At 34.6% G+C, this 144179-nt stretch overlaps 1 long non-coding RNA gene and 1 pseudogene across 1 annotated transcript; both read right to left on the bottom strand.

Annotated features, from left to right (window-relative positions):
* Positions 1-49854: 49854 nt before the first annotated feature.
* LOC131273265 (uncharacterized) lies at positions 49855-139928 on the bottom strand. Its single transcript, XR_009180425.1, has 4 exons — positions 139741-139928; positions 104570-104725; positions 55051-55139; positions 49855-53612 (listed from the first exon to the last, which is right to left on the bottom strand). It is a non-coding gene; the product is annotated as an uncharacterized lncRNA (long non-coding RNA).
* On the bottom strand, positions 119129-120303 carry LOC101420821 (NEDD8-conjugating enzyme UBE2F-like; annotated as a pseudogene).
* Positions 139929-144179: the final 4251 nt, after the last annotated feature.

Genomic DNA, 144179 nt, shown 5'->3' with positions numbered 1-144179 from the left:
AATATTTGTGGTCACTCAAATGTTAAAAATTAAATTTAAAGATGCTGTTAGGCATGATGGTATCTTAAGGGATATACATGCCTTAGAATGGAGCCAGACACAGGAGAACACATAGAATAGATAAAGTATAGGTAAGACCTAATGACTTGATATAAGAACCCCTCTATACAGCCATGTCCATTGACATTCCAGAAAAGCTCTAGGGTTTCTGTCATTTGCAACCACAAAAGTTCCCAAATTATTATTAACTATATTTAGCAGTTCCTGAGGATCTGTAGATAGAGGGGCAAATACCATAATAGAAACACAGAAACACAGTAGAAAACTATTCCAGGTAAATATTTTCATATTTATTGTTCTCATTTTATATCCTTGTTTGTTTTATCCAAATCTTAATTGTTCTAATGAGAACATAAAATTAATTAAATTGAATCACAATCAATGTAATTTTTTTTTTGTCTTCAACTGATGTGCCTCAATTTGAAACAAAAGGTGACACAACCATCTCTTATGTCACTAAACACATATGGAAGTAGAAATGAACAGGAATAACTTCTAATCCATAAAGTTTTCTTCATCTCTTGGGAAAATATGTTATTTAAAACATACTTCTCTATAGCATGGAGTCACTCCTGGAAAAAGCTGGAAGTATAATCACTTAAATAAATAATAATAAATACTACTGAAAATAAATTAATATTTAGTATAGAAGTGGATGTTTTGTTCCAGTGACTTGGGAAGAAAAACTACAATTATGGAGCTTTCAAGGATGAAAGCATAATTATGCAATTCTTTATCTGATTTACAGAGAACTGCTATTTGAAACAAAGGAAAAAGAGTAACTAGAGCAGAACAAGTTCAAATTAAATGACCACGATACTCAGATTTTTTTCTCTACTAGATAAGAAGATATCATTTGACTGTAAGAATAAAGGAAAAAAATAGGTGGGCTCTAGGGATTAGGTGACTGCAAATGAAATACCTTTCACCTCTGATTGACTGACTGAAATGGAGGCAGTCTCCATAGATACGGGAATTCCTCCATGATACCTGGCAGTTCAGCAGAGAGGCAGCAGATGGAGGGTTTTGTCTCCATTCTTAAGAGAGAAGGGCCATGACCTTAGAACTCAAGTCACTGGTTTCCAAAGCCTATCTTAGCTATTGCCAATATTCCATATTTTAAAATATAGTGCTTTTCAAAAGCACCCAATGCAAAGAATTAAAAAACTTGTTTATCATAATATATTTGAGTCATGGGAAATTTTGAAACCAATCTAATTCTTATACAGCACAAACTGTTAAGTTTCTTATCATATTCACCAATATGTACCAAGTATGATTACGCCCTGAAATTCTATAATTACATTGTAACAAATAAATGCTATGATTTAAGGATTCACTCATTCAGTCTCTCAGATATGGGTTAAATTTTAATAAAAAAATAAAACATTTTAATAAAATAAAATAGAAAAGGAGGCCTTCAGTTAACCACTCTCTTCCTACATCTTCCTTCTCTTTCTAGTGTCCTCTACCACCTTATGGTCTTATGATTTTTTTACCTACCTCACTAACTACTTCTCAGCTTTTAACGTTGTGTTTCCTGCCTTCTCCTATTCTATACAGCCTCTAATCACTGCGGCACCTCAGAGCTAAATCCAGGCCATTATCCTGTCTCCTACGAAAGGTCTTTTAAGCTGCCCCACCCTCCCCTTTCCCTCAGCCTCCAGTTCATGGACTCTTCACTGCACTCTTCCAGCCAGAGAGTGGAATCTTTCTTTTAAACACAAATGGGATCGTGTTACTTCTCTGCTTAAATCCCTTGCATGGTTTTCTGTTTCACAAGGAATAAAATTCAAAACTCTTTGCAAGGCTCTGCGTGGACGCAGTTACTACAATGGTGCATCATGGGAACACAGGTTCAGTGCACAAGAGAAACTTTCAGCAAATGATACCTGTATTGCCCAGACAAAGGAGTCCTGAAAGGGCAAATCTCCTTGTCACTTTCCCAGCACAAAGTGTTCAAAAGAGCAGGGGAAGAAGTCCCATCGTGGCTGGTCTCCCAAAGTGGCTGAAAACTGCTCCGGGTCTAGGGTCTGCGGATGGCAGCTCTGAGGCCTCACTTCAGGCCAAAATGAGAAACCAGTCCATTCTGTTTGAGTGTATTTTTTATACCTCTTGTAGGGAGGGGCACTGCCACTGAGAATTCCCGTTCAGATAAACACCTGGGTTTGCTGCTTTCCTGTTGCTGGGGTTTTTAGGTCTGAGGTTTGGGCAGGCCTTTTCATTAGACTTAACATCTCCCCCAAGTCATGGGACTGCACACATTAGAAGAGGAGGTGGGGATAGCAGAAAGCCTGAGCATGGCCTGAGGATGGCTATATATTAATGACTGCCTGTCTCTCTTCCCCTCATTCAGTATACTCAAACCATTTTTATTTCCTTCTCCATTCCTCAAAAATGCTAAAGCTGTTTCCTCTGTTTAGAGCAGTCTTCCCACAACTCTTCAAATGGCTAGCTCTCTCTTTCCCTTTGGTCTCATTTAAGTGGAATTGCTTCCAAGAAGTTTTTCCTGATAATCCATTTAAAATAAGTCACCAAATATTATTCTCAATATTATACTCCTTCAAAAATTTACTAAAACCAATACTTATTTTCTTGACGGGCCTAATTGCTAGTCTTTTCTATTTCTTCTCCACTAGATATAAACTCTATTAAATCCAGGGCTTTCTGCATGCCCCACATGAAGTCTCCACTGCTAACATAGTGCTGGACATATATTTGCTAATTGGATTAATAAATTAACACATCGATATATTTTTAAAAATTGTTTCCTAAATTGTGTTCCTAGAAAAAAGCATTGAAAATCCCTAGCTTGGTTCCTTTTTATTTTTCTTCAAATCATTTACAGCATTCTAATGTAGAATACCCTTAAATGCATTTAAATCAGTAATTTGTTTATCGTCTGTCTTCTCTGTAAACTCCATAAGCATGTTTGTTTTTGTTTTTGTTTTTCCTCTGAGATAACCTCAGTGCTCAAAAACTTTTGGTTGAGTATTTGAATGACGTGCCAGGTTGAGTGAGAGAAAATTTTCTTGATCAAATGAGTTTGGGAACCAAGGCCTTATATAGTATGGTCTAGAACATTCACAATGTACCAGAGAATATTAAAATTTCTGAGAAATGCTACAGTTATAAAGTATGCTGACTTTTGTTTAATCCAGTGGTTCCTCAATGTATTTAGCCATAGTTTTTACTGACATCTAGCAGAATTAGTGTCTTGCAGATGACATTTTTTTGTGTGTGTGAAAGAAAAAAACAAACAAGCCTTTAAAACATAGACTCTTAATGCTGGATTTAGCTTTAGGAGCCATCTGAGCCAACACTCCCCCTTTATAATTGAGGAAACTGAAGGTAAGAATCCATTAATATGACTTGTCCAATGATACAGAATCATCAATGATGCAGCTAAGATTAGAGCTCAGTTCTTGGAGAAACCAGGCAGATGCTCCTTAAACTGAGAAACCACTAAAGTCCTAAACTGACAAATACTCAGCAAACATGATTCACAGTTAAAAACACGTATATACTGAACCAAAGAATTTCCATCTTGTATATAGCTCATGGACTAGACGATAATAGATATTCATAAATATTTGTAGTATTATCAAATGCCCAAATACCCTACTTTATATATGACAAAAAATATTTAAATCAAAAAGCTGTGTTCTGTGAGGCCAGGAAAAGTAGTATGAAACAGGAGAGTTTGGAATAGATGGTGCTTTGATGAGTTAATTAAAATGCAAACACTTCCAGAAAGTGTGCCTCCAATGATTTTGTTGTTGTCAGATTACCTTGCGAGGAGCTCCTTCGCTGCACTTCATGTGATCTACCCCATGATAACAATTACCTTGGAGAAAACTCTTTCGACTAATTTAGGAATTTTGTTGAAGAACACCTAATCTCTGTGTTTTAAATGAAAAAGAAGATAAAAGTATACTTTAAGATGCATTTTGGTTTGCTCTTAAATTTGCAGTTCAGTTTGTATTAAGATATTAAGATGAATTTTAAAATAAGATTAACTCCTTCTGTTCGGTGTAAAAGAACTGACATCACCAGAGAATTCCGGCACATGTTGGTGGGCATTCTGTTCCAAAATCTGCCTCGGCACATTTTAAAATCTCAACAATATTTTCTTGTTTTTCTATTTGCTTAAGAATGATGAAATGTACTGATGATTATTAATAAAGAACCATAAGTTTAGATGCCGTTGGGAAAATGGAAAAGAAAAACACCTAGTTATTTCCATAAATGTTAGCATTTGTTTAAATTCATGAAAAAAAAAAAAAACCAAATGGGTTAGAGGGTCTATCAATATAGAAAAGTGTTCATACACCTTGCATTATACTGAAAGGAGTCAAGCACAATTAAAGCAACTTTTCTATTCACTTAGAAAGTTCTTCAAAATCATTCCTTCAACAAAGAAATGCCAAGCCCCTTTTATATAAAAATGTACTGTGTTCAGTAGAGGCTCACTGAAGTGCATAGGCTATTTACCCAAATAGGCAAATGCCTTCCATATGTGGAATATTTTCTATATCAGAAAGACAGTCCAGGTTTCAAATATAGTTAACTTTGTCCAATGAGAGTATAACACTTAATATTATGCCCCAGACCTGGTCAAATGCTGCAATCCATGTCCCCAAGAAGAGAATCCAAATCTAGAATCTAAAAGATGTGCATCTGCTCCCACCATGTGATGATCCACATGGTCTTGGTGTCACTTCACATTTACTTCTTGTCCTCTCTTTCAAAGCTGACTCCATATTCCTTTCCATCTTCTGTTTGTTTTTTTAAGAGAACTGCTCAAGGAACCACAGTTGCCTATTTCTCCATTTATAGGAATTGGGACAATTTCCAGCTTCCTGCTTGTCTTCTTTCTGCCTCCTAAACAACCTCATTAATTTCCTGGCATTTTTCCTCCCCATATAGTCCCCTCATTCTTTCTTAAGAACTACGATTCCTCAACAGCTTCAGTGGAGCTAGTTTTGTATCTCCTGATAACATTTTTCCCCCAATACATGGCAGCAAACAGCCTTCTGTTATTCAGACCTACTTACTCTATCACTGTTATATAAAATGGATAACTTGTAAAAATTTAGCAAAGTCAAGTTTTTCAATGCCATTATGCTGAGGAGAGCAAGTCCTTGATTAACTTTGGAATACAGAGGTAGTTCCTGCTTATCTTCAGTGTACTTGTGGTCCAACCTGAATTTAAACTAAGAATAATCTGTATCACAGTTGTTTGGGTATTGGTAATAGCCTTCTATCAATTCAATGACTCCATTCTGATCCAATCAAACCACTATTCACTCTTCAGTCAGTGACCTTCCTAATAAACGACAAAAATTATAACAATACTCAACTTAACACTCTTCAAAGGAACTCGCCTCTTTCTTCCAAAGTCTTTCATCATTGCTCTTGGGGTGCATTTTAAATTTGCCTAATGATGTACAAATCCCATGGTTTTTTACAGTTCACCCTCACAAACTCTTCCATATGCCTAAACAAAGGATACTCTTAAATCCTAGAACTTTGTGTTCTTTCCACCTGGAATATCTCTTTCTGTCACACCTACTACCCATCACCAACACACATGCACTGGACACCCCAGTCCTCTCTGACTGGCTGACATCTACTCATAATTCAGGTTACAAATCAGCCAGCCCTGAAAAAGCTCTGTTGAGTTTCCTTATGCATACCACAAGTATGATTTGCTTCCCTTTACTATAAACTATCTATCTTTCCTAGCAATAATAAGCCTTTGGATGTTTATGAAAACAATGCCTTTTTCCATTATCATATCTCCAGTGTCTGTTCTAGCACATAATAGGTACTCAAAAATTCATGGAGGAATAATGATAGATGGACTATCTATTTACGACTGGCTCTAGGAAAGTTTGTTTAGGTGCATATTCAAGCTTAGCAGTATTTTTCTTGAGAACTTTAAGTATATTTTTAACCTTCATATAAGCTTATATAAAGATTTTATCTAGATGAAATAATATTAGCACTCCCTTTTATATTTGCCATTTCTCAATGATATATTGAGCAATTTGTTGGCAATACATTATATCTGAAACAGTATGAACAGGTTAGAAAGCACTATTGTCTAGAGGGGAGACATTTTTCCTTCCTGTCTTTACACATTGCTTACTGGCAGAAGCTGCTTCTAGAAAGAACCACAGAATACCTCACAGCGACAAGTTCGCAGCATCAACTATAAAAAATCATTTACAACAATAATAAATATTTATATTGCTTTTCAAATTATACAAACTTGTTTTACATATTTTCTCAAAGTTTAGTGAATAGTTATCAGTGTTAAATTATATCAACTGATTTTTTACAACTCTATGAGATAACCACTAAGATCATCACCATTTTATATTTTGAGATGATGGCAATAGATGCTTATTCATCATGCAACTATTAAGTGAGTTCTCCTTGAATTTGTGGTCTCTATTTGTTCTAGTAATATCAAGACCTTCAGCACATAGAAAATTGTCTCATTGTCAGTGTTCAATAATATTTGGTACATAAATGAATTAATGAATGTGTAAGAGACACTTTTAGAATCTGCAGAGCCATCTCAAATTTCTAAACAGAATTTAGGTGCTAGTTTCCATCCCCCTAACAATGATTTTTTTAGGTATGAAGTGGCTGGATTCATGTACCTAAATATCTTTTATTCTATTGACACAATGACTACGAAGAGATATCTGTTTAATGTGGACATTATTCACTAGATGTTTATCCTTTTATTTCTATGACATGTTGTGACTCACCTTCCCTACATAAAGTAATGAAAATGTCAAATGTAGTTCAAACAAAGGTCATTCTCTGAGTATTCTATGCAGTACATGCATAAGGAAAATTTACAACATAATATTTTAAATGGGATGCTAAGAAAAATACTGCATATCTGTTACATGAGAAGGCTTTCTTTTTCTGAACTGCTAATTTCCTTATGCAATCATAAGGACATTCTTAACGATAGAAAATCTGTTGAATTTTTTGCTTTTAAAACCTTATAAACCTTAACAAACTGCAGGTTCAAGGTAAAACACGTTGGTAAGATTCCTTAATAGTAGAGCCTAATTTCATTCAAGTCTCCCCATTTATTTGCTTCAAGATAAAATAAAAGTGATTCAGTATATGAATAACTGAAAGCAAGTATATTTCGAGCAACTGTCTATATGCAATGTCTGCTAAGATTCTAAGGTAGAGGCAGCAGTTTACTTTTTACTACTGATAGAAGAAATTGGAGTTCAGCTGAAATCCATGCTCTGTCATTTCCAACAGGCTATTTTTCATTGCCAAGAAAGAAGAGTTTTTAGACGTCGATGAAATTAGAAACAAAGAACAAGGCAAACAAAACTTTTCTTTTCTTTCACTGAACTACTCTTGTTATTCAAGGTAAACGCTATTGGGATCTAATTCTATCACAATTATTAGAACTGGATCTTACACAAAGCATCAAGTTGGGAAAGAAACCTTATTTTTATTTCATGTCTATGTATATAGAGAGCAATTAGATAGATATTGATGGATAGATAGATAAGAGAGTGAGGTGTGTGTGTGTGTGTATACGTTTGCTTAAGTTGTACCATTTGTAAGAATGCATGAGACTTCTTGTGCAATGTTATATGAAAATGAGTCTAATCTACTAGAACCTACCATTTTTAAAGCCCCCGATGTACTATGGAAAAACGTTAAGAACTCTCATTTAATTCCTTTCAAAAAGCTGCCCCAGTCTACATTTCCTATACTTTTAGCTTTATCTCCAATTATCATGCATTATGTTTTGTCATTGTTAGAATCAGGCTTTCTTCTTGTCATTTGAACTAGTACAAAGTAAGGTAGAATCATGCTGCATAGCCATCCCTGTGTTCTTCTATATTAATCTTGTCAAAAGCCTGAAAGATCCCCAATGAATGAATCAAAACTATAAAATTCCGAATACCCACCCCATCCCCCCCAATTTTCCAAGACACCAGATTTCTATTTTCACCAGTTCTTCTCTCCAAGGCTTCTCTCTCATTTTCATTCTCTATCCATGTTTAGTGATGTCTGAAACTAATTCTCTCTCTCAACTCTCCAACAGATATAATCTCACCAACTATCTAAAGACCCACCTTGAATTTCAACCTCTATGGTTTTCTAGATTAAGCCAAATGGAACAGATTTTGTAGGTCAAAAGCAGTTGCATTTTAGCAAGCACATATGTTCCAAGCTTGCAGATGAGAATGCTGAGACCTAAAGAGTTTAAGTTACTTGTCTAAAGGTCACATATTGGGGTATTCTGGGCATCAACACCAGAATCCAGATTTTCCATACACTGTGCTACTTGCCTTACTCCCAAAGAGACTGAGTTGGGGACTCCAGGGAGGCAGCTACCTATTCTACCTGCTCAAAATATTTAAGATGCTCTAAGCTGTAAAGATGCAAATCAGATATTTTAAGGATATTAGTACTACAGAAAGTTATAGTAAAAGTAGCTATATGGTCTTCAATTCCAGTGGGCAATGTAGTGATGAGCTATTACTTCCCAATATCTCTCCCTTCAAATATCATCCTCAAGACATAAATTTCAAAAAATGGTAACTCTGGCAGTCACCTTTGTATCTCCCACAGTATAGTATTTCACAAAGGTTTGTTGAATGGAATATAATGGAATTGAGTGAAATGCGAAACCCCAGTTCTTATGGATTTTTGTCAAACACATGCTGCCTAGTTGTATTTCTCTGTTCTCAAGGTCTCAAATTTCCATCCTCACTATTCTTGCATGTTATTTCACTGCTGCTGCAAGTTTAGTGCTAAAACTCTTTCTGGTTCATAAGGTCACGGTTTAAAATTAAAATTTAAAATGACTATTGGAAGTGGCCTATATTGCAAGGGTTCTTTCTTTCTAGAATAAAAAGCAATCATTAAAAGAAAAATGCACGTTAGAGAAATTGATTTTATCCCTAAGTAGACATTTGGAAATCTTATTCTCTGATTATGAGAAGGGCCATTAAATATCTGTTAGCTTGCCTCATTAAAATCAATTGTTTCCACTGAATTCAAATAAAGAAAGTCTGTGTAATAAACCATCAACTTGAATATGCAAGACTAAACTGCTATCCTCAGTTAATAACATGATTCCCCCAATCAATTTTTGTATATGTTAAGAAGTAACCATTTTAGTAAATTAATTAATATTGAATAATTTTAAATGGTTCACTGAAAAATTCAGTGTTAGGCAACTTCCCCCTTTATGTCTAAGTTTTAAGTGTTTCTTTTAATAGGTTTGTTTTGTACTTAAAAAAAGCTCCTATGTCAAATTATAAAATATTTTCATCCAATCTTTCAAAATCCTAAAAATAACGTCCCCCGAAAGTTCAATATATTTAGGGACAGATTTAACTTTTTAATTTCAATTGAAAAGGGCTTTATACATACCAGTTCCTATTATAGCTATCTACCTGAAATGTTAACCTACCCAAAATGTTCTATGTACTAGATAATTAGGACATTTCCTCTAAAGCAATGATATTAACTAAGGTTGACAGTGAGGAACTAATGAGATAGGAGAAATGAAAATGTAGATAAAATTGTAAAAGAAAATATTTTGACATCAAGATCACCAGTGGAAATATAGAGCCTAACCACTGATCCAACACAAAGTAGGTCATAGGAAAAACATTACAAATCTCTCTCTAATTATATGCAATACTGATTGAAAGCACATATGAAAATAACTGTCAACTAAAATCATGAATGTGTTAAATAACCGGTTGCAAGTATTCACAACTGCAAACACCTGTGGTTCTCCAGAGTTTTCTTTCCTTCAACACTTTCAGAAAATGTAATGACACAAGTGAAACCCTGTGGCAGTCACAAGACTACATAGCTTAAAAATGAACTTTGGGTATTTTATGTCCCTTTCAGGACGTGCCAAATATTTCACACACACAAGTAACAAATACTTGCTTAACACATCTGCCAATAAATACCAGTTTGTAGTTTGGTGATAGTGTTTTTATTTATTCAGCTTTCCTCTATCTTTCCTTCCCTCTTTTTTTTTTCTCAAACAGGGTCAAATGCTGCCTTTCTGATCTGCTACAATCAGGTGTTCTCTTCAGCGCTCTCCTTTTGTACTTCAGGAGGGGATGCGTTCACTACACTGACGAATGGCTTTTGATGATCTAAAAAATGTGGGTGTTCCTCAAATGCTACTGATCTAGATGCTTTCATTCCTAGAAATAGATCAAGGGAGGCTTTCTCCAAAAATCTAGACATGTATTACAAAGAAAACCAAGATTAAAAGTTTTACTACTAAAGAATACCCTCACTACTAAGCAAAATCTGTACCTGCTTCAACTTTTGATAGAATTACCAGAGCAGTAACGATAAGCATGCTATATTCAATAAGTTGTTCTTCTAAAAAATAGAAAAATGATCACTGTACTTTAAATTAAATAATGAAGCTTACATTGACCAGAACTACCAATGCATTTGAAGATTAACCTATCTGTTTTTCTAGAAGTTACAGAGATATTTGTGTATTGTAAGGCATCAGGATTTTAGAAAATGAAGTAAAATACTTACCTGTTAAGATTTCAATTGTGTCAAGTTAAAAAGGAATGAAGAGTTAAATTGACAAGTAAATGAGGGAATTGTGCAAATACACATCGTAAGGCTAAATCCTGAACATTTATTAAAATAGAGTTTAGTCAAGATTTTGGACTATACAGTTTGAAGAAAACAGTTTGGATGCATGTAAACATTTAACACATTTATTTATTGTGATAAATATGATATTAACAGAACACGAAATAATCAAATGCACTAATAAGTTAATGCCACTTTCAAAACAGGGAGATGGAAAGTTAACTACAGTAACTTAACTTTTACTGTCCTCACCAACAGTCTAGCCTGAAGAATGCATTCTACCAGAAAACATAAGCCGAATGTCTTTGATTCTTACAGTTCGTTCTCATATTCTCTGATATTCAGTTACTCATTTTTGCCATATGCACAGCCCAGATAAAATTACTTGACATTCTACCTACAGGACAAAAGTCAACCCTCCTTATTTTTCTGAGCACTGGGACTGACATTCAACTCATATCGACATTCCATTATCTGTAATATAGAGAACCAAATTTATACAATATCAAAAAAATGTAGGGAATTCTGAAAGTGGATAATATTCTTTAAAATGCTTGGTGATATTTTGAAAAGAGACCAAAAGTAAATACAAATGATGATTATGAAAGACAGAAAAAGAATTGTATAGAGTTTGAAGAATTGGGAATTACTGGTGGATCATGGATCAAGTCACCCGCCAGATGTAAAAGCTGTTGCAAATTAGCTAAGGGGGAGCCAGGAGTTGAAGAGGAGACAGGAACATCACAAAGAGCTTTTAGTCACAGCTTAATATTTATAGTTTTTTTAGGCAGGGTGAGATTAGTCAACCTTGTCTAAATTGGATTCAAAGTGATACCATGTGGACTGGATTCTGGATTGATGAAGTCTTAACACTGTTATACTGAAATAATTGTCCTTAAAGTAAGCAACATATTGCTTTTTTATGTGCTGATGAAATTTATACAACCTGAAGGTACTCTTTGAAAGCGTAAGGCTAATGGTGAAATTAAAGATCTTAAAAATCAATTAACTGATCAAATTGCATATCATTTTTTATGTTTCTTACTGATATTTATCTGACAGAGAAATCCAAGAAAGTAATGATTTTGAATTTAAAATTTCATAAACTTAAGTGTAGGGTCTTTGACTTTTTATCTTATCCTCTGCAATTAACTGTGCTGTAAATTCAGACTCTTTTCATAGTTTAGAACACAAATTAAGACCACATTCTTGTGTAACTCTAACAATAGACATAAAAATAGTGAAATTAATTTTTTCTTAAAGAATATGCTATTTAATTAAAAGGTACTTTTAAAATTTATCCCATTATATATGATATATAATATATTAGGACCACCTGTAATCACCAAATTTAAGTGAGCATAATTTGAACAGTGTCCAAATATTGCTTTCTCTCATATAGTATCAATTTATAGTTCTTTTAAAGTTTTGGTTGGGTTGTGTCAATTTAACCAAATTTCTTATCAAATAGTAACCACAGTAGTGAATGAAATAACTTTTGACTAATAGAAGCAAAGTGAAAACATGTACATGATATAAAAAATTAAAAGTTCTTGAGCAAATGAGTGCACACAGATTGATTTCAATCTGAAGTATTTTGAAATCCCTGAAATTAGGTTAACTTCATGGATACCTGTTAGAACCCATTTGGATGTATGTTTCACATACTTGGGTTTAGTATCAGAACTGGACATTATGTATTATTATTGAATATTTTGCACTCATAAAAGGAAAGAAAACTATTCTGTAAGAAGCTAGCTATATGAAAACTAATCACTAAATGACTTTTGATCAGAATGAAGCATCACTAAGAAGCTATCAGAAGGGAGAGATCATCCCCTCACTCTCTCTAAGACTATCCAGTTACATAAGTATTTTACAGTCTTTATGGTAAAGGAGAACCCTAAAGAAAACCAGGTTATGAATTCAGTAAATGCCCAATTCACCTGATTAGGTCATTCAAGTGTTAAAATATACAACTTTAAAATCCAGGTAAGGCACTTCTAAGGTATGTATACCTTATGAAAGAATGAATTTTCATTAAGAATATTAGCCTTTTAGTTATAGAATATTGTATGAATGAGTCACTGTCAGTTATAGGATGGGATGCTATGGAGACACCATAAGATTATTGACATCACGGTAGCTAAAATGTAAAAGGCTGGTTCAATTACAGCATTTCACAGGACAATATAAAAAATATAAAACTTCTACAAAAATATTACACATGATATGATATATGCTTAATTTTTACTTTATCTTTCTCCTACTTCTTTTTTCCTTCCCCTTGTTATTTGCAAAACTTCCCTTAAAATGTGTACTCTTTTGAGTAAGTTTATTTTAGCCCCCTATCTCCAGCCTCAAAATTAATCTGACTGCTTTTTCTTGGAAAGTTTGGGTCCTTCACTGAGTATTTCCTGTTAAAGTATGCTTCATTCATTTTTCTCTTTTCTTTGCAAACATTATTTCTTCTTTTTGGGTTGTGTTCCCTTTCTATGTTTATCATGGTGCTTCTCAATGGACTGAGAACCACTGACTGTGTATTAGATTTAACCACAGAACCAGTGAACTATGTATTAGATTTAACTGAGGACCTTAAACATCACCTCTTCCCATACCCTAGGCTTTATTGAGTCACTTTGAGATGGGTCTCAGGGAAATTTAAAAAAAAATTTTTTTAATTTATTTCTCTCCCCTTCCCCCTCCACTTGTCTGCTCTCTCTGTTCATTCACTGTGTGTTCTTCTATGTCTGCTTGTATTCTTGTCAGTGGCACTGGGAATCTGTATCTCTTTTTGTTGCGTCAACTTGCTGCGTCAGCTCTCCATGTGTGCGGCACCCTTCCTGGGCAGGAAGGACTTTCTTTCATGCAGGGCAGTTCTCCTTACAAGGTGCACTCCTTGCGCATGGGGCTCCCCTCCACGGGGGACACCCATGTGTGGCACGGCACTCCTTGCATGCATCAGCACTGTGCGTGGGCCAGCTCACCACATGCATTGGGAGGCCCTGGGTTTGAACCCTGGACCTCCCATGTGGTAGGTGGACATTCTATCCATTGAGCCAAGTCTGCTTCCCAGGGAAACTTTCGTAAGCTCCCAGTTGATTTTAATATTCAACCAGTTATGAACTACTGAAAAATCAAATCCTATACCCAGGTCAAATGAGACTTCCATGTTGCTTTCCATTATCACAGTCTACCTTTTCCTTCCCACCAATAGCTTTATGCCCCATCCTACTCCTGTAGTTCTCAATATACATTATTTTAGGTATTAGTTCCGTGAGGGCAAAATTCTTGTGGCCAGAGATTATGTTTTAGACATCTTCGGTTTGCGCTGTTCCTTGTATAATTTAGATGTTAATTAAAGTTTTGTTATGTGAATGTAAATTAATGAATGCATTACTCACAACTTAATGTTTTCTAGGCACATAAAAGTAAATATAATTCTTCTACAGTCTCCAAACGTGATTCATCATAAATTGCTAATCAAATAATAGTACATTCTTATATGCACATGCAAGAATGGTTAAAATGTGTGAGTAATAGGAAATAGGATTAAAATATGAAAAAAGTAAGAAAACAATAGAAGAAACATCTCCAAGGTGATCTATCTTTTTCTCTAAAAAAATAATGAAAGGAACACAGTAAATCTTATCTCTATTAAGTATGCTTAATAAAAATTAATCATACATTAAGATAACATTACAGTCATCATTGATATTCATATATTTTAAATGTCTGTTTTAAGGGTATGCACTGGTTTTGTTCTCTGATTTCCCATGATTTGAATAGTGGTACTAAAATACACATTTAATAATATTTTATGTACTGAAAAAATTAAATAAGGAATGTACTTTTATATTGCTTAGAAATCAAGTATATTCAAGATAATACAGGATCATGGATATGTACTTGAACCAAATTGGATCTTCCAGTGTGAGAATTGGGGAATGGTAACATAAAGCATATGTATAAAGGTTGTAACAACTATTTCCCTGAGTAACATTCCCAACAATCTGGAAATTATTTGTCTAGAATTAATTAAAGGTAGTGCTGGTAGGTGGAGTACTTGACCACTAGACTATCATTTCTTCTCTAAATAAAACGAACAGATTAGCTATGATTTATAGAACAGAATTTTCAGAAAAATAAGAGAAAAACTCTGCTCAACCTGTAATGTGTGCTACATACTTTGTTAAGGTGGCTTTCTTTCCTGGAGTAGAATAATTTACATACCCAGTGCTGATGCTGAGTTATTCCTAGGGTAAATATGTATGTCCTGTAAAACTGTAAACAATTGTGCAAAATGGTAAGGTAGAACATGTGTTTATAGCTATATTAGGTCAGTTCAAGCAAAAATGAAATGCACATTTCATTTTTAATGTCTTTACAAGGGAATACTTATTTACTTCAGGTAAATGCTCAAAACTTTCTTCCAAAAGATTACAGCTCTTTGAGTGTGGGTACATGGTAGATAATTGGGGGCAAAGTGATGTTTCTTTCCATTTTCCAAAACACAAAATGAGGTGATTATAATACAGACAACTAGAATCTGTGATGCATCCATATAATTATTATGAGTAGTTTATGAAAGCAGGCCAAAAGCTTTTCTAAGAATTAGGCCTTCAGGTATAAAGATTAGCATGGTTAAATTGACTGCTAGCGATTCGAACACCTTAAAAGGCTCTGCATAAAATCCATCAACAATGAAAATTTTCATTATAAAAATGTGCTGCCATGAGCAACCCATGCTAACCAATTTATGGTCTCTATTTATAGGAGGTTTGGAAGAAAATGCTTTTAAATCACCCAAACATAGCTCTCTGAATTTGTTATAGATTAATACATGATGACTTTGCCACTGTTAAAAGACAGAAATTATAAGGAGTCCGAGGGGATGCAGGTACTAGTCCCTCTTACGGATTTGAATTGATGAATAATGTTTTTGTGATGTCTTACATGCCAAATTGCTGAATAAGGCAGTGGAATATAGGGCTAAGGTTCTGATTGTCTAGCAACTATTATTCCCAAGGAAAATTTAACCTAAGAAAGCACTTGCAACATTGCAGTCATCATTGATATTCATATATTTTAAATGTCATGCAATAAGAGTACAGGTATATAGCTTCATTCACTCATCCAATAAATATTTTTTTCTAATCGACAATACATAACCATTGCCATATTATGCATCTTGAAAAGCACTGTTCACCAAGGAATGTACCGAATCTGGTGATACAAAAAATAAATTTAATAAAAACAATGTACCTTTTTTTAAATAATTTTTACAGTTTTTTCCCTTACATTTCCTGGGCACGTATTCCATTTATCCATTTTGACAGATTTCATATCAGCAAGTCAAGAGTAATGGAAAAAGTAAAAAAAAAAAAAAAGGGCAAAAAATCAAAAGTCTAGACAATAGATTGTTCTAACTAGTATGAAAAATATAACAAATGGAAGAATTTGTATTGTGATCGTTCTTTAAGAAACAGTATAATCTGACTGTGATGATATGTGTTAATTATCCAGGATATTTACTCATTACTGTCATCTGAAAGAGGAAATTTTATTACTCTCAGAAAATGATTACTTTGTTTCAGCTATCTTTCAAATCCCACCACAGAACAAAAATTACTGAAACAACTAAACAAATTTAAGAGAAAATTGCTTTGTTACGACTGTATCGCCTAAATTGCTTAAAAACTCAAAAGACAATCTTCAGAACTTTTCCAAGTCAGACACTGAGGGTTTGCAATTACCTTAAGCAATGTGATAAAGTAACAAATATAAAGAGGAAATATCTGTAAACATTTCAGGCTAATGGAATCATAAACGATATATAACAGGTTCAGATAAAGATTCCTTCATATCAGGAAAAGTCGATTGTGTTTTAATAGATCTAAACAGAGATTTGAAGAAAAAATGAAATGCATTAAACATAATATATCTTGATTTTAATAAAACACAATACAATATTTCACAAAATTTTTGTCTAAGAAATTAATTCAAAAGGAGGGCAGCACTATGAATGTTTTCATATGAATGAAACCTATCTAAAGTGTTGCAAAAAAGTGCATACAGACAATAACTCTCCTTCCTATAGGAAGTTAGTTAACTGTAGTAAAAAATTTTTTAAAAGATAAATTAAAATTTGACTTCTGGTATATAATTTCATGTAAGTTGGTCAAGAAATGGTGTAATCTGAAAGAAACTAGTAGAGAATAAAAGCAATGGAGAAATACAACACCGAATGTGACTAGATAACAGCTGTGGTTCCCCTTGTTATCCCATGAACTTACTTTCCTAAAAGATTAGTGCATCCTCTGGGTACTAGAGAAAAAGGCAACGTAAATTTGGCTTATTAAAAAGAAATTTGTAACACAAGGGTTATCAGTACTCCTCAGTTCTATTATTTTAATGGCCTTTGTACATCTAACAAATATATCATTAAGCAAAAACCAGGTTCCAGGTCTATTTCTAGACACTGGGGATGAAGCAATATATGACACATATGATTCCTACTACTTGTAGAGCTTACTGTCTAAAAAAACAAAAAACAGAAAAACAAAACTGCACTGAAACTACTAAAGCTATGGGCTAATTGAACAGAAGTTGGATGGATATTGTGAAATGGCATTTCAAGAGTAGACTACAAGCTATTCAGGCAATAGTATTCATAATAATACTGCATGTTAACTACATCATTAATTCATTCACCATTGATGCAATTCAAGGAAATCTGGCATGAACAAAAAATTAAACACAGATGAAGTACATGAGACTTTGAAAATAACAATACATGCTAATTTATTAAGTTTGGGTTCAACCAGTGTGTGTGGTATGTGTGTGTATATGTGTGAGAGTCTGTGTGCGTCTGTGTGTGTGTGTTTGCATACAGACTGTGGAATAAGAACTAGATACAAAAGTAATGATTAACACATAGTTTCTGCTCTCAAGGACCTCAAGTCTACTTTAAGGGCAAACTGATAATTTAAAATAATGTAATAGGTTATAGAAAGAGAAAGGAACTATAGGGGAAATAGGCCCAATATAGAGTCAGAGGAAGATTTTCTGGAGGCTAAAATACCTTTTAATAAGCAGAAAACTAAGCAAAAGATTTAGGAATAGGAATTCTATGTAAAGGGGTGACATGTAAATGAAAGCAGAGATAAGAAACATAATAGTATGTGTAGGAGAAATCAAAGAGCTCTGTGTTACTAATATAGTGCAGAGAAATAGGGAAGTAGATTTAAATTGGAGGTAAATCATGGATTATTCCATTCTACGGGATTAGGTCTTATTCTAAAATTTATGGGGAAGTTTGAAAAGAAGGAGCTAGTAGCAGTGAACTGAAGACCAAGTAGTTCAGCCAAAGCAAGGTGAAGAGTTGTCATGGGAGAATGTCACTGGGGTAGAGAAGAGGAATGCACTGAATAAGCACTTAGAAAGAAAAATCATGATAAATATTTTTGTAACAGAAGAAAAATCAATAGGAATTAGTAATGGATTATATCTGGGTCTGGAAACAAGAAACAGCTCAGGAACTTCTTAAGAGTCTGCCTTGTGTTACCTGTAAAGGTATTGACCTAGGAATAGCATGTTTGGAGAGTTCAAGATAATGAGTTAAAATTTAAATGTTGTACATTTGTGAAACCTGTAGGATATTCAGAAGAATATGGTCACCTGCCTGGCAAGGTTTTACTCATTTATTTCCTACCTCATCATCACTTCATTTCATTAAGACAATTTGTCACAAATAATATTTATCAGCATTTGGTTTGATCCTGTTTTGTTTTTAGTCCTTTCTTTATGTTTTGTCTTCCATCAGAATGGAGTGCAATAATTCTGATTGTCTTATTTCCAGCCACAAACCTCTTCCTTTTTCAAGAGCAATTTTAAGGAAAGAATAGGAATGGAATCCAATTTTTAGGAGAGTGAAGAGTAAAAGGAAAGGGAGAATTATTAACTTTTGTTTAGAACATGAAAAAATTGAGCACAAGAATAATTTTATATATTAAGAAAAGATAAGGACTATTTGATGAACCAGGATCCTAGAACTGACAGGCAGGCTTTAAACAGACAAAGGCCTAACTCCTCCTCTGAACTCGCATAAAAGAAAGGAAGCATGGACAAGCACATACTGATGTGGAATAATAAAAAGGTAATAATCTCAAGTTTCTCAATGGCATTGGAGTAAAGAACATCCATTGAGATGGAAGGGCTAAAATCTTATTGGACTGAGAAAAGTGGTGAAGGATTAGTATCATTATTGTGTAGAATCATAGAAGTTGACCAAGGATTTAGACAGGCACATGAAGAGCAGAAAAAGAATTCCTAAGTAGTGATACAGTCCAGCCAAAGAAGAATTCAGTGAATCTCTACTGGCACCTTTCTATGAGGTTATTAGACTTCTGCCGCCAACACATACAGGCTCTAACATGTAGAAAGAAAAGGGGAAAAAGGCAGCCCTTAAGGCTGATCTAGATATTTGGTGAAGGACACTCTGGAGAGTGTCCTCTGAGTATTGATGGGTCAACCATGCAATCTCAGTTGGGCAAGCAGGGAAATGAGATCAGGACCACCAAAAAGGGCTATAGCAGATAGTACCTAGATTTTCATAATTTTGTTCTTAATTATACTTCCACTAAGATATTTTAGAATCCTTATTATTTATGGATAAGTGAACCTAGAATCATCATTTTTGAGACACCCTATTGTATCTGCCCTTACTAAAGGAATAATTGTTTATCAGCCTGGTTGGGTACAGATATAAAAATATAAATTATATATAAGATTAAAATTTTGAAGATTATCTCCCTTAAAAGTGATTCTTCATATTAAATTTTAAAATGTATGTAGTTTCCTGAACGTTATAGAAAGATGAATATTTGAAAAAATTAACTGAACTGGGTGTGTCTGCCTCTTCATAATTAAAATGTATTTATTTGAAAGAAGTATGTTTGACTTGTCAGGAGATCCTTAGTCATTGTTATTATATAAAGCACAGAATATGGTGGTATTTATTCTATTAATCAGTCGATTACTTGCATAAATTCCCTGATGATAAATTCCATGAAAAAATGTTCCTAGTTTAAGGAAGAAATATAAACTAAAATGATATACCATGAATTGGTGAATAAAGTGATCCAAGAAAATTAACATGATAAATATTTTTGTAACAGAAGAAAACTTGGGTCAAGGGTGAAAATCAAATATTAGGAGCCAGAAACCATATTTTCATAAAATTGTAAACCCAAACTCAGATTCATTACACAATACAACCAATAGACAGTAATGCTTTGTAAAAGTAGGAAATGACCTAAAAGTGGCTGCTCTGAAAAGTCTCAAGTAGAAGAAATGACCTAATGCTGATTATTGTCATTGCTCTGCCTCTGGTTGAATGAGCTCTCATTTGACCCTCAAGTGACAATTTCACCAAACAACAATGAGGAATGTATAGAAAAAAACATTTCAGTACAATGGTTTCAGAGATGGATTGACCTAATATCACTGTCAAGTGGGAAGATATTCAATGCATTTACCAAAGGATGAAAATCTGGAAATATTTAGCATCGAGATTATCAGCAGCCAGCTAAGAATTCTTCAATAGGGAAAGAAAATGTGAACTAAATGGACTGTCATACAATAATTCAGTACATTTGAAGACGGACACATAGATTTACATTAGTTAATAAATTTTATATTAGTGTACCATATGCAGAGCGCTGCATGCTTTTAAGTGCTATTATTACGTGGGTCCCATAATTATAGTTACACAGTCCTTAAACCTAGGTTGCTTATAGAACGATGGATTTTTTTTGCCCAACCTCCTCCTTCTCCACATTTGCAATTCCCAACTGAGCTACACCCTCCTTTCTCTCCAATTATTTCAAAATGCCATATTCTTCATTAATAGCACATATCTAACTTCCTTGGTGATTTTTTTTCTTTTTCTGAATTCCTATTTCATTGATTTCTATGGCAGTTCATACCTTATTTCTCCATGTGTATTTTACATGCTGCTAGGAGTTGGAAAAATGTTTGGGGGATCCCAAAGGCTCTATAATTTGTTATTGTGATTCCATTTAGCAATAGTTTAAAATCAATATAAATGTATTTTGGACCATGATCATTTTATAACTATCACCAATCAATTTCAGCCAATTATTTATATGGAGACCTAATTTTAACTTTGTACTTATTGAAGAGTATTATAATAAAAATAATTGCGTCAATAGGGAAATATAGGAATAGAACATGACTCAGAACTTACAGAATTTCCATCAAATACTAATTTAACACTCGGTTATTTACAATATTAGAAACTTTTAAAAAATTCTCCTTTCCTTATGCCTGGACTATTAAGTACTTAAAGAAAAGACCCTTTGTGTTCCTTAAAATATCCAGTATTCCATCTGCATATGAAAGAGTCTCCATAAATATTTATTGAATGATTGATTACCTGCTCCCCAAAATAAAGTGTTCTTACCTTGGAACCCTTACTATGCTAAAGTTGGTATTTGTAGATAACTTGAATGAAATGACATGACTGAAAATGTTGCCTATGACCCTTTCCCCAGCACTTCCAAAAATGAAAAGAGAGCACATAATCATTGTAGGGGTGGCTGTGAGTGCCCCATCATTTACCTGTGGGGCACCTATCCCTAAACTGCCGCAAGGGTAAGCTAATACAACTCAAGGCTTCTTCTTTTGGTGCAAATTGCCCTCAGCCAGCTGGGAGCCACCTGCCTCCAAGACTTTATCAGGATACAAAAAGCTTGCTCAGTTCCTGCAAGGCACAAATAAACTCTGTAATGTGGTTGTGTCCCAGAAAATCTGTGGTCGAGACTGAAGTTAGCCTCTAGCAGAGATGATGTCCTTGTTCAATTCATTCCCTGCCTTATCTTGTTTTCCTCACTCTCCTTTTGCTCAAAGTACTACCTCAGTAAATCACTTGAACAAAAATCTCAGTTTCAAGCTCTGCTTCTAGGGAACCTGACCTTGTAAAATCACTGAAAAACATATTCACTGGATTTCAGAGGGAATATAAAATAGATGTTATTAACAAATATGCTTCTAAGTGAATTTTAAGAGTACTTTAAAAAATCAAGTATGTTAGTTTTTCTTAATAGATAAAATGAAGTCATAAATGTTTCATTGTTTAAAGGTAACTAATATTTTAAAAACTGGGCCTTCTCATTAAAACACAATTACTCAACTTCAAGGTCTAAGTGTTTCATACCTGTTGGATTTGTAAATCTCACATTATAAAAACGTTATAGTTCTGTTCAGAGATAAAAGAACAGTCCATCATTGTTATCTCAAGAGCATTTATGCATAATAAATTACCCTAAAATTTAGCGACACAAAACAAACATTATCTTTCAGATTCTGGGAGCCTGACTTAGTTGAGTCTTCCGCTTTAGGTAATCACAAGACCACCTTCAAGGTGTCCGGCAGCACTGGGGTCTCATCTGAAGACCCAGTTGGTAAAGGATCTACATCCAAGCTCAGCGATTGTTTGTAGGCTCCACCTCCTTGTGGATTGTTGTACTAGCTCCCCAGGGGCCACTGGCCGAGGGTCACCCTCAATTCCTCGCCACTTTGGTCTCTCTGACATGGTAGTTTGATTCACCAAAGCGTTTAAACCAAAACAATATTAGAGAAAGTCGCCTAACAATAAGGAGGTCACAATCTTCCGCAATCTATTTAAGGTAGTGATATTCCATCAACTTTGCCATGTTCCGTTGGTCACTAGGTACGGTCCACACTTGAGGAGAGGGCATTACACAAGGGCATGAATACCAGGAGGTGAGGCTCATTCAGGGCCATCTTAAAAGTCTGCCTGCAAAAATAGGAGAAGTATTTTGCTTTTTTCTAGTAGCTGGTTCTCTAGTAAATAATGATTTTTCATATTTCCAGGGAGACATATTCACTAAAGTAATGAAAGTAAAATAACACTTAGCCACACACTTGTAACAAAGGTCTCCCCAAAGAGTTGGATGCTTGGGGTTGATATATATATAGTATTTATATATATATATATATATATATATATATAGTATTAGCCAAAGGGGTGCTGATACAATGCACCAGAAATGTGTTGGCTTTTATGAAAGCATATATTTGTGGTATAAGCTTATAGTTACCAGCCCATAAAGCATAAGTTACTTCCCTCACCAAAGTCTGTTGCTTCATGTTGGAGCAAGATGGCTGCCAACTTTCAGCCTTCCTCTTCCTCTTAAGGCTCCATGGTCCCAACTTCTCGAATATCAGCTGTAGGCTGGGATAAGTCTCCTCTCTCTCCAGGGGCTCATTTCTCTCCTGACTCAACTGCTCAGGGCTCTGGTCTCTGCAACTGCAAACTATCAGGCAAATGATTCATCTTTTTTCCCAGGGCTTCTGCGGTGTCTAAGGAGCCATCTCCATTCTTCTCTGTTCTGCTGTGTGTTTACTTCTCAGGGCTCCAGCTCAAAACTTCAACTAACTCCTATGCCTTGTCATTTTCTCTGTGATTCCCAGCACACCAAGGGATGGAGGACTCAACATCCTACTGATGTGGCCCAATCAAAACCTTAATCATTATTTAATCAAGTAAAAGTGAAACCTCTGAATCCAATACAATCTAATATGCCCAAACCAGTTCACAAACATAATCCAATATCTATTTTTGGAACTCATAAACAATATCAAACTACTCCATATATATATATGTATAAAATACACTAACATGGTTTTTTAAAAAGCTGAAAGAAGTTAAACAAATGGCTAAATGCTTATTTTCTATTTAGACAATATTTAGTATATTAATAGAGTTGGATATTGAGGCAAACAGGAAGAATTAAGCCAGAATAATTTCTTTTTTAAAAACTTGGACCAAAATGTGTCAGTTGGCTTCCTTAACACTTCAGTAACATCTCACAGCCCTAAGAATTAAATTTATCTCCCTGATCTGAGTGATATGGCTTCTGCCTGCCTCTAGCTTCATTTTCTGACCTTTCCCCACTGCCAGTTCACGGGAGCCAGCTTTGTTGACTGCTCCTATCCAATGGTAGGAACCTTGTCTTTCTTGATAACTTAAAATTGCAGCAATATAGGAAATGCCTGGTCTATGGTAATCACTCAAGAACTGTAATTTGCTTTTATTAAGAAGAATGAATTAATTATTTAACAGGTCAGAACTAAAGTGGTTTCTTTAAACAGTGAATTCTGCTTAATTTTGAACTATGGCATGTCTTCTCTCTTCTGGCTCTCTTAAATCTATAATGAAAATATGTCCCAGTTTGCCCCCAGAAGAGTCCCAGTTTATACCTGAATCCTTTAGTAGTTATTCATAGTTGCCCGCTTTATTCTCAAAAGTGTCCTGGTGTGAATGATAAATGATATGACCATTCTATTTATATCTCCTGAAAACCCTTTCTCTCTCAATCCTTTATGGGGTTTTTTTTTTCTTTGCAAGTGTTGTTACCCTCTTTAGAAGAGTATAATTTTACCACTTATGAAGTGTGAGACCTTGGTAAGTGTTTTAAACCTCTCTCAGTTTCCATTTACTATCTTCAAAGGGGGTCATTAATACTTACATTCTTGGGCTGTCATGATTCGCAAATTAGACAATGCACATACAGAATCTGATATTAGGTGCTTAAATGATTGTTCCCTTCCCCTGAGAGCACCTGGTGAGTCAAGCTATCATTAGTTTAGTAATTACACCCAGACTGGCTTAGATCTATATTTCCCCTTCTGTTTCATTATGATATGTAACATATCTAAATGAAGCCTGGGAAAGAGAGCTAGTGCATAGGCATATACTTTCCAAAATTTTGTTCTCTTCCTACCAGTTATCCACATTTATAAGCAAGCCTTAAAATGTACATAAATAGTACTTTTGAGATATAATGAAATACATTAAAATTAAAATATATTAAAGCTGTATATTTATATTAGGAGTAAATTATTTTCTTTTGATATACATTTCCAACCTACATTATCAATACAGATACAAATTTTAAAAGAACAACTTTACTTTTAATTACTTTAGATGGATATTTCTTTTTACTTGAGGAAAAAAATAAATTATTTATACCAATTTTATCTGAAATTTATACCAGCTTTATCTGAAGCTGTTAATTTTGTTACCAGTAAGTAATATTTTGGGTATATATGTTTAAAAATATTAATACTAAGAATGATTATTTTCCAAAACACTTCAGTCATCAAAGCAAAGAACACCCTGCGAAGTTATGACAAAGAACATAGAAAACCAAATAAGCTTTCCAACCACATATTCAAGAGTTGTGTTAAGAAGCTAGAGCATTTTCACTTAAAGCCCAACTACCCAAATTGAAAAAAAAGATATTTTTGTTTGCAGTCACTGAATCCAATTTCTTTGATACTGCCTCTTCCAAAAACTGACAAGCATAAATAGAAACACTTCAACTCTCCATATATTCCAAATGAGAGTACAACTTATACCTAAAAGAGTATTCCTACACTATTTCATAACTGGTGCCTTGGATTCTGCCATCCTAAGGGCTTATTGGTTAACATTTGTTAAAAATATCAAGTGGAGGAAAAAAACTGGTGGGCCGGAATGGAGGGTTTTAGGTGTCCTTGCAAGCTACAATTAACCAGTCTTGTCTTTGCTCTGAGAGGAAATGGTCACAGTAATGGTAAATGAGGAACTCTCAGACCATGGTGAGTGATAGAGAAGACGATCAACTTGCATCTATTAGAAGCCTTAAACATCTGGAATTGTTCAATTCAGTTCACATTGACAATAAAATAGAAAAGCTGGTGGATGGTAATTTAGTAGCCTCCCACTTCATCTTCAACTTTATATTTTTGCAACCCATTAGATATGTGTTTTTATTTTTGAATGCTAAATGCTGTTCATTATATAAATGAAATGAGCCACTTGGTGACTATGGAGGCATTGTTTCTACAACCTGCCAAAAATTAGCTGAAAAACTGCCATGAGTGATGATGGGGAACTAAGTCCTTGCATATGCTGAAAAAATACAAAATAAATTCCATGTGTATTGCATGTCCTTTAATTCACAGCTGGTTAAGCTATTAAAAGTACTGTCTTTTTTTTCCAATTTGCTTCACACTGAATGGAATCTATGAGTCTTTTTGTAAAATTAACAACCATTCCCCTCTATTATTCTAATTCTGATTATCTTGTTCTAATTTCCAAGACCACAATATCATCTCTTTTCCCTTCTATTTTACAACACTTTCTTCTCTATTTGTTATTAAATCAAACATATGATGGGTTAGGAAAGGGGGGAATGGTGAAGATAATGGATTTGACAATTTATCAGCAGCTTTGATAAAGAATTGGGTGATACAGGAGTTTGAGAGATAGATAGGTAATGGATGGATGGATAGATTAGATTAGATGGAAGGAGAGATAGGTGGGTAGGTAGTAGATAGACAGATAGACAGACAGATAGATAGATAGAAGATAGAGAGGGAGTTTTTACACACAGACAAGCACATTAATCCTGTTTATATACGTGAATACTGTCAATCCATCTTGCTTTGTGCAGGGACCGTTCCTTCTTTCCTGGTTCCTTCTCTCATATATTAGTTTAATAATTGAATGTTCACTGCCCCTTTTCCATTTGAACCAGTTGTTGATTTAGTTGCTGGTCTCTTCCTGACTTTCCTCAATGTAAAGTTGTTACTTCTTATCCAATACTAAATTCTACCCATTTCACTAATGATTTTCTTAGAAATCAAGGGTTCAAGTCCAGGCTTCTCATTTAATGGCTGTGTACCTCAGATAAGGTCTATTTATCTTCTCTGAGCAAATGATGACAGAATCATACTCTGTAAACAATGTGAATTATAATTAAACTTGATAGAATTTTTAAAGGCCAAGACCAAAAACATCCTGTTATAATTCAGCTTATTGTAGTCAATTCAATGAGCCATTCCCACACACATAACAGTCAGGCAAAGAGTGAAATAGTCATTTAATTTGGTTTGGTTTCCTTTGTTGGTCAAACATAAGTTTTCACAAGTATTAAAAAGTGGGGATAAATTAATCCAGTATGCTTCAATGACAATGAACTTCCAGTGATCATTTTTCTGCCTATTAGAAAATGTCTTAAAGCAGTCATATTCAGAATCACAGTTTGTTTCAAACCTTAGGATTATAGTAAAATGCAATTGTATTTTTTGAAATTAGAAGTTGTAATCAGAGCAAAACTTGAATATAGTGTATATAAGTTTATAATAATGTATCCATAAATTAAAACTTATTTTTATATAGAATTATTATGGATATATAAATAATACAAGTGAATTAATGTAAGTACTCATTCATTTACTCAAGTGCTATGCTTTAAAAAGTGTTTTCCTAAAAAGATAAACTTAACTGGATCATAAAGTATTCAGTTTGTATCCTGGATATAAAGACCCTAAAATTGAACATACTACAAAAGGACTCTAAAAATAAAACAAAGGGGAATTAACTCTGATCTTAATTTAATTTGATAACAAACTGAGGTTTAGAATATTATCCATAAAAGAATGGAAATAAGTAGGAATTAGGAAAAAAGTAGGGAAATGGACAACCTTAGTATTTTGACACCCGATATATTTGAATATTTTTTCAGTTATATTGAAAATAACAGGGATTTAAACATGGTTTTTATATTTAAAAAAATTTCAATCACCAATAGTAATGTTTGTAATTCCTCCCCATAGGTAATGTAAAGTTTCTTGAAAGGTACAGAAATAATCTTCCAACGGTTTTTAATCATTACAAAAGTTATAAGATGCTGCTAATTTTTCTGAACATTTTCCTAAGATTACCTTTTTCAAGATAAGTTCACGAATATTGCTATTAATAAAATAAAGAATTTGAAACATTTCAAAGCTGTGTACTTTCCCTAGTTTTAGGAAAAGCAGAAGAATTTTATTATGCTAACTATTTTATCTAGTAAACAGGAAAAATAGAAAGACTAAATAGAAACTAATAAGTTATTGTGTACAAATTAATTTAGAAATGTGCTCTTCAATAAAGGGGAGCTCTCTTTTGTAGAAGCCTGATGGCAGCGAGGGCAAATATTTATGTCAAATGGTTACTTGTAGGCAAACTTGAGTGAATTAGCTACCATTGTTTCTCTTTAATTGTTTTTCATTATTACATATTAATTTTCATGTCACAATAAAATTAAGATTCCTTGAGACAGGTGGCATAATCTTTTGTTTAAAGCTAATAAGCCAAAAGTTATGTATGGCATCAGGAAAATTTTGATAAGTGCTTCTATGAAATGATCTGGTCTAAACTATTCTTGATTATCAGTTTTCTCCATTACAAGAATGTCAAAAAGGTCTGTAACTTATTTAAATACTGCTAAGTTATATTTGTCTTAATGGATCCAGAACCTCCCCAAAGGATATTCACAGAATCCACTTTGATTCCAATTATGCTTGTCAGGATAGTAGCAAGGGTTCAGAATGACATCGTCTCTGAGGTTTTGTGATCCAGCTGGCCAATTGCCTAATATGGGCTGGTGGAATTCTGGTGTAACTGAATGAAGACACAAATAGATCCATTTAAGAAGTGCATATTGTTTTGTTTAAAATGTTACAAAAGTTGTCTCTATGCAAGAAGTCAGCCAAAGAAAAAATTAAAGAGACACATGAAACAAAAATTGAATCTAGAGAATTTTCCTGTGTGTTTAAACGATATACCAAGTCAGAATTTTGTCTCCTTATTTAAAAAAATGAATTACATTTATATAAGGCTTAAAAAAATGGATGAGCATCAATTTGAGTCTCAGGTTCATGCTGCTGGAATGAAGAAGATGCTACCGTGGAACAATTCCAAAATTCAGAGAGAAGTGTGCATGAAATAGGGTTGTATCTTGAAAGTTTATGTGGGTGTTCCACTTGGTTCAATTTAAACTAAAACATTCTCATTGGACATAATTTCCATCCAGAATTGTTGTGGTCTACAGTGTAGTTAATTTTATCCCAATATATGTGTGGTTTCAATAAATGTTCTCCCTAAAATGCCCCAGAATAAATATGGGAAGACTAGAAATAGGCATGGTTTTTGGCTGATAAACAATACAATTCAATTTAACATTTGGTCATTGAAAACTCTAGAAATACTGATAGAAAATCATGATAAATCCTAAAGTAACTTAGGGGGAAAAATCAGAAAAATAACAATGTGTTTTCTTGATTGCATTAATAGTATTATTTAGTTATCAATTGGTGTGTACTAAGAAGCACCATGTTTCATGTTATCAACCCATTAAAAGTCCTTGGTCAATGATTTATCATCAGGAAGACATAGACAAGGAAAAATGGGCTCCTCAAATAGATTGATGTAACTATTCATTTATTCAACATAGTAAAATCTCCCAAGGTGCTATACGATGAAAAACAAATTCTAGGAAAAGGACTCGGTCAAATAATAGCTTCAATTTATTGAATGCTTATTTTGGCATTTTGCTAAGAATAGTATCATTTACTATTCCAACCATTCTATAAAAAAATACTATACTTTCTATTGTATTGGTAGAGAAACTGAGGTTTAGAGAGTTTGACTAGATTTTCTAAATAGTTGCAATGCTGCAGAACCAACATTCAAATCAAGAATCTGATGATGCCAAACCATATGGCCCATTCATTGAAATTCTGCTGAAGAATGAACCTCTATGTGAGGAGTACATATATTCAATTAGGTCCAAGTTAAACATGAAAGGCAATGTGGTATACCATAGTGGAGTATCAGTCAGGGGTGGTGAGAGACTACACAGGGTTAATCTTAATGGTTAAGGGATTCAGAGTGACAAAAGGATTGTACAAATTATAAATCAGAGAGAGTTTAGTAAATTGCCTTTCCCAGCTTCTCTAAATTTCCGCTTTCTTACATTTAAAAAGTCAATATTCATGACAACAAAAGAAATCTTTCTTTTTCAGCCTACACACAGGAGGAAAGACAGTAGAAATGAATTTCCCAGTCCCTTCGAAATTGTTTGAAGATTTCTAAGAACAGAAAAACAGGATTAAACGTCCAATTCAAAACACCAACATTTGGCCAAAAATTAAATTACATGTATAAGCAAAAATATTATAATATATTGAAATAATGTTATCTGTTCCCATAGTCAGCTATTTGAATATGAATTAATACTAGATACTTAAATCCTAACTACTTATTATTTTTAGTTAGGATAGCTCTATTAAGTATTGCATCATTAGTCAATTGAGTTTCTTTTTTAAAGGGTCTCAAAACCAAATAAGTAAAAGTAAACAATTTTCTAATATATATTTTTAATTCTATATTTTCTAAACATGAAATCATTAATGCATATAAATTATATTTTTATAAATTCATTGTGAAATATGATACATCATGAACTAAATTTTGGCTGTAATGGAAAGCAAATGATCTGGTAAATCTTAATTTTTATTCTTTGAAATATGTTTTGTTTTTATTAAAAAAGAACTGGAGAGAATCTTAAATTTCATATAATCCAATGTTTTCTCATGTCAGTTGAGAAGTAGGAAAGCAAAGCAGCAACATGGCTTCCCCAAGGTCACAAAACAGAGTAAAGATTAAAATTCAAAAGTGCATTGTGGGATAGTTTATAAAAATGGCCATAAGTTCTTCCCTTATCATCAAGAGGTGGAGTCTATTTTGCCATCATTTTTACCATTTTTAGTCTTATGACTTGTTTGGTTCAATGCTGTGTTAGCAAATATAATGCAAACAGATGCTTGAAAATTGTTCTTGCATTGGGACCTGCTCTCTTGCTACTCTTGGAACTCTAAGAAACCCGCAGGATGATAAGTGACACATGTCCCAGCTGTTCTCATCACCTTGGCCAACAGCCCTATTAAACACCTCACATATGAATGAATGCATCCTATGCCATCTAGCTACCTCGTGATCTTCCATTTATTTCCAAATGATTGCACACATGAGTCAAGTTAGTATCAATCAAGTCAACCTTGAAAATAACAATACCCAACAGAATTGTGAGTTAAACAAATGCTTTGATGTTCAAAGCCACTATGTCTCGGAGTTATTTGTTACAAAGCAAAAACTAACTGATACATTTCCTGATTCAGTATTAAATAGCTAAAGTTCTCACAAAGCACCTTTTCAGAATATCTCAAAATAGCAGATTTAAATATTCATTGTGTGGATAAAATCATAGACCAATGAGGATCTCCTACTTAAATTTTTTTTGTCTACTCTAAATCTTTTGTAAGTTTTCTCGTATAGCATTGCTAAAGAAACTTAATTCTCACAAAAACGTGATGAGGTTATTCTTATAACAAATATATATGTTATAAGAAGGGAAGAAACTGTAATAATAAAATGATCTAAGAAAGTAACTTGAAAATGTGGAATGAGGTGGGTATGATTTCACCTAATAGAAGAGAAAAAGTAATAGTGATGATTAAACAAAAAGAATTGAGTCAACAGTAACAAAAATCAAAATTCAGACAGAATCCAGAGATTCTTAAATTGTTGGAAAGTGAAATTTTTATTAGTCTTGAACGTTTTGGAAGAAAAAACAAAAAAACAAAAAACCCAGCACCAATTAGCCTAATTAACTCTAACTTGGATGAACATTTAAACTATCTTCAGGCCTTTGACATTTTATTTTAAAAAGTATAAATCCATTGTGGTAAAGCAGTCACAACCAAATAAATTAACTGAATGCATAAAATATGTCTAAAATGGACATAGATAGAAAATATATAGTACTGATTTCAGATATATGAGGCAGACTAATTCCAAGGGAGTTTAATTGTGAGCACTTCTTTTAAGAGTTGGAGTTTAGCTGCCTTGGAATGCTAGGATAGTTTGGCTAAATGGTAGCTAACTGTTCATAGTGTTCAGATTCTTAGAGACAGGCATAATTGAAAACTCTACATTTGCAACTTTGGGAATTAAGAATGATGAAAGTAGTATTAAGGCAGAATTTTTTTAGTAAGGCATATTTAAAATTTCAATCTTAAAATTTAAGTAACATTGGAGCCAACATCATAACTAATGTTGGAGGATAATTATAGGTATAGTTCTTCGTTACACTAAATGCCATAATATACCACAGTGAGAAAATTGTAGTTTTCCATGTACTTTGTAAACAAGCATGACAGATTTCACAACCAGTACAGAAATCTTAAATCTTTAAAGTTATAGGGTAAAGGATATCATTGCTTCTAGTACAGGCAAGGCTGATACCCCCCAAAATGAACATTTACCAAGCTCTTTGAAACAAAGAAGGTGAAAAAGTTTAAAACTTCCAAAGTGCTATGTAAGTGAAGATAATTTGGAAGGAATATGAGAGAGGTGGAGTGTAAGAGTCGTAGGTGGAGGAGAAGAAAATTTTGGGAGAGGTGACTTCTGGAGTATCTTCTGTGACTGTGGACACACCAGTTAATTGTATTAAGGCCCCTACAATTCTTAATGAACAAATTGTAAATGCTTAAAAGGTTATATATATTCCATTTGAAACTTGATCATTTTGACTTGATTAGCACCATGAATTTTTCTCTGTTTGGTTTTGCACACAAAAGCATTAGGTTATCTGTTCCAGGAAAGTTTTAGGGAAATACTATTTTCATTCTTGATCTGTTCAAATTGTCAAAACATAGATTCTCTGACTTTCACCAATTTCTTTTTCCTCATGTTAGAACATTCCTTGCCATTCACCATGAAATATTTTTTAATAACCAGCTTTTCAACTATTTAAACCATAGAAAGAATGTTTTATGGATGAGGAAATTAGTTCCATTTTCAACACTAGAATCACAGCATGTTTTTAAGACTTTCTTAGTCTTTAGCACAGCTTTGTGTATATGGGATGATACGTGACGAAAACAAAATATTGAAAACCATGTAGCACTGAACCCTGAAAGAATGGCCAGGCATATCAGAATTAAGATAAAATTGTTTGCTTTGTCTTATTTGTCTTGACATCTGGCACCCTAAAGTATATTACTGTTCTTTGTGATACTTAGAAGTGGGATAAGCCAACCAATGTGATAACTCTAATTCAGTTGTATACCTGAAGTTTCTTTTATTTAACATAGTTTCCAATGGTATTGGAAATGGGTACAAGTGCGTGTATGTGTGTGTGTTAAAATTATATGTAATGCATTTATATGCTGAGTTTGGCTTTGAGAGAGGCCACATTTGAGCAACAAGGAGGCTCTCTGGAGGTAGTGCTTAGGTACCCTATAACACTATGCTAAGTTTCAATTTCAAAAGTAAAGTTTCATAAGTACAGTCATCACAACCAAGGGCCTGTCAATGGTCCATCCACCTTCAGTATTTACTGCACCTATATTCAGGGGATTCTTGCAGTCCCATTAGAAAATGTCTCAGAGCTCTCCAGGATGGGAATTTGATATTTTTTTGGTTATTGTGTGAATCTTTACCCACTGTGGCAATGCCCCATGAAGACTTGAACACATTCATATGCCTTATAGATATGCCCCAGGTGAACCTCCTCCCATGTAGTCCCCCTCGCTGACCCCCCACACCAGTGATCCTCCCCTGCCGCAGCTGTAACCCTTCTATGATCCAAAACATCTTCAAAATTGAAGCCAACAAAATAACCAAGTTCCATTAATAGGAAAATGATATAATAATGTTGGTTTTAAAAATAACAAATAAAATATGAAAAAAAATTTTAAAGTTTAAAATAATATAAAAATAAAAAATATAAAATGAAAAAAAAATTTAGCATTATGTCTTTCATCACTGTAAGATCTGTTGTCTTGTATGTACAGTGACATTTGCTTCCATTTATTCACCCAATGTCTTATTTTTTCATTTTGTCTTCAAAGAAGCTTTAGGTTATAGAAAAGTCATGTATAGAATATAAGTGGTTCTCATATACCCAAACCCCTATCTCTTTTCCCCTTTCCCCTATTAAGAACATTTTACATGTAGATGGTACAGTTGTTACAACTGATGTACAAATATTGAAATATTGCTGCTAACCATGGTCAGTGATTTACATTGTTACTTACATTTTGGACTATACACTTTTATAGATTTTGATGAAGTTTCACTTGGTCTGTATTCATCTTTGCAAGATCATGTAGGACAATTCAATTGCCCCAAAATGTCCCATGTTCCATCTATTCTATTCCTCTCTCCGTCTCCCCTCAGGACCCATGATAACCACCAAGGTTAACTCACTGAAGTACCAGATCATAGTTACTTGCAATACCATTGATGACTTAACATACTGGCCTGTCCTCCCTTATTAGGCAATGGCTATGCTCTCAAGAGACTCCTGACCATCTATCTGAGATCACAGCAGGTCTCCCGAGGATGGAAGTCCAACACCTCCCTGCTTATTATGTGAGTCTCCATCCCCTGATACAACACACTGTGACAAGATGAAACTACACACTCATAAGAAGCCTGCCCCAGGTATGACCTGTCCTGCATGCCCCCTTCATCCAACACCTTAGACCAGTAACCCTCTCCTGCAATATTTGCAAAAAGAACATTCCCAACATTGTAGTTTCAACCCCATACCTGCAAATCCCCAGAGTTCACCTGCTCCTTCCCCCAACCCTCGTCCCAGTTCCATGGACAGTCTAACAACATGGGACAAGACTCCTGGTGGTGAGCCTCCCTGGCACTGAGGGATTACTACCAAGAACCAACCAGCAATGCAACTGGAAAAAGATCTTGACCAAAGGAGGAAAGGGTAAAGACAAATGAGTTAATATGGCTATGAGACTTCAAAGTAAGCCGAGAGGTTGTTTCAGAGGTTACACTTATGCCTGTCTCAGCAGAAACTCATTGACTGCCAAAGTAAATATTACCTCAAATAGTGGGACTCCTGAGGGCTCTGGGGACATCCAGGCAGTATAGGCAGGGCAGACAGCTAAGGAGTTTGGCATCTTGCCAGTGGGCTCTACTTTGGAATTTACACTCCCCAGTGTGATAGAGTTAAACTCAGTTCTGATTTCCCTAGGCGTAGCTCTGCTGCCCCTCTTTGTGAACCTATAGTTAGTACTAGAGTTGATAGTTGTATATCTAAGAGTCTTAAATCTTTGGGATGTCCATGTGCCAGTTGAGCCCTGAATCTCTACAAACTTGCCAAACCTATGCTCCAGTTCATTGGACTCACACAGGACAACTAACAAAGAGATGATGACTGACAATGACCATCTCAAGGGAAAAAGAGAGTCTGCAACTGCAAGAAAGAAAGTCTCATCCATCTTCCCCATGGGCTCTAAGCCCTCTTTCAATAGAGGTGGAGTGGGCATCACCATCACAGAATTCTCAGGTTTGGGGAATGGATGATGGACTAGAGTAGACTTACATTTGTTCTACAGTAGACTTGTGATCTTAGCAAAGGTAGAGTTTCTATCATGGATGTGGAGGCAGTGGCCAGTGGAGGTTCTAAGGGGAGGGAGAGGGAAAAATAGGTGTAATCTGGGGGCATTTTCAGAACTTTGGAATTATCCTGAATGACATTACAATGACAGATACAAGCCAATGTATTTCTTGTAATAACTTGCAAAAATGTGCAGAAGAGAGTGTAAACTATGATGTAAACTATAACCATCACTTAGTGGCAATGTTCCAAGATGTGTTCATCAATTGTGTTAAATGTACCACACTAACGCACGATGTTGTTGATGTGGGAAAATGTGGGAGGACTAGGAAGCAGGGCATATGGAGATCCCCCTAAATTTTTTGTCTAACAGTTATGTAATTTAAGTTTCTTTTATAAAATAAAAATTAAAAAGTATATTTAAAAATTTATGTTTTATTTTAAGCAATATTTAAGTCTTTCTGTTCACTTGAAATCTGTTCATTCTTTAAGTTAGAAAGTTTTTAAAAAAATAAAAAGAGAGAGAAAGGTTGGAGGAGGAGGAAAACAAAAGATAGAGATGGGGATACGAAAGAAGGAGAGAAGGGAAGGAAAGGAGGATGGAGGGATGGAGGGAAGGAAAGAGAAAGAGAGACAGACTTCAGATTTTCAGAGTTATAGACAACAAGAAGTATGGGGTAAGGTGAGAAGTATGTTATGAATGCTTTAATTGTTTTGGTCCCAAGAAAATGAAATCAGATTTTCTAAAAGAGCCCAATTTGACTCACTTTTGTGCTTTGATCCACTGATTAACATTTGCATCACAAACTCACTGTCCTGATGGAGGCAACTGCGGATTCGTGCTGCTTCCAGAGCCTGGTGCAAAGTTTCCAGCTGTGGATGCAGACAGATCAAAGCCTAAGATAGACTCTGTACAACACAGTCTATCTGGAATACTAATAATAGCCTGTACTACTTGTAAAGAATCAAGTCATTTTTCTCCAATCCTTCAAATAATCAGAGTTTCCTTGTACATGCTATTAATTGATTCAATATGCAGAAGGAATGTCTGAACTTTTCCCACGCCTTAAACTTACTCATTTTTTAATAATATACATTAGTCTACCTCCAGAGGTTGTTTTAATTCAAATCAGGTTTTTTGGTCCATAAAAATGGAACGGGTACAACTATGTTTAGCTTTATATGATATGTATTTTCTTATTTTTCATAATTGTGTGTATATGTGTCTGCTTACCCTGTTACATTTCAATGCTACTTAACTTGCTTAGCAGTAGAATTTTATTATCCATTTTGATAAACATTGAAATTCTCACCATGGATTCTCTAAAAAGATTGCTCAACTATGTTAGACCCTTCTTAAGATTTTGAACCCTGTAGGTCAGAGTCCTGACTAATGACTGACAATGGCTTTCAGACTGTCTACTATGAAAGACTGAGGTATATTGCTTTTAGGGTTTATTTTATGTGTGATAATATGTGGTTTTTAAAAATTTCTTCCTTTTATTTAATTTTTATTTTCCCCTTTGCATGTTTATATGTTTTTCCTCTTTTCAGTAAATTCTGGATATTTTCAGCTAAAAACTATTTCTTTTAGGATTAGGCTTGTAGAATATGGGAAGATGTACCCACAGTTGTAGTGCATTCCTAATATCTTCAGTAGGTGAAAATCTCAACAGAGTCAACTTTTCTAATTCCTAGTAAAATAAGAATTTATTAAACACTTAAAATTTGCAAAAGCTGTCTGATTTGAGGGTGAGGGGGCATGGAATTAAATAATTGTGTGTGTGTCTGTGTGTGTGTATATGTTTGCATATACCCAGGGTAGCCAGAGTAGAGTAGTAGCCTTAAACTTTTTGTGTGTCAGTGAGTGAAGGGGAGGCGCTTGCTTTGAGTGGTATGAACTACAGAGATTTACAGGGCTAGTGAATTTATATGCCATGAAAAATGCAGTAGGGCAATCTCATTTTGTCATCAAAAAGTCTTTGACTCTTTCTACAACAAACCTCATTTCTAGATTTAAGACTATTAGATGTCTGAAAAAGTTTTAAGTCCTGAGTGCCCTTTATTTATTTGGCATTTTGTATGGGGCACCCGTGTGCATTTTTCTTCTGTTTTTCAATTGAACAATGAGTATTATAGGAAAAAAGATGCACTTGGATTTACTCAAAGTTCTTCCCTAAAATAATGCTGATTTGGTGGAAACATTTCAAATCAAAATGCAGTTCTCCTATGATTCTTTAATTTAAGGTCATGGAATCTGAATTATTTTCTTTCATTTTATCACTGTTTCTAAGTGGATGCATTGCAAATTTTTGCTTCTATTATTCATTGGCCAGAAGGACAATAGGGAGCCACCTTTCATGTTTCTCTGTTGGGCATCACAAGAACTACTGGAGAGGAGCAAATTTCAATGTTTCTCACTTCTTGGCTAGGGTGTGGGCGAGGAAGCCATACATTCTGCATACTGAAGCATGATCTTAGCTCAGTGAAGCATAGAGAGAAAGGATTTGTAAATTGCATTGTTTTCTCTAACCATGCCAATTTTATAAAAGATAAATTTTCTAAAAGGTTAATCTAGTACAATTTTACTAGATAACAATCTGGACTATTAAGGCAGCTGACACAAAAGGTTAAATAATCTTTTATTGTTTAATTTAAGAGGAATAAAAAATGTATGATTGTTCCAAAGCTGGCTGTATTAGAAATATATGAGATAATATTAATATGGCTTTTGTATTATCTTCCATCTGAAGATCTTTAAGAACAATACACATATTTATACTCTTTAAATAGTGCTGCAGATTTTAAAACCACTACTTCTTTTTATGATGAATCCCATTTTATTAGAGTTGAAAACATCCTCCACCAAAAACTAGCATGCTTTCTGATCATAATTCAAAACATGACACCATTAATATTTTAAAAGTTGGTAATATAATAAATCCCTTAATATAATGTACAAAAGTCCCTTTAGTATTTTTATGACTAATACATAATGGAAGAGACAATGTATATCTAATTAAAATCAATTCAAAATTAATATTCTAATACTCTTCTGAGACTCATCTGTTATGTATGTTAATATTATATACTAGATTATAAAATAGGACAGAGACTATTTTCATTTTGGAAAAATCCTTGAAAACTTGTTCAATATTAAATCAGACAGATTTTTTTCTTAGTTGGTTTCATAATGATGTAAAAAATTACTTAAAGGCCCTTGAAGTTTTCAGGGAATAAATAGTCTAATGAAAGCAGAAAGCATAAGTCAAACTTATGCACAAAATGTCATCTTCTATAACCAGATGTTGTCAATAAAAGTAGGAAATTTAAAATTACCATACTCTAAGTTATATAAGTAGAAAAGTTAGCAAACACGTAAAGTTGTAGGCTTTTTGAAAATTTGCACTCCATATCTTTACTGTTTAAATTCTGAAGTAATTATCTCTTATGATATATTTAAAATAAAGATGATAGAACATGAGATGGTTGATAGTGGAGTTAGAGCTGAAGGTATTTAAAGAACTGTAATACTGTAGAAAGTCCTATTTATTGGGTATTTAACATGTGTCTGTCATAGTTCTAAGTGTTTTTCATGAATTAACCCTTTAATTCCCACCACAACCTAAGAGACAGGCCCTAATTTTATTCCCACATTACATCTAAAGGAAAATCACACAGCTTGTCAATATCAGAGGTTGCATTCTTTCAAATACAGGCAGTCTGTATCCTGAGTCTGTGCTCTTGACCACTGCACTACAAAGAACAAGATTCATGGAGTCACTGTCAGTCTATAAGGAGATTCTGAGACTATCTTATTCCTGTAGGAGCCAGCAGTTTTTGTCCATACCTCGATATATTTGGAAGACCAACTCATCAAATTTTCACATGGCATGACTAACCTGATACAATAAAAAATGTTCTTAGTTTGAACATTTGGACAGAAGTTAACAAAATTAATTATAATAGACACACCTGTAAAAATCTAACTGTAAAAGAATATTGGATTCCCTTTTATAATTTAATTTGACCGTAGTCACCAAACCTTTAACATATTCTTGGGCTTTGTCTCATGGATCTTAAGAGAAATAATCCTAAAGGACAAGAAAAGTGATAGGCAAACATTTTACTCACAAAAGCAACATTTCCTTTTAAATCCTACTAAATTGGTAATTATGCGCCTGTAATTGTGTTGATATTCTTCAAGGATTACCACCTAAAAAGTATGTTAAAGCCAAAGTACTTTGCTTTCCCTACTGATTTTGATTGTGTTTATCAGAAATCTTAAGCCTTTCTACTCTTTATCAGGAATTTACATAAAAGTTTTCCAACAGTGAACCCCAGAGCCAAGCCAGGTTCTTTCCTCTCAGGTCATGAAAAAGAGTGTTTTGGTTAGTCATGCCTTTCTTTCATTCTCTTAGTGCTCAGTACCTACCCTACATTATTAATTCTTATTTTAATTATTCACTCCTACAGGTCAACTTTCTCCGCCTAATAAGTCCTTCTGGGAAAAAGATAACTTTTATTTACTGTGGTATACTCAAACTAAGTATATATGAGGCATCCAATAAATACAAAATGAATGTATGTATGTACGGATGGAGAGATGGATGGATGAACGGATGAAAGTAGGGAAGAACCCATCAGTATCTGTAAAGGAGGTGAATTTCTTTTTACCTTCTGTTCAGCTGTATATGAGCATGGAAGTAGTTCTTTCATTTAAGTTTCTTTCACTTGAGAATAGTAAGAATAAGATAGAAGGTAATCATTTAAAAAAAAGGAAAATGCCTTTTGAAATTATTTCTAAGAAGCAAAACTGGTGATTTCAGAATAGTTTTTGAAAACTGAAAAAATATCCTGAAGGTACAAAAGCTAATGGAAGCTGTAGGCAAATAATTTAGCTGATGGGAGAACCCAAGTATTAAGAACAATATCAAATAATAATAACAGTACATAATAACAGCCAATGGAATTAGATGAGTTGGCTAGAAAAGGTAGAATCAAACTATTTAAATGTCTTTTTACTTGAACCAAGCAATTGATACTAGATGGAGAAGAGAATGAAATTAAGTAGGTTCTTTAGGGTGATGGTTCTTGGTAGGGCTTAATTTCGCCTCTCTATGCCCAAAAGAGACACTGGCAATATCTTGAAAAATTTTCATTGTCACAACTTTGGGCAGTTACTCTTGACATCCAGTGGGTAGGGCCAGGATGGCACTAAATATCCTACAATGCACGGGACAGTCCTCTGCAACAAAGAATTATCCGGTTCAGAAATGTCAATGGTGCTAAAGCTGGGAAATCCTAATTCAGTATGTAGAAATCAATTACTTGTTAAAGACTTCTATCTAAATATTCTTTAAGTACACAATTTAGATGCTGAGTTCCCAAATAACAGTTTCATACATTTATGTTTGTGACTATTCAAAAGTAATAACTAAGTGTCCTAAGTAAAATTTTGCAAAAACTATCCACTCCAAACATTATGCCTAAAACTCTAGTTTCTATCAAAATAAAAGGTCATCTTGGAAATTTGATTGAAAAGATCTAATGTATGCCAAAATTCAATTCACTTACATTTTGAGAGAAAAACGATGTATTATAATAAACCAATGGTGGTTGTTTCCCTTACAAATTTTGTTTACATTTTATATTAATTGTATAGGATTGGCTAAATGGATGCAAATATTTAAAATGTTGTAACAAATGTAACTAAGATTCCTTTCTAATTCTTTTAAAAGGTACCTGTGTTAATTTTCTGTTGTGTCTGTAACACCACAAACATCATAGAAGAAAACACAAATATATTATCTCATGGTTTCTTTGGGTCAGACATCCAAGCGGGCACCATTGGATCTTCTGCTTAGGATCTCACAAAGCAGAAATCCAGGTATCCACAGTACTGTGTTCCTTACCAGAGGTTCCGTGGAAGAATCCACTTCCAAACCTTTTCAAATTTTTGGTGAATTCCATTCCTTGCAGTTGTTGGACTGATGTCCCTGTTCCTTTGCTGGCTGCAGCAGGACTAGCCTGTGCTCCTGGACGCTGCCTGCCTTCTTAATCATGCTTCCATGTGGTCACCTCCAGCTGTGTGGGTGGAGTCTTTCTCATGCTTTGAATCTCTGACTTCCCCTTCTGTCACATCTCCGGTGACTCCAACTAATGAAACTTTTCTACTCTTAAGAGCTCATGTGATTAGATTGTATTTACCTAGATAATGCAGAATAGTCTCCCTATTTTATGAGTTGTAACTTAAATTACATCTGCCAAGTCCCTTTTACTATGTAAAGTAGCGTATTCACAAGTTTCAGGGACAAGGTCAGTCGTAGGCATTTGGTGGAGTGGGGAGGAGAGTGGGGGGACATTCTATCTGGCACAATGACAATTTATTATTTTTAAAATTGTTTTGGAAATCAAAACAAAAGTTTTGATAACTCTTGACTATTCATACCAAGGTGTTTCACTCACCATTGAAAGAAGATTTTAATGTTTTCAATATGGAAATGTCATTTTGGGGGATATCTTATCAGAAAATTGACTGAGGTGATAGCACAATGCTGTGATAAAAATGAGAGTCATCGAATGTACACTTTGAACGATTGTACAAAGCATGGGACTGGGTAACAAGGCAATCCAGTGGTGGAAGACGGACTGGTTAACAGGACAAATATAAGAATGTTCTTTCATGAATTAAAAAATATATAGTACTAATACAGAGTGTTAATTGGTTGGATTGGGGGAAAATACACCAAATGTAAGATAGGGACTACAGTTAGTAGTAATATTTTGATGATGTTCTTTCATAGTTTGTAACAAATGTTTCAACATTTGTTGAAATGCAAGTTGGTGGTGGGGAGTATGAGAACCCTCTACAATGATATGCATATTTGTTTTGTAAGTTCACAACTTTTGCTACATACTTATTGTTTATGTATGTTCATGTATGAACAATATACTTCAAGAAAATTTTATTTAAAAAAAGTAATAGTCCTGACACAGAATAAACTCATCCAGATGCAATATATGATTATTTTACCAAACTACTCCCCACCCCAAACAATTCATTGCCATCCAGGACACCAAATTAGTGCTCCAATACATGGTATGGATTCTATCTGTAAAAGACCTAAGTGAGGAATTCTCTTTTCAATGCAAGAGGAACTGTTGAGTCCAGAGTTAAGGGTAAGTTCTAAAATAATGCAGGTAAACTAAGGTGAAACTATCAGGAAGAAAGTAAGCAAGATAAACCAGGGAAAGAGCTGCGTGACAAGAAGGTTCAGTCTGGATATATGACCACATATTTGGTGCTAATTCGATAAGATGTAAAAACAAGGAAATGAGCTCAAAATTGGAGTTGTTGAATTCTACATGTTTGCTAATTAAATTTTCTTGAAATTTTCATTTGTCAGTTATGTTTTTTTAAAAATTAAGCAACAGGGAAGTGGCTGTGGCACAATGTCTACCACATAGGCTCCTGTCTACCACATAGGAAGGAAGCCCTGGGTTGGCATCCTGGGGCCTCCTTGTGAAGGCAGGCTTGCCGGAATGCTGCGGAGAGACACTGACCCTCAAGCGCAGGCGGTGGCGGTGGGGGTGTGTGGGAGGGTGCGTTTAGTCAGCCAGGTGATGCAACAAAAAAGGGAGATAAGCAAAAAGGCAGAATGCGGAGCGAATGGACACAGAGCAGACAGCAAGCAAAAAGCTGCCGGGGGAGGGGGAGGGATAAAAAAACTTAAACAACAATGAGAATTTTTAAAATGTAACTCTTGTGATAAATAATGAATAAAATAACAAGTGTCTTATTGGAGCTTTAAGATTAACTTTTAGAATAACTTCACTGAAAATCCATGATGTTTTCTCTTTAACGCTTAAGTAGAACAACAAAGCTAACTTAGCAATTGCCGTAGAAATATGTTTTAAAATGCATACATATTTACATTTATTCTACAACCCCACATATATTGGGGAAGAGGGAAAGTTACCAGCTCCAACCTCCTGAAACCACTCAACACTATTCTAAACATTTCCTACAGCTTGTCAGGTTTTCTTAGCTCTGTTTGGTCTGATTGATAGGCATTTCAAACAAAGGCATGGGATATGGCAGTTGACAACTATAACTCATAGATTATTCACTGCAATAAAACAGCCTGTGCTGCTGAGATTCTAATGAAATTAGGAATAAAGTATGCTATCAGTGTTATTTAATAAGCAAAATTTGGAGGACAACTGTATTTCCAGGATACACAACTTCTGGAGCACAAGATAAAGCCATAGGCTCTAGGAGGTTTCTGTATAAAGTCCAACTATGAGGGTGTAGGGTGGTGATGTACTGAAGATGGATGAAAAGCAGGGAGGTGGGGGGGGGGGGCTCTGTTTCAAACTAGTGATATTCTTTCTCATAATCATATTTGGCTTTGAATTTCTATTATTGACTATCGTCCTGGGTGTCAATGTATTGGAAGAAATCATTATATATGTGACAACTTTTGGAGGGACTACTCTGTTAGGAACTAAAAAAGCACAAAGGGACTGGTTTAGGAGTTTAGTAAAAAAAGTTATGCATCTCTCTGGTCAGCATGCCTTCATACTTTAAATTCTGAATTCCAATATTTGTAGGTTTTCTCCATTTTATTTTTCTCATGTTTAAGATAAAGGGTTCAACATGCTGTAGAAACCTTGGTGAAATTGCTATGCAAATTCACCATTTTGAAATGCAACATGGGAACACACAAAATATATATCCCTCCAAATTGTAAAGGTAAGAAATATAAAAATTCTTTATTACACACTATCTGAAATGGTGAGAATCTGAAAAGAAGTTGTCAGCTAAGGGAGGATAAGTATGCATATTTGGCAAACAGTTCATTGGGATGTTCTGTAGTCATTGAAATGATAGTTATGGACTCTGGGCTGAAGAAAACACAGACTATACCAATGAAGGAAAAAACCCATGTTGACTTTTATTAAAATCACAGAAAAGAATACATTCAGATATTCCACACCAATTGGAGGGAAGTATGCAAACTGAAAATATTTGTAAGGACAAGAAGAGGTGATTTTTTTTTTAAGAAAAATTTCTTTCATGGGATTTAACATTGTTTTTACAATTTTAAATATGATGAGGTATAAAATGAAATGGCTAAATCAGCAAGTTTCAGTTTTAAAATACAGTGATTGACCTGTTTGCATATCCTCAGTTCAATATGATGAGCAAAGGGGGAGGGGGGGCTAATTAGACCAAATAATTAGACAATGTGGCCACTGTCTACTTTCTGTCTCACTGCTCCATCCTCAGCAGTGTTGGATTTGGGCCAAACTCTCTGTGGTAGCAGCAGCTCCAGCTTCTCCACGTACTTGTGTTCCAGTGCTATAGTTAGAATGGGAAGTCTTGGTGCATTTCATCATTTCCATTAGGTCATCCGTCCTTTTCTGCAGCATTACTGTCATGCTGTCTTCCTGGAGCTGGGGGTGAGGGCTAGGACATCAGCTTTACCTAAAACGGACAAGCTGAGAGTGGGAGAAGAGTAGATCACCCAAAGCAAAACCATAGATTTTTTTTACCATAAGAAGACAGTGTGAAGGTAACGAAAACCATATCCACAACACCTGCTGCCTCAGAGAAGCTAGCACAAAGTAAAGACTCAATAAAGATGCATGGCATGAATGAATCCAACAGTAGCTCAGGGAAAAGTGTGTACGTAAAGTGCCTTTGAAGGCGGCGGACTTGCCCAGTGGTTAGGGCGTCCCTCTACCACGTGGGAGTTCTGCGGTTCAAACCCCAGGCCTCCTTGACCCGTGTGGAGCTGGCCCATGTGCAGTGCTGATGCGTGCAAGGAGTGCCCTGCCACGCAGGGGTGCCACGCAGGAGCCCCACATGCAAGGAGTGCGCCCCCTAAGGAGAGAGCTGCCCAGCGCGAAAGAAAGTGCAGCCTGCCCAGGAATGGCGCTGCACGCACGGAGAGATGATGCAGCAAGATGATGCAACAAAAAGAAACACAGATTCCTGTGCTGCTGATAATAACAGAAGCGGACAAAAAGGATGCAGCAAATGGGCACAGAGAACAGACAACTGGGGTGGGAGGGGGGGAGGGGGGAGGGGAGAGAAATAAATAATCTTTAAACAATAAAATAAAATAAAATACCTTTGAAAGCTGATACTCTTAATAATATGAAGTTGAAGATATAAATAAAGGTGCAATGACAATTATCAAAGCAAGATTAAAAATAAATCAAAATAACTTGGAAATGATTTTCATATATCAAAGGGATAAAATATTATTCTTTTAGGTGTAGAAGGGAGTAAATTAATATCTGCCTTCCAAGCACACTTTATGTATAGAATTAAAATATGATAGCTTTCTAAAGAGTAATTAGGCAATATGTAAAAAAGAGGCAGAAAACTTTTGGTATAGAAATCCCACTTTGGTTAAATGCCCCAAGAAAATAATTCCAAATGTAAAAATAATCAGTTTTTGCAAAGAAAAGTAATAAAAGCAATAAGAAAGAAAAAGGAATTCAGGATTCATATGTCAGAAATTATAAAAATGGTATTCTGCCTTGAAAGTAAAAAATACATAAAGTAGTAAAAATAGTTACGTAAAATACAAATAAAATAAAATGTACAATTTAATTACAATTTCACAAGAATTCTGCTTGAAATTATTAAAATCAAAAGATGGTTTAGACAGTGCTAAATGGTTGATGGTTTATGGTAAAAGTAGTCTTTTTATGTATTTCTTTTTTATTTTTATTAATATTTTATGGTAATGCTATGAAATGCATATGATAATGTATATGATATAAAATATAGTTTAAAGTGGTGGGATGCCTCCAACAAGTTTCTTTGCCCCTTCTTTTCTTTTCAGTTTGGGGAGACTTTACAGATGTGGCATTCTTCCCTGGAACCCTGGATAGTAATACCAGTCTGAATCTCACTAATATTCGATCATCTCTAAGAACTACATCCGCTTCTTGTCTTTTTACTTTCAGTTGGAAGTTTCTTTGCTTCTGTGCCTGATCAAATACAGTGAATGGAAATAGAAATGGTTTCAAGTTAAAAATTAAGCTTTGTTTTATTCCCTGTCATATTCCAGGTTTGCTCAATGCAACCAGCACCACTTTTCCCAGTCACAAGCGGAAAGGATTATTTTTAATTATTTTAAGAATTTCTTCATATTTTTCCATACATTTCAATTTTTCTGAAATTCAGACAACCGTAAAAGCAGCAGACTTCACCTTCTGTGTGGTCATGAGGAACAGAGAGAGCACTGTTTTAGATAATCTGAAAACCTAATGCAAACTAAAACAGAAAACTTTTCCTGGATTCAGTCTTCTAAGAGTTAATATGGTGTTAGCCAAGCACACTCACCCGAGGGTCATCTTCTCGTTTCACTTTTGGCAGTCCATAGAGAATGCAAAGGAGTGTAAAAGGGCAGTAAGGCAAGCAGGTGAAAGAGAGAAAGCTAATCACATCTCCAATAATCAGTTCCTAATGACCCAGAAATAGCTGTACTTTCACCTTGTTGTAATCAAACACATTTGAAGATACAAATTCAAAGAAATCTTGTTTTTTTATGCTATCTTTTGACTTACTGAGTTTCTTTTATGTGCCTGGGACAATGTAAACATTGAAATTAAAGAAGTGCACATGGGAAGATCTTTGTTTCTCATCTATCTTTATAATTGCTTTACAAATCATAATACAACCAAAAGTAATTATAATTTAATTGAATTATATCCAGCTGATATTGCATTTCACAGTTCCATCTTCCTTAGTGCCTAAAAACTATTTGGTTACAATGAATTAAAAGCAGCATAGTTCTATTGGACTTTGGGTAGATGCAGGTATGTCTATGGCTTCCTCATACACTTGAAGAGTAATGAAATTGTGTTATTATTTTTATTATTTTATTTTTTTATTTTTAAAGAAGCTTTAGATTACATAAATGTTACATAAAAAATATAGGGGATTCCCATATACCCCCTCCCCCTCCCACACTTTCTCACATTAATGTATTTCATTAGTGTGGTACATTTGTTACAATTGATGAACACATATTGAAGTATTGCTACTAACCATGGACTATAGTTTACATTATAGTTTATGGTTTGTCCCACACAATTTTATAGGTTTTGACAAAATGTATATATTTCTTAAAGTTTGAAAAACACATCCTGAAATGTAAAACTGAATGTTAGAGTTTTCTCTAAAATTTTAATACAGGGAAAACCTTTATACCAGAAACCATTGCATCTTTAATAATACCCTTGTTGAAAAACTGTACATGATTTTATTACAGCTATTAATTAATGACAAAAGAAAAGGTAAAAACAAAGTAAAATTATATTATATGATACACTATTAAAGCTGGAGAACCCTGAAGAACCAAAGATAAAATTTACTCTACTTAAGAGTACTCAGTAAGATAAGAGAAATGGGGTAGGGAAACAAAATACAATGCAAATGGTAACAAATGAACCTAACTCTGTAACCAATGGACAACATAACCACACCAATAAAGGTGAGGAGTAAGGAGAAAACCTAACTTTGAAAGCAGCATATTGACTAGATAGTACAAGTATAAAGAAAAAAAAATCTGTGCACATTGTACTCTAATTAGTAAATTTGTATTTATAGGAATGCAGGTAAAAATTCAGAATCTACTTTACATATATGCTAGGATTAATTAACATGTAAATATATTGTGGATAATTACTGTCACATTTCTTAATGTCAGACAATGCATTACAAATAGCAAAAAAGAGAAGCTTAAATTAACACCATGGTATATGATTGGAATAGGAAGTAGTCTGAGATCATGGATTTTAATATTTATACAGATATATAGGGGTTTGCATATGGGTGGTTTAGAATAAATCCTTATTTCCTAGCCCTTTCCTCTAAGAGAAGCCTCTGGAAGCAATGATACTCCTGCAGTGATGAGCATACACAGAACTCAGATCTTGACTTCTAAATACAATTTCCCAGTAAAAGGATGTAGGCCCCTTTTGAGAAACTGTTGATTCCAGAGTTAAGGTAGGGAAATACACTAATGAACCTGGTAAAAGGTTTTGTTCCCAAAAGTATGGAAGTACTAAAAAATGAAGGGAGTATGTTGAAAGAATATAGAAGCCAATATGAAAGATTCCCAATAGTCAAGTCTGGGACAATTTGAGCAGCAAAATAAATAATGATGGTAATGGATTATATCCTACAGACTAAAATAAATATCTCCACCTGTAGCCTAATTGAATAAATGGGTGAAAGGGTCAGCTCTTCTTCACAGTGGAATTCCAGTTAATGAATATAGTAGCAAAGACGAGTGAAAAAAACGTGTGGGGCATTCTTGCAAAGTGTAAGCTTAAAATTATTTCCAAAAAAAAGTTTAAGAATATATATCAGAAAAAGGAGAAATACTTATGATAAGGCTACCATTTTGCATTATAAGATTTTAGCTATCAAAAAAAGAAAGCTTTCTAGAAAAAAATACGTGAAATATATGATTATATTTATTTTGGTGGCATGATAGGAAAAGCAATAGATAAACCTTCATTATGGCCCAGCCTCCATTCAACTGATTGCAAGGCAATTATCTAAGTGAAACAAAGGGTAACATGCTTATAAATAAGAATCATTATTTTCACTGTTCTAAATTCCATAGACTCTCTAATTCTAGAAAATGAGTTGCTATGATAAGTAATACTGCTATTACAGATCCCTGTGGAATCTAGTAATCACAATTAATTTATATTTGAAATATTAATACAATATTTCAGAAAAGTCATTTTGAAAATATTGGATGTAGACCCAAATAGTTTTAATAATAATTTTATAGAGTCTATTTATATACCCCACTGAAATAAAAATTATAATTAGAGACTTTAATTTGTGTGACTTGCTTTTTTCAGACCAGTAGAAAATGAAAAAAGAAACTTTTTATGGGGTATAAACATTTTTCTTTTAAAACTGGATATACGTTTCTGGACTTAAAGTATTTATTTGGATATTAATTCCATAATCATGACCGGTTCAATATTTCAGTAAATCTAAATTTAAAAATAAGATATATTTATATTTAGATTTGTATTGCATTAATTATGTGTATTAATATGTATATACTCCCACATCTTCCTTCGATCAGCATACTATACTAGCATTATGGTTAATTAATCCGAATCTCTAAAGAGATAATCTAGGTTATGCATATATACTCTATTTTTAAATTGATGGCATGAATGGGATTGACAAATCTTTTTTTATTTTAAATGTGTGTTTCATTGAAGAAAAATATTCAGAACCTACCACTTTCAACATGTATGACTATCAGAAGCATTTATTAATTAGTTGTATTTATTAATTCATATTATATAGTATAAGGATACTAATTATTTATATTTGATAGAAAGGATTTTATGAAATAGAAAAGTATATCACAAACTTAACAATATTTCTTACATGTGCTAGGTAAGGTATAGAGAAGCACTAATTAAACTGCTAGAGAATTGAGTGGGATATGAAATATTTGCTTTAAAAATATTGTTTATTGCAGTTTGGGGCTACATGCATAGCTGCTAACTTTGTTTTTATACTTTCTGACTTTAAAATTTTGAAGTATTTTGAGATATCCTTTAAGGCTGCCAGAAAAATAAAACCAATCCTTATTTAAAATGTTACTTCTGTAAATATATTTTAGGTTTTTACTCCCCATCCATTAAATAGAAGAAGAGGTTATCTGCAAGATTATATACACACAAAGGTCGAAGGAAGTTTCTTAGTGAAACTAAGAAGACATTTTATTTAACTGGATTTTTAATATCAATAGAAAACAAGCCTATAATCAAACAAAAAGCAGTGAAAAGGAATGTCAGGGTACATCATCAAATGCCAACTTATTAAAATGAAGGCGTCCAAGAAAAGCAACAACAACCATGCTAAGTTAAAAACACCACATCAAGAGTAGGTAAAAAGCAAATGGGTTGCAATAGTTAACTTTAGTAGGTAAAATACATCGCACGTCTAATGCCCAGAAGAAAGGATTTTGCAACTTCTTTAGTTGATAATATAACTTTTATGACACCATGATACCCACTTGTACTGAGTCCAGATATATAAAATTCTTAAAGCTATCAATCAAATTTAAAAGTCTGGCCAAAAATCCCACAGGTTTGACGGTAAATTTCCCCACATTTGTCAAACCCGCTTATATTGAATTTCTGCTTACATCAACCTATTAGTTTCACAAGCTATGAGGTTTTTTTATGTAGCTTTTTACCACTTCCTGGTGCCACAGAAAGGAGGCAGAACAACAAAGGAGCAGATATGGCCAATGTGCTTTCCTACACATATTGAATTACTTTTGTTTCTCTAAATTTCTGCCTGATCTCTGGAAATTAGACATATCATAAGCTTGTTTCACTTTCATTAGGGTTAGGGCAAAGTTGAGTGAAATTGTGATGATACTAAACTTGATGAAATACGTAGCAGTTTATATCTGTCAAACCCTAATTTTGAAGATAGTTATGTTTTTAAAAAAGTCTTGCAATGTTTCAGGATATTTTCCTTTCCTGGATAAAGATACAATGAATGAATTTGCTTTCTTTTCAGATTGCAAAATGTGTTTTTTTTAAATATACAGGACACACATTGCTGTGTCTTAGGTAAAAGACAGGATCTTATAAAAATGTGGACATTGATATCACAATAATCTTTCTGTTGAACACTTCTAAAGTAGGCACACTTAGAATTACTTTTACTTCACTGAAAGAAGAAAAGCTTTTGCTGTTGCTGTATTTTGTCCCATTGAAAGATAAACTTTTGAAAAAGATTTCAAAACTAATACTGTGTAGCTTCCATGCCCAGACAGGATCTTTATAATTGGACTAAATGTTTTGATATCTTTTCTTTGATTTGCTTAAAAAGTGGCTTCGGTGCTGATTACCTGCTAAAAGGGAGATTTGTTAATGGGTTAGGGAAATAAAAATTCCAGAAATACTCTATAATAATCAAATTAGTAATTATAAAATTAATGTTTCCACTGAATATAGTTCAGTATTAATCCATTAGAGAGACAGAAGTCTCTGTAGGTCACAGACCAACTCCCTAAAACTGAATTGAGACTTCTGAAAGAGGGCCAGTTAAAAAAAGAAAAGCATACAAGGGTATCTATATATCATTGTGAATAAAGAAACTGAAAACTCAGAACTTCATAATTTAATCTTGCCTCTATCTCTTTGGCAAAAGTCTTAATCTTTAGGTATATCTAAGTTACTTACTTTTCAACTGCTTAAGGGGGATGAAAACTATCATCTAATTACACTTAAAAATAGTAAGATAATGAATATAAAGGATTTAGGATTCTGCTTGGAAAATAGCAATCAATCGATAAATGTTTGCTACTAGGGAATAATATATAGAGATGTACAATACATATTTACATATGTTTATACATTATGTATTCTATTGCATTGGTTCCTCATCTGAGTTTTTATTACTTATATGATTGTCATCCAGATTTGTGAAATTTGTGAAGAGAAACAAATCCGATCATTATGAAAAAAAATTTACTAACAACTTTTATAGGACTGATCATTCAAAAGTTCCTCTCTGTTTAAAAGTACTTACTCCATGAATCATAATTAAGTTTATGTTTACTAGACAGTGTCGCCAGAAACGTTTGAGAATTCACCACAAATATAGTATATATAGCAGTTGTAAACCTTGAAGAAGTGGTTGAATTTCTTGCCATTGATGAAAATGATGTTGGGAAAAAATTCAAAATATAGATGAAATTATTCACAAATGAAAATCTGGATTAATTATATTGATTAACATATAAGGAGAAAACTGGAACAAGGTCAATGGCGTAATAGGTAGCTATCGAAGGATCAACAGAGATACTTGAGGAAATTAATAAAGCTTTCTAATATTTTTAAAATGGCATTATTTATGGTCATGCTCAAATAAAAAAATAACATAAAAGATGTTGTAGAGCACTGTAGCAGTTTCATATTATTGATGAATTCCAAAAAGAAATATTGGATTATTTTTGTAAACTAATCTTTTCCTCCGGGCATATTAGATTATATTGGATTCAGAGGTTTGCTTGATTAAGTAGCCATGTAAACCTCTTGTGCCAGTAGGGCGTTGAATCCCCACCCACCAAAGGGGGGTAAAAGGCATGGCAAAAGCCAGATAAAAGGCATGGCAAAGGACAGAGTTGTGGACTTTCAATATTGGAGTTTTGCTGTTGGAATTTGATGCTGAAGTTTAAAACTGGTGCCCCAGGGAGCAGGACAGAGCCTTTCATATGAGTCTACAGCTGAACTTGTGGAGAGAGGCAAAGCCTAGAGAGCCTCATAGTTTAAGGCTGACCTTGTGGAGGAAACAGAGGAGCTGAGCCCAGAGGAACCCATGAAGCCTGAACCCTCACAGACGTCAGCAGTCATCTTGCTCCAACATGTGAAAATAGACTTTGGTGAGGGAAGTAATTTGTGCTTTATGGCCTGGTATCTGTAAGCTCCTACTCCAAATAAATACCCTTTATAAAAACCAACCAATTTCTGGTATTTTTCATCAGCACACCTTTGGCTGACTAATACAAGCATCTATCACACTATTTACTTGGGAAAAATAAGTCTCTCCCTATAACAATATTTTATTCATTCTCTTCTAAAACTCAGCACTTAAACCTTCAATTTTATTAAACACAGGTTAAATAAACTTATTTTCACTATAATGGCTTTATATTTTCTGATAAGTTCCCAATCAAAACTTTTTCCATTATTTACTAGGAAACCATTGGTACACATAGAATGGGTTTTTTAATTTTCTGGTAAAATTATCCTCCTGTAGTAAAGCCCTTCAGAAAACTTGAACTCAACTTAGAAAGTTAAACAATAATTTGACAAAACTCTTGAATGGATAAATATGACAACCCTTGGCATTCATTGTTGAAATGACTGCTTCTATGTTCATTAATTCATAATCATAAACAAACATTTATAAAATACTAATTGATGTCTATAATGGACCAAAGTGTAGAATGGGGAAAAATAAGAATAAATGAATAATGATGCTACATCTGTGGTGTTTATGACCTATAAGAGAGACTGACATAAATTATATTTTGATTCATTCAGAAATAATGCACAAATTGCCACTTAAGCAGAGAAGAGCATAGCTCTTCCTGATCAAAGAAACAGTGTTCTCTTACATAATTCAAAGAGTCAACCCCCCTATGGTTAGCTCCATACCCAGTTTATCCCATTCATTTATTTATGCAACAAAGTAATTATTCATCTAAAAAACAATTTGGTCATCCATCTTTGATGTAAGGTATTGAAGATAGATGTTGCCTCACAAGGATGAGACACACATGCCAATATATTACACTATACCATGAGAAATTTAAAGGTCCTAGCCAACTAAGCAAATTTGCCTGGGGTTGCAGAAAGAAGACATCATAGAGGAGGTGACATTTGGAGACTCTCTGAAAGGCCAAGTATGTTCCATCCAGTAGGTAAATGTCGAGAGAAGATGAAGAAAGTCTCCTGGTCAGGTGGGGAGAAAATGTACAACAAAAAAGAGTGTGAAAGATCAAGTGTTTAAAAAAAGTTTTATCATACAAAATGACATGATTTTGAAGAGTTATCTAGGCAAAATTTATACCTTCCAAATTCTTGACCAAGTTATATGCTTAAGTTAAAGAAGGTACAAATTAAATATAAACACAATGCCCATTTTAACCTGGCATATAAATTTAAAATATAGTAGAAAATAGATGGCATTGATTTTTTTCATTGTGCAATTGAGGTGTAGCTGTCAAAATGTATGCTAATATTATGTGTTCAGCCCTATAATTATTTTTTACTTACATAGACACCCATGCAAACACCACCCAGGTCAAGTACACACATTTTCAGAACAACTATTCTTTATGTCCCTCTGTCAGTCTGTACCCACCTACGTAATATAACCTTTATTTTGATTTCTGCTATCATAAATTTGTTTGGCTGTTTATGAAATTCATTTCTATAGAATCACACAGTATGAATTATTTTGTATCTGGCTACTGTCAATCAAAATTGTATTTGGAGATTTATCCTTGTTATTGCCTGTATCATTTGCTTTTGCCATTGTTGTGTTACATTCCAATGTATGGGTATATCACATTTTATCCTGTCCCACGTTGTTGAATATTTAAGTTGTTTCTAATTTAAGGCTATTATGAATAAACCTGCTGTGAATACCTTGACAGTAGCTATCAGCATACATTAGGCTGGGAATATACCCAAGAATGAAACAGCTCAGTCATATTTAGCTTGAGTAGATACTAGAAGTCATTATTTTTAAATTCAAATTTTCTTTTAAATTTTGGCACTGTAGACTATTTACCAAAAACCAAGATAAAATAAATGAAGAAACACCTGCAAGATTGTTGATGAGCTAAGGCAGGTTTTCTTATTGCCAGGCATTTTGTTTTTAATCTATGGAAATTCCCTTGACTCCAAAAATTAATGCCATGGGTATTAATCCATAGACACAAATTGATGAAAAATTCCTCTAAATAGTTTCAAAGAATAATTAAAATTTAGTGACTTTTTTACTAAGTCTTCAAATTTCTTTTGTATCAATTAGTAAATTAGAGTTTACTCAGATCTATGCATCTTTGAACAACCCCTATTTCTTATTATAAGAAACTTTATTTGGAGGCAAGTGATTATATGCATCGCTCTATGAATGTATAAGCATCATTTCATTTTCTATAAAATAACATCAGGGAGAGTAATTTTTTCCAATTTCATACTAATTTAGAAGAAAATACCTTTCTAAAAGTAAAAAAATGGTGAGCTAAAATAAATGCGCTTTTATATACAGTGGATAAAATTTATTTCATCTAAATCCTCATAATACTCAGTAACATAGATATTATTATCTCTAATTTTACGGATGTGAGGTCTGGGGCCCAAACTGGTCAAGTGGACTAACCTTAGGCCAAAATTCCAGGAATCTTTTCATCATATCTCAGTTTTCACTCAAATACATGTTTGCATATTAATTCCTTTATTCACCATCACCTTCATATGCAAGCAGAAAATATGTGTTAGTTACTTGTACCAAAGACTGTTCTAGATTATGAAGATACAGGATTGAGTGACATAGACATGGCCTCTGCCCTCATGGAGCTTACACAGTAGTGGGGAGCTACATAATCTTTGAGAGCCAAAAAGCCATTCAGTAAACCTTCAGGTGCAGGTATCTTACATTATTTTCTTTTAATTTAACTTAAGTTATATTATGATCCCTAAAGTACTAGTGGGAACACTTTCTATGAGGATTTGTCCAAGTTTTGGAGCAATGTCAGTGCCCTGCCCACACATGGCAGTGTTGGTAATAATAGAGGGAGGGTCTGCATCATGTATATATGTCTGTCATTGGCTGAAAAGTCCTCAATAGTTTCATCTTCCAGCTCTGTTCTTTGTGTTTCTTCTTTTCTCAGTTCTTACCCTAAGGCCTTTTCAGGAACAACAGCCCTCTGAGGAACATCTATGCTGCTTTTAGGTTTAGGAAACTTATACTGTTGCTGCAGCATTCTAGGGCTGCAAGGAGATCTGAAGTTGTTGCAGGGCCCGATGCCTAGAAACACCATTAAGACTTTCCTTTTTTCTGATCCCACAAAATGCCGGAGGAGGCATGCTTTAGGATTTGGCCACTTTTGTAAGTTTATCTAGAGACCTAGCATAAAGTTATTGAACTTCTAAATTTCCCAAGGTCTTAAATTCCTTGAAGATTTTTACTCTTCCTACTGCCTGCTTTCCCTACCCACCATCACCTTGGGGTCCTAAAGAGTCTGGGTTCTCTTATAGTCTCTCTGAGTCTTCCTTTCCCTTCCCCCTGTTTAGAAAAACTTTATAATGTCATGGGGTAAAGTGAATCGAACTCATTATATGCTTTGTATGTGAAACAATATAGTAAAATACCTCTCCACAATAAAGCTGATCACAAGTATTCAAGAAATATGTATATGTATTTCAGAACAGACCTGAGCTGGGTGGGAGGCTTGAGTAAATGTCCAGGAAGACTCAGAGAAATTAAGTTTAGGATGTGGATCTAAAGGGTAATTAGTAATTAACTGGGTTAAAAAGTCCTATGTATATATGATTCTTCTAAACTAGGGAGGAGGTTGTTGACTTTGAGGAACTGAGTTTGGCTCATGGGGCTTGAGGGTACCCAGGAGGCTTCAGTCTCTAGACTGGCCATGTGCCAACTGGACCCTGAGCCTCCGCAGAGTTGCAGCTCTTACTCTCCTGTTTGTTGGACTTGCACAGGTTGGCTAAGAGGGAGGTGAAGGTGGTCAATCACCACACCTGGGAACCGAAAGTGCCTACAACTCCAAGCAGGAGAATCGCATCCATCAACCATGTGGGATCTAAGCTCCCTCTCAATATAGAGGTGGAGTGGACATCATCAACCCAGAGTCTACAGGATGGAGGACTAAAATATAGATTAGAGTGAATGTGCTGGTATTCTACTATAGAACTATTGTGACTAGTAATGGAAGAAACTATAGCATTGATCTGGAGAAAATGGCCACAGTAGTTGCAGAGGGCAGGGAGAGGGAAGAAGAGATGTGATGTGGGGGAATTTTTGGGACTTGGAGTTGTCCTAAATTATATTACAGGAACAGATGCTGGACATTATATATCCTGCCATAACCCACTGAATGTATTGGGAGAAAGAGTAAACTACAATGTAAACTATAATGCATGCAGTTCAGCAGTGCTCCGAAATGTATTCACCAAATGCAATGAATGTGCCACAATAATGAAAGAGGTTGTTGATGTGGGAGGAGCGCGTGTGTGGGTGGGGGTATGTGGGAACCTCTTATATTTTTTAATGTAACATTTTTTGTGATCTATGTATCTTTAAAAAAAGACATTTAATTTTTAAAAAGTGGGAAATATAGTTAGCGGTGAGCACATTGAGTAAGACAGGGGTCATTTATGCAGAACTTATAACTGACATGTTAAGGATGCTTTGCTCTTTGCTATAAAAATGATCAAACATTTTTAAGCATTTTAATTGGTGAAGCAGCCTGATCAGATATGATTTTCTGAATGATCATTAAATGAGAAGAATAAATTGATGGGAGTTCATAATGGATACTGAGAATCCAGAGTCCATTTAGAAAATTATTTCCTTTCCAGAAACAACAAAAACAATGATAATTATGCTGTTGTAGATGAAATTTGTGTACTTACAACGTGCCAAACATGAAGGAAGTATCTGTATGCATTATACCATTGCCCCAGATGAGGACAATGAAAATGTGACCAAATAATTCAAATCCAGGGAATTTGGTGCCAGAGCTCAAATGCTTAGCATATGCACTCTCTTTTTAACTATCTTGTTAAATAATTGCAATAAAATATCTTCACTGTTTCGAACTCTTGTAATCAATAGCAGGCATTTGTAAGACAGCTATGAGGAATTAAATAATGGCTAGAAAATGTAATTTTACTTCATATAAATATTAAAATATCCATAATGCAAATCCAATTAAACAGTGGAAAATTAACTTGCAACTTTCAGAAATTTTTGTCAATGTGATAAATTGAATTATGTACCCCAATTTAGAAATGTTCTTATTCTTTTTAAAATCAATTTTATTGATACATATTAATAAAACATAAATCCATCCAAAGTGTACAATCAATGGCATTCTGTATAATCACATCATTATGCATTTCTCACTCCACTTTTAGAGCATTTTCATTATTCCAGTGATAACAACAACAATAATAATAATAAACAAAAACAACCAAATAAACAAACAAAAATTATCATCTCTCAATGTCTCTATATTTCCCTTGAAGATGCACAGCTGCTATTCTGTTTCCTTCTCTCTAGTATGTTTGTATTTATATTTTGTTAAAACATTGATATGCAATATCACCCATATTTGCATTTTTCATAAGGTTTCACTATGTTATACAGTTCCATGTTACATTTTTAAACTTTCCTTCTAGTAATACAAATGTCCTTAAGATTTCCCTTTCAACCACTGTCATTCCCATATGATAGCTCTGCCAGTGACAAACAGCATGATATGCTTTCACCCTTTCCATTCATTTCCAAAGACTTACAACCTTTTAATAAATTCTGCACGGATTAAGCATCGGCATTCTATTCTCTACCCTCGTTCTATTTTCTGGTGATCTATATTCTAATTATTAATTCACTGATTACTTAATACTTTCAGTTCATAACAGCACAATCCTTTTGTGTCTGGCTTGCTTTGCTCAACAAAGTGTCTCCCAGGTTCATCCAATAAGCATATGAAGCATGTAGTCATATGCTTCATTACTTCATTTCTTCTTATCCCTGCATAATGTTCCATCAGGTCACAATCTGTTTATCCATTCATCTTTTGAACACCTGGGTTGTCTCCACCTTTTGGCTATCATCAATTATGCCACTATGAACATTGGTGTGCAGATGTCTATGCATGCCACTGCTCTCAGTTACCTGGTATATATCTAGCAATGGTATTGCCATGTGGCAAGTCTATATTCAATTTCCTTAGGAACTGCCAAATGGTCCTCCACAGTGGCTGTACCATTCTACATTTCTACCAACAGTGAATAAGTGTTCGTATCTCTCCACATCCTCTCCGATAATTGTTTACAATTTTCTGACTTTTTAACAATGGCCAGTCTAATAGGTATGAAATGATATCTCATTGTATTTTTTATTTGCTTTTCCATAATCACTATGATTATGATGTTGAACATTTTTTCATGTGTTTCTTCACCATTTGTATTGCTTCTTTGGACAGTTGTCTTTTCAAGTCTTTTGCCCATTGTTTAATCAGAGTTTGTCTCTTTATTGTTGAGTTATATATCATGGATATTAAACCCTTATTAGATATGTGATTGCCAAATATTTTCTCCCATTGATTGGCTGCCTTTTCACCCTTTTAACAATGTCCTTTGAGGTGCAAAAGTGTTGAATTTTGAGGCAGTTCCACTTATCTATTTTTCCTTTTGTTGCTCATGCTTTGAGTATAAGATTTAAGAAACTACGGCCTACCACAATCCTTTATGTCCTTGGTTAAGTTTATTCCTAAATATTTAGTTGTTTTCATCACTATTTTAAAAGGAATTTTTAAAAATTTTCTCCTTGGATGGCATATCAGTAGTGTATAGAAACACTATTGATTTTTATGTATTAACCTTGTATCCTGCCACTTTGCTGAACTCATCTATTAATTCTAGTAGCTATGTTGTGGATTTTTTAGGATTTTCTAGATAAAAGATTATATCATTAGCAAATAGTGAGTTTTACTTCCTCCTTTCCTATTTGAGTGACCTTTATTTTTTTATCTAGCCTAATTGCTCTAGGTAGAACTTCCAACACAATATTGAATAATGGTGATGACAGTGGCATCCTTGTCTTGTTCTTGATCTCAGCAGGAAAGTTTTCTGTCTTTCACCATTGAAACCATTAAGTACAATGTTAGCTGCAGGTTTTTCTTATACATACTTTACCATCCTGAGAAAGCATCCTTCTATTCTTATTTTTTTTTAATTTTATTTTATTTACTTTGTAATAATATTACATTAAAAATATATATATATGAGGTCCCATTGAACCCTACCTCCCCCACCCCACCTCTCCCCCCCCTCAGCAACACTCCCTCCCATCATCATGACACAGCCATTGCATTTGGCAAGTATATCTCTGGGCACCCCCGCACCCCATGGTCAACGGTTCACACCATGGCCCACACTCTCCCCCATTCCATCCAGTGGGCCCTGTGAGGATTTACAATGTCCGGTGATTGCCCCTGAAGCACCATCCAGGGCAGCTCCATGTCCCAAAGACGCCTCCACCTCTCATCTCTTCCTGCCTTTCCCCATACCCATCAGCCATCATGTCCACTTTTCTCAATCCAATGCCACCTTTTCTATGTGGACATTGGATTGGTTGTGTCCATTGCACCTCTATGTCAAGAGGAGGCTCAGATTCCACCTGGATGCTGGATGCAATCCTCCCACTTTCAGTTGTAATCACTCCAGGCTCCATGGTGTGGTGGTTGTCCTTCTTCAACTCCATCTTAGCTGAGTGTGGTGAGCTCAATAAGTCAGATTGTAGGTGCTGGAGTCTGTTGAGGCTCAGGACCTGGCTATCACATTGTCAGTCCAGAGATTCAAATCCCCTAAATATGTCTTAAACCCCAACACTAACTGCACCTCCAGCACATTAGCATGAAAGTCTTATGAAGAGAGATCCCATCTGAGTCCAGATTCGTCACACATAAACACCAGTTCCAAAGAGGGGCCATCTGACCTGGTAGTTAACCCCATCGGCCATGACCATAACTCCCATGGGTCTCTTTAGCCCTCGAAGGAACCGTCTATTCTTATTTTTACAGCGTTTTTTTTTCATTAAGAAAGGGTGCTGTATCTTGTCAAATGTCTTTTCTGTATCAATCAAGAATATCATGTGATTTTTCTTTTTCAATTTATCAGTGTACTTTATTAGGTTAATAGATTTTCACCCTTGCATCCTGGGATAAAATCCACTTTATCATCATGTATAGTCTTTTGGATTTGGTTTGCAAGTATTTTTTGAGGATTTTTGCATCTATAGTCATTAGAGATATTGGTTTGTAATTTTCTTTTTTTGTGGTGTCTCTATCTGGTTTTGGTGTTAGGGTAATGTTGACATCATAATATGAGTTTGGCAGCTTTTCTCCTGTTTGATTCTTTGAAAGACCTTGGGCAAGATTGGTATTATATCGTCTTTGAATGATTGGTAGAAATCACCTGTGAAGCCATCTGGTTCTGGGACTTTCATCTTTGGAAGGTTTTTGACGACTATTTCAATCTCTTCACTTGTGAGTGGTTTGTTGCCACCTTCTATTTCTTCTAGCGTCAGTGTAGGTGCTTTGTGTGTTTCTAGGAATTTGTCCATTTTCTCTACGTTGTCTAGTTTTTTGGCACACAATTGTTCATAGTATTCTCTTATGATTTCTCTTATTTCTACAAGGTCTGTAGTAATGTCCTCTCTCTCATTTATGATTTTATTTGCATCTTCTCTCATGTTTTCCTTTGTCAGTCTACCTGAGGGTTTGTTGATTTCTTTGATCTCAAAGAACGAACTTTTGGTTTCATTGATTCTCTCTATTATTCTTTTGTTCACAGTTTCATTTATTTCAGCTCTCATCTTTATTATTTCTTTCCTTTTGCTTGATTTGGGATTAGTTTGCTATTCTTTTTCTAGTTTCTGCAGTATGCACTTAGATCTTAAATTTTGGTTCTTTCTTCTTTTTTATTATAAGTACTGAGGGCTATAAATTTCCCTCTCAGCACTGCCTTTGCAGTGTCCCATTGGTTTGGATATGTTGTGTTCTCATTTTCATTCATCTTAAGATATTTATTGAATTATCTAGCAATTTCTTCTTTGATTCATTGATTATTAAATAGAGTATGTTCAGTCTACATATATTTATGATTTTTCCCTTTTCCATTCATTACTGATTTGCAACTTCATTCTATTATGATCAGAGAAAGTGTTTTGAATAACTTCAGTCTTTTAAAATTTATTGAGTGTTGTCTTGTGACCCAACATATGGTCTATCTTGGAGAATCATGCATGGCCACTTGAAAAGAATATATATCCTGCTGTTTTGGGGGTGCATTGAGCTATAGATGTCTGTTGAGTCTAGTTCATTTACCATATTATTCAAGCTCTCTTTTTATTTATCCTCTGTCCAGATATTTTATCCAACACTGAATGTGGTATAATGAAGTTTCCAACTATTATTGTAGAGACATCAATTTCTCCCTTCAACTTTGCCAGGATGTGCCTCATGTATCTTGGGTTCTTCAGGTTAGGTGCATAAATATTTAATATAGTATTTCTTCTTGGTGAATTGTCCCCTTTATTAATATATAATGATATTCTTCATTCATTGTGAAAGTTTGGTACTGTTTATGAATTCCAAATATAGATATTGGATTATGTTTGTAAACTGGTCTGTTCCTCTGGGCATATTAGATTGGATTGAATTCAGAGGTATCACTCTTACTTGATTAATTTTGACTAAGGCTCTGATTGGGCCATGTGAGTAGGACATTGAGTCCCTGCCCCCTTGGTGGGTGAGGAATCATAGAAAAAATGACATGACAGAGGAAATTTGATCCTGGAACCCTAGAAGTAAACACACTGAGTACTGGATACATGAGGAAAGAGAGAAGACTCCATTAGATATGATGGAGACTCCTGGAAGAGAGATGAGCCATTTGCCTGACAGTTTACAGCTGGCCTTGTGAAGAGAACAGAGCAGCTATTTCTGGAGAGAAATAAGCCCCAGGAGAGAGACAAGGCTTGCCCCAGTCTGTGGCTGAGATTGGAGCGTTGGGAGGAGGAGGAAGACAACTCTTGCAGACATCACTCACCATGTTGCATCAACACATGACAACAGACTCTAGATGAGAAAGTACCTCTTCTTGTACCTTGAGTTAGACTCCTTAGGATCTAACTAAGCTTCTACTTCAAATAAATACCCTTTATAGGGAAGCGGACTTGGCCCAGTGGTTAGGGCATCCGTCTACCACATGGGAGATCCGCGGTTCAAACCCCGGGCCTCCTTGACTGTGTGGAGCTGGCCCATGAGCAGTGACCTGCCACGCAGGAGTGCCTCCGCATAGGGGAGCCCCACGCGCAAGGAGTGCGCTCCATAAGGAGAGCCGCCCAGCACTAAAGAAAGTGCAGCCTGCCCAGGAATGGCGCCGCCCTCACAGAAAGCTGACAGAACAAGATGACACAACAGAAAGAAACACAGATTCCCATGCCTGCTGACAACAACAGAAATGGACAAAGAAGAAGATGCAGCAAACAGACACAGAGAACAGACAACCAGGGTGGGGGGGAAGGGGAGAGAAATGAATAAATAAATAAATAAATCTTTAAAAAATAAAAAATAAATAAATACCCTTTATAAAAACTAATTGATTTCTGGTATTTTTCATCAGCATCCCTTTGGCTGATTAATAGATCTATTATAACAGTTTTGCATTTAAAATTTATTTTGTCTGATTTTAGTATCACTACTCTAGCCCTTTTTCAGTTTCTCTTTCCATGGAATATCCTTTTCAAGCTTTCATTTTTAACCTGGTTATGTCCTTACATCTGAGGTGAGTCTCTTGTAGACAACACATAGATGGCTAATAATTTTTTATCCATTCAATCAGTCTATGTCTTTTGATTGGGGAGTTCAAGCTATTAACATCCAATGTCATTACCATAAAGCCATTACTTACTTCATCCATTTTGTCTTTGGATTTCTGTTGTCATATCATACTATTGTCTTTTTGCCTTTAATTTAACCTTCCTAATAATCTTCTTTTCTACACTCTTCTCCAAGTCTTTCCCCCTTGATGTCTTCCTTTCAGGCTACAACACTTCCTTTAGCATCTCTTGTAATTCTGGTCTTTTGGTAACATATTCTATCAGTTTTTGTTTGTCTGTGGAGACTTTGTACTCACCCTCAATTTTGAAAGACAGCTTTGCCAGATACAGAATATTTGGCAGGTAGTTTTTCTTTTTCAGTACCTTAAAAATATCATACCATTTTCTCCTTTCTTGCATGGTTTCTGATGAGAGGTTGGCACTTAATTTTATCGAGTGCTCTTGTTTTCTCTTGCTGCTTTCAGAATCCTCTTTTTACCTCTAATATTCGTCATTCTGAATAATAGGTGTCTTGGGGTAGGTCTATTCAGATTTATTGTTTGTGGTTCATTGCCCTTCTTGGATATTGTTATTTATGTCTTTCGTAAGGGTTGGGAAGGTTTTGGTCATTGTTTCCTCAAATATTTTTTCTGTACCATTTCCATTCTCTTCCAATTATTGGGACACCAATAATGCATATGTTTGTGTGTTTCATGTTATCATTCAATTTTCTGAGTAACTGTTCCATTTTTCCCATCCTCTTCTCTTTCTCTTCTCCTGTCTTCTCCAGTTCAGATGTTTTGTCTTTGTAGTCACTAATTGTGTCTTTGAGAAGCTCATATCTGCTCTTATGTGCCTCTAAAGCATTTTTAATCTCATCATCATATCTTTCATTTCCATAAGTTCTGTTACTTTTCTTTGAAAGCTTTCAAATTTTCTTTATGCTCACCCAGTATTTTCTTAATATCCTTCATATCTTTAGTCATATTTTCTTTCAATTTGTTGAATTGATTTAGGAAAGTTGTGTGATTATCATTGATTAATTGTTTTAAATCTTGTATCTCTTCAGGATACTTAGTTTGTTTCTCTGACTGGGCCATCTTCTCTGTTAGTATAGCTGGTAATTTTTTGCTGTTATCTAGGCATCTGAATATTTTCCCAAATTTACCCTGAGGGCCACTTTCCCTCTCTTACCTATTGTTTTTTGTTTTTGTTTTTGTTTTCACTGATCTTCTTTGATAATTGGTTCAATTTATTCTAAGTCTTTAAAATTATGCAGCTTCAGTTACCAAAATCGTGCCAGGGACCAACTAATAGGGCACAGATTTTCTCCCAGGAGTTGGAACACTGAAAGAACCAAAAGTGGTCTTTCTCCATTCAATTTCCAGGCCACAGATGGTGCTCATCAGTGCACCTTTCAAGGGAGAGAAAATGTCCATTCTCCTGGGTTTGGGTCTGGCCACAGCCAAGATTCAAAGTAGGTTCTACTGGCTGAATTTACTAAAGAAAATCCTTCCAACTCTCCTTCCCCTTTTTCTTATAATAGCTGACAAGAATGAAAGTGTCTGTTCCCCTCTCAGTTACCTGCTGTGAGCCAGAGGTTTTACCCCAGCTCAGTATTTTGGGTGTGGGGGAAGGGAGCCCTTCCCAGGCACTGCGGGGGCTTTGTAACTCAGGTTTGTTGTTTTGGGTTCTTCTCTCTGTCCTTCAACCTTCTGGGAATTCTGAAGCACTGTCCTGGTCTACTGACCTTCAGAGCAGGTCCCTTTGACAGCTTGTGACTCTTTCTCCATTGTTTTTGTGAGAGAGTTGAGCCCTGCCTGAGTAATCTGATGTCATTTTCCCAAGGACTTGTTCTTATTCCTAATCTGCATTCTTGTGGGTAATGAACTCATTGTAAATAGGACCTCCTGAGGATATTATTTTTAGTTAAAGTGTGGCCAACTGAAGCAGAGTAGGCCTTAAACTGGATTATTGGAAGAATTACACAGAGAAGAAACTGGAAACCAGAATCAGAGAAGGCCACAGGGAGAAGCAGGAAGCCAGAAAGAAACTGGAAAAAAAAGGTCAGGGCACACTCATGTGGTTTGAGGGAGAGACAAGCCATGGAACCCTAAGTTTGCAGAAAGCCAGAACCAGAACACCACGGTCGTCAGGGAGAAAACAAGCCTTGCTGATCCCTAGATTTGGGGCTTCTAGCCTCAGAATGTGAGTCAGAAAATGTCTGTTTTTTAAATTAACCCTTGTGTGGTTCTGCAATAGCAGCTCACATTAGGTAAATTAGGACACAAATTATGTACTTTTTGCTAAATTATCTGTAAAAAAAATAAACTTTTAAAAATCTATATCAGTAATGAGTGATCTTTGCAATATGGAATACTTTCTCATTCAATTCAAATTACTAAATTTAAGAAATTGCATATTTACTTATTCATCCAATGACTTTATTATATATTGAGAATCCTGCTATATACAATATTAAAAATTAATCATATTCCTTTTGTTATGATGAACATTACCTCCCTAAATGGCATCATTCATTTTTCACAAAATCACTTTTATATCACTATGCTCTTCATCATTTTCCATCTTATTCAGTATAGGGTAAAGATGTAACTTCCTTCCAACTTAAAATAAATAGAATAGTAGAGGAAATATAATATTTTGGGAGTAAAATAATTCTACATCATAAATGCCATATATCATAAAATATTTAGAAGTAACAGAATGTACCATTTTACCATTTTAACTACAATCCATAAACATAGGATGTAGAATTACAGAAGTGTTATTGTTTAATATCAACAATTGAAAATTGAACCACAACATCTGCTATTTCTGAATTTTTTTCCTGTGATGTCAATTTTGATTTCCAAACTGAGAGAAAGGTAGGTACTTTCTTTTTAAAGTGTAGCCTATTTCATCTCTTTTTATTTTGGGCTGAGTGAGTCTATGAATGCAAGCATGACTATGAAAAACTAGCAGAAGGAAAATGGTATCATCATCACTGAAAGAAGTTAAAAATAGAGTTTATTAGAATCTTTCACTAAGAGCCAAGTATTTCACAATTGATTTAATAGTTCTAGTAGCAATTAAATTCTGTAGTACAGTGACTCCATTTCTAGAAGAGTTCCTAATTCAGTTTTCACATGCACACACGAAACTATCAGATCATCTCTAAAAATAAGTTAAAATAGATAGAAAAGTATAAAGGATAACACACACACACAACCAAGAAATGAATACCTGATTGTGGCAAGCCAGCACCGGAATCCTAGCAATTCCGGGAGGAGGCGTGACCTTGTTAACTTCTTGATTCACTTTTAGCCTTCAAAATGATGAGCCAATAAGCCAACTCATTGTGTGTTATTTGTCATAGCAGCTCTAGTAAACTAAGACAATGTCTATGATAAACTATATACTATAAAAATTATATATACTATAAAAATTCTGTATAACATTCCTTTATGTTTTAGACATAAGTGGAAATTTTAAGCCATAGTGCATACAAATTTTCAACTACAATTCATAGTAATAAATTGCTCTCAAAGATGTTGTGCAGTTCCATCATTTCTCTCCTTTAGTCATCAATATCTCATCATTTTTTTCCTGTTATCACTTTGTCTAGTTTGTCCATTAAGTTCTACTAATATATATATTATATATACGTTTATATATAAAATTATTAAAAAATCAGAAAGTGATAAAGACTTTAACTTTGTATTAAGGAGTTGTATATTTATATTTATACATTCACTCACTGGGTGACCTCAGTCAGTTTAATAGTTTTAAGCACAATCCCTATATTAATGACTATCAAATTTATGTTTTGACTCTGGACTTCCATAGTAGTTCTCGTGTAAACATGCACAAATAATTGCCTAGCCGACCTTTTGATCTGAATGTCAAATAACCATCCCAAATTTACCTTGTCCAAATCATATTTCCAACATTTCTCCCCAAGCCTGCTCCTCTAATAGTCTTCTCTATCATAGTCAATGAGAACTGCATATTTCAAGCCTTGTCTCCTGTCACCTTTGACTCTTCTTTTCAATTTTTATTCTGGTCTTCAAGCCCTTTTGGCTCTATTTTCCATTTATTACATGGTTAATATTCAACCAGTTTTTAAAAAGATTTATTTTATTTATTTGCCCCTGCCCCCATTGTTTTGCACTTGCTGTGTCTGTTCATTTTGTGCTTGTCTTCTTTTTTAGGAGGCACTGGAACCAAACTCCGGACCTCCTATGTGAGAGGGAGCTACCTCTGCTCCCTGCTTTGTTGTATCTCTCATTGTGTTTTCCTCCTTTTGTCTCTTTGATGCATCAGCTTTTTGCATCAGCTCGCCGTGCCAGCTCACTGCTCCAGCTCACTGTCTTGTTCATCTCCTTTAGGAAACACAGGGAACCAAACTGGGACCTCCCATGTGGTAGGCAGAAGCTCAATCATTTGAGCCACATCTGCTTCCCTCAACCACTTTTTAATACCACTGCAATCACCACTCTCACACTGCACTTCAAGAAACTATCATCTCTTCCCTGGCTGTTGCAATAGACTCCTAATTTGTCTTGCTGCCTTCACACTTGCCCATTTAAATTTTATTCTCAAAATTGTGATGATCTGCTAAAATCTAGTTCCCATCTTATTGCCCCTATGTTCAAAATCCCCCAACCCTCTGATTAAAATCCAAAGTCCTTGCATGGCCAACAAGGTCCTAAAGGATCTGACTTCAATGTCCTCTCCTCCCACAACTTTCACCATTGTTCATGCAACTGCAGCCACATTGTTCCCTCATTGTTCCTACTACATACACAACATGAATACTCCCATCGAGGTGTCTTTGAGAAGTTCTTCCTTAGACATCCATAATGTCCAATCCCATATGTCCTTCAAGTCTTTACTCAATAGCCAACATAGAGAAGTTGTCTAGCTTCTATTTCTAAAATATCAACAACCTCTCCAACACAACAGACCTCAAAGTTTATATCCCTCTTCCCTAATCACTGTTTCTCCCTAGGACTTATCAATATCCAATAGATAATATATTTTCTGGTTTCTCAGTCCCTTGGATGTAGTAAACATTTCTTGATTTAATGAAACATATATGCTAGTGAAAATAATAGTTTGACACTGTGATAAACCACACTAACTAAAGCAACTATTCTGTAGTCTGTGTTTCATATTTAACGTTCAATTTAAATTAACACATTAGATGTGTAAAGTAAAATAATGTACCTGTTTATGAATGTTAACTTATTTTGGAAATAAGTTTCTAAAGTACTATCTACAAAACATCTGTGAGGCATAATTTTCTTAGCACAATTAAAATTTACCTGGATAAGTATTGGATAATTTTTTCAATGATATTTTGTTATAAATATAGGATTCATCCATATTTCCATTTGCATATAATCAAATATTTCACATACTAAATAACATTTTACTATGAAGTTAACTATTCAAATCTTTTCAAAGTCCTATTTGACAATGTTCAACTGTATCAGGTAAATCTGTGTTATATGAGGCAAAAGAACCTTCATCACACAAATTATGACAAGCATTATTACAGTTCTTATGCTTTTTTGGAAAAGAATGCTTATTCAAGGATAATGTCCTTTATATTTAGGTGATAAAAATTTAGCGGTAGTAGCACCCTCAACCCAGCTAAAAATATCATCTATGGAATAAATACATTTATTTTATATCTCAAGCCTTTGAATTCATCAAGTAAATTCAGAACAGATCACAAGGAAATAGATGCAAGTCGATTTTATTTTTGAAAATGCAATCACTTGAAATACCTGCTCTGAAAAAATCATGATAGTCCTGTAAGTTCTGGTCCTAGGTTGAGTTTTGCTCACAGTACCTAATCATTATAAATTTACCCATATTTTCTTTAATTTAATAGCATATACTCATCCCATCATCTCCTGCCTTTAAAATAAGTAAAACACAAACTTTTGATTATGATCTACCAGTCATAGAAAACTTGGAAAGTATCATCATAATTTAAAATTAACTCTTTCTCTTTAGGTTGAAAAAGTGCTTTGAATTGCATACTTCTTCTTAACCACAGGTGATATTTCATAAGTTTAAAGTACAGCTTTAAAAAAGAGTGCTTTCAAATAATTTTCCATGCTTTCATACAGCAGGTAACCCAAAACTTCATAATCCCCAAATGCTGCACTTCAAAGTTATGCTCAGGAAAAAATATTGAAAAGAACAGTCTCTCTTTCCAGTTGATTTAAAACATCACTGGCTTATTTTCTATACACATATGGAGTTACTTTTAAAAATTTTGGAATATTGCCAGATACATACAGGAAAGGCTTTTCTACAGAGAGAGCTAAAATTCATTATCTGAGCTTTGGGACACCCGTGCTTCTTCAAAATTTGGACACATCTTTGTTTCTCTCTGATTAGTGATAGTAATTTGCTTAAAATCAGATCCTAGGAAGGTATAACTAGAGTTTGAATAAACAAATGTGTTGTTTTGAACTGAAATAATACTGATAATAGTCACACTCAAATAAAATACTAGCTTGAATAGAAATACTTTTAGAATGAATTACAGAGTGTGTTCTTTAAAATCTGCAAGTATTCCCAAAATAAAGCACTCATCATGTTTTCTTAAGATGAGGTGGTTGGCTCTCTCATCTAAATATATTTTATTTTTTTCAGGGGAAAATAAATGTCTAAATTAATCACCAAAATAATTTAATTATTTTGTTTTTGTTGTTAAGTGATCATTTTATGTTAATAAATATTTTGAAAAAATAGAACTATTTTGATGTTCTATTTTGATGAAACAACCTTATCAAAGAAGGGAACTGTATTACAAATTGAAAAAAACAAACAAAATCAAAACAATATATTAATTTCAGTAATAGTCCACTGTGAACTATTACAAAGTGGTAATTATTTTCCAGATTCTTTACAGATTTCAAGCTATGAAAGACACATTATTTATTTATTTTTTGGTGAAATGGTAAAAATTAAATTGTAATAATTGGTGATGAGTAACTTATGAACAAAATTAATAAACATTAATATAAAACAAATTAAATAGACGCAGACTCTGCTCTCTCTAAGGGATATGATAGTAACATGCACAGTATATGTATAAAATTGAACAGTCATTGAAAACAACACTATTTTAAAATATGAATCTTGAAACTAAGCAAAAATAGGTGTATTTATTTGTATGCTGGGGAAAAAAAAGCTAAGGGATTTGATCCTCTTATCTTTGATTATTCAGGAAAGACATGTAGAACTTCAGAAACTGCTTAACTAAGGGAAGAAAAAAGTTTGGCAGGTTGGGGGTGCATTTTATATCACATGTTAGTAGTACATGCAAAGGCAGGTGGTTTAACCACTTTGATTTTGTCTGTGAAGAACCTGGACTCACTCTATATCTGCATAATTTCATAAACTCGGGTATTATAAACTTAATGATTAAATATTTCAAATGGAACAAAGCATAAGCTCTCCTTAAAAGAGTAATGGTAGAGCTGGGCAGGTTACCTCTGTAAAATGAATTAGAACTTGTGAACTGTAATATATCAGTGATAAATCTAGCACATTTCAGAAATGCAGCTATTGGACGAATGAGTCTGAATCACTTGAGCATCACAAATCCTAGGCCATATTTTTACGTCCACCCTTACCCTTTATGCTGCTTCCAAGTACATAGCTCCAGATGATTTCAAAGGCAGCAGACGAGAGATAAAGAGGAGTCAGGATTGTTATACCTAAGCAATTCATGATTCCTCTATCACCACTGATTTTGAAAGAATATAGAGAACTCCGTGTCTCAACAGAATAGAACCAGCTACTCTTTTCAATCCTACTCCCATGAGGCAGCACAAGAATTTATCCAGTTTACCATCATAAATGATTCTCCACATCCAGAAAATTACAACACTCTTCCTCTCTTCACTCAGAGGAGTCATAAAATCTAAATTAAACAAAACTGTCCAAAGAATTATTTCCAGGAATGTTAGTATTTCAACAAGGAAAAGAAATGGAATAATGTCATTTGGATAATTTTAAAATATTAAATATAATAATATTTTATAACATTTTTTAAAATGACATTAATTTTAAAGTTGAGGTTTTTCAAAAAATACTTTTGCATGTATAGGGTAAAACTATACACTATATTACCAAACCATGTGTGTTGCTGGTTTTCAAAATTGTTAAAGCTTTAAATTAATATTTCTTATTTGTCCCTTGCACAAAAATGCCTCTTTCTTCTTCTGAAGATATTATTCACTTCCATGTAAATAGAGTACATATTTATATTTAGAAAAGGCCTCATCTAGTGATAATATTCTTTTGATGTGCTTTGGTGCTCAAAATATTTTTAACTAACCTATACAGTTATTCTAAGCTTGCTCAAAACAAGTAAATATTTACATATAATTTTATAAACTATATGAAACACTTCCTTCAAAAGCAGTAACTATAAACTATTGAAAAGAACAAATTAGGGTAGGAAATTTTAGATATGTCTATTAAAAATAGCTAACATATATTGACTACTTATCAAGTTTCAGTCACTGTGTTAAATGATTACACGAATAATCTCATTTGTCACAACAACCCTGTGAGATTTTGCTTCCATTTGACAGATAATTGAATCAGAGAGTAACAAAGGGTTGGTAAATTACTTGAGGTTACATATGGGGCAAATCAGGAACTTGAATTCAGATCTACTTGAATTAAGTATTCTGCATTCTTGACTGTATTTATCACCTTTCTGTTCTGATGACCCAGAATTCTGGATTAAGAAAATCCTAAATTATGATTTATAGGCAGAGTATGTTTTAGGATTGTAATTGTTCAATAAATGCTTGTATTACTTAATTTATAAAATATATCCTATCCTGAAACTATTGAGCACCTTTTAAATGCTAGTCTAATAAAGATAAAAAAGATCTGTCCACTGTCCCAGAAAAGCTAATCTTCCAGAGCAAGGCTTGAAAAAATTTTCTGTACAAGGTCAGATATTAAAGATTTTAAGCTTTCAACCCTTTATGGGGCCATAGAATCTATTGAATCTAATCAACCCTACCATTTCAACAAGAAAGCTGCTATAGAAATATGTAAGTGAAAGAGTATGGTTGTGTTCCAATAAAATTTTATTTAGGAACACTGAAACTTGAATCTCACATATTTTCAGGTGTCAAAAATATTCTTCTTCTCTGTTTCCTGTCCAATCATTTAAAAATATAAAAATCATTCTTATCTCCCAGGACAAAGAAAAACAGTCATGAGACTGGTTTGACCCGTGGATCAAGTTTTGCCAACCCCTGCTCTAGAGTATTCCTGTGGATAACTACAGGGAAACTCTGGCCACATGTAGCTATTGAACACTTAAATTTACTAGTCCAAATTGAGATGTGGTGTAAATATAAAATAAATATCAGATTTTAAAGACTTAGCATGAAAAACTTTAGATATATCATTTATCATTTTTATATTGATTTTATTTTGTAATAATAATTGTTTCGTATATTCAGGTTATATATATATCATTAAAGTTAGGTTCACCTTTTTCCTTTTTCAACTAAACTTCCTAAAATTTATGATTTTGCATCAAATATGGTTCCTAATATATATAGCTTAAATAGAAAAAGGTCAAATATATTTCTATATATATCATATTTTTATATATTTCTTAAGTGCTGCTTTAGAAGTAAAAATATTTAGAGTCAAACAGTTACTTACTATATATTTGCATGATTTATTTATTTATTGGATATTGAAGTAGAACAATGAAGACTTTAAAGAAAGGTTTTAAAAAGTTGAACAATGTTTGAACATTCAATGAATGTATTCCAAAAAGAAACGGAACCAAAACATTGCAGGCACATTTTATGGTATGAATGGGGAGTTAGGAGTTTTCATTATTGGCAGTAAATAAAACTGCAAAAGGGAAAAATGGCGAAAGATGACACTGCATTCATCAGCCAGGGTTAGATTATAAAGGGTTGTGTTTGTAATGCTAAGAACCCAAAACTTTATTTGAACAATAAAGCCACTGAACATCTTTGACCAGGGTGGATGCCATAAAACCTCCAGGAGATACAGTGAATCAGATGGTTAAAGGAAAGAGGAGTCAGAAGTGAATCCCTTGTTTCTAACTTGTGTCATCAGGTAAACTATAGTGTTACCTGCTGAGATTGGGTTTTCTTTGGTGTGGTTATAGGTTTGTTTGATTGATTGATTTTTGAGAGTGGTGGTATTAGTAAGCTGAGTGCAAAAAAAGTTCAAGTTTTGACTCATAGAAACTTAACAACAGTAAATTTTCTGGTATATGGACATTTTAGCTGAGAACACAAACAGGACCAGGAAGGGGCATAGAATCACAAAAATTAAAAATTGCAGAAAACCTCACCATTTGAGAGTCAACCACCAAGATGCTTGATTGCCTCAAATAGCATGCATGCCAGGAGGTCATCTACATTAACATTGACCATGGTCAGTAACAGGGAATTTATCGCCTCTTTGATATAAAGCTATTTATGACTGTTAGAAAGTTATTTCTTAGAAATCATGATCCATTCACTATTCTACCATGAATAAGGCTATTACCACATTTACTTTCAGGGATCCTAACCAGCTATTACATTTTCCAGTGATTGCACTAATCTGCAGACAAAATATCTCTTCGTGGGAGTCAGATGCGTACAGGGATAGAATTCTCTATTGGAGGGCCAGGCAAAAAAGTGGAAAGTTATGTATGAAAATTTTCATTTTGGAAAGCAAATCAAAGACTCTGCAATTCCAAAGGCCTATGGAACATTTTAACTCAGAATGTCTTGCAAGCTCTACTTGCCAACACAAGAAACTTCTCTGTCTACAAAAATGATTTTTCTTTTCCTTCCATTGGTAAGGACACAGTCATGCCCATCATCACATTAAGTAGAAAAGAAGCCTATGTCATTTGTGGCATTGCACACTCCCCATCAATAACTATATTGACTTCTTAAATCTCTCTTAAACCCTCCCCTTCTTCTGCCTTTACAACTACTACTTTCTTATTTCCTAACTGTTCTTAGTGCCTTCATTGTATCCTCAGCCTGACTGACTGACTGTTCAGTCTTCCTTATTTTAAAATCTTGACTTGCTCCTCATATGATATTCAGGAGAACTTTTTCAAAATGCACTCTTCAAATCTAATAGTTTATGTGGAGGGTACTCAAGGACAGAGAGTTGGAGAGGAAGGAAAAAGTCTAGCAATTCTTTTTGCTTTGTTTTTGAACATGTAAGAAGTATTTCCTTTAATGAAATATTTCTGCTGCTTAAATTCTGAGGAGAAAACCGAAATATAACAGATTTGAAAGGCAAAATTTATAATAGGACAATTGCAGGTTGAATCATGTCCATCACAAAGACGCTTCAACCGTATCCCCCAGTCTTGTGGGTATAAACTCACTTGTGAATAGGATCTTCAAAGATCCTATTAAGATGAGGCCAAAGTGAATCAGGGTGGGCCCTTATGCAAAGGAAATATGGACATGGTAGAGACCACAGGAATGGACAGAAAGAGAAAGTATGGAGACAGAGACTGATTGCTAGCAAGCCACCAGCAATACTACAGACTTTAGACAAAGCGTCGCCTGGCCGATAGCTTGATTTTGGACTTCTAGCCTCCAAATGAATTTCTGTTATTCAGCCAACTATTTTTTGGTATCTATTATAGTAGCCCTGGCAAACTGAGATTCTGGTTTTGCAACTTTTGGATCATTAGGTCAGATAAAGGAAATAAAGAGAATTACAGTTGAGAGAATTGTAAAGACTCATGTTTGGAAGAACTGAAATGATGCTGTGCTTAATATATTGAACTGGACACATTCTAATTTCTGAATTAGGGAATCTAATTTGGAACTTAAAATAGGACTTTTACTTAAGACCTTAGCAGTAAAGTCAGAGGTACTCACCAAACTTTTATCCAAAGCATAGGAAGAATATTCCCACTGAATAAACTAGAAATTTTGAAGAAGTGGTAGGAGGAAAAATTAAAGTTCCATTTTGATCACAGCGAATGAGTAAACCATGTATTTAATATACCATTTGCCAGGGTTTCTTGCTGGGATACACACACACACACACACACACACACACATACACACACACACACTTCACTAGTCTTCGGTACAATACATTATACATATCTATTCTTTCTACTATTGACCTTTACACATACTCTTTTCCTACTTTAGAGAAGATCTCTTTTCCCTTTTTGGGGGCAAAGAGCTTCAAAGACCAGTGGTATCCTCACTTTCTATATGAAGAATCCTTATTTTGCAGGAAATGTTTACTCTCTGTGTCATTGGCCTTCACCTAAACCTCAGGACATGCTGTGTCAATGACAATACCACATTTGGGAAACTGAAGACTAGTACATGGGTAGTCCCTCTCCTAAAGACTCTCACAATCAAATGGGAGTTTATGAAAATGAAAGTGGAAGCTCACGAAAGGAAAGGATCCCCTGCATGAATATTTTGAATTTTTTAATGGCCCAAAAAAGAGTAACCAATACTAACTGCCTACATAAATTAAATGTTCACTATATTCAACATCATGTAATTATTGTTATTCTGATTGGAATAATGGTTTTCTTTGTCTAATAACTGGACAGGTTTAAAAAAATGTTGAGTTCAATTTATCACAAAAGATTGGGGTAGAAAAAGAAGCTAAGGCATTTCACATACAGCTGATAAACCCATACCATTATTCCACTTTTTGAAAAATCTGTTATTATTTAGAATTAAGTAAGATAGAGTATAACAATTGCAACCATCAAAATATCAATAATAACTACTTAGACCTCTTTAAAAACCTTTCCTCAAAGAGTAAGCCACTTTGGCATGCAATGATAAATAAAAGTTAAACCTAAAAACATGACAAGATCCTTTATTTTGATTACTTAATCTTTTTTTAAACTTTCTTTTCTTTTCTTTTTGCATATTTGCAAATTATTTCCTTGCATTTTCATACACTTACCTATTTTGAATCCAGATGTTTTAGACACTCAAACGATGGCTTTCACAAGGACAATAGTTCTATGTCTAATGTAATTACCTGGGTTTATTATGCCATCTTCCCTAAACTAATGTTAATAAAAACCAAAAGTTTGTTCATTCACACAGAAACAATAACAGGAATACCCAGACATTAAAGAAAGAATTCCCATATCACTTTATCACAGGTGTTTCAGCTTAAAATAAGACAGAGTCTCTCTTGCTTTCATGGAACCTATTGGGCATTTGTCTTACGTATTTGATTTTTTAAAAAATCTGCACTGACGTTGTTAAGCAGATCCATATAACTTCCACAGTTCCTTCTAAATTAAGGAGGAATGAGTGCAGGTGCTGAGATAATCTAGACAATTCTGAACAATTTAATAATCTTAGATGTCTAAATTTTCCAAACTGTAAATAATAAGTTAATATTAGGAAGGTGGCCGAGTGTTTTACTGCTTTGTTTACTAAATGTCCCCCATATCTGACTCTGGGTCTTAAAATTAGAGGTGGGATATGGTAGAAGACATATTATTTCTAAATCTGCCTCAAGACAGCTGATGGCTAATTAATAACTGACATTACATTTAAAAATTATCAATGATATAATTAAAATTACATGGGAACTGGGAAGCAGATGTGACTCAAGCAATGGGCTCCCATGTACTATTTAGGAGGTCCAGGGTTCGATATCCAGTGACTCCTGGTGAAGGCAACTGGCCCATGTGGCAAGTTGGCCCAAGCGGAGTGCTGCCCTGCACAGGAGTGCTGCCCCATGCAGGAGTGCTGGCCCACATGGAGAGCTGGCACAGCAAGATGATGCAACAGAAAGAGACACAGAGGAGAGATAATAAGAGATGCAGCAGACCAGGGAGCTGAGGTGGCACAAGAGAATGATCGCCTCTCTCCCAGTCCAGAAGGTCCCAGGATTGGTTCCTGGAGCCATCTAATGAGAATATAAGCAGGTACAGAACATACAGCAAATGGACACAAAGAGCAGACAATGGAGGGAGGGGGGAGAAATAAGTAAATAAATAAATAGATAAATCACTTTAACATTACATGGGAAATGCTTTCCAGTATTTTCTTTGATTGCAAATAAATAATTCATGCATCTTATATTTATAAAAGTTATTGAGACTGAAAATGCTTAAAATATTTTCTGGAAATGTCTTTAAAGACTTTTTAAGAGTTTCATTCTTTTTGAAAATGACTAATATACATTTATTAGAATTAATATAGAACAACAATGCTCTCTTACACAAAAGTATGATTTTCCTCTTTAATTCAATTTAGTAGTTTTTGCCTAAAATATTATTCTAAAAAGTATTGGTCATTTTTCATATCATAGCAACAACAACCAAAAGGAAAAAAAGCCTACATACTACAAGTATATTGTTAAGGAGTTTGTCACATTGGTTGCCAGATAATTTCAAAAAATTTTTGAATATTACAGTAGTAAGGAAATCTTTGGAAACATTAAATATTATCAAAATTACTTATTCTCTTAGGTCATTCAACAAATATATACTGAGACCATAGTATATACTATGCATAGTTCTGGTTACAGGGAATTTAATATTTTGAAAAATATATAGACAAAAGTACCTGCCATCATGGGACTTACATTTTAGTGAAGAATTACAGGAACACTCTTTAGGGGAAAAGCATGTTATGCTTACCTTGTAAAGCATACCATTTTGAGTGTTCTCACCATGTCAAAAGCAACTTAACAACTCTTAAGCAATAGTTATTATGTCAAGAATGTGAAAGAAAAAACTTAGAAATAAATATCTATGCTTATGTATACATATCCTACTCAAACTGAAACCAAAGGAAAATTTTCATAATAATTTTAAAGTACCTTCGAAGTCAACTCTTCATAGGCTCAATAATCTCAGTTGAAATACTGTAGCACTGGCGGGCATAGCTTTAATGTAATTTCTTTGACTTCTCTTTGAGAAAAAAAAGCTTTCTTTTTTTTTTCTAAGGCACTTCATGTAGCACGTTAATTCAGCATTAATTATAGAACATGTCAAACTGTATTTCAGTCAAAGCTCCCTGTAAGTCTCCAGAGCTTTCTTAATGACAGTAATTATAGGTCATAAAAAGAGTCGTCTAAAATTAACATTTCTCTCATGTCTTGATAGGAAAATGTAAATGGCTGCACAGAACAGATGTTTTGATTAGTAAAATTTACACTTCCTTTTTTGTTTCAATGCTTGTCAAACTTCACAGTGTTAAACGTAAGGGGCGGCATCTCTCATCTCTCTGAACAGACAAAGGTGCATCAAAATTGGTTGTAGGAATTCTTTAAATGCTTTACCTTGTTATTGTGTGCTGCAATTAAACAAAAAGCAATAGTTTCTTTTTCAATAAATGCAAGAATTATTGTAAAGGATGAGCAAAATGCAAAGTTTTAGTTTTTAGAAATTCCACAAAAAGATTTAAAGACTCATACTTTCTGAAAGTTTGTAAAAATGACTAATGAGAATGTAGAAAAACATCATGCCAACTTATATCTAGAGTTGTTCTAAATCTCCTGGCAAACCACATTTTATCATATACAACCAAAAAGAACACATAAAACCTGCTCTATTCTGAACTGTCAAAATTTACTTACTAGAAAATGAAAATGGAAACATTCTGGTTTAAACAATGTTAATATCATCAAACATCCAGGGAAATATAACAAATTAAAAGAGAATCACTTCAAAGAATAAAGGGCCTACACCTTAAGTAATAATAAATCTAATACTTGACATTCATCTCCCTGGAAAATAAAATTAGATAAACTTTTGCAAGGGCATTCAGAACAGCCAATCCAGTTTATTAATAATTTCCTGTTTTCATATTGGAGGCTCATATTATCTGGTCCCAGCCACAGTAGACCTCCACAGATATTTAATAAAGCTGCCGTTGGTAATCCTCTCTGATTACCTATAACCTTCCAGCTAGAACGCACACTGCTGCCGCTCCACAGAAGGACAGCACGCTGTCACCTGCTATGATGTTTGACAGCTTATTCTGCTACATCGAGCTGGCACAAAATTACTTTTTCCAAATCCGTCCCTAGTTAATAACCAAAAGCAATAATGGTATTCAATATGCGTAATACTCTGAGAAGGCAAAATGAGGCAAAGAGGGGAAAAAAAAGATTAAAGATTGACTATTATGGAAGGGAGATCAAAACCTGACTCTTGTAACACACAACAATGTTTCAATTATAAAGCCATGGCGAGAGTTGTACATATCACTCGACAAAATCCACACTGCAGGGCCAAGAAACACGAGGGAGATTTCCTGTTGTATTTACACTAGATATATGATTATTGTAGTTCGTATAGGGCAACACCAGAGAAATTTCTTTCTAAATTATTCTTAGACATTCTTTGGGGATACTAAAAATGACTTACCTCTAGTGGAAATATCTGGTTAATGGAAATGTATGGCTTTGATCTCACCTGATGGTTTGTGAGAATAATAAGGTATTTTGCTTATAGTATAGTTTGACTAACCTTAATTCAAATTTACAAGCATGCAAAATCCAATTCAACAGATTTTTTTAAAAGATGAAACACCAAATTTAAAGCCTTAACCATCGATTGGAAAATAGATGTTTTCATGATATAGGCAGGATCCAACATATTACATATGTCTTCATTTAAAACAAGTGAATACCCTTGATATGAAGTAATATCTGACTGTGACAATTAATGGGAAACAATGAAAAAAATTTCCTTCCTTCCTTTATTCTTTTCCTCTTTTCTCCTTTCCATTACATTCTTTCCCCCTATTTTTCTCTTCTTTACTGTCTCTTTATGTGTCTTCCCCCTTCATTTTCTTCCTAAATTTTTTTCCAGAAAGACTTCATCTATTTTTTTATTTTCTAGGGGAATAACAATATAGCTATATAATATTTTTATATTCTATAGGGTTGCAGAATAAGAATGTCATAATCAAGTTAAATTATTTTGTTAAAATATTTAAGAAGTTAAAATAAAATTAGTCAATTGTTAAATATTCTAAATCTAAAACTCAAACAAATACTTATGTCTTTATACACAGATTAAATCTACACAGATTAAAATAGTTTCTGATACAATTTGTTTTAGATATTGGACATAATGGGAATATATAATTGAAACACTGAGCATCTATTAAGGTCTCCAAACCTGCTTTCCTCCCTGTAGTCCATGTCCCAATGGAAATATGAACTTTGACAGGGGTGCCCAAGACAGAAATGTGGCAGTGATATTTGACTCCTTTCTCTCTTGCCCCACATCTAGTTCTTCACTCGGTTCTACATTTTTAATGCCTTTTAAATCCAACCATTTACTTCTCTCCACCTCCACTACCACCATTGTTACTCAAAGATTGTAACTAGACTGCTTAGAGGACCTCTTTCTCGTATTTTGTCTAAACTGCACATTCTAAACAAATCTCATCATATCCTTTCCTGCTTAAAACTCTTCGTGGCTTCTAATTCCTTTTAGGATGCCTCTAAGGAAATACTTGCCCTGGCTTCTGCCTGCCTCCCCAGCCTTCACCTAGGTCACTCAGCAGTTGCTCATTGTATTCTGGCCATGTCCATACCCCTGGCTGCTTCAGTGTTTCTTTTCATTGGCTGCTCTGTCATTCAGAGGAATATCCTTCTCCCATTCATCTGATTTTTCCCTGCTGATCTTCAGGATTCAGTCTAAATAACAGTCCTTCGTGGATGCTTTCTCTGACAGTACAGTCTAGACAATATAGTCTAGTTTATCCCTTCCCACATCTTCATTTATAGACCTCTGTGCATTTACTTATAGAAGTAAATACAACTCAAAGTATATTGTGAATTTAATGTGTGTGCCTTCCAGTAGACTGTAGGTTCCATGAGGGCAAGGAGAAGTGTTCCCATCTCTCTCCAAATTTCCTATCCCAGTACCTGGCACCCAGAACCTGCTCAATAAATATCTTTTTAATGAATTCTCTGAATGCATGCATTTTCTCTCAGCAAACAGATTTTTCAAAAACTGGACAAAGCTAAAATAAACTAAACATTATGCAGGAATGCTTTGGAATACTATCTGCCTCAGTTCAGATTCCCCAGAAATGGACCTGAGACACAGATTTGTATGCAATTGATTAAATAAGGAAGGGTAAGTGATTGAGAGAAACAGTATAATGAAGGTGATGGGAGGAAGGAACAAGCAATAACGTGATGCCAGACCAAGTTCCTCCTTCAGAAGGCAGGGTCACCCTGAGCTTGCAATGGATCTATAAAGTACAAACTAGTCTCTAGAGTTGTTCCCTCCTGAGACATGTAAGCTTGTATGCAGGGGATAAGTTTACGTACTTCAGTTCTCAGCAGGTGCAGTCAAAGTGGCTCCAGTACAAGGAGGGTAATCCTTCAAAGAACAGTGGCGAGGATGGGCTGTTGGTAGCTAAGGCACCCAGGACCAGAGCAGGGGGCAGAGACACAGCATAAAGGATCTGAGCTGAGACTCCCAGTAGCTGCCATTGCACATGAATGCTCAGAATATTCTTGGGCACTCTTTTAAAAAGATATGAAAAGAAAAATTTAAAAATGTGAACTGAGCTGCCATTGTCTTGGTAAAAAAAGAAAAACAGTTGATCACATTAGCTCAGATACACTGTCTTTAAAACATCTCTTCATCTTATCCCTAAAAACCTCTCCCTCTTCTTTTTTTTTTTTTTTTTGTGGGCGGGTCGGGGAGTGGAGTCATTCTGGCCCTACATTTCAATATAAAAATTGAAGGACTATGTGAATGCACAATTCCTGAAGACTGTTACCTACAGAATAAGTTCCATTTGTGGACTTCTACGCAATGCCAGATCCTGATGGTACTAACCCAGAATAGCACTTTTCTTTGTTGTAATGAACATTTAGGGCTCAGAACAATTCCAATGAACCATGACCATAGTATTCCTAAATTCTTTTAATTTGAGCAATCCACAAAGCCACTTTAATCTTTTTATATTATAAAAGTTGTGGGTTTACAGGCCAATCATGCATAAAATCCAGGATTCCCATATGCCACCCCACCACCAACCACTTGCATTTGTGTGGAACATTTGTCACAACTGATGATAGCACTGTTTTGTAATTGAACTAATTTTAACAATAGTTACCTTTATTATAATTGGTGAAAAATCATTAGGCAAATAATATTAACTCTATCCATAGTTCACTTTAGGTAATTTTTCCCATATACCACCCTATTATTAGCATCCTGTATTAGTGTCATATCTATTAGTTATAATTCATGATAGAACACTCTTAAACTTGACTATTAACTATAGTTCATTGTCTAAACTAGGGTTCACTATATACAGTCCTATATTCAATCTTTTTATTTTTATTCTAGTAACATATATGACCCTAAATTTCCACTTTCAACCATGTTCACTTATATAATTCAGTGCTGCTAATTACAATCACAATAATGTGCTACCATCACCACCATCCATATCCAAATCTTTACAATCAACCTAAATAGAATTTCTGTATATAAATTCCCCATTCTATTCCCTATTAATCTATATTCTAAATTCTAAATATATGAGTTTTCTCTCTCTAATTAGTTCATATCAGTGAGATCATATAATATTTGTCCTTTTTTGTCCACTTATATCACTCAGCATAGTGTCCTTAAGGTTCATCCTGTTGTTTCATGTATCATGATTTCTTTTCTTCTATGGCTGAATAATATTCCATTATATGTATGTATCACATTTGATTTATCCATCCATTGGTTGATGGAAGTTAGGGTTGCTTCCATCTTCCAGCAATTGTGACTAATGCTTCCAAGAACATTGGTACTGTTCAAGTCCCTGCTTTCAATTCTTCTGGGCATGTACCTAGTAGCAGGATTGCTGGGTCATGTGGTAATTTTAAACTTAGCTTCCTGAGGAGCTGTCAAACTGTATTCTACAGCAGCTGCACTATTTTACATTCCCACCAGCAATGAATGAATTTCTATTCTATTTCTCCACATCCCCTCCAACTCTTGTAGTTTTTTTTTTGTTTCTTTTTAATAGTAGTCATTCTAATGGGTATGAAATAATATCTCATTGTGGTTTTGATTTGCATTTCCCTAATAGCTGAACTTTCAGTTAGTGTCCATTGGTCAAATATATCGATCTTTGTGCCAATACCATGCTGTTTTGACGACTGTAGTTTTGTAATAAGATTTAAAGACAGGAAGTGTGATTCCTCCAACTTTTCTTTTTTTTCAAGATGTGTTTGGCTCTTCAGAGCCTCTTAGTTGTCCAAATAAATTGGGTAATAATTTTTTGCATTTCCTCAAAGAAGATTTCTGGAATTTTTATTGGGATTGCATTGAATCTGTAAATCATTTCTGGTAGAACTGACATCTTAATAATATTTAATCTTGCAATTCATGAACAGAGAATGTTCTTCCATTTATTAAGGTTTTTTTTATTTCTTTTTTTTTTACATTTTTTAAAAAATCAAAGTTAATAGATCACACAGAATTTTTTTTTATTTCTTTTAGCAATGTTTCGTAGTTTTCTGTGGACAAGTCCTTTACATTCTTGGTTAAATTTATTCAAAATATTTTATTATTTTAGTTACTATTGTTAATGGAATTTTTCCTTGATTCCCTCCTCAGATTATTCATTCTGAGTGTATAGAAACACTGTTGATTTGTGTGTGTTTGATCTTATACCCTACCACCTTGCTGAATTTGGTTATTAGTTCTAATAGCTTTTCTGTAAACTTTTCATAACTTTATATATATAGGTTTATGTCATCTTCAAATATTGAAAATTTTACTTCTTCATTTCTAATTTTGATGATTTTTATTTCTTTTTCTTGCCTAACTGCTCTGGCTAGATGATTATCAGTAAAACCCAATAGCACTATATCCTCAATATATGGCTCTACTATTTAATTTCCATAAGAGTGAGAATACAATTGAACAAAAGTACAGTGACAGGCATCAAATATATGAAAATGAGTAAGACTCATCATCGAAAAGACCAGCCACTCCATAACTAGATAACTTTAATGTAATGCACTGATAATTATAAGGTACTGAGACACATAGGAAATATTTCAGCATCTTCTAGAGCCACCCTCAACTCCATCCCTACAATTACTCTGTAACAAAAATAAGATATAAATCAAAATTGAACAAATGAGCAAATTGAGGATTAAGGAGTGCTGTGATTTATGCTGTTTTTCATGGTTAATATTACTGATTGGTGTCCATATCTATTCTTCCTCACCTACTCTTCTCCTTTCAACCCAATGTGACCTGAGTTCTAGGTCCAAAATTCCACTGATTTTTTCTCACCCTTTTTTGTTACTAAATTAGCATTGGTTTATCTGTCAGCTTGCCTTATTTCAAAGCAATATATTTTCACCGTATTGACTACTCCCTCTTCTTCATGTGTTTATAGCTTATCATTTCTCTTACATTAGCCCCATAGTCCCAAGTTTCTACTCACCTCTATTAATTTATCCATTGGTTGTTTTTATAATCTTGTCCGTCTTTTTAATTTTATTAGGGAATTCCCCTGGCTTTATTATCTTCTCATTATGCATACTTAGATTGGTTGATTTAATCAATTTCCATAGCTTCAATGATGATTTAATTGATTATTTGAATAATAATAACTTCTATTTAGATATTTCTCTTGAGATCAAGTTGAAGTCTTAACCATTTACTTATAAACAAATGAGAGAGAAAGGAATCTAGGATTTCCCTGAGTTTTTCACACAGGCATCTGGGTTGATGTTGAAGTAAGTCATTCAGATGTGAGAATATAGGAGGAATATGGGAATTATATACTGAGTTTAATTTTGGACACACCAAATGTGATTGGCTACTAAATCATCCTAATATTGAGGCCTAGAACCCACGGGAAATATACAGGTGGGAAAGAATAGCTTTGAAAGTAATTACTAAGTAGTTGGAATATGAAGCATGATGGATGAATCGGGTAAATTAGAAAGCATATAGTCTGAGAAAAGACAAGAGAACATGTGGAGAAATATTTAATATAAGATTATTATTGTACTCAGATCCTATAGTTCCTCAGGGATAAGGAAAATAGGAATTAGCCAGATAAAAGTTGAAGGGAAAACATTTCTGGCAGAGGGAACAGCATTTGTGAAGGTCCTGCAGCAGTAAAGCAAACAGAGAGAAGGCTAATATGTTTGGAGCCCAGTGAACAAGGGGAAAGTAGGAAGAAAATAAGTATAAGATAGTTGTATATTCAGAAATACTGAGACAACTCTTCACAGTTAACAAAAGAAGTCATTCTCTCTTGTGTCTCTCTGTCCCTCTCTTTATCTTTCTCCTATTGCCCTTCGCACTTGATATTTCTTCAATGTTAAACTCTATTCCCTGCTTCCATATGCTTCCTTTGCAATTCCTTCCATATTTAACTTCTGTTCATTCTTTAGGATACAGAGTAGGTGTCACCCCATTTGGAAAGTGTTTTAGTAACAATAGACTGAACGCTAGAACAAACAACTCCTAAGTTTCAGTACTTAACACAACAATATATATTTCTGTCATAAAAATCCAACACTTGTTCCTGGACAAGCAAGTTCTGCTGAGGGGCTCTCCCCTCAGTGGGAACATATGAACTTGACTCATTCCAGATTGTGGCTCCAGCATCTCCACAGTCCTTAGAGTCATTCACTTTCTGCCAAAGTATGTGGAAGGAGCTAGAGTAGAGGAGCAGACAGGAGGTTTTTGCATCACACCTGGAAGTGACAGGTTTCATTTCCCAATTCTACCTGTGGTAACTCCCAACTTCAAGGGAGAAAGGGCAATGGGTATAGAGAACACCTAGCTGGTCTCTGTCATATTTTTTTCCTTCAGATCATCAAATATCCATTTTAATCTTCCTCTCACGTAGATACATTCAGTCCTTCGCCAAGAGAGAAAACCCAATTCCCATCCAATCTTTGAATCCAGCTTAAAGTCCAGGATCTGTGAGAGAGCCATTGTCCTCTCCATCAAACCTAAATGTATCTCTTCATGGTCCTTCAATGTATGCAGTAAAAAATCTAGTTGTTCTTCATCCAGCTCCAAGCAGGCACAAGATAGCTTCCTACATAATGATAAAATGAATGGAAAACAGACAGCATCATTGGATTATAGTAAAGTAAAATCATGCCAGTTAAATGTAAGAAGAAGGAAGGAAGGAAGGAAGGAAGGAAGGAAGGAAGGAAGGAAGGAAGGAAGGAACGAACGAACGAACGAACGAACGAAGGAAGGAACGAAGGAAACTATTTCAGCATTAGGTATTTGTTATGAGTTGAATTGTGCCCTCAGTAGACATGTATGGTCTTAATCCTCAGTACCTAAAAATGCAACCTTATTTGGAAATAGATGTTATTGGTTAAGATGAGCACAGACTGCATTTAGGGCGGGCCCTAATCCAATATGATTTGTGTTGCTATAAAAAGGGGAGAACTGGACACCAATGGAGAGGCACAGAGGAGAATGCCCCATGACAACTGGACAGAGGCAGAGAATGAAGTCAAAGGACTGCTGGCAAAGCACCAGAAGCTAGGAAGAGGTGAGGAAAACTTCTCTCCTACAGTTTTCAGACTTCTGGCCTCCAGAACTGTGAAACAAACAGACATGTCTGTTATTTTAAGCCATCTAAGTTGCAGATGAGTTCAACATCTTAAAAATAATAATGGTGATAATTACTCATATCAGGCACCAGGCTAATAACTACACATATTTCTTTAAATTGACCCAACAACACTGTGTTGGGTGTTTTTATTACTCCTAATTTACTGATTAAAAAAAAAAACTTCGGTTCAGAAAATTTAAGCAACTTTCCTTGGTCCTCATAGCTACTCATAGATTGGTGTTCCATCTCAAGATTACCTGAATCAAAAAGTAAACGTCTTAACCACTATTCTATACTAACTTTTATATACTAATTTTATTAGCTAAAAGGCTGTTTGACTTAATCATTTGATTACTGCAGATTACATGCTGATGTAAAATTTACAAAAAGTCAGAACACTCAGAAGGCCGGTAGTTCTATATTGTATAAATTTATACTTTCAGGATTTTGAAAGTATCAGCAAATAAAAGAACAATGACTTAAACACAAACTCATTTAAACTCTGAACCCATCAATTCATGAAATCTCAATACATTTGAACAGTAATTTCAGATTTTCAAATCTTTAATAACTCAAATGCCTTAGGCATCAGTTTCCATTACTACAAAATCATTGTGAAAAGATCTCACCTGGGCAATACATAAATTTAAAATCTATTTTCTTGAGAAATTGCTTGTAGTTAATAAGCTTCATCATAATCCTCTTCAAATTTAACACCTAATCCAAATAAAGATATTGTTCTTCTTTTATAATTGCCCTCATAGAAATAAGCATAGTATTTCTGGCTCGATATAAATGTAAGGTACATTTTGCTTATCATGAAAAGAATTATAGTAGTTTTCTAGGCTTAAAATGATAATTTAGGTAATACACTAGAGCAGTTAGATATGCTTTGGGAGTGCCATCTTTTCTAAGGGTAAAAATGGACCATTTAAGAAGATTTTCTGCCATGTATCTTTCAAAAAGAAAATTTACACAGACAAGATATTTTGTATTGTAGTCGTATTTAGTAAATTGAAATGAAAATGTATACTTTAAAGTTAACATTCTCAGAAAGCATTATACTCACCGTTTTGTAACATTTTTATTCAATTGAATGCATTATTTTTCAATAAGCAAATAGTCTTTTCCTCCTGAACTTCCAGGGATATTTTAAGGTCTAGTTCTGCTATCACACATACTAATTTTCATTGTTTTCAAAATAACACATAGCGTTCCAATAACATTTCTTATTAATAAATGCTTTCTCTGTAAGGCACATAAGCAGTTGGCTAGCAGCTTTCTCTTGGACTTTGGATTTGTGATTTTAAAAAGGCAAACATAGCAATTAGGAGCCCAGAAGAAATCCCTCATCAAATTAGAATATGCTGGCAAATTTGGACCTTAGCTAATTAACTGTGCTCTTAAGAATTTTGCTCAGAAATGAACTCAATTTAAACTTTAATTAATTAATTTAAAATACATTCTAAAATCTGATAGATCAAAACCCATTAATTTCAGTTTAGCTGGTTCAGTCCAGCCAAGTCCTCTGTTCTGACCTGGTATTTCTCTCACCTCCAGCAGTTATGCACGTTACATTACAGAGGACAAGGTTAAGCACTAATAACTCAAACATAAAAAAAAAAGAAAGTGTAAAAGCAAAGCAGTCATTTTCTTTCTAAAGTAGTGTCATTAAATTGACTTGCAGAAAATGTTTCTACTTTTTAAAACATTCTGAGAATTGTTTTCCTTGCAATGCTTCGTCTAATTGTTCCTTATAGCAATTTTACTGTGATGTATACAAAGCCATTGTTTGGATTCTGTTTTTTTCATATATGTTACCCACCCATTTCCTTTCCACATGCAAAAAATTTTGTATTCTGCCCATTCTTCTCTCCATGTACTTTTTACCCTTACCAAAGTCTAAAGGAAGAGTAAAGACCACTTTTATTAAGTTCTTTTTAAAATATTTTTTCTTAGTGAATGAGTTTAAAGGTTCAGAAGGAAAAAAAATTCATAAAATAACAAAGACCAAAGTTTTTATTAAGGAACTTAGAAGGAGCTAGACAATTCTAGGAACTAGAGCAATTATACACTGATAACTTCCACAGGAACAAAGGTTCAGGTGAATTGTAGTGTGTTTCTTTTTAAATTTTTAAAAGACTTACACCTGAGAAATGCCATTGTTGTTAGGGTAAATAGCAGTCACAATTTTCCCAGAACAGTCCTTGTCTTAAGCTATTAAATAATATCGTGTCCTTATGGTTATATAATTATAAGATTTCTCTTGTGCAGCATGGGAATCAATATTTAGAGAAATAGGTCCAATAACATGAAAGATTCGTATTGTGAGTTAGAAGGAAATTGGAGCAGTTATAGAAATAAAATTTAGAATGGAGGGGAAAGATAGGGAGGGGAGGAGAGGGGAGGGTAAGAAAAGGAGGGGAGGGGAGAGAAGAGATGAAATGTCAATGGAACAGAACTGAACAGAAGGAATAGAATAGAATAGAATAGAATAGAATAGAATAGAATAGAATAGAATAGAATAGAATAGAATAGAATAGAATAGAATAGAATAGAATAGAATAGAATAGAATAGAATAGAATAGAAAACTCTGGGAGAAAAAAAAGAGAGTTTCATGCTTCTATTCACTCTCAGATTGTCTTTCACTGGGCTAAGTGTAGGTTTATCTAACACATCTATAAGCAGAGCTGGCTGGCTTCACTACTCTAGTATATTTCTCAACAAAGAAAGGTGATTGAGACCTAATTCTACTCTTGTTCAATTTTATCTCATTTTTTTCCATTTCTCTTTTAATATTTCATAATGTATATAATATAATAATGTAATAGTACTCTATATTACTTAAATAAATTAATTTATAGAGGATAAAGATCACAAAATTTTCCATACTTATGGGATAGACAACCACATTATTTTTGACAACCCTCATTTGATATGTGCTCAGGCTTTTATTAAGTACCAGTAATACTATGGAGATTAAGAGGCTTTATTAAGTACTGGTAATACTATAGCGATTAAGTCTACAATTTAAAGACCCTCAGAACAGTACCTAGAACACTTTGACTATGTTATGTTATCATCACTATGTTATATATGTATATAGATGTATATCATCACTATAGTATATATGTATATATGTATAAAAAGTTTTCCTTCATTGTTTGTTTTGGTGTTGCACCTGATATTCTTAAATGAAAGTAATCTAAACAGTTTCCTATGCAAGGAAAGTCATATTCCCTTGATCTAGTAAAAGACTAAAGTGAGAACATGGAAAATAATAATCACTACCTGGAATGATATTAAATTTAGTGCTTAAAAAGTCAACTAAAATTAGGCAAAGCATCATCAATCTGCATTAGCACATGCAGCAAGATGGATGTACTCAGTTAAGGCTTTAGCATACTAATTTTTTGTTAACTATATGGAAAACATGATTTTTATTTTAAAATATCCCAAATTTCTGTACATCTTGAGTTTAATATCAGATTACATGAGATTTATAATGCATTTACTAAGTGTAGGATATACTTTTCAGGTAATTGTTCCTAATTCTGAAATAGATCTTGAGGATGCATATTGGATTTCTGGATTTCTTCATATGGAGGAATTTCATATGGAGAAACTTAGAGTTTCTGCACCAACATTTGCAATGTTTTGTACATAAAAATCTTTCAGCAAATAAAGGTTTTATTGTTACTTACAAAGAATATAAAATGTAATTCTAACACTTTAACTACAGACATGTTTTTATTTGCAATTTATCAGAATAAATTTCTTTAATAGCAGAAAACTACGCATAATAATTCATTCTCTCTTGCCAATTTCATACATATACTGAAAACTAAACTAATAAAATCCCATGAAACCAAACTTAAAGAACCCAGAATGTAGTGCCTACTACTACAGGATGGATTTGTATAGCTGCAAAATTAGGCCAGAGTATAATTTCCATAGTCTATGAAGGAGCTCTTTCTCTGAAAGTAGCAACGTTCTGCTACTGGAGCCTCTACATGAAGAACATGGAAGTGAAATAAAGTCAATTTCCTCTGACGTTATATGTTACTGATCCAGGGATCATAAGAGTTCACATTTCCATTTTAAAGGCTGTAGAAAAAAAGTATTTTTTTAATTCAATGGAAAGTTAAATAAAAATACTACGAATTTTTATACCCAATTTGAAACCTGTTTTACCCTTTTTTCTAATGGTCTACACAGATAAAATATCATCTTCTCTTTTCTCAGAAAAGCATAAATCCATACAAAATTGTTTGAATGACTGAGAAGCAGTATATCAGTTTTATACAAAATGTCATCATCACACTTAAAGAAGAAAAAGCATTAGCACAGTCAATATTGTATGGTGTCACTATATATAAGGCATTTTAAAAACAAAGATATTTATTATCTAAGAATTAAAAAAAGAGGATTTTAAAAAATTTTCCTAAACATATTTGAGTTTTGCTATGATAAAATCCTGTCAAGATAAGGCAGTTTGATCATGTACTAAGGGCATGAATTAGGTAATGAAACTGAACTCTATGATGTTTACACTAACATAAATATCCAGAAACTAAGTGATAAAATATAATTTCCTGGATTGTAAAACACTGTTAATTTACTTTTTCCAGGTAAAACAAGTAATATAATATATACTTTGAACAAGAAGCCTCAGAAATACTAATATATTGAAAAATGACCATCATTGAATTATGGAAATAAGGTATATCTTTAAATGTTTACCTAGGCCTCTGGTTTTAGAAGATCCTTATATATAATACGGTTGATTTGCCTAATCAAGTAAACTATCCTTTTCTTGTGTGTACAATATGCTTTATTTTTTTACTTTTTTAATTTATTTCTCTCCCCTCCCCACCGCCCCCCTTCCCCCTCCCCACCGTTTTCTGCTCTCTGTGTCTATTCGCTGTGTGTTCTTTTGTGTCTGCTTGCATTCTTGTCAGGCAGCACCAGGAATCTGCATCTCTTTTTGTTGCATCATGTTGCTCTGTCAGCTCTCTGTGTGCTTGGTGCCACTCCCGGGCAGACTGCACTTTTTTTGTGCAGGGCAGCTCTCCTTGTGGGGCGCACTCCTTGCAAGTTAGGCTCCCCTCCATGGGGGCATCCCTGTGTGGCACAGCACTCGTTGTGGGCCCACAGCACTGCAAGTGGGCCAGCTTACCACATGGACCAGGAGACCCTGGGTACTGAATCCTGGACCTCCTATATGGTAGGCAGATGCTCTATCAGTTGAACCATACCTGCATTCCACAGTATGCTTTATGATTCATTATTAATCTGTTCAAGTCAAACCAAAAGATGTGGGACCTGATCTGGACTGCCACCTTAAAGGGTAGGTCACTTACCCCTTCTGAACTACAGTCTCTAGTCTCCTCTGAATGTGCTTTAAATCCCCAGCCTTACCCACAGTTTAGAGAAGAATGGAAGTGAGAGTTGGGGCTAAATTTGCACTCTGGGGGAGGGAATCAATCTAATTTTCTGAGGAAGCCTTGTGACAGGTAAAGCAACATTCCTGGCAATAAATGAGCTTCTGGTCCAGAAAAGCATCGGTAAACTGTCAGCGTTGGGGAATGGAGTACAGAGATGAGCAAGGAAAAGAAAAGGGTAAAAGAGGGAAGTTAATACTCTTAATGAAGCACATCTTAAGTCAACATACAGGACAGATTAGTGACAGCAGGGCCCCAGCCACAACTTGTTTACTGCTACTGGGAAAAGAGCAGGAAATGTGCTGTTGAGATGAGGACCCAAGTTGGGCCTGAAAGCCACTTCTATATCTAAAATGCTTTCATCCCATGGTTGCTAATAAAAATAAAATTGTCAGAAATCCAATCATGTAATTTTCTAATGTACCTCCTAGGATATACAGAAAATTAAAAATGTAATTTGTGAAATGATTTCAAATAATAAAAGCAGACAAGCACCTTGATTTATTGTCTTTGGGGGAGAGCATAATACAGTGTCTGTGTGTACGATTTAAATTTATTCTGCCTGGGTACAATGCTAGCCCCAACATTTATAAGCTCTTGGAACCTAGAGTGAGATAATTCAATCTCAGATTTCTCATCTGCTCAATGTGCATCAAATCCCATAATTTTGTTGTACAAAGTAAATGAAATAATATAATTAAATTAATTATGATAATGACCAGCACATAGTAAGTGTTCTTTTAAAATAATTTAACATTATCTCAAACATAATTATTTAAATTCAATATACAATTTATATCAAAAATGGAATTCAAAGTCCTAAGCTAGGTACAGTGGAAATGAAAGAAGAATATGTTTTTGCCATCCAGGATTTAAAATATTAGAAAAGATTTTAAAACTAAAGTCTTGCTGTGGAAAGCATATATAATTTAGGTTTTATGGAATAAAGAAATAAGAGGGGTCTCCAGTATTCCAAGAGTCAAACAGAAAATTTTTATAAACATCTTATACTATTAAAAAGCATTAACTCTCAAGTAACTTGTTTGCAGCTGTGTTTTAGAAATAGTATTATTTTATTTCATGATCAAAAAGAAATAACTGCTCAATTCCACTATCAGCAATGAGAGTCTAGTTTGTTTTGTGCCAGCCTCCTAGTGAGAATAAGTATAAAGAAGCTGAATAAAAATAAAAACAAACAAATGAACAAACATATTTTAAGGATTTGGAGATCTACCAGGACAGTAAGGATTTCAGGTGTCAAGAGTAGTCATGATGGTAACTACAACAATGTGAGCACAACATTTGATATCAAAAAACACAAGCATGTATGAACAGGAAATTAAGCTCATAATGAAGAAAAATATCAATATGCTGAAACTTAATCCAGCTTAACACAGATACTAGATTTAGTAGACAAGGACATTAAAACAGTTATTTCTATACTACATCTGATCAAAAAGTTAAGTGGATATGTGCATGATATTAAAACAGGACCTAAATGAAACTTCCAGGGATGAAAACTAGAGAGTCTGTAATGAAAAATATAACAATGAATGGATTAGACATTGCAGAAGAAAAGGTTAGTGAACTTGAAGATGCAGCAATAGAAACTACCCAAAATAGAGGATTTTAAGTATATTAGTCAGCTAAGGGGGTGCAGATCAAAATACCAGAAACCTTTTATAGCTTTTATAAAAGGGCATTTATTTGGGATAGAAGCTTACAGTTACTAGGCCAAAAAGCATAAGTTACTTCCCTCACAAAAGTCTGTTGCCATGTGTTGGAGCAAGATGGCTGCCAACATCTGCAAGAATTCAGGCTTCCTTTTCCCCCTTAAGACTCTGTGGTCCCAGCTTCTTCCAATATCAGCTGTAGGCTGGGATAAGTCTCACCTCTCTCCTGGGGCTCCTTTCACTTCAGGCTCAGCTGCTCTGCTCTCTCCACAAGGCCAGCTATAAACTATTAGGCAAATGGCTTATTTCTCTTCCTGGGGTCTCTCCATGTCTAATGGAGCCTTCTTTCTTTCCTCATGTATGTGCTTCTCTGTGTAGTTACTTCCTGGGGCTCCAGGATCAAAACTCTTTCTCCTCTGCCTTGTCATTTTCTCTGTGAATCCCTGTCCACCAAGGAGGCAGGGACTTGATGTCCTACTTCATAGGGCCCAATCAAACCCTAGTCATAATTTAATCAAATAAAGTGAAACCTCTGAGTTCAATACAATCTAAGGGAATCACTAGCCCAGAGGAACAGAGATGTTTACAAACATAATCAATATTTCTTTCTGGAATTCATCAATAATAGCGAACTGCCACAATAAGTAAATAAAATTTAAAAATAAATAAATAGATCATGCATACTGTTGCATTTTGATATTGTTTATGAATTCCAAAAATAGATATTTAATTATGTTTATAAACTGGTCTGTTCCTCTGGGCATATTAGATTGAGTCCCCAAGGGGGCAGGGATTCACAGAGAAAACAACATGGCAGAGGAGAGAGTTTTGATGCTGGAGTTCTGAGAAGTAAATACACAGGAGAAGAACACAGAGAAATAGAGATAGCTCCATAGACATGGCAGAGGCCCTGGGAAGAGAGAGAGCCTGATAGTCTATAACTGACCTTGTAGACAGACCAGAGTAGCTGAGCCTAGAGAGAAATGAGCCCCAGTAGAGAGACAAGACTTATTCCAGCCTACAGCTGATATTGGAAGAAGCTGGAACCACAGAGTCTTGAGAGGGAGAAGGCTGAACCCTTGCAGACATCAGAAGCCATCCTGCTCCTATACATGGCAACAGATTTTGGTGAAGGAAGTAACTTACACTTTATGGCCTGGTAACTGCAAGCTCCTACCCCAAATAAATACCCTTTATAAAAGCCAACAGATTTCTGGCACTTTGAATCAGCACCTCTTTAGCTGACTAATCACATACAAACATGCATGCATACCTCAAGCGAGCACACAAGCATCAGTGAACTGGTGAATATAATTGAGTAGCCTGCTGGAAGTTTTATTAGGTTCACTGAAGGAAGAAGGGAAGTGGAAGAGCAGAAAAATATTTGACAAAATAATGCCTGAAAGTTTTCCAAATTCCATGACATCTATAAGCTCACAGATCCAAGAATCTGAATGAAATCCAAGACCAGGAGACATGAAGAGAACCCCAGCCATGCTCATCACAGTCCAATTGCAAAGAACCAAGGAAAAAACAAAAATTGTGAGCATAAAATTTTCCACCCAGTGACAATATCCTTCAAAGGGAAGATTACATAAGACTTTTCTGACAGAAATATCAACAGAAGAGCTACACTATAGGAAATGTAGGAAATCCTTTAGACAGAAAGAAAAATGACAGTAAATGGAAAATGGATCTACACAAATGAATGGAGAATACTATAGGTAACTATAAGTAAATATAAAGGATTATATACTATGTAAATTTCTTTGAAATATAATTGACTATTTTAACAGAAGAAATATCTGTATATCATGGGGTTTATCTAACATACATACAAGAAAATTTTATGACACCAATAGCATAAAGGCTGGGAGAGTTTAATGGAAGTATACAATTATAAAGTTCTTATTCTGTGTTTCAAGCAGTATAATATTACTTGAAGTTAGATTATGATAACCTGAAGATATATTCTCTAAACTCTAAAGGATCATTAAAATAACAAGCAAAAAGAGGTAGAAATAAACCCACAAATGAGGTGAAAATAATAAAGAATCCAAAATAAGGTAGAAATACAAGAAAAGAAGAAGAGAGAATAGATGGGAATAATAAAAGAAATAGCAAGATCATAGATACAAACCTAGTAATAAATACGATACTATAAAATATTTATACTCTAAATCACCCAGTTAAAAGGTAGAAATTACTGGGGAAAAGAGCAAGGGTTATGAAGCCAACATAACTCTACCACAGCCATATAAAAAAATTATAGACAAACACCCTTTATGAATACAGATGCAGATCTCCTCAGCAAAATACTAGCAAACAGAATCCCATGACACATTAAAAGAAATATACACCAGGGTCATGTGTGATTTATCACAGGTATGCAAGAGTTGTTCAGCATTAGAAAGTCAATTAATGTAATATGCCATATTAAAAGAATGAAGGGAAAACACGTATGATCATTTTATTTGACACAGATTAGGCACAGCATCCCTTCCTGATAAAATCCCTCAGAAAACTAGGAATAGAATGAAACTTCCTCAACATGATAAATGGCATACAAACACACATACAACCCACAACATCATACACAATGGTGAAAAACTGAAAGTTTTCACTTTAAGATCAAGAACAAGTCATAATGCCTACTTTTTTTTTTTACAGATTTATTTACTTATTTTTTTCAATTTCTCTCCCCTCCCCCGCCCTCACCCCCACCCCAGTTGTCTGTTCTCTGTGTCCATTTTGCTGCCTGTTCTTTGTCTGCCTGTGTTGTTGTCAGAGGCACAGGAATCTGTGTCTTTTCTGTTGCATCATCTTGCTGTGTCAGCTCTCCGTGTGTGCAGCACCATTCCTGGGCAGGCTGAAATTTCTTTCACGCTGGGCGGCTCTCCTTACAGGGCGCACTCTTTGCGTGTGGGGCTCCCCTACGCAAGGGACACCCCTGCGTGGCAGGGCACTCCTTGCACGCATCAGCACTGCGCATGGGCCAGCTCCACACAGGTCAAGGAGGCCCGGGGTTTGAACCGCAGACCTCCCATGTGGTAGACGGACGCCCTAACCACTGGGCCAAGTCCACTTCCCATAATGCCTACTGTTGCCACTGTTTTTCAGCATTATACTGGAAGTCCTAGCCAGAGCATTAGGCAGGAAAAAGAAATTAGAAAGGAAGAAATAAAACTTTCCATATTTGCAAATGACATGATCTTATACAGAGAATATTTTATTAGACAACAAAGGGTGTTGATGCAAAGTACGAGAAATCTGCTGGCCTTAATGAAGCATATTTATTTGGAGTAAAAAGTTACTAAAGAGTCCAACTCAATGCCACTTTCTCACCAAAATAAGTTGCCACATGTTGAAGTAAGACGGTCTCTGACAATCTCTGCCTGGCCTCTCAGGGCTTTCTCAGCTGCTCTGTTCTCTTCTACTACAAATTATCAGGCAAATGGCTCATCTCTCTTCCTGGAGCTTTAAGTGTTTGAACCTTCACCTTTTGTCACATGGCAGGACTGAAATGACCAAGTTCTCTCCTCTTCCATGTGTCTTCTTGAGTGAGAGTTTATTTATATCAACCCAGGGGACAGGGACTTAACCAGTATCATGCTCTACTGACATTGTCAAATCAAACCTCTAAATAAATTTAATCAAGTAAATTTAATGCAATCAAAGGGTATCACACTCAGAGGAATAGATCAGTTTACAAACAGAATCTTTCTCTTTTTTTTTTGATTCATAAATAATATCAAACTGCCACAAATATCCTGAAAATATCCACAACAAGGCCGCTATGACTAATGAACAAATTTAGCAAAGCAGTGGTATACAAGATCATCATGAACAATCAGTAGTGTTTCTTTGGACTAGCAATGAATAATCTGAAGAGAAAATCAAGAAAATATTCTATTTACAATAGCAACTAAAATAATTAAATTACCAGGAGTAAATTTAACAAAGGGTGTAAAAGACAAGGAAAGTTACAAAACATTACTGAATAAAATTAAATAAGACCAAAATAAATGGAAAGATATTCTGTTTTCATGGATTTGAAGACTAAATATTGTTAAGATATAAATTCTACCCAAAGTGATGTGAAATTTCAACACAATCTACATCAAAATTCCAACCGCCCTCTTGGTAGAAATGGAAAAGGCCTAACCAAATTTATATGGATGGGTAAGGAAACCCAAATAGCCAAAACCTTCCTGAAAATAAAAAAGTTGGAGAACTCACACATCCCAATTTTAAAATGTATTGCATAGCCATAGTAATCAAAATAGCATGGTATGGGTACAAGGGCAGACATTTAGACCAATGGACTTGAACTGAGATTTCAGAAATAAACCCTCACTTCTAAGTCCAATTGATTTTTGACAAGGGTACCAAGTCCACTCAATGAGAAAAAATAGTCAACAAGTGGTGCTGAGAAAATGGATGCCCAAACCATAGTACCATATGACATGACAATGCACTTCTAGTTGTATATCCAAAAGAATTGAATCCCCTAGGGAGATTGCTGAGGGACATTGCAACTGAGATTCTTAGAGTAAGACTTTGTAACAGAGAAGTTCTCTGAAGCATACCCTTAAGATACTTAAAAATCTTTCTTTTTTTTCTGCCTCTAAGGGTCTATGAGACACCATCTTAGATCTTTGTGACATCTTAACAAATGATCTTTATAATATCAATCTGATTTGATCATTAACCCGAGGCTCTTCCCTACTTTGAGGACCTAACACTGGCTGAAAAGGCATTTCTGGGCCTTTTACGTTTATTCTCAATTTCACTTGAAACTGAGCAGTTTATTCTCTAATCCATCTCTCTTTTCTCTTATGCCAAAATAGGGTATAGGTAACAGAATAAGCCAGAATGCAAACTGAACACTCTTCCTGAATCTTTTATAGAGATAACTAATTCATTAGGCACACTTTTATATTTATCATGTTCCTATAGGCAATCTTTTCTCTAAATTTTCCACAGCCAAGTAACAAGGATCTCTTTTCTCCTTATCCTTTCATCCTCCTTGAGGTACTTTCAGGTTTTTCCAGCTCTAGCCCATTGCCCAGTCCCAAAGCAAATACCATATGTTTTAGGTTTTTATTATGGCAGCACTTCATTTCCAGGTATTAAATATCTGTTCCAATTACTATTGCTGCATAAAAAAATAAACACTTGAAACTTTGAGGCATAAAACAATAACTCTTTTATTACACAACTTCTGTTGGGCAGAATCTTAGAAAGTGTGAAAGGGGAATGGCTTTTCTCTGCTTCATCATGGTTTGAGCCTCAGATTTGAAAGACACAGAGAATAGGTATTGGGCTTCATTCATATGTTTGGTGTCTGTGCTGGGAAGATTCCTAGTTTTAGAACTTCTGACTAAAGCAGCTATATGTAACCTAGACATAATCTCTTTATGTGGTCTCACTCTTCACAACATGGTGGCCTCAGAGTAGTTGGACTTCCAAGCGGGTGGTGACCCAAAGTTTCAAAAGCAGATGTTCTAGTGAACATGGCATAAATGCATCACCTTTCTGTCCTAGACATGGGAGCCATGCAAAATCACTGTACCACATTAATTTGGTTCCAAGAATTTTAATTAGCATGTAGATTCAAGGGGAAAAGATATAAAACCTTCTTCTTGTTGATAAGAATATGATCATCAGGCATAAATGAGCATGTTATATGGTAGATATTTTTGTGGCCATTTTATTTGGAAAATAAAATCTTCCATAAGAAACATACAGATTATTATGTGCCTCCTAATGAACTCTGCATAACAATACCCACACGTGCACATACTATAATTACAAAAATTAACTAAATGCTGGTCACTGAACAAGTCTCTTCACATTTCACAGAACTGAAATTATACAGAATATCTGACCACAACAAAATGAAGTAATAATCAATAACAGAAAGCTAGATAGAATATCTCCAAGTGTTTGGAAATTAAGAAATATACTACTAAATAACCCATGAAGGTACCACCAGGGAAATTAGACATTATTTTGAACTGAATGATAATAAAAAGACATATAGTCAAACATGTGAGATAGGTCAAAAACAGTTATCAGAAAAAAATCATATAGTATGTAAGAGGAAAGAGGAAATGTTGAAAAACAATAATAGAAACTTCCAACTCAAAAGAGGGTAACAAAAGTAGAAACTTAAATCCAAAGAAGGTGGATTCAAGGAAATATTAAAGAAGCAGAAATGAATGAGATGAAACAAAGTTGTGAGAAAATCACAGATAATTTTCTAAGAAAGTATACGTAAAATGATAAATCCTTGCAAGAATGATTGAGAAAAGAAATGTGAGAGTAAAACACCAATTACCAGTATGAATGAAATTAGCAAAAGAAATAACAGAGAAGTCACTACAGATACCATGAAATTTTACAAAATTGCTAAGAGGTAATTACAAACAATTTAATGCCCAAAAATCTACTGTTTAAGGAAATAGAAATATATTTACCAAACTTATAAAACCTGATGAAAGAAAAGGAAACAAAGAATCTAAATAATCTCTTTACTAGTCAGGGTTTTCCAGAGCAATGGAACTGAAATATTGAAATATATTATATTATATATATATATATATATATATATATATATATATGCATGTATGGGTGTGTGTGTATTGTGTAAATATTATAAGATATATTATAAAAACTGGCCCATGCCACCATGGGGATTGGCAGGCCATACATTGGGAACTCCAATGAAGTATTAAATTCCTCAGGAGAAGCTGGCTGAAGTAGAGAGAGAAATTATTTTTCTGACTGCTGAAATCATCACTTTTCCCTTTAATGACTTCAGTTGATTGAATGAAACTTCTCAAAGTGCTGAAAGCAATCTCCTTTGTTGATTGTACATGTCATTGGCTATAGATGCAATCAACTAATGATTTAAACCCATAAAAATCACTGTAACAATCAGGCCAGTGCTTCCTTGACCCAAAAACTGGACATAATAACCTGGCCAAATTGTCACATGAATATAACCATCACAGTCTACCCCTTAACCAGCTTGACACCAGTGCACTTCTTAAACCATACCACACATGATCTCTAATAAAAACAATGACAGTCATACTTTTCACCTAATGTAATTCAACTGTCTTCTGTCCTGAGTACAACTAGACACTTACTAACCCTTTCCCCATAAGAGGATGCAAGTCCTTGGGAAATATTTACCCCTAAACTTGATAATCTGTAACTTAAATAATGTGACATAAAGTTGATACAATTTACATTATATTAAAAGGCCATAAAATAGAGAAGAAAACAAAGATATTTGCTTTATGTATAAACACAAAGATATTCATAACGAAGCAAGGATGAGATACTCAAAAATATTATATTCCTCACTTCTGTAACTGGTCACATACACATAGCTTGTATTTTTAACTCCCCTCTTCCAATGCCCATCCCATATTCCATTTACTCTCAGCAATGGTACTCTGCCTGTTGGGGTGAACCAAATCTTCCTTCTTGACATTTCGGGACCATTAGTAGTCCTGCTTGGATTAGGTTTTTGCAGTTTTCCATCAGCTTTAACCAAATGGCATGGTAATACTAAGAGATACTTTAAGGCGGGGGTTCTTAACCAGAGGTCCATGGACCACCAAGGGGTCCATAGAAAGATTTCAGGTGGTTGGTGAGCTTGAATTGAAAAAAATCAACTTATTATCCTTATTTTCTCTGACCTCTAACTGAAATCTAGCTTTTCCTTCATTAGTGAATGTATGCAATTAGAGTTGTATAAATTTCATATCACATTACAGTTGTCGCATACCTTGAAAATTACTTATGCTCATCTACACTTAAAATTATGGTAGTTGTTAGACCCGACACTAGTTGAGTGTTATTAAACCATCTGCCACTACATTCTGAGAAGGGGTCCATGGTTTTCACTTGACTGGCAAAGGGGTCTGTGGAACAAAAAGTACTAAGAACCCCTGCTCTAAGGGAGCGTCTATATTCCAGGCAAGCTGTTCTTTACTGCCATTGTATAGCAATAGTCTTATTTACCCATAATAATCAGGATCAGTCACCCCAGCCAGTACAGGAGTTTCCTTTTTGTCTGTGGATTCAGAGCCATGATCATCTCAAAGTGGATGGGTGGCAGTCTTAACTTCCAACTCAATGGACTCATTTTTGTGTTTCCTCATGGAAGCACTTCACCTTTTAGAACTAAGACCTATAGACCAGCACAGATTAAGTTTGTGGGAAAGGAATTCAATTTTCCTAGTGGAAGAGTTAAGTGTAGTAGTGAGTGATGACACTCCCATTTCCATTCCTTGATTCCTAGACCTGTGAATCCTGGCTCTAAGTGCAACAGCACCATAGAGTAGATGCTGATTTGGAGCATATACAGCCTCCTGGAGAACATTGCCCCAGCCCTGCAAGGTATTTCTGTCCAGTTGGTTACATAATTGAGTCTTCAAAAGGCCATTCCACCATTCTATCAATCCAGCTGCTTCATTATGATGGGGAATATAGTAAGGCCAGTGAATTCCATGAGAAAGAACATTTTTCCACACTTTCTTAGCTGTGAAGTGGGTTCCTTGATCATATACAGTGCTGTGTGGAATGGCATGATGGTGGATAAGACATTCTGTAAGTATACGGGTGGTAGTTTTGGCAGAGGCACTGTGTGCAGGAAAGGCAAAATTGTATGAGGAGCATATGTCTATTCCAATAAGAATAAAATGCCGCCCCTTTCATGGTGGAAAAAGTCCAATGTAATCAACCTGCCACAAGGTAGGCTGATCACCTTGGGGAATGGTGCTATATCAGGGGCTGAGTGTTGGTCTTTGTGGCTAGCATATTGAGCACTGAGCAGTAGCTATAACCAAGTCAGCCTTTGTGAGTGGAAGTCCACATTGCTGAGCCCAAGCATTACCTCCATCCCTACCTCCATGGCCACTTTGTTAATGAGCCCATTGAGCAATGACATGAATGACTTTGGAAAGAAAATGGTAGTCACAGAATGAGTAGTCCTCTCTAATTCTACTTGATTATTAAAGTCTTCCTTTGCTGAGGACACCCTCTGGGAAGCATTCACATGGGATACAAATATCTTCATGTTTTTGCCCATTCAGAAAGATCTATCCACATTCTCCTCCCCCAGACCTCTCTGTCACCAATTTAGCAATCACATTTCTTCCAAGTCCCTTTCCTGACCATCCAGTCAAATCATTGGCTACAGCCCATGACTCAGTATACAAATAAACCTTGGGTCATTTCTCCTTCCAAGGAAAATGAATAACCAAATACATTGCTCAAAGTTCTGCCCACTGTGAGGATTTTCCTTCACTGCTATTCCTTCAGAGATGTCCCAGAAAGGGGCTGCTGTGCTGCAGCTATCCACATTCAGATGGTACCCATTTATGCAAGACTATCTATAAACCAGGCCTGAGTTTTCTCTTACTCGGTCAACTGCTTGCAAGGAACTTCCCAAGAGGTGATAACTGTGGGCTGGGAAAAAGAAGGTAATGTGGCATGAGTGGGTGCCTTAACCATTGGGCCATTTCCTCATATAACTTACTTATGCCCCTGGGATCTGCTTGAGTCCTATCTTGTATATACCACTTCTATTTTATGATGGACAGCTGCTGTGCATGCCCAGCTTAACGGCTTGGTGGGTTAGACAACACCTAGTTCATGATAGAAAACTCAATATTATGGTACCCTGGTGGCCCATGGCTTAGTATTCTGACTCCACTATGGCCCAGTAGCAGGCCAAAACTCTTTCTTAAAAGGAGAATAGTTATCTGCAGAGGATGGAAGGACTTTTTTCCAAAATTCTAAGAATCTGTGCTGTAACTCTCCTATAAGGGCATGCCAAAGGCTCCAAACAACATCTCTGTTTTATACTGACACTTCCTACACCATTGGCTCATATGGCCCAAGTGAACAGCTTGCACAGTAGCCTGGTCCTGTTGCAGAGTCTCTTCTTGTTTTGATCCCCACTTAAAATTAGCAGTTTTTTGGGTCCTCTATAATGTGCAAGAATATCTCACACAAATGAGGAATAGGTTGCCTCCAAGATTCAGAGTCCAACAAGGCACTGAGCCTCTTTTTTGGTTATAGGGAGGGCCAGATGTAACGGCTTACCCTTCACTTTAGAAGTTATATATTGGTTGTACTACAACACCAAATGTCTAGAAATTTCACTGAGATGGAAGGCCCCAAAAGTCCTTTGGATTTATCACTAATTCTCTGACAAGCAAATGACTTACTTCTGTAAACTCAGAGAAGTTGCTACTTTTTACATCAGCATAATACCATCAACATAATGGGCCAGCACAATTTCTCATGGAAAGGAAAGGAGGTCAAGTTCCCTTTGGACTAGAATATGACACATGGCTGGAGAGTTGATATGTCCCCTGAGGTGGGACAGTGCCGGTATATATATATTGCTGGTCTTCCCAGCTAAAAACAAACTGTTTTTGATGGTATTGATAAAAAAGCATTTACCATATCAGTAGCTGCATACCAGGTACCAGGGAATTTGTTGATTTGCTCTTGCAGTGACACCACTTCTTGAACAACAGCTGCAATTGGAGTCCTCCCCTGGTTAAGGTTGCAATAATCCACTGTGATCCTCTAAGATAAATCTGTTTTCTTCACAGGCTAAAAAGGAGAGTTTAATGGAGATGTCATGGGAACCACCACCTCAGCATCCTTCAAATCTTTGATAGTGGCCCTAATCTTGGCAATCCCTCCAAGAATGTAATATTGCTTTTGATTTACTCTTTTGCTAGGTTGAAGCAATTCTAGTGGCTTCCAGTTGGCCTTTCCTACTATAATATCCCTCACTCCACAAGTCAGTAAACCAATGTGGGGATTCTGCCCATTGTTGACTATGTCTTTTCCGGATACACATTCTGAAACTAGAGAAATAACCACAGAATGTTTTGGGAAAACACAGGACCCACTGTCAGATGGACCTGAGCTAAATCGCAATTGATCCCCTTACCTCCATAAGTCCTTATCTGACTAATGCCCACATTTTGGGTCTCCTGGAAGTGTTGCCAGATCAGAGTCAGTGTCTAATAATCCCCCAAAGGTCTGACCATTTCCTTTGCTTCAATGCAAAGTCACTCCAGTAAAAGGCCATAGATCCCTTTGGGAAGGCTAGGAGGAGATTAACAGTATAAATTTTGGAAAAATGGCAGGGTACTTTCCCGAGGGACCTGGCCTTCCCTTTTTTCAAGGGGCTCAGGGTCTGTAAACTGTCTCAAGTCTGATTAAGGGGCTCTGACTCTGTTTTTGTGATTCAAGTTAGATTTAGTTCACTTGATCTCTTCTGCTTACACAGATCAAGTAAGAATTTTGTAGACTGCCCATCTAGGTACCCCATGATCAACTAGCCAATGCTGTAGGTCTCTGCAACTCAGAGTATTCTGATCACTGCTTCGTTTCCGCTGTCCAACATGGTAGAAAGCCTACGTTGCCATTGGTGATTAAGTGCTGCCACTTGGCTCCTGCCAATCTGGGACCTTATCATCCCCATTGTTTTTAAGGATCCAAGTTCAGTAGCAGCAGTTCCCACAATAATATCTGAGCTACAGAGAAGAGCAAACACAGAGTTCTGCAAGGATGATAGAGCTGCTTTCCCAAATTTATTCCTCTTAGTCCTGGTGAAAGCTATGTCCTCTGGACATTCCTGGGGTGGATGAGCAGGTCTTTCTTACATGGAACATTCATTTTCTCTAAGTCTTGGATCCCTTCATCTGCATTATACAAGTGCAATTCTGGTACTTCAACATCAGGTAATGTAGGCCACCTTTTAATTCATATTTAAACCCATCACCCCTCAAAAAAAAAAGACAAACAAACAAACCAGAGTCCTTTTTTAATTCATCAAGCAACAACATTTAATCCAGAATCTCTGTTTAGTGGGCCCATATCAATAAATTTAGTCTTATCCAACTTTGTTTTTCTTCCACAATTGTCCCACGCCCTTAATATACATTCCCACACATATTCTCCTGATTTTTGTCTATGTAAGTTGGAAAAATTATGTAGCTCTTTTGGGGTGTAGTGTACCTCTTCATGGGTCACACTTTGTGCCTCACTTGTTTGTACTTCAGTCTAATTAGAGGTCTGGAAGAAGGCTGTTGGGGTGGGTCATAAAAGAAATTATCAGAATCTTATAAGCCAGCTACCAAAGGACATCCCATTACGGTTTCTTCTGATGAAGGGAATTAACCTCTTTAGATAGAGGTATGATGACTATTTCCTCAAGGGAGGCAGTTATAGATTTATCAGGCCCAGCAGGGTTAATCTCTTCAGGTGAGGTGGCATGGCTGATTCCTCATGGCAGATTGTATCCTCAGGACAGACCATTACAGGTTTATTTGGGAAAGACTGGGCAGATTCTGGGGTTTCACTGCCCTTATCATTACCATTACCAGTCCATAAGTCCCTATTCCAACTTTCAGCATCCCTTTCCTTCCCTAACAATGGCCACGCCCTGTAATGTTAGCAATTCAACTTATGTTGTCATTCAGCCACTTGCACAATGAGACACTGCCTGGTTTCCAGAACTATCAAGTTTGCAGCTATAAGAAATAACTTTCTTTCAGGGAACACATAGACCCTTCTGTGTCCATCATGCAGTACTTGAGCTGGAAATTTGAAGCCTTGAGCTCATCTTTTTCTTTAACAACTGTATCATAAATATTGAGGAAGAAGAAGCCAACAAAACTTTATTGAGGTATCAAATACACTGTCACCCAGAACCTAGCCTGTATAAGCACTTGAGTAGCAGCATCCACTTGTGGTATTTTGCATATCTCTATTACCAATTCATTCCATGAATTATTAGTGCTATCTTGATCATTGGAAATAAAGTCATTAGTGGTTTTTAGTTTAATCAGATTAGAAAACCAAGTCCTAAAACCCCAGAACCAACTCAGAAATCTCATCCTTAAGATTCCTTTTCAGGAACCACTCTCAGTACCAAAATCTGTATTAGTCAGGGTTCTTCAGAGAAAAAGAACAAAGAGGAAAAAAATAAATATATAAGTATATGTATATATATGCATGTGTGTGTGTGTGTGTTTAAATATTTTGAGTTTTATTGTAGGAATTGGCTCACATGATCATGGGGATGGGAAAGCCTAAATTCTGATAAAGGTTTCATTGAACTTTCCAAGAGCTGGCAGGATGAAGTAGAGATAGGACTTCTTTCTGACTGCTGAAATTATCATTTCTCCCTCTAAGTGCTTCAACTGTTTGGATGAGACTGCTCTCAACACTGAAAGAAATCTCCCTTGTTGATTGTAGATATAATCACCCATAGATGCAATCAACTGAATGATGATTTAAAAACTAACTTCACAATAACTATTAAGCCAGTGCTTGCTTGACTAAACAACTGGACGCCATCTCTTGGCCAAGTTGACATACGAATTTAACTATCACAATCTTATATGAAGTTTTAAAAAATTCATAATGAAAACCTTCTTCCAGAGAAAACTCCAGATCCAAATATCTTCACTGATGTCAGAAACTCCTGATGAGATAGGGATAGCCACAATTGCACTAGAAGTTCTAGCCCATGTGATAAGGCAAGAAAAAGAAATAAAAATTATGAATATGAGAAAGAAAAAAAAACTGGCATAATTTGAAAATTATATGCTTGTATATAGATAATAGCTGAAAGAATCCTCAGATGAAATTTTAAGATTGATAAATGAATTTAGTTAGGTTGATTAATAGAAATAACATACTTTTTTTTAAATTTCTTTAGGACAAAGCAAGTTGAATATTGAAACTAAAACCATTCCATTTACAAAAACATCTATAGCCTTCATATAACAGGGAATAATTTTTTAAAAGATGTGTAACACTTCTACAGAGTAAACTTATAAAAGAAGACTTAAATCAATGGGTATATATACCATATCCTTAAATAGGAAACCTCAATATTTTTAAGAAATCAATTCTTACCAAATTCAGCTTCAGTTCAATGAAATTATTGTGTAATTCCAACAGGTTTTTATCATTCTTGAAAAACTAATTCTAGAATGTATAGGAAATGCAAAGGACCTAGAAAAGGAAAGATAAGTATAACAAGAAAATAAAAACTGGAGAATCACTTACTATATACTATCTACTATATACTACTCTATATACCTACTATATACTACCTACTAGGAGACTTATTTTAAACCTAAAGTAAATTACTTAGTGTTTTATCAGTAAAAAGATAGAGAAATATTTCAATGACAGAGAATATAGATTCCAGAAACAGCACATGCTTATGTAATAAGATGATGTATGACAAATTCACCTCCATAATTCAGTAGGGAAATTATTATCTTTTTATTATGTGCTGATGGATCAACTGAATATCCATATGGAGAAAAATGTACCATGGCCCCTATCTACATCACATCATATGAGGAATTCCATATGTATCAAAAATAAATGTAAAATCTAAAACAATAAGAATAAGAAGGAAACAAAGGAGAGTATTTTCAAGAATTTGGGGCAAATATCTCTTAAACAGAATACTATAAAATCATCAACTAAAAAAATACATACTTAAAATTGTACTTTATAAAAATTAAGAACCTGTGTTTGTCAATAAAGTGAAAAAAAAACAAGCAGCAGAGTGGGTGAAGATATTTGCAATACATATATTCAATAAATGATTCATATTCAACTGAAAAATTGTCATACAAATCAATGAGAAATAGGCAGAAAACACAATAAAATGATGTGCAAAAGTAATGAACTATTTTAAAATTAGGATATACAAGGCAAATGAACATATGAAAATATTCTTTAAAACATTAGTAGTCAGGGAAAGAGGAAGTATAACTATAATGAGATATCACTACAAAGCTAGCAAATCCCCAAGTAGTTGTTGAGAATGTGGAACAACTGAATCTGTAATAAATTATTGGTAAGAGAAGAAATTAATAACCACTTTGAAAAGTGATATGGAGAGAATCTAATAAAGATAAATATCCCAGCCTTCTAGGATATTGAAACTGTTCTGGACATTGATCTGGGTGATGGTTTTCTAGGATTATTTGTATATGTAAAATTCAATGAGCTATACACTTGTTTCATTCACCTTACCACATATACTCTAGCACAGTTTTACATGTATTCACAAGGAAATATATTCCAGAATGTTCATAGCAATCTATAAAATAAGCAACTAAAAAATTGATAAATTTTTGCATATCCAAAAAAAACAAGTGCTATAAACATAAAAATAAATAAATGAGAATTACACATACCCCAAAGCATATCTGATGACCCCAAAGGCGCACGTTTGCAGGTTGCAGAAGGATGGTAGTACAATGATACCTCTTGTTATAGCACTTACATAAAAGTTGAAATCATGTAAAACATAATTACATATTTGTGTGGTAAAACTATAAAGCAATAAATAGTGAAAGTCAGAAACACTCCTATGCTTTGGAAGGCTATTCTGTAGAAAGTCAGAGGGTGGATTGGGTAAGAAAGATTAATAAAGGAGAATTGGGGATGAGGTACTGATTAGAAGGATATCATACTGGAGAAATTTGATGAGGAGATTAATAAGAACATATTCAGTAGGAATGAAAAGAGAAGAAAGACATAAAATATTTCAGCAGCACGATCAATAGAATCTCTTACTCCATTTGAAATGGAAGGCAAGCAAAGGAGTAATGTATATTTATGAAATAAATACTCTTTATATGCCCAGCACTCTGTCAGGTGTTTTATGTATGCTACGCCATTTAATCCTGATAATAGCCTTGTGTGATACATATATTTATTTCTATTTTTAAAATGAAAAAAATGAGACTCTTGTAGGTTATTTAATTTGCCCTAGGTCAAATGGCAAGGAAATGGAGATGCCCTATTTGAAGCCAGGTGTGCTTGATTGAAAGGTCATGCTCTTTTCATTTCAGAATGAATCCTAATACATCACAAAGCTTTTGAATGTCATTGCTCCAGTGAATGGTGATACCATTAACTGAAATAGGGAATTCATAAAAGTTGCATGTTCTATATGGATGGGAGAGATGTTTCTAGACATGTTTTAACATTGCAACCTCCAGGTCTTGAAAGAAGTTAAATAGGTTGAGAACTGCCCTGTCCAATACAGTAATCATTAGGCAAATGTGGTTATTTAAATGTATATCAATTAAAATTAAGTGGAATAAAAAATTCATTTCCTCCATCACATTAATCACATTTCACCCACTTAGCCACAAGTGATAATGAACAGTACAGATATACAGCATTTCTACCATCAACAGATCTCTTTGGATAGTATGGATCTAGAGATAAGATTTGGAGTTATCAGTATTTCAGATTAGCAATTGTTATAAGCAATTACAACCCTATGAAGTCAACATAAGGACTGAAGGCTTAACAAACAACTTGCTCAAAGTTATATAGCAGTAAGTGAAAACCTCAGAATTCAAGCACAGACTGCTTGATCCCAAGTTTTAACCACTTGTAGGTGATGAGTCCAATGAAGGAATGTTAAGAATGTGAAAGAATATGATTACACCAACTTTCAAGAAAAGCATTTATGAAGAAGAGCCTATAAGATGGATATAAACTATTAATTAAAAGAGAAGCTTATGGATGAAGCTCAAGAAAAAGTTTGTTTTCAGTGAGCAGATGGACAACAAAGTCAAATGCAATATGTAGATTAAGTATTCAAGGAGTTTCTGGATTTAAAAGGGACTTTGAAAGAAGTGTTTAGTAGAAGCTTGAGCAAGCTAGTGAGTGTAGTTTAAACTTTTAAGAAGTTTGCCCATCAGAAGGAAAGCCAGAGGCTTACATAAAGAGGAGGTAAGAAGTAGTTTTCTTTTTTAATACATGGAAACCGTTGAAAATTACTGTAGTTGGAAAGAATAAAAGTTTTAAGGAAATTAGAGGATTAACTAAGAGAGAAGCAATAATTAATGGTGCAGGGTGAGTTGAAAGCCAGTAGAATCAAGGATAGAATGGACGGATTTAGAACAGAATTTTAGAACAGAAGGTCCACCTTCCTGTGAGAAATGAAAAGCAAATGGTAGAAGAAAATGCAGATAAATTTAGAAAGAGGAGGTTTTACTTTCTTTAAAATTGTTTTTTTCACAGTCTCTTTATTGAAAATTGAACAAATTGAAATGCAAGCTTCAGGTTGTAAAGTTTCATCATTATTTAGCCTTCTCTAAAAAATCATCCCTGTCCTCTCCCAAAACTACATGTGCACATTTCCTGGTTGCTTCTCTGGCGTATGAATACCTCCAGTCATGTATGTAGGACCCCAGTACTTCAGTCGATGCCCAGAAATAAATATTGCTTGAATGAGCAAACTATTAATAAATGACTTCCTTTTTCTCCTCCACATCCAACTTCTTGAGGCCAAGATTTAAAATGGAATAAACATATTGTGTAAAATCATGGAGTTACTAATTAGAATATAGGTCACCAGAATATAGAATGAGGGTAGAGAATGAAAAGCTGAGGGTTAATCTGTGCAGAATTGGTAAAAAAGGTGTTTTTTTTTTTAATCTTTGGAAATGGATAGAAATGCTTAAAGCACTTCATAGTGTTTGTAGCTAGCAGAGCTATTATATGTGTATGACAGTAGGTTTAAAGGGAAAATAAATGTATTTTACTAGAAGGAAAACTAAAAAATATAACAGGACTGTATAACAGTGAAACCTCATGTGAAATAGGAATATGGGTAATATTGCATACTTTAGACTGTTTTTAACAAAGTATGAATACAAATAAACTAGAGAGAAAGAAACAGAAGAGCAGCTATGTACAGCAGGGGAAACAGAGAGAAAAAGGTGATGAGTTGTTTTTTCGTTATTAGTTATTATTATAATTGGAATAATGTAAATGCTATAATAATAATGGAATGATGAATGCACAACTATGTGATTATACCTGATACCATTGATTGTACACTTTGAATGGATTGATGTTTTATTAATCTGTATCAATAAAATTGATTTGTTAAAATAATGGAATGAGGAAAGGGTATAATTTAAATTGGATATTATTCAGTTGGCTAAAGATAAAAATATCTCCATTTTTAATAGCCTGAACTGTGTTAATATCAATCAAGTTCAGACTAAATAATACATAAAATAATAGATGGTTAGTAGTTGGGTGGCATTTTTATCATATTGACCCCAACATTTTTCTCATAAATTCATCATTTTTTTATTTTTGCCCTTTTTCTCCCCCTAGGAAAGCAGGAAAAGCAATAAAATATCATTCTTCCTTTATAAATTCCCAAAGAAAACAATATCTGAATGTCTACAATTTGATTTTATTCAGATTCTAAAGCCACTGATTCTCTAAAATATTAATGTATCCAAAATAAAAGTACTACCTTCCTAAGATACAAAATATATATTTATTATTCTATATAATTCATGCCAAAAAATCATGTACTAGCCTGAGATAATGTGAGACACAGTCTTTCATTATATTGGTTCATTATTAACAAGGATTTAAAATAATTTTTGCTTAATATTATTTTCACCTACTTCTGATTATCAAATTAAAACTTAGGCTGAAAGTTTTATTTCAAACATTGTGTCTGTATCTATCCATTTCTAAGTAATTTCATTTCAATAAATGCTTATTTCCTTATTTCATGTTTTTATCATCTTAATTTTAGCATTATTTGTTATTTATTGATATGAAATAGTACCAATTAGCTCACAACTAATGACTTTCTTCATAGTCTTCAAGATTTTCTGCTATCAATTTTAGGAATTATGACTTTTGCTTTTTTAATTATGCTTTTTTAAAGAAGAAAGTCTACCTTTTTATCTCAAAAGTAAGACCTCCTCTTATTTCCAAAGCAAACCAATATTTATTTACTTTTACTGAGACAAGACTAGCCATGCTTTCTAATGTAACATTATTCTGAATATTTTACAAGCAAGTTTTAAAGTTATTTAGATAGTCTTTAACAATTTCATGACTGTTAACTAATAAAAATGTCTCTAAATTTACAGGTATGCCTTGATTTGAAATAAACCTCTTTCTGAAATTAAAATTGCTTTAAATGAATTAAATTCATTTAATTGTTTTAAATTAGCAATTATATTTCTAATATACTAGGGGAATTGTAACAATGGAAAATAATTTTTAAAATGGGAAGCAAATCCCACTAAGTTAATTGAAACATTTATATAATAACTCATTCACCATTTAATCATAATAAAAATTCTGAGAACCACGTTGTAAATGAATATCTTTCACCATGGGGAAGTGCAAGACTTCTTGTCATTCTCTTCCTTTCTTCCTGCCTCTTTTCTCCTCCACCCTCCCTAGTCCAGGGATTGGTCAGGATCAAGTGGAGGACATACGACCTTCCAAGGCTAAAAGGCATTGCTGAAGTTGGAAGAAACCAATTGAATCATATTTTGCAGGACTTGAGTTTTCAAAGTGGTTGAAAAGTCAGGGCAAGGAAGCACAAGCCATCTGCTTTCCCTTCCACCAATGTAGTCAGAAAGATGAGGTTGATCATCTCACTGCTCCCCCTTGTCAGGCTAAGGACTTTGTCGTTGGACCTTCTTTTTTCCACACAAGAGTGGAGCACAAGGCATCAGTACTAGCCTGAAAATGTCTACGGTGGAGAGGGGAGGCCAGAATAGCAAAAAGCCTAAGAAAAACCATTTTTTTAAAGTTTGCTTTCTTTGTTTTCATACCCTGTGTTACTGGCTTTATGCTTTTTCTCATTGGAATGGTCAATTCTGGATACAGACTTCACTTAGGAGAAAGAGATAATTTACACTTCTGACCTAGGAAAAAAATGTATGGTGTCCATGATCCAATTTCAGTATGTTTAAATGCAAAATTATGGGGCAAGTTTCCAAGCTAATACAATCACCTTATTTGCTTCTTTTGCATGGATCTGAGGGGAGTGCTTAGGACAGAATAATAGCAGGTATTCTTGGGTACCCTGGGCAAGTCATATCATGTTTTAATACATCTCCATCACAGGATGAATGTGTACAGACTAGGAAAACCACACAGGACTTCTTCATGAAGTAATTTATGCTGTATTCACCTAATGTGGACAGAATATTCTTGCCTAAAACTTTTTCATACCATTTTGGAGTACCATGCCTTTGTTCAGATAGAAGGCAAACAATTAATTGTATATTACTATTTAAAAGGAATATGAAATGGAGGTCAATGTTTGGTTAAACAGTTGGCCAACTACATTGCCAGGGATTTATCATTCTGCACCTCTCAACCTGGAGAGCAAAGTCTAAATTATTCTGATAATTCTTTTGTAGATACTGTTCAAGACAATAGGTTGCAGTATTGCTACAGGAAAAGATAAAAAGAATGTGGATGAAGTTCAAGATATGAATTAATGAATGGTCATTAATGAATTGTATTTATTCAATCTTTGTAATTAGTTAAAAGTGGAAGTAGAAGAATGATGGAATACTGGATTATGTGCTGGAAGCTTGCATAGATGCAGTTCATTTCTATCTTATCTAATCTTTCAGGGTGGACATTGTGGCAGTTTGAGGTTATTTATGAACCCCCCAAAAAATAAGGGATTATGATTGTAAACGTCTCTGTTCCTCCGGTCATGATACCCTTTGATTGTATTAAATTCAAAGGTTTTATCTTTATTTGATTAAATCAAGATTAGGCCTTTGATTCGACCACATCATGAGGGGGACTCAGAGTGGAGTACCTGACCCCTTGGTGGGCTACGTAAATGGACATTCACACAGAAGACACACAGTAATAGAGCTCCATAGACACAGCAGAGGACAGAACTTTGATCCTGGGGCCTCAGAGAGAGCTGAGCCATTCACTTGATAGTTTGCAGCTAAAGAGACCAGAGCCCTGAGCAGCTGAGAAGGCCTGGAAAGAAACAAGCCCTCCAGCCTACAGCTGAGATGGGAAGAAATTGGCCCCATGGAGCCGTAAGCCGAGGAAGGCTGAACCCTTGCAGAAATGAGCAACCATCTTGCTTCAACACATAGCAACAGTCTTTGATTAAAAAAGTACCTCTTACGGTAACTTGAGTTGGACTCTTTAGGGTCTTGTAATTGTAATCTTTTACCCCAAATAAATACGCTTCATAAAAGCCAACAGATTTCTGGTAGTCTGCATCAGCCCCCCTTTGGCTGGCTAATATAGATATTCATATGATTTTGTATTGGAACACACACATACTTAAATACACATACACACAGAGTCATACATTATCACTTCCAGTTGAAACCCAGGGTTTGGGGTACATAATATTGAATCTAATTTTCTAGTGGATAAACAATAATAAAGGAGTATGAGTATATATATTAACAGACAGGAAAAAATTCCTCAGTGGACATAGAATCAAACAACGTTTCAGGGATAAAAAGTTTAGAAATGATCTGATTGCTCCCCTTTATCCTAGAGATTAAGAATGAGACCTAGAGAAGCATGTGACCTGTTGAACAGACATATGGATGGCATCTATTCTGTAAGCCTGGGTACCTGTGTGACACTTGTGAGCAGAGCCCCATGATCACATTTAAATATGTAGTTAGTAAGTAAGAGTTGTGTTCTAGAAAAGGCATTATCTGGGCTATTTAGTGTATTATGGATGTTAATAAATATTAATATTTTATTCTTCTAATATGGTTGAGAAGATACATGAACAAAGATGCCAGGATTTCCAGTAGTTTATCTTGAAATAATAAAATGATTTTCATTTTAAAAACATGAGATTATTTTAATTCCCATGCTTTCTGCAATATAGACTTCATATAGTAATCATTGTACCTATATTTTTAAATTTAAAAAAAAAGTCATTATTTTTATCAAGAAGTACTTTAAATATTTCTGGTGTATTTTATATTTAATATAGGAATTACAAACAAAAGAAAGTAAGTAAAACCAATGTAAAACAATTCCTCAACTTAATAGCCATCTGTGTTTGAAGGCTAGACTGCTATGACTTCCTGTGTTTCCATAATCTTCAGAACCTCTTCAATCATAGCAAATAATGTATGACTTCCTATATTACGCCTATACCCTGCTTATAAATGTTTTATAAGGTTTCCAGTATTTTAAAAGATGTATGAGAAAGATTATACAAAGTAAATATTCTATTGAAATCAGTTTAGAGATTATTTTGCTTCTTCATTAAAATGCCTCCAATTAAAACTTAAAGTCTGTGTTAGTGATGATTAGTGCATAGAGCTTCTTACATATTTTATCTGATACCCAATATTCTTGCAAAACACATGACATGCCATCATTAGTTTGGTAAAATGCTTTATTCAAAACAATTCAAAATTTTTTTAATCTTTGAAAGTTTATCACTATCCTCTCATCTCTTCAATGACAGTGACACTTCATAATAACTATAATGAATAGTTTCTGATATTTCTACAGATATATTCCAAATTTAACAATAGCTATTCTATGTATTAGAATCAATATATCATCTTTTATTAATGTATGTTTGGAAGAGACACTGATGTGATTTATAATATCTTGAAACGTTTTGGTGTTTACCATTCCAATACTTTAATTTTGAATTTGCACAGTTATGGGAATCAATTCATGAACCCCAAAATTAAATTTCTTCTAATCCTTAATTTTTGGACTGAATTGTGGAGAGGTTAGCTAACACAGGCTGGAAGTATAGTTAGTTTTTCCCTGTAGGCAAGAAAATGAAAATCTGGGTTCAGGGCTTCTGCTGTGGGATGGGGATTGGACAGGAGAAAAAAAAAAAAAAACACAGCAGTTTTTGCAGTTTAATAATGAAAAAAAAAAAAAGTGAAACAAATCCAATGACTTTACAATCTAACAGCTTGATTCTCCATTAAAAATTTGGGCAAATATAAAGCTGTGTGGGGTGGAAGATAGAAAAATAAAACCAAAGTTTCTGAAAAGCAGAGCGATTATTTAACAGGCTTGCAGTATTGAAGAAACAAACATTAAAGTTCAAGTCATGCCTGCAGAAGGGTGCTGGCTAACACAACAGACTATTATCTGAACTTTCTGGAGAACTTTGCCTTAGGAAAGATGGCAAACCAAAGGTAGAGGGGCCCATACCAAAAACTGAAGTCCAGTCTTGAATCAGTATAACCCCTGGTTAGATTAAATTGGTGAGGTTCCTACATCTATCTGCCTAGTTGAGGAAAGGATAACCTCTCTCTGTAGAAGAGTAACATTATTTTGAGCCTCTGCATTTTTAATACAAAATATGTGGCATTCAATCAAAAATTACAACTCAATTATAATTTTTTCTATTTAACAAAAATGATAAGAAACAAGCCCACTTACCATAAACTAAGAGAAATTATAAGATATGTATGTACTGGAATTATCTGAAAGGATTAAAAATAACTATGATCTATTAAAAATGTAGAAGATAGAGAAAATAAACAAAAACATATAGAATTCCATTCAATATGTAAAGTGTATTAAAAGAATCAAAGGGAAATTCTAGAATTGAAGATTAAATAATTGAAATTGAGATCCCAACATATGGGTTCAACACTAAGACAAAGTAGAATTCAGGATCAGTAATTTGGAAATACATCAATATTGAATATTGTCTATACTGAAAACAGAGAAAAAGAGAAAAATATAAAAGAGAGCACAATGTCTTTAACTGACCTAGTCAGTTGTTGTAACACGCATGTGGAGAAAAAGAAAGACAGCAGATGAAAATGAACATATTGGTCTGTAAAACCTTCAATATTTACTATTTACCCCTTTACAAAAGAAAGATTGCCCACCACTGACCTAAGGAAATGCATTCTCTGCCTCAACAGAGTGAACAGTGTGATTTTTTTTTTAAACCATACAAACATTTATTCATTTATTCTGCGTGCATTCACAGGCCCAAATACCTACAGGCCAGAGACCCGCCTCTCCTCCATGTTGGCTCTGAAGTGCACTAGCCAGCTCAGGAAGGCTTTGTCCTGCTGCCAAGTCAGGGCCTCCTGAGGGGCACCTAATCCAGAAGAGAAGGCCACAGGCATGGCTTCAGGTGGCATCAGGCACCGAGAGGGTGGATTCCCGAGGTTTCTCTCCCTTTCCACAGGACAATGAGGCAGCAAGGGCCTGGCTCTTTGATAAACAGTCGCACAGGCATGGCCTATGGTTTCCACCAGTTTCCACTCCCTCCACCAGGAGCAACTAGCCATGCTCCCCAGCTGGCCAGGGCTGCCAGCCAACTTCTTCTGTGCAGCATGTGAGAAAGGGCTCCCTGTGTTTACCTTGCATATCTAGCTTCAAATGGGTTCCAAAACTTTCTTGCCACAGCTGGACCTGAAAGTAAGAGCTCTGATTTTTAGAAGCTATATTCTTGTTGCATTTGGACAGAATGAATAATTTGTCTTCATATTTTCTTTGTATTTCTTTTTAATAGTTGCTTTATCAAGCATCTTTATGTTTGCTCTATACAAAATACAAACTAAATGAGAATAGAAAAAAATGTAAAGCATTAAATTGTACAAATCACAAGTCTGTTCAAAAATATTAAATAAAATACACATTTCAGTGAGAGATATACAGTAAATGATTCTAAGCATTCTGGTAAGGTATCTAGGCAAGGTCAACATTTCAGGAAGAAACTGAGAAAAATTGCATCGATCCCCATTTGTAGTGAGTTGCTTATTGCAAATCATCGTTACACTGAACCCTTCATTAGCATCACTTGTGAGGGAAATCGACTTGTTTGGGAAAAGGGTAAGCAAGCTCTAACCTCAATTTGGAGTTCATTAAAACTTCTCAAGAACGTCATCAACAGCCTATACAGCACAGTTTTGAAAAAGTAAACATGTCAAGGTAAGCAGACAATTCTCAAGAGCCCAAAACACATTTTCTGGCTGTAATACATTGAAATCTCCACCACACACAGGCAGTCAGGCAGCATTTCTTCTTGGGAACAGTGTGGCCATGGAGTAGAACAATCCAGGGGGACTGAGGGGACATGGGATTGGGGAAAGGAGGGTTAACCTTGTTTTAAGTTAGAGGGACACATCTATCACAGACGATCCATGGTCCTGCAAGCTTCTTGTATCATCTGGCGTGACGCTTATCTTCAACTTTATTCCGGAAGTCCCCCTTGTCCTGCAAATAATGTCCTACAGTTTCAATATTCAGTGGATCATCAAATTTCAAATGGTCAATAAATAGAGTTTTATCTCCAAACCACATTCTTTAACAACCTCGTAGGGGCCCAGTCAGGGCCGTCAAAAGTTCTCTCAGTAAACATAGACATATTTCCCTCATCTCTGTGATGTTGGGGTGCCAAATCATGCTTCTTAGTTTGGGAGGCACCATGTTGTATGCATCAGGAACTTCAGTCTCAAACTGAAATTCTCCAGCCTGGTAGTGTAACTGGATTTTGTCTAGGTTCTTGACTATGCTGCAGAGGTGAATTTCAAGGGCACATCAGGCTAGTTAGGTCAGTAATTTGGTTAGAGTAGGGAGAAAAGAGAAGTGGGAGAAAATAACATATCATGGGCCCCAGGTACAGAGGAAAGGGCTGAAAAGTGATAAAGCGGGCTGATTTACAGACTACAGTTTTCCATTATAGATCATAAATACCCAGGTTTTACTTGCATGGTAGTCATGACAGGGGAACAACGGTGAGAGCAGAGGGCAGGAACAGGTACCACGACACAGTGAAGGCAGGAGAGCACAAGAGAGAGCAAGCTAGGCTTTGTGCTTGTTCTTTAAACCACTGACTATTCAGTCCCTTTGCTAATGGCGCTGGAGGAGGTCCATTTTTGCTGTTTTGACTGATTACCCCACCCATCAATCCCCCATGAGAGCCCAATAATAATGCCCCTGGAGAATATCCTGGGCTCCTCCTGGCTTCTGGAGGAAATGTCATTCCTAATTGGATTTCTCAGGAGAGTCTTCCAGCAGCCATCTCGGGGGCAGGGTACCAAATGGACATGGCCTCCTAGCCGGGTTCCAGATCCATCCATCGATTCCCTATCTTACTAGCGGCTTCAGTAGTAACCCTCATCATCTGGGGTTACCATTAGCTGAAAGCAATGAAGCTTTTTTGGATCAGGAAAATGCACTTCACATGTACAAGGTAAATCAGCTGCAAGGTCTGCAACCTCTTTAACAAGTAGCTTGTCCCTCACAGAAACCCTCGGAGTGGAGTCTGAAGCCGTGGCTGCCGTCCGGGACCCCTTAATACCATCATCCTGCTTCAATTTGCTCGCCAGAGTGAACATTACTGCTGCCTTTCCCCTCTACTGCCTCATACGGCCTGGCCTGGCTTGACTCCACAACCAGTCAAGGGCGGGACTGCGCGCGTCCCAGGCCCGCTTGCTGCGGCCACAGGAGGCTGGTGACCTGGAGCAGGGCACTGGACTCCGTTCCCCATCCGTAAAATGGAGCTAGCAGCTCCTGGACACCAAGGAGCACCAGCGTGGGGGAGTAGAGCCGTGCCCTGCACCAAGCACGCGCTCAGTGCAGTGGCTTTTGGCGATGCCAACTCCTTCGGGGCCAGGATCCCACCTGCCCAGACCCCACCTGCGAGGAGCGCCCCCTGGCGTTCCTCACCTGAGCACTGGGCGTCCCTCCTCTGAGCTCCCGAGACAGGCCAGAGGTGGCCCCTCACCCAGTGAAGTACTTCTCAATATGAAAAGTATTCCTCTAAGATATCGATAAGGAATGCAAAAAGAATGCAAATACTTAGAATTTGAAAAGGCTTGGTAGAAGAATGCAAATTTATATGAAACAATTATATTGTGAAATCTATTCATTTTTAATTAGACTCCTATAGTGAGTGTACTTGGATTGATTTATCATATCAAGATTCAAATCTCTAGTGAATAGTAGTTGGTATTTTTATTTAAGTAAAGATTATAACTTACATAAAATTTGTTGCAAGAAAAAGCATTGGAGCAAAATTAACAAAAAGGATAAGGACAAGTATAGTGGATAAGTGCTGGATTGAGAAATCTCTGCATTATGTCTAGGCATAAACAGATTAGAAAAGTAATGCTATGGTCAAATTGCACTGCAGATTGTGGAAACAGAGATCTGTTATGAAAACAATTCCAAGATATAAAGTTTAAAACAAAATAGTGATGCTCATTTTTTTTTAGCATAAAATTACATTCATATACACAGTCTCTCCAAGCTCAGCTCAAAGCCTGGCATACAAGAATTATGGAACAAATGGTGTCATAGTTTGCTCAAGTTGTCATAAACTGGATGGATTTAAACAACAGCAATTGAATATCTCACAGACTTTGGTACTAAAAATATGAAATCAAAATGTTGGCAGGGTCATGTTTCCTTTGAAGTCTGTGGAATTCTGGTGGTAGATTGCTGGCAATCCTTGGCATGACTCAATCTCTGCTTTCAGCACATGGCCAACTCTTTTCTTTCCTCTCTGTCTGTGTCCAGATTTCCCCTCTTTATGAAGACACCAGTTATATTGGACTAGGGCACACCCTAATACAATTTGAACACAGCAACAATAATAGCTTCAAAGACCCTATTTACATATACATTCACATCAATATGAATATGCATCTTTGGGTAGTACAATCCAATCCATAATAGTCCCCTCTATGTACCCCAAAAAGTCATGCATTTCCCACATATGTAATACATTCACCCTATCCCAACATCTCAAATGCCTAAGCCATTTCAGTAACTACTCTAAGTCCAAAGTCTCATCAAAATCAGTTGATTTAAAAAGTTGAATGATCTATGGCTTTATGTTTTATCCTTCAGCCCTGCTAGAGAGATAGCCCCAGCGTCTCCAAAGACTGGCATGGTAGCCCCACTCTGTCTGAACCCTGAGTGGCAGCCTCATCTTCTCTAGACGTGGGACTGGGCCCTCACTCTTGGCCTGAGGAGGTCCCTTTGACCCAGACATCTGTATCGATGGTTTCACCCATGAAGTCATTCTTCCTCCATTTCATCATCCAGCCTCTATCCATCACCCAGTTCCACAGCCATTGCCATGTTTTGAGGCATTTGTTACATCAGCAGTCCACTTCCGTGTACCAAAAATTGCCTTAGTTCGCTGGGGTTGCCATAAAAAAGTACCACACATTGGACGGCTTAAAAAAACAGAAATTTATTGTCTCACAGATCTGGAGGTTAAAGTCCAAAATTAAGGTGTTGGTAAGGCCAAGCTTCCACTAAAGTATGTAAGATTACAGAGACAAGTAACTGATAATCCCTAGTATAACTCAGGCTCTACTTTCATCACATGGCCAACTCTTCCTCTGTCTCTTTGTCTGTATCCAAATTTTCTCTCCTAATAAGGACACTAACCATATAGAACTATGATCCATCCAAATGCAGCATGAACTCATAATAACCAATGACATCTTCAAAAATCCAATTTACAAATAATTTCACATCACATGACTAGAGGTTAGGACTTGAACGTGTATTTTTGGGAATCACAATATAATCCATAACAAATGGTATGTGATTTTGAGAAGCACTGATAAAAAAGAAATTCCCATTATTACTCCTTTAGGCCCCACTTTCATTTTATTTACCCATTCATTCATTTATTCACCAAATAGTAGTTGAACACCTAAGATCTTCTGAGTACTTCACACTGAGTGAACTAACAGACCTTATGTTTACAGAATTTGCTGTCATTGAACATGATAGATATTAAAAAATAAAAGATATATATATATAGAATTATCTGGTGATATAAGATTTATAGATGAATTCTGTAAAAGAAAATAATAGCAAATACCTATTTACCTTAGTTTTCAAATCTTGTAGCAGCTTGTGTATTGTTTTTATTAAATGATATTTATTGTGAAATTTAAAAGTTGTTAGCATGTTTTAACAGTCAGTACATATGTTATTTTTTCATAAGCTGTGTTTGCCTGTTTAAATATTGATCAGAAATAAACCAAAAAATTCTCCTGTAAAATCCACATACAAAAAATATATGATAGGGCAATATATGGAAATCTTCTCCAGAGTTTGTTTGCATATAATAATGACAATCGCTGAAGTTTTTCTAATTTGAGTTATGATAGATTTGATAACTTTGAGTGAGTTTCCATGATTACTTTGATTTTCTTCTGTATGAATTTGGTCAGTCTATGGGAAAATAAATGTTAATCAAAGTAACCCTTGACAAAAATGTTTAGCTTTAACATAAAGAGAATACCAAAGAAACTTTGAACTTCTCCAAGAAGCAGCTCAAGAAGAATTTTAAATACAGTTATCAGGTTATTTTAGTTCCTGCTTAAATCCATTGTGTTCTCACTGAAGTTGGAATAAAAATAACCTACTTTTGTGGCCCCCGAGGCTCTACATCATTTGTCCTCTGTCCACTTCCGTGGCCCCATTTCTACCACCACTCCTGCCTCCTTCAAAATGCTGTAGCCATTCTGTTAAACTTTTCTAGAACACCATCCTCATCCCCACCTCAAGAATTTGCACTTGTTTCCACTGCTTGGAATACTGTTCCCCTACATCTTTGAATGGCTAGCTCTTTCTCTTCATTTGGGTCTAGTCAAACTACTTGTTTTTCAAAGAGAAAATAAAGCAGTTCCCCAAATTATTCCATTTAGTTCTCTTTTTATTTTTATTTTCTTCAAAACACTTAGCACTATCTCAGGTAATTACTTGTTTCCTATTTCTATTTTTCCTCACTAAAATACAAATCCCAGGAGGAGATTAAATTGACACTTCCATTCATTACCATTTCTCTGGTGCCCGTAACAGCCCTTAGCACATGGTAGATGCTCACAGCTTTTGTTGACTCCTTGAACTCTATGGTAAATATCAACTCTTAGACGTACTGTTAATTAGACTTAACTTCCTATGGGAATTTCTTGAGTTTGAAAAAAAGTAACATAATCAAATCCATCTGAATGTGGAACTTAATTTCATGTTTTTAGTTAATATTTAAAGTATTTTAAAAATCTTGGTAGTCTAAGATTGTACGATTGACATTTAGTCTGGGTATGCATTAATTAAGATGTATTTACATTCAACAAGTTGAAACATGATATATATGAACTGTAGGCTTGGCTTCTGATGAAACTATTTCTGCTTCTGCTTTCACATCACCTATCAAAGGAATTACTGCTGCCCACAGTGACCAGACACCCAAAGACTTTGTTTAATTCCAGGTTCTACCATTGTCCTTAATTACATCATCTCATCTCTCTGTGTCTCAATATCTGCATTACTAAAAGGAAATCACAATGAGTTCAATATATAGATTATCAAATGTAATAATCCTCATGAAAGTATTCAATGAAATTGCCTTCTGCTATAAAATTTTAAGCTTTATCAAATCAGTGTTTACATTCAGCACCCATTTTATTCCACCAATCTAGGTTCTGAGTTGTTTTCTTATTGACAGGTGAGATTGTTTAAAGGTAGAGGCATCACGATAGATTGTTTCATAGTAGAGATCCAAGCAGATGAGAAATGCTGTTTCAAGATAGAGAAAAAGATTCAAATATATGTAATTTATTTGCACCTGAAGTGAGAGAATCTCCTCTAAATATGATTTACAATGGTAGACGGTTGTCCTGGTTAATGTGGTGCTCTACCAGATCCCCTCGGCCCAGCCCAGCACCCATCTCCATCTGCTGGAAATAGCTGTTGGTGGCTGGCATCTCCTAACTGACTCTTCACTGGGAAGGGCCCAAGGTTCTTCCCCTTAGAGCCAATGCCTGTCTATCGCAGGGATATAAAAGCTTTGTCTCCTTTGTCAATTTTGGGGAAATTCCAGAATTTCCCTTGGATTAACTGATGTCTTGGTGGCAACCAGATTGCAAGTTACCCAAAGCCTCCTCTCCTCTCTAGTCCTGCCTTCCTATCTCTCCCAAGAGCACAGAACTCTCCATTTCAGAATCTGCTTCCAATGAATATTTCTAAAGCAGCTGTTTTTGTGAAGATATCACTATTTGTAAAATAGCTTTAAATGAGCTGCAAAGACACAATTAGTTGTAAATAACACATTGTGTTATTTACAAAAGAAACACTGATAAAATGATACTCTGCATATTCGTCACATAAAATTTTGGTACTGTTTCCTTTCTACAATGATTGTCTGTGAAGACTATGCATAACTTTTTCTGTTGGAGTGATACATCTCTTCATGTGTCCCATTTGTTTAAAACAGGAGATGACCTATATGACCATGATTGAAACTAAAAATTTGCAAGCTTTTATTTGATATTTCTTGTTTTTCACTGTGAGACCACTTGCAATTCTTAACATGATCAACACACTAAGTCTAAACATTTTATTTTTTTCTACTGAAAAATGGCAGGGGTTGTAAAGTCATTTTTATAATTTTCAAGCTGTTATTATTATGTTTTAAAAAAAAAAAAACTAAACTTTTGCAAGGGATAATGAATGATAACATCCCTGAACCCCTAAACAAAACTGCAGTGTAGCCATGGTCAGAGCGATCTCCTGAAGTCACATGACATTTTCTGCACTTGCAAATCAAACCATTATTGAAATTTTTGAAATTAAAGGAGACTCTATCACTGTGGTTCAGGTCCTTTATATACATTCTTATTGCACAACATGCTTTTCCCTTGTAAAACTCATTAAAAGTGAAAATAATTTTATTTTGAGTTTGTCTCTCAGTTGATATAGCTCCACGAGGAAAAGGATTTTGTGTTTTTGTGTATTGGGTTTCCAAATTCTTGTAGGCTCTTAAACAGTGCCTGGTCCAAAGCAAGTGTCAAAAAATATTTGTTGGGTAAACTAAGTCAATGAGTGAGTAAATTTTAAAAAGTATATAAAACAATTTTATATGATTATATTTTATATATAATTGAAAGTTACTGGGCAAAGACATGGTGAGAGTAACGGAATTTCCCAGTGAATGGTAACTACTCTGATTTTTAAGAAATACAGTCAAATCTCCATATAAGAAAACATGTAGCGAGTGGGGGTAGCTCAGTGGTTTGAGTGGCTGCTTCCCATATATTATACAAGATCCTGAGTTCAATCCCTACTACCTCTAAAAAAACAAACAAACAAACAAACCAAAAAAACCCACAAGACAAACAAACAAGCAAACAAACAAACAAAAAAAAGACCACTGCATGACCATGGAAATATTATTTTAGATAGCCCAGCTGTTGTTAATTTAAATACTTCTGGTCTTTAATTATGCTTCGGTTTTACTGATGATGTCACCAACTTGGTAGCATATGCATTCTAAGTAGCATATTCAGACAAACAGACACAACATATTTATATGGGCATCATTTATGAGTAGAAAAATATGTGAATGAATTATTTTTAAAGTATATCTAATTCTAATTACTAAAAAACCCATATCAGTAAGATTTTCCACCATTGCTCTAATCAAGCAGAATATACTTATATTTAGCAATTCATGTGTGAACTGAAATCTTTTAGAATTATCAGGATCCATGATATCTTCAGGTAAATGCTAGACTCACCTGTGTTAAAATTACATTAGCTATTAGCTAGTATTACTAGATTTATAATAGGATTTATATAATGATTATATATATTTTTTTAAAGTTTTCCTTGCCAGGTGTTTCCCCTAGATTTTTTCCCAAAAATTATTTTGAATTTTAACTTTCTAATTTTCCATTTTGTATCTTTCAGAATTTGAACATTCTTTATTCATCAGACCATATTAATATTTTCTAAATTTATTCTCCAAATACAAAGAAAGAAATATGAAATTATAACTCACTGGAAAACTTTAAGTGTCAATTCTTTGTAGTGGAAGCCCAATGTATTTTGCCAATATAGTTCATGCTGAGATTGAAGGATGGGAGGGATGGTGGGAGGGAAAATTACCTGATACCTAAAAATGAAACAAAATCAGGCAGTCTTGCAACAGAGTGACTGAAGTATGTGGAAAAATCAGACATATCAGCCATGCCATGTGGGAATAGCTACCTGAGATGTGAGCAGATATTCCGCGTGGGCAATTGAGCTGGCAAAGCCCGCGTGTGGACAAAGACGCTAAGACCAGGGAGGCCCAGGAGAACTTTTCAGGTTCAGAACAGAGAACCGCAAAGAAGCAGTCGAGTTCAAGCTGGAAGAGCAGCACGTTCCTCCCTGGGGCCGCGCCATCCACGGCGCTAGGCTAGACACTTGCTATAATAAATGTTCTGTGTAGGTACAACTGTATATTTCCAGTGATTCTAAAAATATAATCTAGGTAACCAATATTCAGAAGAGAGTGGTTGACACGATGGGTCCGAAATAATTTGGCCCTGGATAATTCTTAGGTTACTGATTATACTCTGAGGTAGGAGTCATCTCTGGTACTAAATTTTGCAGAAAGGTTTTTCCTATGCTAAGCAAAAGAGGTCATTTCATGAGTTCCTAATTAAAGACTTGATGCCTAGAGAGAAGAAACAGAAACTCAAGACTTTATAGGCAGCTCAAAAATACAGCAGCTTCCAAGAGTTCAGTCTCCCAAACAGTCTAACTCCTATGGTAAGTGTCCTTGAACTTGGGATGAGTACTGCTACTCTGGAGGATTTCTAGGAGATGGGATGAGATTACAATAAAACTCAGACTCACTAAATTAGAGTGAGATAGAATCAAAATTTGAATATAACTTATATATACATAATATTTGTTTCAAATGGTCTCTCATTTCTTGTAGTTTTTCATAGATCCTAGTTAAATTGCTATCCATAGTAATATTTTAACAGTTAAATGTAACAATGCCTGAATGATTTGTTTCTTCAAAATTTTTCTATATCTAGACAAAATAATCTGACTCTATAGTTCAAGATCCAGTGAAAGGAGCAAAATAAGTTTGAAAGGGAGTGCTTAAATAATTCAGTCATTTATCATTAGATGACAAATATTACACCTCATATGGAGTCAATAATTCAGACCCATCTCAGGAAATTGTGAAGACAAGCCTAAAGCACAGAGCTGCATGCTTACAAAATATGAAGCAGCTATACTGAAACATATAATGAGACTAGTATGTATATTGTAGCCTTCACTTTTCCAAGCCATCTCTTCCTGCACTCTTCGATGATTGGACTAAAGTGGAGCCTCCAACTCAGAAAATAATAGAGCAGTGTAGGGTAGGGCAATTAGATTGTAAGTAGAACCACGTTCAGAATAGGAAGCAGATGCATCCTATGAGAAAAACAAAAAGAATGTGAACTCTTGTCAGCAGCAAATTAATCAATCTCTTTCTTCTTAGAGGGTTACATTAAAACTATATCTAAAGTAGTTTGCAAATACTAAATTTGATGAGACTGCATGCAAGCTTAAAGGGAATACCTCTAGACAATCCTAAGAGAACTAGATTTTCCTTTGCTCCAAGGATATTAATGATATTGCAAATATTATCCTGCTGGGCTTTGGAGAAAAAGCCTCTGTTTTCTTGAGGGCTGGTGCCAGTAAATAACCCAGGTGCTGTTGAACTTCGCCAAAAGAATCTTCCTTCAGGAGTTACCAGAGGATGCTGGCATACAGAACACTTTGTATCCAGTTCTGAAGACAAAAACTCAAATAGTTGCTGCTTGCTATTTGAATGCTCCCTCTATTTCTTTTAAAGAAACAAGTATTTTTTTTCAATGTATCAGTTTAAAATCTTCTTATACATCAAACAGTAAATTTTTATGGAGTTAACCATACATATTATGTAGAGATCATCCAGTAAAAATCCTTTAAGGATAGTTCCTGTATTACTATTAAAGAGAAGAGTTTTGCTCATCCTTTGTCAATATCTTATATAAGTAGTCAAGTACTCTGTTTACCTGCTGCAGTTACATCCAACTAAAAACATTTGAGCCTCTACTTCTAAAAGCCTCTCTGGTGCAAAACAGCTTTTCTCCTGACCCAGCAGAGCCCAGCCTGAGTGTTACTGTGTAATTTACATGGTCTGATATTTAAAGGAGGGAGAAAAGAGTTGACTGTGGGTACAATTTAGTTGAAGACATTTTCATTTCAGAAAAAAATATATAATTCTTTGGATAAATGTATCTATGTTAACAAGTGCTTTATCATAGTACTCAGCGATTTTGATTCCTCAAGGCCAAGTATTAATTATAAGAAGGAAAACAATACACTGCATTTTACCTAAGCTAAATTCATTTCTTGCATGAGCAAAAATTTACTTTAACCTCCAGCACAGAATAACATATTTGGAATATGTACCTCAGGGTAAGCATTGCTTTGCCCTTTACATTCTTTTTGCTTCTCTGTTGAACCCTCAACTCTAAAACTCATACTAAACCATATTGGTGGATATATAAAGTGCTTCTGTAAAGACATTGTTATAAAATGAGAATTTCATGTAATAGGACACCTAATTAGAAGGTTATTGAGATTAGACAGAAAACCTGTGTTCCAGTCATGGATTTACCACTAAATCTGGAATAGTTTGCAGAATTACACGTTCTGATTTCTTTATTAGTAAAACAAAAAACAAACTAGTGTACAGTGCCTCTGCAAACCTGTCATTGATGCATACTGATTTTCAGTATGATAATAATACAGTTGAAAATTCCAAAATGTATATATGCAGTAAAAATGCAATACAAATGTGAGTTGGTATTCTAATTTTATGTTTTCACCTATATTCCTTCCTTTTGTTCCTTTTGTGCTCATTTGTGAAATGCTAGCAGAAGTTCCTTTGGACTACCAGACTGCAGCTCCTTTGCTTGGCTGGAAGAATACAGTTGAAATTAAAGGCAGCTTTAGACTTCTGGAGCTCATCAAGAAAAAAGGCAAAAGCTGCTTGTAGAAAGTAATGTTCTCCCAAAGAGTCTTCTTTGTGCCACAGAAGGCTAATGTGGATATCTTATCTAGCATGAAGCATCCAGGATATCAAGAGAGCAGGGGAGTCCTGAATAGAAATGAATCCAATCATTCCTACAGGGAGGATGCCAGAGATTTCTTTTTGTTTCTCAAAAACTGCTATTCATGGTAGGATATTAGAACAGAAATCCTGACCAATTTGTTAAGCGGAAAATAAATCTATGCAATGCAATGAATATTTATTTAATTGTATAACTTGAGAATGAAGCCAAATTTTCCTGAAAACACTTTTAGAAGAGCAAAATGATGCAGGCTAGTAAGGCATGAAGGTAGCACAGCTCTATTTTGACTTCAAGAAAATAAAGCCCTACTTATTTGTTTTCTCCCAAATAGTGAAGACTCATGATTTGACACAATTATCCTGGGCTTTAAAAATGTGTGCCATTCCCATTTCTGCCAGTAGAGTTCCTATCCTTTTCCAAAAAAAATGTGCCCCACTGCAAACTCAGTCTGCCCCACTTCTGCCAGCAGAGTAGAATATTCTCAGAAGATGCTACGAAGTTCAGGCCAGTAATTCAGCATGTTTCACAGGTGATGGCTAATACATTGGACCAGGCACACAGCTAAATTCATTCTCTTCACCCATTGCTAATCTAACCTCTAACAAATAATGTCAGTACCTACAATGGTCCAAAAAGATAGTAATGAAATACTAAACCATCCAGTGGGGGAAATGGGCCTTCAAGCCAATATGCATAATAAGGTGAGTTGCGTGCTATAATAGAGTATGCACCAAGTACAATGGAGGCACTGAGAAGGTAACATAATTCATATTGTAATGAATGAGGCAGACACAAGGAGGAGCTGACCTAAGAATTCAATTTTTATGGATGATTACGAATAAAACAGGTAAAATCTTAAAAGAGGAGGACAAGGAGAGTCAGATTACTCTTCCCTAAAATGGCTGTGATCATATGCTGTTAACAACTCTTCATAATCTCCTTATTACTTCTAAGTCAGTTACAAATTCCTAAAACTAGCATAGAAAACCACCTACGATGTGATTTCAACCTAACTTTCAAGACTTACAAATATTCTCTATAAAATATGACTAATCATTTTCTAGGCCAAAACAAACCCAAACAAAAAATCTACTCTCATTATTATTATTATTATTATTTTTGCTCTTTACTCTTTTGCCCATATAAAATACTCTGTCAAATATTTACATATTTTTAAAATATAGTTCCAAATTATTGCTTCTTTAAGCAATAATTCCCCCCATTGGGGAAGGGACACTTCACTATTTGCTTCTATATTACTATAATTTTTCTTTACACTTAAAGGACATATCACACATTGCCTGGGTTTGAGAACACCTGTTTCCATGAATTTTCCCTCTACTAGGTTATGAGCACACAGTGGTGAAGAAACATGTCTCAGTTGTATATTGTGTCCCTCACAGCCTAAATAAACAGTGTCTTTAAAACATTAGTTTTTCAGTAAACTGTTGACCAATATATAACTTGATCAATAATTTGTCCTAAAAAATAAAGTTAAGATCATTTTGTTCTAGTAAAGAAAGTAATTCAATATTTCAACTCTAGACATTTGTGATTTTATACAATTCTTTAGATATCTCATTGCTAAACTTTAGCCCTAGAATTCCATGATTTTATAAAATTCTTAGTTATATCACTTTTAATCTAATACAGCATTGTCCAGAAAACAAACTAGAAAAGCTAGACTCACCACAAAAGCTGAGGGTTTGAATAGAATTTCAGTATATTAATCTCATGAAATTTTAGTAACAAAATACATGTGCCAAGGTGGAAAATATTACTATCAGTTCTAAAAAGGCAAATTTCCATATTACTCAAGGTAAAATCTGCTTTCTTTTGAAAGAGCTCCAAGCATTTGAAGATGAGAAGCAAAGAACAAAATGTTCACCCAATTTATATTCCTCTAAGTATACTGAGGAATAGATCTTATGGTTAAAGCAGAGAAACTAGGTTAAAAGTTTTGGAGTAGGGAGTGACATATATCTTAATCCTCGGCATTACCTTTTTAGACAACATTTAATCTATAAAAAGGAGTGAGGAAGCATGCCTTTAAATTTCATTTTCCTCTTGGCCACTTTATGTTTATAAAATGCTTTCTTAAAACCAAAGAACTTCCTATAATACTAATGGGTGGGCATATTTTAGTTTTAGATTTCATAGTAGCATCAAAAGACCTCTCTGGTTTTGTTTGGTTTTGTTTTCTCCACAAGTTGATTCATTGTCTAAGTGCCCACCAAAGGCCAAGTGAAGGGTTTCACTTAAAATGCTACATACCTAAAAGACAATAAGGGAGTTAAAATTTCAAGTTAGAAATGTCACAATGGGCATATGTTTCCATTCATAAAGTATGTCTTGATCACACACAAGCTATCCTCTGTCATCTGGCTCTGCCCCATTTGAAATTATTCTCTGCTATTAATTAGAAGTGACTACAATTTGATTAATCTCAAACATGTGTCACATATAAACAATGTAGAGAACTGCACTCAATATTTTTCCACTTAGAGTATGGTTGGTGTTCATCAAAAAATGTGAAATATATATTTTTAAAACAATCTGAAATCTAATCTTATCAAACTAACTTGGAATATTGTTAATATAACATGTTCCAGCTCATTTGAAGTGTTAAGTTCACAGAAGCACCTAATTACATAAGGTTTTTTTGGACTGAAAATGTAAAATTTGAGTTTTTCTCATCCATTTTATTTCCAGCACTCATTTCTGTGATCTGTGTCTTCAACTTGAGAATTCATCTGGTCTGGGTCCCTGTTTTGTTTCTGATTTTTTGACAAAAGCTTCCCAGGAGCTACGAACTCACAGTAGACAAATTCCCAGTGACTTTGCTTAGAGAAGGGAAAGTTTCAAGTAACAAGGGGAAAATATCACTTTTGCTTAATTTAAATTATCATTATTGTTATTATAGGATGTGAACTAAAACACTAATATTTCAAAGTGCTAATTAAATTTCTACAAATGCAATATCTCTGACCAGATTATAAAAGAAAACTTATGTGATAAAATACTTGTTATGTGAGAAACCATGATTCCATTTAGGTTTTTCTATTCAACTTTCTAACAAAGGAAAAAAAAAGTGTTTTTCTTTCTTAATACACAGCCTGCAATAATAAGTGAAATATAATCCTAATTAATTTTTCCTACAGCTGTATATGAATCAATAGCTACAACATCCCAAAGGAAACACACACAGCAGTCCTCCAGGTTCCTAATGAATGCAAATAGACTGACCTTTTTCTGACAACTATGAATATTGTTCCACAATTTTACCATTAAAATTGCTGCCATCAGCAATTCATACAGCAAACATGGAGGCCACAATAGTTGTAAATAACTATTCATTATGGTAAGAAGGAAATGAATAAACTAAGCCTAAACTATACAACTTTTAAGCTCCAGTCTGATTTTCACATTTCAATGTCTTAAATGTTAACTTACTCCACATTACTTCTTACTTCTCTATATCAGAATACAATAAATTAAAATAACTCAGTCTTTTAGGTCATTTAATTGAGGTTAATTTTATTTATTTGTAAATAAAGTTAAAATATCTCAATCGACGGCACTGCAAAGATCTAAATATCACATTGTAATTAATAAGAGACTCTGTCAAGAGACTATTCTGCCAGAAATATCTGGCATAAAAAAAATATGTGCAGAATATCCTATTGGTGTACTTACCTCAAGACACAATACTATTCATGTAATGAGCATGTGAATGAATTTGAAAGCTTGAAGAAAAGATAATGCTGTAGGGGTGATACATCTGGGAACCTGAGAAGACTTAAATTGCATTGTCCTTTTTGACTGAAGAATCAGTTTGTTCCAGAGTACAATAAAATTACATGTACATATGCTAAATCATATTCGATATCGTACAAAATTTCACTATTGACCTGAAGATTTCTTATTAAGTAGAAGAAGTTAAACTCAAATTTTATAAGAAAGGTAGTTAAATATCTTAAAGTTAATTCTGCTGGTCTTAGATCTACATATTGAAAACTCCCATTAAGTTTCACTGAAGCCCAAGAATTTATCTAACCTGTAGAACTCATTAAAAACAACACCTCAAATGTCAACAAGTTGCAAAATGGAGTCACAGGAAGCATTTTCTACATCCATACAATTCCAAAGTGTTTTCTCCATTCCCTGTTTGCATTTAATTTTCATATTTGCTGATATGGTACTAGAGAGTACCATCACATGATTATTTGATATCCCAAATATATATTAGTGACATGAGTTTGCATATATTTATGGAGTGATATTAATTTACTTTGGTTATTAGCTGTATTGTTATTTTAGTACAAATTCTATTTTCTATACTTCCAAATACCAGAATTGTTTTGAACGCATTCGACAACTTCTTGAAATAGTGAAAAAATATTCTAATGAATGTTGTTTGACAATATCATGCATAGATTGCATTTTTTAACTGAATTAAACAATCTGTACTTGATGACATGTCTATTCTCTCACACCTGTAATGCTTTTATTTTCAAAATGAATCCCTGCTACATCTCACTCAATATTGATCTTTAAGGCATTTTTCCCCAATCCTTTTCCCAGTGTGGTCACTGAACAGTATCAGAGTTCAATAGGAAGATCAGCTGCTCATCCACTTTTTGCTAAAGCAATTTGTATTATGGATTTATTTTAGCAGTCTACAGTGGCAGTTGCTGTTTTTACTATTTAAATGCTTTGATTATCTGACCTTGCTTACTTTATCTTTCTAAGTGCTGTGCATGGGCTTTAAAATTGATCAATAGCAGGGGATTCCTCTACAAGATTATGTTGAAATCAATCTCAATTCAGATTTTTTGGATTTTATGTTTATTACTTGATCTGTCCTAATTATGTTCCTTATTTTAAGAAATAAGTTTAAAACACATACTTGATTACACAGGTAAGTGTTTTCTATTTAAAGAGTCACTCACTTGTTATAAAATTAACCTATATCTTTATGTATTATTTTATTCATTACGGTAATGTGAAGAAGGTGATAATTCACTCCTAGATATTGTACTTCAAAACTTTTGCAGTATGAAAACACAGTCCTATTCCATTAAAGGAGGAATTGATATTTACATATTTGCCAGTAACTAAAAACTCTGAAGCATGTTAATGTGCCATATTAATTGCAACAACTGTAGGATTTCAATAAGCACTTTCTCTCTCTCTCTCTCTTTATATATTAAACACATAAAGGGTTTGTAAGATTTTTTTACAGAATAAATTAAAGCGCTATGGAAGAAAAGTCAAAGCAAATTCTCAAGAGCTCTATTTTTTTGTATCTGTAGAAACTACATAGACCTATTCAATATCATAAGAAATTTAATAATCAATGTCATGAAAAATGTCATCAGTTTCATACATTACTAATCAGAAGGGACAGATCACTCAGTATTTCATTTTATATGAAAAAGGGAATTATATTTGAAGTCTAAAATTCTTTGAGTAATTTTAAAATTGTATATGTACTTTTAGAACCAAAATTCTACATTAATTTTTCAATGATTTTGAAAAATATAATTCTTAAAATGAACTCTATCAGACAAACTTCATGGACTATGACTTCTCTTACATAAGAATTAAAACCTGTTGCTAAGTTTTTGGTCTAATGTAATCATACTTCATATCTTCTTGGCTTAAGTAGTGCTATATAGCTCCTAAATTTTATTTTGGTTCCATTTATACTAATGTTAGATAATTCAACATTATGAAATGGAAGAAATGCAGAGATGTGAGTTAATGTAATCTTTTCATTCCATTTTTCAAAACTAATCTGATGTCAAAATATCTGTCACCACCTCTTAAGATTATAATGAAATATTTTCCATTGTGTATACAGTACAAAATCTGCAATTTGATCCAATGACCAAAAAGTCAAAGCAATAAGGAACTTGAGGTAAATAAACATATGATTATATACATGACAGCTGCAGTATGTTCACCTGTGCAAATGAACTATTTTTACAACCATAATTTTTTAAACTTTCCCAAGATTATAGAAATATTGCATATGCCCAATAGATATATATTCATATTTTCAGACTTTGAAGATATTGACCAAAATGATTTAGTATTACATAGCCTTGATGCCAGAGTAAATCATAGATGATTATTATAATTATTTTTCTTCTGTGGTTTAGCTTAAGTAAAATGCAAGGTACATGGGTAAAATAAAACTATCACAAAATAATTCCTTAGATGCATGCATGGGGTTAACATAGGAAAATTAAGATTTCTGAACATGAAAAGAAAGAGGAAAATATGAAGTTTAATTACCAAATAGCTGTCATAATGTTATTTCCAAAAACTGTTACAACCAGAGAGTTTCTTTCTATTGTTGATATAGAATAGTATCTGAGGGACCTCATTTTCCAGAAAGTTATGCATCTCTGCAGAACACAACCCTGGCAAAACATGTCCATACTTTTTTCCTCAAGTGGGTAAATGTTAAGAGAGAAGAATCCAAGTTTCATGATGCAGCAACACAAAGCTGGGAAGTGAAAATTATGTTGCAGCAGAGCCTTGAAAATATGACTGTAAAAGTTAATCAATAAAATGTCTATTCCTGTCTATTCACTGGAGGCCCCAGCTGCATAGCTTCACTCAATCGATACTACAAATTATTACGATTTCCAGGTTCCCACTGGACATTCAGAACAAATCTTTCAAGTGTAACAGGCTTATACTGAGTGGATGGTGTGTGTTTTCTACATTTCATTCAAAAAGAGGAGGGGAAAAATAAAAATCTAAATCCTAGTTGTTCTTTAAAAATTCAACTTTGTGGAACTATTAATTTGAGGTTCACATTTTAATATTAAAAAACTCTTCCCTTTGATTGCCATCATTTTTTCATGCTTCATTTTTTAAAACCTTTTTCATGTTAAAAAAATGAATAACCTGGCAATAGAGTTTGATGGTATTGGAGCCTAGCAAGTTCTGAATAATTATTCCAAAGTCAGTGAATGAAGAAATTTTAGATAATTGTTTATCAAAAAACCACTTAGAAATAGTTCCACTCTTAGAAAGGTAGAAAGAAGTAGGATGCTAATAATATTCCAAATTGTAACAGATTCCTCTAAATATAAATTCTAAGTATTTTTATGACCTATTACAACACATTTTCAAAATATGTTTGAGGTTTTCCATTCTTTCTCTTTTTCTAAAATAGAAAAAAAATCGTGATTTTAGAAATGACTTTCCCATATTTTGAAAAATGTCCCAGAATCCTGTGCACTAGTGAGCGCCTCTGCTTCCTGATGCAAAATTCTACTGTGATTTCCATCTCTAGAAACTCTACTCAAGTCTTTGACCATACATACCTTTATGCTTTATACGTTTCACCCTGTATCACTTAGTCGAAACTCAAAGACATTTCCAAATACAGGGATGATTGGTTAAGGGAACTAACCAATGTTTTCATGCTTTAGGATACCCGATGCTGCATTTCCTTTGACAGGCAAACAACAGGGCATCTGTCACTGCCCAATACTCAATAATTTGGTTAATTTGATCAATTCATGCCACCTGTTGACTGAGTGGGAAAAAAATAAACCTAACTTTTGTGTAGTAGGTCAAAAGGCCTTGGTTTTGTTTCACACTTAAACAATAGTCTATTTTTAACATTTCAGCACTGGTGCATCTAGCATGTAGGTATAGCTTGTAAAAATATGTTTAGGTTTATTTTTTAAAGAAAAGGTGAACTTGTTTCTTGTTTCTCCTAAGAATCATTATTGCTTTGGTCACCATCATTTCTCAGTCTCTTTATAACCTGACATTGCATGTAAAAAAATTAAATGGTATCATTTTCTAATGACATGTCATAATAATATTTGTAATGGCATTACTTCTAAAATAACCAGTTGCTGAACCATTGCAAGCAGTTTTTTAAAATGCTTTTACAAATCTAACCACTCTTAACTCTGCCTTAATATTAGTATACCTTGACAACAATTTCACATTATGAAAAAAATTCTATTTAATTTCATTATCAAGCTGTATTGGAAAATTAAATGGATAAAATATAGATCATGCATATAGAACTTAAGTTTAAGCATCCACTGTATTTTAACTGAATGAATCACTGTCCAATTTATTTACTTATAAAATTCACAATTGAAAACAAATCATTATATAGTAGTTTCATATAAAAATACTTGTTTTGTGATCATGTTGAATAAGTTGCCTTTATAAAGAAGTCTCACTGTAGAAAATTATTTTTGGCATTATTTTAAAAATAGTAAGTTAAAATCGATCAGTATTCTTAGCTTTATGTTAGTGTAAACAATCGTTTTTTATATGTTTCTTGTTCTCTAAACATATCTTAAGTACATCATCCCCCTAACATTAATTAGCTATATTTAAAGAGCATAATATTTATACTACTGGTACATTACTTTCAGCCATTCCCAAAGAAACTTTGTCCAATATGCTTTTAGTTCTTGGTACTGATTTTTACCTTTTACTATTTGCTAACTAATGGTACATTAATGGCAAACAGAGCTTGAGTATTTTATTTTAAATAGAAGCATGTAAAATGTCATCCTATATTGTAGAATTGTTTTTAATGCCTTATAACATTAAAATGTTGAACTGAAAAACAAATTCCTCACAAACAAATATCAAATAAATCATATTCCTATTTTAATATAATTAATTAGCTTTATCAACTATAATCAAAAAGTATTTCAACATTCATTATATGTAATATTTTGAAATCATATTGGCAAACATATCAATATGTGCAGTAAGTAATACAAGTTTACAATTTAGCTTCCAAGGATCAGTTGATATCAAATGTGCATTTTAGTTTTGGCTTTGGGACTGTGTTCAAAGATATAAGAGATGGGAGAATACGTTCCGAGGTATGTGTTTTACCTAGCTGTGATTACTCAATTTAACCAAAGTTCAGAGAGCAAGGTGTAATTTTTGACAAATACTCAAAAGAGAGAAAGAGAAATATAATGAGGGAGGAAAGGAAGAAGGGGGGAGAGGAGGAGAGAGTGGGGGAAGAGGGAGAGAGAGAGAGGGAGAGAGAGATTCTTCTAGGATAGTGCAATTTCATAATTATTATTTTTTAGCAGACTAAGAAAATCCAGGAAAGAGCAGAGAGGATAAAACAATTATGAGAACACTCAAAAAACACAAATCCTTCAAAGTTTATTTGAAACCTGAAAACATTATATTAGATGTGGTCATTATATAAATATTTAGTATTTATTTATTTAGAAAATAAACACAAGATGTTACACTAATAACCATTTTCATGACTGTTTCAAAACTAGCATAGATCTTTACAGCTTTTCTTTCACTTCACTACTGTTCTTCTACTGCTTTTCTGCATAATCTCTCAATGGAATGACCAAAAATTCTATTCCAAATGTCTCTCTCAGTTTACTAGAATCTTGCTTAGAGCAGTTACTTTAACAAAAAGAAAGACAACTAGAGCCATATGTAACCTTTGGACTCCAAAAGGGGAAAGATGAGAATGCCATTGGCACATAGGTGTAACAGAAACACAGTGTATTCTTTCTCTTTGCATTCTACCTTGAACATTTTCTGGTAGTTAGCAAGAAAGTTGACCACCACATTATTTTTCAGAATCTGGACTAGGACTGTAACAATTTTCAATATGTGCCACTTCGGTTAAGAAATGTTCCAAGTTTAAAGTTCATCAAGTTTTGAACCAAACATTTATTATACAAGCTAGCACATTTACACATAACCTTTTGCAAGACAGAAGAGTTAAATATCTAGCAACTAAAGTCAAAAGGACTGACTTGATTTCAGTACATAAAGTAAAACTTTCTGAAATACTAAAAAACAACTCACTTGTAATCATTTTTTTTCTTCTTCAGAAGCAATAATCCCTTCTGTCACTGTCTTCAGCTCTGCCTGGGTTTTTCTACTGTTCTGTTCTTGGCGAACTGTTTCTGCTATTTGCTCAGTTAGCTGCTCTTGAGTAGCTTTCAAGCTGGATTCCATTAGAAGTTTTTCATCTTGACTGGCAAGTTCTTGGGCTGAAAGATAAAACAAGAACATTGCCTTTTTAAAAAACCAAGCTAATATGTGTTCTTTTCTTTTGTTTTTGGTTGAAATTTAATGCAATGCAACTTGGAAGATGATTTAAACAGTTTCTTGTCAAAATACAAGCTCATACATTCAATTCTCAGATTCTTTTATTTAAAGCCCACAAAAACAAATGTATGTATGAAAGAATACAAGATGTAGGTCAGTAATCTCAAGTTTAGAAAACATCTGTATTCAAAAATTAGATGTCTTAATCAGAAAACAATTTGCTGAGTTTATTTGTGAGACTTCTCTTGTTTCCTAAGTGTATTGTGAAAGAATAATGCTGATATCCTGTATTATTGGTACTTCTTTAGTTTAGGACTTAGTCGTGTGTGAATATATAGCTATATATACATATATATATTCACAGGGACAAGACCGATACACTTATAAATTATGCCAAAATGATTGTTCTCCACTGATTTATTTTCACGTATATTTATATTTAAGCACTTTTTCAAGGTCATCCAATAGATGGCAGTCTTTCATTAGACCAGCACAGATGTAAGCAGTATGCTTCAAGCTCTCAGAAAAATAAGTGATTTAAGACAAAGACATTTTTCCTTTGTTCTTTGTTGACTGTATTCTTAGAGTTATATATCTGTGCATTTTGTTTGACTATTTCCCCTTTGTAAAAGTGTTTATCTATTTTTTTTCCTATTGTCTCAAATATACATTAGCAAAGATGAATGTGATCCAGCATTTTATTTTTAAATCATGTTTGGATATATATTTATACACATTATACCATACAGTCCATATTTAAGATACTTTGAAATCAAACCTGATATCTAATTTACTGCATTAAAGAGAATTATACTTTATCAAGATCAACAATTTTAATTTTTCTTTCCAAAACATAAGTAAAAAGCAAGAAGAAATACTTAAAGGCCACCAAATCAATAGAAATAGCAGTGGAAAAGGCCCATTTTAATAAAATTTTAATAAAAAGAACTTTTCCTTTTTAATGATTCTCATTTAACGTCCAAAAAATGGTGTTTATATTAAGTTCAATAAAGCTGGGAGCCAATATATTACAGTCTTACATCAGAAGTATCTTTTACTGGCAACCTCATAAAGAAGATACTCCATATAAATATTCTGCATTTATCATTCATCTCTGAAGTTAAATGATGTCTCCCTGATAAATTAGATCTAGGAATATCTGATTCTCAGTCCTTATTTATAGATTTTGAGCAACTGAGTGCTTATAGTTCAATAAATACGTGCATACATCCTTACTTTTTTCTTGCAAGGGTTTAAAATGACCAGTTTTTCCCCAGAATAAGTTACAGCATCTATCATTTTTAAAATTTAAAACTGCTATATATTAACAGTTTAAATTTGTGCCTCAGGAAACCACAGAACTATCCCAAACAGCTAAATATTTAACAAGGAAGAATGCATCACCGAGAGCTCATCTTTATTAAATTCCAGATACATCAGAATCTCTCTGAACAAATGAGTTAAATGTTTAATAATTTCAACACATGTTAAAAGTGTGGAAAAATCCAATAAAGGACTTAAAACATGCTTGCTTTGAAAAAAAAAATTTCATCAAGGTTAAAAAATATAGAAAGGCACTAAAACCTTCCCTGTTCCTGACCAATAAGAAAATGTAATCAAATGAAAAAAATCAATGCTTTTATCGTGACATGTTTTTAGCATTGTTACTATAGATGCATAAGTAGTTTAAATATAATATTTTATTTTTTGTGCTTTTCCATCTTCCACAATTTATATTTCTTAAGGGAAAGTAAACTATCCCAAAACTTTTTAAATGTGTTTTGAGGGGAATTTTCAGACATTGAAATTGAATGGTAAATGGTTTTTGACTTAAAAAAGACTTTGAGCAATAATACCACAAACAAATAGTTATAAATATAAGATTATTTCAGGAAGTATCTTTTCTGAAGAAAATACTTGGACCAAAGGACTTAACTTTAAGACTACGGAGACAAATTGTGGCACATCCACAAAACAGACCCTTAGCCAACTACGGATGATGTAAATTTTCTGTGAAGTTTGCCACCTTGAAATGACTGAGATTTATGTGTCACAATTCTCCTAAGAGTCTACTTCAATTCATTATGTGCTGGTTAAAAAGTGGCAAGTGATTTTAAGTTTACCTATGTCTTGGACTTGAGCCTGAGTTGATCCCAAGCCAGAGGCATTCGCAGCTGCATGCTTTATTTACAATCCCTTTGTCAGACTTACAACTGCCCCAGGCTATAACATAGTGTACCTAATGTTCAAACTGGCAGGTAATCTTATGTCAAACATACTTCTTTGATTTAAAGTGATCAATAGATTCTTGTAAAGAGGTAATTTCTCTGATGTTTCCACCTTGCCTTTCTTACAGGTGATTCACACAAAAGCCTGCTTATATGATGTACGAACAATAAACAGAAAGCTATAATCATGTTTTTTCAGATGTTTCCGGTGCACAACGATTTTGGATCGATACACTGTGTAATACAATTATCTGCAATGATCTGGTTGTATTGAAAAAGAATTTGCAGGAGACCTCTAGGGGGTTTTATCCAGAAATACGTATCTGGCAAAGTTGTGAATAGTGGAAAGAAAAATTAAGGGATTGGCAAAGGTGTCTATTATGCACCCAATGACTTCATTAATATTTTTTCATTATAGGATTACACTAAAAACTTTAGTAGAACAATAGCTCAGATGTAATAATAATGATAATAATGGCCATGTCTTCACACTATTTACTTAAGTGGAAAAAAAAACTTAACAGACATGGGTATTAACCACAGAGATTTAATGTTGTGTATTATGTACAACCAATTATAAGCAATATTGATTATCTGTTTATTCTATGAAACAAAACCTCTTTATTCATATCTTATCTAAATTATGTCAATACATCCGTGCGATGCTGTGATGACTGTTCAACTATTTTCTTTTACTAGAATGGTAAAACCTTCGACCATTATTTAGAAATGTTCAACAACAACACTATACAAGAAACTCTTTATTTCAAGTTTACTTTCTTTCAAATGAAGATTTGCAACATCAGGAGAGAGCTAATATAAACCATCTTGTCTCAAAAAGATATCATGCACTAAGATCTCTGTGTGATAACAACTCAGTTTTGTTTTTATGGTTCTCCCAAAGATGCTGACTTGTTGCTGCATCTACCTCCAAGCCAGAAAAGATCTGTGGTTTCTATTTTGAGCCTCTAATCATATATCCTTATTGTGAAATTCTTTTGTCAGGCTAGACAGATTCAGATTCTGGTTAAGCTCATGGTTTTAGTGGGCACAACCACCTCTCACAAAGCCTTGCACTATGCACATTTGGTAGGTCTGTATCTGGCTCTTTCTAGATACTTCACTCTCTGTATATGCTGACTACTTGCTTTCAGTCTTTTGACCACACAATGGAGACACTTCACCTTACCCACTTGGACTTTGTGGCTTCCTGTGCCCAAAGGAGACCAGCTCCTGACTTTCTTTAAAAAGAAATATATATATATTTTACATTTTGCTTCTGAAGACAAAAAGCATTCTAATTGTGCCTTTTATGATGTACTTATTTTATTGCATCCTCCTATTTTGAGCTGTAGGACATTGGAGTTTATACACCTCTCATTAGCAACTGGATCAAGTACCCACATCTCTTCTAGAATCAAAAACTTAAGGGATACTTTGGTTAGTAGTAATATTTTGATAATGTTCTTTAATCATTAACAACAATGCAAGGTATTGGTGGTAGGGTGAGGTACAAGGGTCCTATATGATGTTATGTATTTTTTTTTGTAAAGTCACAACTATTACTATATACTTGTTGTTTATGTATGTTTATGTATGAGTGATATACTTCAATAAATTTTAAAAAATGAAAAAGTTGGAAAAAAAACCTTAAGGAACTTTCTTAAACAAACAAACAAAGCCAGTTGAGAAGATTCACCATTACCTAAACATAGTGTTAATCAATACAAAAAGGTTGAAAGGCAAAAGAAAACATTTCCCATTATCCTTAGGGAATGAAAAAGAAGACTACTCGGGTCAAATGAATTCTTTCTCTTTAAATATAAAGAAGTAGTTAATGAATACAAAAATGTATTTAATCTCTTTGACTTAACACCTATGTAGCTTTTTCATTAGCTCTAAAGCAAACTACACTAATGTGACACACAGGGAAATCCCTTTACCATAAAGATAATTAGGATACCC

Source organism: Dasypus novemcinctus, chromosome 14 (assembly GCF_030445035.2).
Source record: "Dasypus novemcinctus isolate mDasNov1 chromosome 14, mDasNov1.1.hap2, whole genome shotgun sequence".
NCBI lineage: Eukaryota > Metazoa > Chordata > Mammalia > Cingulata > Dasypodidae > Dasypus > Dasypus novemcinctus.
This window is presented reverse-complemented; position numbering and strand designations above follow the sequence as displayed.